The sequence below is a fragment of the Equus quagga genome, chromosome 17 (assembly GCF_021613505.1).
Source record: "Equus quagga isolate Etosha38 chromosome 17, UCLA_HA_Equagga_1.0, whole genome shotgun sequence".
NCBI lineage: Eukaryota > Metazoa > Chordata > Mammalia > Perissodactyla > Equidae > Equus > Equus quagga.
Window position 1 is genome coordinate 14925232 of NC_060283.1, and position 134934 is coordinate 15060165.

Below are 134934 nucleotides of genomic sequence, written 5' to 3' on the forward strand. Positions count from 1 at the left end.
CCGAGAACAAGGTTTTGTGAGAAGGAACACAGAAGGCAAGGATGTGTGTCACTGTCAGTGGGCATGGGGAGAGGGTGGTTGTGGAGAAGAGAAGCCATTGAAAATGAGATAAGGAAGCAGAGAGTGCAATGTACACCATTTTTTCTTGCTGGGGAAAGAGGTAGACTGTGTTTCCTGGTATTCCTTGCATAAGTTGGGCTCTGCAGCATGCTACTGGGTGTGGCCAATGCAATGTGGGAGGAAATGATGTAAGTCTCTTCCAGGCCTGGCCTTTAAATGACCCCCTATGATCTTCCCGTTCTCACTGTCCTTGCCACAGGGATCTGGGGGTTCCCGTGTCCCTGAAGGTGTAGCTACCCGATGGAAGGGGCTGTCTGACCTGCTGTGTGTAGTAAACCTTGAGATTTCGCAGCCCACTTGTTACTGCAGCAGAACCTGGTTTAACCCAACACATATAGAAAAGAAGGCACCAAGGAATGTCCTAATTTTTCCCGGACAGACATAGCACAGAAGTCAGGATCCCAGCCACCAGAGTCACAAAGCTCTGGGTCTGAGTCCCTGTTCTACATTTCAAATTTTTTAGCCTTACTAAGCCTCAGTTTCTTCTTCAATAAAATAAAGTTGAGTTAGACAACATCTGTAATGCATTTAGCCCACGGCCTGGCAATGGCAGGTTGTCACTAAATGTTGGATTTTGTGCAGAGTCATTAAGGAAGCAGTGTAGTGGTAGGAATGAGCATGGGTTCCAGTTTGAATTTCCATGTATTGCACATTTCTTCTTCTATGAAATAGGATTAATAACAAACCAGAGCAATCTCACCAGGGTTGGTGTGCGGGTCCATGTGATTATGTCGGTGACTGTATTGAGGACACCAGGATGCAGGGGAGACAAGTTAGCTATTTTATTAGTACTGATGTCAACCCGAAGTCTAGCACACAGAAGCACTAACTTAGTTCAGCTGTGGGAGGACAGTGTCAGGCTCACACACACGGGTTCAGGCCAGTGTGGGGAAGGGGAGGGCTGGGGGAGAGGGCCCCTCCAGGACACCGCTGCCTCCATCTCCTCCTCAGAGAACGTCCTCAGCCCCAGCCAGGCTCCTGAGAGCTGGATTCACTGGGAATGCCTGTGTGTCTCCTGGTTGGAGAATGCAGTGCTGTCTTCATTGATGTGTCTGCTCATCAGATCTCCAGACACGGCCTTATTCTGGAGGCTGCTCCTGGGGTGGAGCTGAGGGGTGAAGACTCAGTTGAGGAAGGGGGATGGGCCTTATCTGTGGGAATCTTACCCCTTCTCCCCCTGCAGTGGGGGATCATTGGGGTTGGGCCTTTGCAAGTGCTCACTGCTTGATTGTCCCAAACTACCCCCAAAGCTGCCCACACCCCCTTTCTCCGCACCTTCCTTAGAGGGGCCAGCCCTCATCTACAGTTAAGTTCCTTTCTGCCAAGTCCTCATGGTCATGCTCACACTCCAACTTTCCTGGAGGCAGATTTACCGTGAAGCTCATGAAGCACACTTCAGTGCTGCTCACTTGCATGAGCTCCTTCTTATGCCTAATTTTTATTATTTTTAAAAAAATGCCCCAATCGTATGTGCATCAGTCTTCATAAAATCTGGACCTGCTCCTGCACTCGGCCCTGGTGTGATTTCTGGGCCCCTCATGGGGTGAGAGCCCAGAAGGGGAAGGGGAGGTCTGGGCACATGGAGGCAGGGGTGGACCAGATGCTCTCTCCACAGCCTTCCCAGCTTCCTGTTCTTGCCTCCTCCCCAGAGTGGCAGGACACCTGGTTCCCTTTGGGCCACTCACTATGACATAAGTCATTTCCCCCTTTAGCTTCCATTGCTCATCTGTGAACAGGAGAGTGGGCAAGATGTTTTCTAAGGCCCTTTAGTTTCTAACATTAGGAGACTGACCACTTTGTTAGGACCCTGCGGGGACCCGCCCGCTGATCACCTGCCCACAGGGCACTGGGGCTCACTGGAGCCTTTTCACCAATGTTTTTAAGGAGGATTGCTGCCCTCTTAGAACAGGGCCCCAGGTCTAACAATCACATCACCCTGGGTGTGGCCTACTCTGGCTTCTGGAGTGAGGGGACCCACATGGCTATAAGTATGTGGGAGCCCCAGAGAGAGAACAAGAATGGCCCCTTCCCTGGGTTGGGGACAGAGCTGTGGGGGAGGTAAGGACAAATTCACTGACAGTCATGCCTCCTATTTCCTTGTGAATTTGGGACCCACCCAAGTTGGAGAAGGAGACCTCGCACCACTGTCTCACTGGTCTCTCCTAAAATGGGGCCTGCCTGAGCTCCCGGGAAAGCCTGGGGCTTACTCTTGATTCAGCTGAACCTAATCGTGGTAGAGTGGAGCAGGTGGAAGCAGCAGGGCAGACGCCCCCTGACGTTCATTCTTCTCTTGTGCAGTGTGGGCAATGGAGTTAGACCTGGGTTCAAATCCCAGCTCTCCCGCCTCCTGGTTGTGTGGCCTTGGGCACATGACTGTCTCTCTGAGCCTCAGGGTATCTTCAAAACAGGGGAACTAATATCTACCTCATAGGATTATTCTAAGGATTAAACGAGATAATGCATGTGAGAGTGCCTGGTACTTGGTAGGCCCTGTGGCCACTCATTATTACTATTCTTATGTCTACTCTTTGGAAGGGGGATGACTCAGGTGCCACTGCCCTGGGGGTCTTGGGAAGCAGATTGGGGTGAGGCAAGGGGTGAAGGGAAGATAGAGGTCTTAGCAGGGAGTACTACCTGTATGTCGGAGCCCTGTGGGAACAGCTGGTCCCCGGCTGTGGCCTCATGAGATGAGCAGCAGAAATGAGAGCCCCTCCCCTCTCCCATCCTCCCTTGCCCAGGTGGGATGCCCTATGGGGAGGCCCGGATTCCAGGGGTGAGCATGGGGCCCTGGGAAGAGGCCCTAGTGGCCTATGGAGTAGGCCCCTGAATCTGTGGACTGCTTCTCCTCCGTGATCTGGTCGCTGGAGAACACTGGGTTGGCCGAGGCAGCAGCTTTCAGCGTCATCTCATTCACCTGCAGGCAGAAGGGCTGGCTTTTTCATGCTCTGACTATGGGCGAGGTCCTCCTAGGGGGCTCCATTCGACAGACTCAGCAGTCAGGGCTCACGGCCTGTTCACTAGGGGGCTAGAGCAAGTCTGTGTGATCCTGAGCTCCTTTCCCTGCACCTCAAGGACAAACAGAAACCTGAGCTAACTCATCACAGGATTTGTCCCGCCCTAGAGACAGACAGGGGATGATGATGGATGGGGATGCTGACAGCGATGACCTGCACAGCCCCAAGATTCTCCACAGAGAGGTCTCCAAACCCCCTCTTTTCTGGACTCCCCAATATACATTGAGGACCAACGAACTTCCCTTGGGAAGTCCCCAGAAGGTGAGCCACTGAGAGTCCCTGGGTCTTAGTGGCCCTCCCTGCCCTGCCCCTCTACCTCCTCACCTCCTCAAACTTCTTGGCTTTGTACTGGTCGGCCCCCTTGAGGAAGTTGAGCAGGATGATGTCACAGAGGACAGTCCCCTGGAGGAAGAGAGGCAGGTGGGCTCAGAGGGGCTGCCCTGGGACAGGTGGGAGCAGGAGGGCAGGAAGCAGCAGGCTCAGGTGGACCCTGAGCTGCCCGGGCAGTGGGCAGGAGTGCCCTCGGGCAGAGAGCAGGCCAAGGGTCAGGGTGAGTCCCCCAAGAGGCCTCACCAATGTTTCCTTTTGGAAAAATGTCCAGGGGCTTTGCAGAATGTCTTCATGACCTGCCTCCCCAGCTCCTGGGGGTGACCCCAGAGCAAAATGCAGAGAGAGGACTTGGAGGGAGAAGCAGAAGGACTGAGGGGGTGGAAGTCCCTGAGAGTGGGCTTGCCAGCCAGGATCGGCTCCTCCTGAAGGCTCCTCAGGTCTGTGGAACCCTGGTCTCCTCGCCCACCTTCATGGTGAGGGACAGGAACTTTGCATTGGGTGGTGCCTCCTGCTAGTGGGGAGGCTGCTGAGGGAGGTGATGAGTTCTCCATGACTGGAGGCCTTCATGTAAGGGCCAAGCCAGCAGGGAGGGGGTAGAGGAGAGGAAGCATCTGGCAAGAGGTTGGGCTTTACATTCTCGGCAGAAGCATTCTGGGTCCCCCCGACCCCCCATGCCAGCCGGGGCCCCACCCTGACCGGCCTCCTGTCAGAGCCTGGAGTGGCAAACTCACCACTCCCACGGAGGTGAAGGCTGCCACGGAGCTGATGATGGTGGGGATGATGTTGAACTTGCCAGCCTGCAGGCACAAAGACCAAGGGGAGTGGGCAGAGGGTCCAGCAGGGCAGAAGTGAGGCTGAGGCTGAACTTGGACTCCCAGCCAGAGAGGAAGTGGAGCTAGAAGGGTTCTTGGGGGGTCAGCAGGCCCCATCCCTTCATGGTACAGGTGAGGACACTGGAGACGTGACCAACCCAGGGTCTCAGAGCCGGTCAGCAGCAGGACCCTGCCCCCGAGAGGAGCCTCTTCAGGGCCCCAGATGGATCTGGGTTTCCTCCCCTGACCAGCCCATCTGCCCAGCCTAAGCACTCACATTCCCATACACCAGCACGTCGAAGCGGATGCCAAAAGCCTTCAGGAGTGTGCGGTACTCGCTGCCGTCCTCCATCTTGTAGTACTTGGCAAACCTGGAAGCCAGAGGCGAAGGTGGGTCCCACTGTGGGCTCCTTCTTGAGACTTCAAGGTCCTCTAGAGCCTATGAGCCTCACTTACTGAGCAACCCTTACCGATGGCGTGGTGGGACACCTGCCACGGTCCTCCCTGCGTGGTTAGCTGACAGGCATCATCTTGGGGGCTTGTTAAAAAGGAGGATTCCCAGCCTCCACCTCAAACCCATGGAATCAGCATCTCTGTGGCAGGGCAGGGGAGGGGGCCAGGACTCTGCCTTTTAAATAATCTCCCTAAATGATTCTGATTTGTACGAATGTTTGAGCCATGCTGGACTCCAAGCTTCTTCAGTTCCCTTTGTCTGCGTATCCCATGTCCTGGCTACCTGCAGATGCTCACCTCTCCAGAGGCTTCTCAGCCTGCTTGGGTTCAACACCTGGCTCTGCCACTTACCAGCAATGCAACCTTGGGCCAGTTACTTAACCTCTCTGAGACTCAATTTCCTCATTTGTGATTGGAATACAAAAGTCCTGCTTCATAGGGTTGCCGTGAGAACTGAATGAAACCACACACATGGGGGGTTTAGAACAGTGCCTGGAACACCGTAAGCACCCAGGAAATGTTCGCTGATGTTGGCTGTTGTTATTGCTGAAGAAATACATTTGCATTTATAGAGAGGTTTAAAAAAGTCCTTTCAGACACCTCATCTCATTTCACCTTCACACAAACTTGTGGGATGGGGATGTGATTGCTCTATGTTTTAAATGAGGCTCCAGGGGTTACATGACTTGTCCAGGGCCATCCAACTCTCCGAGACTCAACGCTAGGTTTGCTGACATTCAAGATTTTGTCATCAACACCTTCTCTGCCTGGGATGCGGGGTGCCAGGAACTGTACTGGGGACGGATAAGAATGATCACATTTAATTCTCACCAAACACAGTGAGGCAGGTGTTCACACTCCCATCTGGAAGATGCCTGTGGTGGTGAGGGGACTTACCTTGTAGTTTCACAGGTAGGAAGCATTTGACCTGCATTCATCTTTTGGCTTCTAAAGCCAGTGCATTTTCCTCCATGTGGCTCTGCCCATCTCAGGCAAAACTCTATCATTAGCCAAGTGTAATCTCTTTGGGCTACTGTCCCACAGCTGTGAATACTGTAAATACTGGTGCCAGTATCCCAGGAAAATGGTGAGGATTAAGTGAGAGGATGGGGGTGAAGTGCTCAGAAGCTCTGTAACTGGGGGGGCGGGGGGGGGGATCAACAACCATCTTATTCCGGGCTGCTGCCTCCCTTTCAGTGTTTCCAGCCCCCACGGATTCCTGAGCCCTGTCCCAGACCTCTCCTAGCAGAAAGGTCTGAGAAACTCCTTCCCTGGAATTGTTGAGTGATCGATATGATGCTCCCCCCCAGCCCCAAGCAGGGATCTTTGGATTTGAAACTGTCCAGCAGGTGCTGACAGAGAGAAACTGGACTTGTGGTGGTGAATGCGACGTAATGTATACAGAAGTCAAATTATACTGATGTACACCTGAAATCGACATAATATTATAAATCAATGTTACCTCAATAAAAAGAAAAAAGAAAGTTCCAAGCAGGGAGAATGAAATGCTCAGCCCAAGTGAATAAATAATGGAGGGATTACAGGCCTGGGAGGAAGACCATCTGTGGGGAGGAGTCATCTTCAATCGTGAAATGTTGACCACTGTCTGCTCTGGCCATGGGAACTGTGGAGTCTAAATCCTGGCTCCATCGCTTGCTGGCAGTGTGGCCTCTTGTGTGACTTAACCCTCAGGGTTTCACTTGCCATGTCTATAAATGGGGGTGCTCAAGCCCCCTGGCAGGTCTGTTGGCAAGGGGGGTACACGCTGAGACCCACCCTTCGAGGCAGCACTCTCTCCACGCCTACGCCTGCACCCTCAGTCTCTGCCCTTTTCTGCAAAGTCTGCTTCCACCAAGCTCCCTACCCTCTGGTTCCAGTTGGGTTCAGCCAGTGGGAGGCACCTACAGGTGATCAGAGGACAGGAGGGAAGAAGAGTGAGGGTGTTTTATCCTTCAGCTCCTCTCTGCTGGGCCTCTAACAGCGGGTGAATTCCACCTAAGGCCCAGAGCCTGGAGGGTGGCCTGTCCTACAGCCACACCTCTCTCCAGGTTCTGGGCACTGCTCCCTCCTCTTGGCCCTGCCAGCCTAGGTAGGAACAGCTTTCCTGTGGGGCCAGCCCTGGTCCTTCCCTAGCCTTCTTGGTTCCCCTCTCCCTGCATGCACCTTTGTGAATAGTCCCTTCATTCGATCACCCCTTTTGAGACCACCGACTGTTTCCTCCCAGGACAATGACCCTTACCTTCCCCATTTCACAGAGCAGGCGGCTCAGATCTGCAGAGGTTTAACTGGGCCAGGAAGGTGTGTAGGAGTACAGGTGGCCCATTTGCTGTCTCTGCCTGTGCCTGGGCACGGCTGGAGCTTGTATGGCTGAGTGCTGCACCTGCTGCCCAGGTAAGGCTGAAAACTTTCAGTGAGAAAGAGGTTCCCTGGGAGCCTGACTGGGGAGGTGTTTCCCTGTGGCCTTTGTAACTGAAAGGACAGGCAGGGGAGGCAGGATGATCTTCTTGAGACTGAGACTCAGAGTAAAAGTGAGAGTGGCCCCAGGAAGGAGGCTGAAAGAAACACAACTACCTAACCTCAGGAAGCAAAGGCTTGCAGGAGACATTCCCAAATAATCTTTAAAAACATCGTAAGTTATGGTCTGGGCAGTGGTGGCAGAGGGCTTCACAAACCAAGGCAAAGTGGAAGGAATTCAAGTTGCACCAGCAGGAGGATAACAGGATAGACATCAGAGAGGAAATCAGGGGCCAGCCCAATGGCCGAATGGTTAAATTTGTGCTCTCCGCTTTGGTGGCCCAGAGTTTGCCAGTTCAGATCCTGAGCGTGGACCTAGCATCACTCATCAAGTCATGCTGAGGCAGCATCCCACATAGAAGAACCAGAAGAACCTACAACTAGGATCTACAACTATATGCTTGGGGGGCTTTGCGGAGAAAAAGAAAAAAAAAGGAAAAGAGGAAGATTGGCAACAGATGTTAGCTCAGGGCCAATCTTCCTTACCAAAAAAAAAAAAAAGAAGAAGAAGAAGAAGAAGAAAAGAAAGAAAGACAGAAAGCAAAGAAATCATTTCTGCAAAGATGAGGAGGTCCAAGAACATAACTCTCCAAGGAGGCCTCTCAGGAGATTTTAAAGCAGTTTGGAAAAGAAGTCTCTGGAATGGGCTGAAGCCTCCAGGAAGTTCTCACTCTGGCTTTCAGGTTGGCTTGAGGCTAAGTATGGACCATCACCATCTCCACACCCACCACTTATAGAGCACCAGAAAAATAGGCAAAGCTCTTAATATACGCATCTCAGGAAATCTTATGAAGGCGGCACCCTTGACGCATTTCACAGATGGGGAGACAGATGAAAAGTTAACTTGCCTGAGCCGGGATTCTGATCTACTTGGACAACTCCAAAGTCTGCGCTCTTAACCCTGAACTGTCCCGCCTCTGAGCTCTAAGTGGCTGTTAAGGACACAGGCAGCCCTATGCCAGACCTCAAAGCCCTTCTATATTCTGTGTTCTGTCTCATGCCAGTGGAGAATTCAGGGCCCTTGTCTGAGAGCCATGGCAACTGATGCCCATGGGGACTGAGCAGGGGTGGGTGGATGGGGCACAGACATTTGGGGCAGGGCAGAGGCTGGGACTGTGCTCCTGAGGCCTGCATTCCAGGCCCAAGGCTGCAGGCATGACAAATGCTCTGACATCAACTCAGAGAACAAAAAGTCGGCATCCTGGGCACTGCTGTTGGAAGCAGGGCTGACTAAATTTGTCTCGAGAAGGAATGTGAAGGGAACAGGGAGAAAAACCAAAGCAGACTTGGTTTTTCTCCAGCACCTGCCTTCCAAGAGGCAATAAGCATGATACGCTCATTATCTCACCACCCACCCACCCTCGGAGGAGGGTTGGCAGGGACTGGTTCTCTTCCTGGGTAGGAGCGAGGAGGAACAGTGCTCCAGGAGGGAGGACCCAGGCTGCACACAGGGGAAGGACCCAGGAGTCCTGACCTCTGCACTTCTCTAGTATGGCCAGTGGGAGGTCACAGAATCTGGCCCAACCCTGTGGCCCCAGGATCTTGGCTCTCTTCTCTTCTGGCACATGTCTGGACCATATTTCCCAGCTCCACTTGCATTTAGCTGGGGCCCCATGACTAGTTCTTGCCAATGGAACGTGAATGGAAACGAGGTCTGTTACCTGCGGGCCAAGGTGTGTGACAGGCGTACCTTCTTCATCCTTCCTTTCCTCCTGGCCAGCTGCTCAGGAGCCAGGGGAGATCTCAGGCCCTAGGGGAGACTGTGTCAACCGGTGGCAGGAACCCAGATCCCCGTGTGACTGTGTGGAGCACCCCACCTCCACTGACCCACAGTGCACTGGGCCATGTCATGTGAAGCCACTGAGACGAGGGGGTTGTTTGTGACGGCACCCCAACTGTTACAAACTCCTGTAATTTTATAGCTGAGAAGACTGAGGCTCCCAGAGGAGAATTTCTTTGTCAAAGGACAAAGAATGAGTTAAAATTGGGGAGTTGGTTAGACAGAGAGAGGGCAAATTCCAGTGATGATTCCACTCCTAGGAATAAACTCTCTAAGAAAGTCCTGGGAGATCTGGGGGTGGTTCAACCACTGTCTTGAACTAGCTTTTTGACCCTGGACAAACCACTCAACCTCTCTGAGCTTTTCACCTCAACTGAGAAGTGAGAGTAGAGAGCTGCAGGAGGATGAGATGAGACAATGTTCATATATAGTAAGTGCTGAAAGCATGTTCCCTTTCTTTCTTATCCTCAGCTCAAGATAAAATGAACTAATAATATCTACATTTACCTTAACCATTACACTCTCCTGCCTCCTGGAGATAATAATATCAGCAACAATAACAGTCGTCAACATATACTGAGTTCTTACTATGTGCCCAGCACTGTGCTAAATGCTATACACTTATTAACTCATTTAACACTCACAAAACCCCATGAAATTCAGTACTGTTGCTAGTTCCATTTTACAGATGAGGAATCAGGATCAGAAAAGTTAAGCAACTTGCCTCAGGTCACAAAGCCAACAGTCGGTGAGCGAAGCTGGGATTCAAAGTCTGCCAGTCCAGTTCCAGAGCCCAGACTCTTAGCCAGCGTTCTGGACTGTTCTTTTCATTGCTTGATTTTTGTTAGGTCCTGGCTAATTTTTTTCAGTTTTCCAGCTGGGGGACACTTTTGCATTTGCAAGGTGGGTCTTGACCCCCAGAGTCATTGGCTGGGAGCAGAGCAGGAAGCATAGGAGGGCCATGAAAAGTCAGAAGAAGGGCCACCAGCCTCCTCATCTGAAAAGGGGAAAAGCTGAGCTAGACCACGCCGGGCCCTGATTTCTCCCACTTCCTCTGGTTCTGGGAAATGGGGTTGGTGAGAGTGACACCAGCATTCCACACCTCGGCCTGGAATACAAGGCCCCTCCGAACCTAGCCTGGTCCACCTTCCTAGCTTCATCTGCAAAGTTTTCTCCCTGCCAGGCACCTCAAGCACCAGCCACACCACACCACCTGCCTTCCTGTATTTCCTGCCCACATTTCAGAGACATAGATTTCTGTGTCTTTGCTCATGCCGTTCCCGTCTCCTCCCCTTTTCCACCTTGCAAACTCCTATTCATCCATTAGAGCCCAGCTCAGTGGCCTCTTATCCTTTCAACACTCAACAGACATTTAGAGCAGATATGCCAGGCACTGGCGCTAGGCACTCCTGATACCTGGGCCAGCTCTGCTGTCATGAGGGGAGAGAAATAATAATTTAATCACACAATCCCATAAATAGCTAAAATCAGACATAAGGGCTGGGAAGGAGTGGAGCACCATTCTAAGAGCATAGCTAGCGAAGACATTTGACCCTGGCTGGCCGGCCAAGGAAGGCTTCGTGTGAAAGTGATGCAAAGCTGAGACTTGAAGGATGGCGAGTTGAAAGGTAAGAAGGCCCAAGGTGGGGCAGCTTTCCTGGCTGAGGGAACTGCAAGCCCTCTCATGGGAAAGCACGTGGTGTTTTTTCAGAAGCTGAAAGAGCACCAGGGGGCTGGAGGACAGAGATAGAGGGTCATGGCAGTGGGTGGTCCACCTCGCCCTGGCTGGCAAAGCCAATTGTGTGCATCTCTTCCCAATTCCACATTCAGGGATGTCATGCTTGTAGCTTGAAATCGACTATGGTGGAGTATTTACACCATGGAAATCAGCAAACGCCCAAATCGGGGTTTTGTTTTCTTCTTTTCCAGAGAGCTGGTTTACCAGTGCGGCACTGAGGCTGTATACACCCCTGGGCCACCTTTCCTGTCTCCGCTGGGATCCTGGCCTCCACGACAGTACCTGCCACGCAGACTGTAGTTAACAATTTGGACTACTGACTATGATTCAGATCTCCTTCTCTCTCTGCCCGAGGGCCCCGTGCAGCAGAGGGTAGGGTAAATGCTTGCTGGAGGAACAAATGAATTTCTGAGATTCTTGACATCTCACAGCATGAGTCGAGCAACGTTGGCCTCCAGGGTTCCTCCTGTTGACTGTAGCTTCTCCGAATTCTCCCGATTTTTCAGGTGGAGCTAGTACAAAGGGGTAACAACAGGCTGTTTCTCTCCCAAACAGAAAACATTTCAATCTGGCAGCCAGCTGGGTGGCAAAGTAGGTGGTATTGGCGGGAACCAGCCCCAGTGGAGGGGAGATGTGGAAAAGCGTAGAGACATCGTACATGTGGAGTGTTTATTGCTGCTGACGCTAGTGAGAGGCTTCCGCACCCATATTTCATTGAGGCCCCATGACAACAGCTCAGTGGGGTGGTTGGTGGCTTAGGGGCTCTGAAATGAGACAATCCCGGGCTTGAATTCTGGCTTTACCACTTGAATTAGTTTATAGAACCTGGGGCACGTTACTTCAGCTCTCTGTGTCCCAGTTTCCCCAAATGTGAACTGGAGAGACTAACAAGTGCTGAGGGCTTATTGAGAGGATTCAGGGAGCTGTAGGACATGAAGGCTGAGCACCGCACCTGGCTCAGAGCTTTCAAGGAGCATCATCTATGGATCATCAGGCCACACCGTCCAGACTTCACAGGCGGGAGAGAAGCATAGCAGCTGTCCTTGGGCTACCGGCCTGCAAGGGCTGCAGCTGGGAGCTGAACCCAGGCTGCTGGAATCTAACTGCCTGCTGCTTCCCTGTGGAGGAGCCAGCAAGAGAGTTCACTGCAGCCTCAGTGGGCAGGGAGCTTGTGAAGCCGGTGCCTGTGAAAACACCTCAGCTGTTGAGGAAAGCGCAGCATGGCTGTGACTGCGATGAGGCCAGAACCATGGGAGGGGAGAACAGAGCCAGGACACCGGCTGGCGCTGAGCCCGGGAGGGGCAGGAAACCTGGGTCGGGGTGGGGAAGGGGACGAGGGCAGAGCTGGCGCTGTCAGCGTTGGGAGGGCCACCTGATCCCAGACATCTGAAGGATGTGGGATGATTACTGGTGCTGACTGCTCTCCACTGCCCCGAGACCCAGCCTCTGGTCTTGGGCCCCCTCAGGCTGACCTCTCCAGGCTGCATGCCTGCCCTCCTTCCCTTCTGGTATTTGGGGGGTTTGGAATGTGATGCCCTGGTGGGGGACCAGAGGGCAGGAAGGAGAAAGGTAGGGTATGTATTCTGCCCACTGCTTCCCTGCCTCGCTGGCCTGTGGCTGTGTCGCTCTGTGACTACTGCTCCTCTCAGGGGCCCCAGCACTCCCCCAGTTTCTCATGCCTCCCGCTGTGACTGTGTGGCTAGAGGTGGGCACAGCTTTCTACTTTGTTAGGCCCTGAGTATCTCAGCTTCCATGTTTGTGAGTTTCTTCACAAACCCCAGCTGAGGGAGCTTTCCCAACAGGACCGTCACTGACACACCTGTTCTGTGACCAGACAAGACACTTCCAACACAGGACCGAACCAGGAGGCCAGACAGGGCCGAGACATTTCTGTGTGTGTGGGTGTGTGTGCACGCTCCTCATGCCACAAGCAGCAATAGATAAAGAATGAGTACGTACCAACGTCAATTACCATAATAAATCAGTTGTCAGATGTGCTTCTGCAGGGCAGTGTTGAAGCTACATGCCGATGTGACAGGTCTATAAATAATAGTGCTTGCTTCAGCAGCCCGAGTTTCCAAAGCCCTCCCCCAGACACCTACGTGCGTTGACTCAGACTCTTAGAGCTTGAAGAGGCCCTAAAGATGATCACCTTTAACTAGTCCATTTTACACAGGAAGAAACTGAGGCCCACAGAGGGGATAAGACTTGCTCAAAATCACACTGAGCATTTGTGACAAGGCCTGAAGCACAGCCTGCAGGTCTCCTGACCCACAGCCTGGGCCCTCTTTGCTTCACCTCTGCCTCATCTTAATTATTCCTGCCTTGCCTCAGCACCAAACTTTTGTGTGTGTGTGTGTGAAGAAGATTGGCCCTGAGCTAGCATCTGTTGCCAATCTTCCCCTTTTTGCTTGAGGAAGGTTGTCGCTGAGCTAATATCTGTGCCAATCTTCCTCTATTTTATGTGGGATGCTGCCACCATGTGGCTTGATGAGCGATACTAGGTCTGTGCCCTGGATCCGAACCAGCCAACACCAGGCCCCATGAAGCGAAGCATATGAACTTAACCACTGTGCCACCGGGCTGGCCCTGCCAAATATTTTTTTTTTGTATAAACATGTTTGTTATTTGGGTTCAGGTTTACTATTTCCACTAGATTAAAAGTTCCTTGATCGTAGGAACTCCTCTTGTTCACCTCTGTATCAGCCCCAAAGCCCAGCACGTGATGTAATCTGGAAGTTGGAAGAGACCTTCAAAGCTCTCCCCACATTCATCACAGAGGGTTTCCAGCAGCTTCCTGAACACCCGCAGTGAGAGGGGACTCACTACCTGGAGGAGCGGCCAAACCTCAGCTTTGGATGGTTCCCTCCCTCGCAAGCGCTTCCCTGCACTGAGCTGACATTTGCAGCAGTTGGCAGTCAATAAACGTTTGCTGAATGGAGAGGGTTTGTATCACGATGTACAAACCCCTTGGAAGCGCTCAGACATCTGTTTAGAGACGATCCCGTAGAGTGGTGGCAATTCCTTCCTAAAGCAGGGACACTGTGACAGCAGCAGGAAAAACAGCTACAAACTTGCGGGATCCGGGCTGGACTTGGACTTGCAAGGGAAAACCTGGGCCTGGAATGTGGGTTTCTAAGTGAAGGAGGTGGCGTTCTCAGCAAAGCTTTTGCCTAGCAGGAAGTACTTCTGCCAGCCGAAATATACTTTGGCAGTTGATTTTATACTGACAGGAAAATATCTCCTGGCGACTCACGGCATAGGGGTGGGGCAGCATCCTTCGAGCAGGCTGGGCTCCTCCCCTGAGAGACGGCCCCCAAGCCATATTTATTTACTCATCTTCTAGGAACCTAATCAACTTCAAAGGCAGGTATTTAAAAAATGGTTTGTTGTTGATTTTTTAAAAATGTATTACTATTAATTTATCATTAATCAGGCTGGGAAAGACCAATGGACACAGCTAGAAGATGTATGTGGGAGCCAGGTTACTAGCTGTCTTCTCCTGGGGGTAATCTTTTTAGCCTCAGTTTCCTCATCTGTAAAACGGGGGTAACCACATCGGTCCTACCAGGATACTTGTGGCTGCTAGCACAGGCTCTGGAGTCAGGCTGCCAGGGTTTGGATTCTAGCTCCAGTGCTATTTGCTGTGTTGCCTTAGGCAGATAAATGACATCTCTGAGCCTCAGATTTTCAGCTATAACATTCTCCCTCATCCGAGTCGATGAGATAATCCACAAAGAGCACTAGCTATGTCCCTGGATCACTGGTAAGTGCTTAATGAGTGTTAGCCGATATTTTCTACCAACAATGTTGGTTGCTGTGAGGATAAGATAGACATGAAAATTACAAAGGCCTGTTTAAATTCAGGGTCGCTCTAACTGCCTCACCTCCCACTGTAACCTAAGGAAAGTGAAAAGGAAAATGTATCATGGAGAATTCAAGCAAATACCCCCCATCGAAGAGAGCCTTCAAGTGTTTCTGTCGAAATGATGGAAATGGCTGCTTTTAACACATATTCTATGGCTTTTGGAAAGAGAAAAATCCAGATTGCAAAAAGCATGATGGAAGCCAAGGGCGCACTTCGATTCCATCTCTGTCAATTGGCCTAAGATCTTGCTGATCTGCACGTTTCAGCATGGAAGCTGAGCAGGCGCCAAATTTCAGAGATTCATGAAAGCTGCTGTGGGTACATTTCCAACACAGAACGATCACTAGAAACACCTACGGCACGAGGAACATCTAGCAGCTGAACAAGTGTTTTTTGTCCCAGACACCCAGAGAGGAAATCCAAAATTGTGTTGCCTTTTAGTAGCAAAGCTGTCTTAGGAATGCTCGGAGGAGAAACAAGAAAGCAGACATTGCTAAATGCACCGTTTTGCTTCTTTCCCATCACTCCAGCAATCACTACCAGGTGTATCTCCTACAGCTGCTTTTTCGTTTTTGCAAGCAATGTGGTGGTGGAGGGTGTGACGGAACCAATGGCTATAGATCAGTTTCCTGGGTTTGAGTCCTGATGCACCTCCTTATTAGGCTGTGTAATCTTGGGCAAATCTCAAAATCTGTCCGAGCCTTCCATGGGGGAGGGCAGCGAGCTGTGAATCTTGTCAAAAATAGGTGTGAAAAGGCTTTGCAAACTTCACTCTAGGAGCTCTTAATCTGAGGTCCGGGGATAGGTTTTTAAAGGTCTTCAGAGTCCCAGAATTTTATGCCACATAGATATCAATGCAGAGAAAAAAGACTGGAAGGAAACTCACTGAACCACCCAGGATGTTAACTTCCTGCAGGTGGAGCAGGACTGGAGGAGTGCAGGGGTTTCCAGGCCATTACGCTGTATGTATCTGTTTTGCTTGGGTTTATTACTCTGAGGATGTATTTATATCTTATTTATAGAAATAAAGTATCCTTTAAAAAAGAAATTGCCTGCAAAATTGCTCATGTCTATGAAGACGTGCATTTTTCTTGGGCAGTCAATGGTCCATGCTTTCCTCAGGGGCATAAGGGGGCATAAAGATCTCCAAAAGTTGACGAAAGGCTGTGATTTCACAGGTGAGCGTTGTGAGGACTTGTACTGGACACCTCCTCTGATCCACTCTCCTCCTGCCCTGCCCTGCCCTGGCTGCTCTGCTGGGCTTGGGCTTCTGGTGGGCCCGGCTGGGTCACAGCTCCTGTCAGCCTGCCCCTCCTCACAGCTCTCTGTCTCTGGGTTCCAGTAGCTGCTTCCTGCCCTGGCCCCTTCAGACCTGGGCAGTCACCAATGTCCCCGACTGGCCCCAGGCACTGCATTCTCCTTTGCGGTTTCCCTACACCCTGCTCACACCTTTGAAACAGCCCCTTTATTAAACTCTCCTCAAATTACCCAATTTGCATGTGCCATCTGTTTCCTGCTGGGACCCTGACTGATACAGTATTTTTAATTTTTCTTTGTACCATCTCTGCCTCTACACTCACATACACACGTACGTTGACTGACACACACACACACTCGCTTACGCACACAACTGACACACACATTCACTCATGATCACTCATAGACACACCTATACTTGCACACTCACTCACATACATTCATCCACAAACACACCCGCTCACTGGCAAACTCACACTCAGGACTCAGACACGGCATCCCCTGCTCCCAGCACTTCGGGGAATGTAGCACTCTGGTTCAATCCCCCTCTGCGAGCTGAGGGTCCACCTGTGATACAGGAGCCAGGCCCTTGCAGGAATCCTGCTGCTGGCGTGCCTGTCACCTGCTCGCCACCGAATTGGCAACTCTCACCAGTTCTTTGTTTTGAAATGCTGCACTTTGTCCACTACTAATCTGAATGAACCCACCAACAGCACACTCTCAAGGTACTTGGAAAGAGGCTTCATAAAAATACAAAGTTAAAGTGGCCCCTAGAGTCTTTAGCCATGCAGAACAGACCTAGGAGTAAAAATAAAATCTTTCTACCAAATTTCAGGTGGGGACAGATGGAATCCCTCAGGAGGTCACACAAATAAAGATTAGTTTAGATGGACAGCACTAGGTCCTTTGGGTGGGAGTTGAAGGGAGATGCATTTTGGCTCAATATGAAGTCACATTTCCAATAACTGGAGGCCATCTGATGATGGACAGGCCATCTGGTGAAGCAGCCCCTTGAATAGACCTGTAACGCTACTCTAAGATGCACCCACGGCTTTGGGCAAGTCACTTCTCCCTTTGGAGGTTCCACTTCCTCATCTATAAAATGACTGCCTCAGTCTAAGCGTCTCCAAGGGGTTTTCAACAGCTATAAATTCTCTAAATCTCTGTTTCTGCAGGCAAGGAGGTGCAAAAAGCGGGGGGCGGGGGGAATTGGAAAGAAGCTGCAGAAGTAATTAGTGATGGAAATACAAATCTCTAGCTGCCTCTGGATGTCTGAGTTTGAAGATTAAAACAAGGCTGAATCTTGGCTGAATGATTCCATTCCCTCTGGAACACACAGCAACAGTAGGATGTTGAAAATTCTGGCCTCTGTTGGAGAGGGAGCGGCCAATGAGTTTGTTTGGGAGACAAAAGGCCAGGCTATGAATTGTGCCTCCAGCAGCTGCTAGTCTTTTAGCTTCCCTGGACCTCAGAATCTTTGTTCTCAAGTGGGGATGAGAGTAACAACCACACAGGCATGTTTTTCTGATGATGAACAAACGTGAATGTCCCTAGCCTTTCTGGTTGGGGTGGACATCATCCAAGAAAATATGTTTGCATCCAGGCTCCCACCCTTGAAACCAAGGAGAAGGAGTTAAAGTTTTTCTGGATTAGGATGAAGCTGTGCCTGTACCCACAGGTTAACGTGGGAAACAAAGTAACCAAAGTTTCTGAGCTTGCTTTGCAGAAAAGCAAGAGGACCACTGATAAGAGAGCAACTTGGGACAGCCCCTCACCTGACTAAGCATCACACAGGAGCACTGAGAAGCTACAGTGACTGATTGTAAACTTCAGATGTCACAGACTAAAAATCCACCGCATGCAACACATAGAATCCGCCCGAGTTTGCACACGCCCCCCATGAAGAAATATGAAAGGCAGTCGCCCCTGTGCAGAGGACTCTTAGAACTTCAGCCCCCAGGGCCATATGCTCCCCCTCCCCAATGTGCAACCACGTGCTTTAGAAAAATGCTTAGAACCTCACGTAGGCAAGCCAATCTGTAACCAGGAGAAAGAATAACTGGTTAGCAGAAAATTTACGTCCTCTGTCCAAACTATTCCTTCCGCTGAAGATAAGGAAGTAACTGAGGTTTTCTTAGATTCCTCAGGAATGTCTCATTCAGCAGATCTGCTACGGAGAGCCACCCAACATTCTGTGGTCATCCATCACCTGACATTTCTGAGCCCCCTCCCCAACAACGTTTGTCTTAAATAAGTCATTTCCAAATCAGTTCCCCTTTAAGATGGTTTTTTTAGGACGATGTCCACCATCTTCCAATTTGCTGGTTTATCGCTTATTAAAGTTCTTTCTCTACCACCTCCTGCTTAGCCTTTTATCTTGCAGCGAGCAGATGAAGCCCTTGTTCAGTAACACGCTTACTGGCTCTGTGATCTTGGGAAACCAACTTAACTCTGCAAGCCTTGGTTTTCTCACCTGTAAAGTGGCAAGATTGTAGCACCTCCCTTGCAGGATGAATGAGGAGCAATAAGCCAAAGCACACGAGACACTTTGCACACAGGGTGGCTCACTAATAAGGAACTTTGTGGGGTTCTAAAGAGCAGCATACATTTTACTGTATCATAGGAACCACCCTGTGGCCTGTGCTGAACCTGGCTGAACCGAGGATTCAGAAAAGTGGCCTGTAGCCTCCCCAACCTGGGCTCTTAGCTAAGCCGTGGGTGTCTGTGTGGTGCTAGTAGCTTGAAGGCACCATGAGGGTGGTGAGTGGGCACCCAAGGGAGGTACTTGAGGGAGCTTGAGCACAGCCTTCTGCTTGGCATGGCTGTCTTACATTCCCCCATGCCAGTACTATTCCTCGGGCCCTCTGGAAACCACGAAGGTCGAACTGAGCAGCTTTTCCCCTTCATACTCTGGCTTGGAGGTCTTTGGTGAGGCGGTCAGTTACCTGGGGCCCACACCTCTCAGACAGTTTCCTTTAGGCCCCTGGGAATTACACTCGCAGGGTCCTTAGAGATCCTCTGATCTGACTCTCCAAATACAATCCATGCTTACTCAGGAGTAGGTCCATCTTGTGTCCTACTTGCCTGGGTGGGGAGGCAGGGAGGGCACCACCGCCCAATAAAACTGGAGCTGAAGGACTCCAAACCGATTCCTCTTTAAACAAAAGACATTGTTCTAAAGCTGTGTGACACCAATAGTCAGGGTCTTCATAATAGTTAGATTCTTCACAAACCCTCCAGCCAAATGAGTTATTTGGAGGGTTGAAGAATTCCCAACGGCCAGAGGGAAGTTACAGAGATGAAAACTTGCATTTTGGATCATAAGCATTTTATTAATATGTTACTATTTTAAGCCACCATACAGATATCCTTTGTATTGATCTCAGTGTGATGTACCGACTGAATAAATACGCCAATTTCTGCCGGGGAGCCAAACAGTATTTTTAACCTACTTTAAAATATGTGTTGTTTCCTATGGTTTTTTTTTAAAGTTTGGAGTTGATTATGAAAGCATTTTCAATTTGAAAAAATTCTTCTTTCCAGAACATATACATGTATGTTTTAACTATTAAATATAAAGCTTACTGGGCGCATAATTACTTTTTGAAACTACAAATAAAGGTAAAAAAAGGTGGATAATTTTTTTTGGCTTACGTATGACATTATATTGGAAAATACCACTACAACAAAGGAAATTGGAGTAGTAATTCTTTGAACATATAGCTTAAATACGTTATTGTATGTATTTTTCTTCCTGATCATGGCCTATTTAGCCTGTTTAGTGGGTAACAGTGTGTACTTAATCAGGGCCCTGCCAGAAACATCAGGATCTTCAAAAATTAAGCAGAAAACCCCCCAGACAGGTGAAGCTTTTCACACATTAGCTAACAGGATCCTCAAGACAATAAGGATACTATCACCATTTGACAGATGGGAAAGTTAGGGTGAGAGAAGGTCAAGGCTTATTCAGGGGTCTACAGCTGGTTCCAAACAGTTTATCCCTGGGGTTCTCTCTCTCTCTTTTTTTTTTTGGTGAGGAAGATTGGCCCTGAGCTAACATCTGTTGCCAATCTTCCTCTTTTTGTTTGAGGAAAATTGTCCCTGAACTAACATCTATGCCAATCTTCCTCTATTTTGTATGTGGGACGCCACCACAGCATGGCTTGACAAGCAGTATGTAAGTCCTTGCCCAGGATCTAAACCTGCAAACTCTGGGCTGCTAAAGTGGAGAGCATGAACTTAACCACTACACCACCAGGCTAGTTCCCCAGGGTTCTTCTTTTTCCCTTTCTTCAAAATGAGGGGTGGGGTGAGATCCCTTATATCTCAAGGCATAATTGGGAAATATAAATTGGGAATATAAATTAGATAATATTTAAAGACTGGTTCGAGTTCTTGTTCTTGCTTGGGAAGGCACTGAAGAACTATCGACCACTGTAACAGTTCTTTGTGCCTCAGATGAAATTTCCTGGTTATGGACAGAAATACAAAACTTCCATCGTGTAAAATGACACCAGCCATTGCCCTTGCTTTGCAGAGTGAGCAACCTTAGAAAATTCAGGTCCAGGAGAAGGAATGGGGCTACCTGGGAGTTACACAGCCACGTCATAGCTTCAGAGCCAGAGCTAAGATGGGCTCCAAATCACAGAACCCAGCATTGCAGGAGACCTTGGGCATGTGGTCTAACTGGCAGCCAGGAGCATGAATCCTCAGCATGGTCCCTCCCAGTGATGGGCAGCCGTTATCTCACAGGACAGTCTATCTGTCTCTGAGTGGCTCGCTGTTGGAAAGTCCTTCCTAAGTTTGAGCAGAAACCTGATGGGGGAATGTGGGACCCTTTCTTCCCAGTACATGTGTTGCTGCTGGAGATGCAGCTCTGTACCACAGCCCTTGCTGCCTTCTCCTGATGTTCCAGGAGACAGGGGATTACCTGAAATTGTAGCCTGGGGAGATGCTGCTCTTCTCAGAAACGCCGTCGAGGCGGGTGAAGGAGTACTTGGGGATGCACTGGTCCCAGGCCTTGTCCAAGTCGCACACCCAGCCAATCTTAATGCCCAGAACTCCACCCTGGAGAAAGGGGCCGCGTGTGAGCTCTCCACAGCCCTCCGCCTCCCTGTCCTCGGCCAGGGTGGGGGCTGGGGGCTGGGGAGCTTCGTGACAAACAGACAAGTGATTTCTTTCCATTCCCTAGGTGGAGGACGGAGGGAAGGAGAAAGAAAAGTGGTTTGTCACATGTTGCTTGGTGAAGAAGTACTACAGCTAGGGCTGAGGACCCTCGAGCCTCTAAATCCTGCTTTTGTTGACTTGAGGCCCTTAGCCAACACAGGACAGAGAAAGTGGCCAAAGATCCACTTTCCCATTGTGTGGGCCTTTTCAGAGACCTAAGGCCTCTGCCTGCAGCTGAGGTGGGAAGATGGGCATGGGAGACTGAGGCTTGTGGGGAAGGGTGAGGGAGACAAGACCCTCAGGGCGGGGCTGCATAAAAAGGGCTTCAGCACACAGCCAGCTGCAGGCCCGGATGCTTCCACGAGGTGGCGCTGTCTCACTCCCGCTCCTCTTCCCCAGCGCCCCGCTGCTTGCCACAGGGCCCCCAAGTCGGGGAAGGAGGGAGTTCCCGGGCTGGGGTCGTGGACAGTGCCTACGTCCTCACCGTGCTGGCCAGTTTGGCAAAATCCTGCCCCGCAAACTTGACCACATCCCCCACCCGCAAGATGGGGCAGAAAGGGGACTTGTCAGGGTGGAAGCGGCATGTCTTTATGTCGGCGGCAGTCAGGTTGGGAAGCAGGTTACCCCTGGGGAGGAGAAGAGGAGAGAGGCGAGGCCCAGGGTTAATGTGAAGACAGTCCTGCACCAATTTTTCTCTAGGCTTACCGAGCCTCAGGGCCCTCCAGGCCCAGGAACGGGGATCTGAGTCCTGATCTCTTGGACTCTCACTGCCTCCCTTGCCTCTGTCCCTGCATCTTTCTTGTTACTCCAGTCACCTATCACGTATTAGGGTTATGTGTGTTCATGTCTAATATCCCCTAGCCCAGGTCACGCCTGGTTACCCCTGGCACCTCTGTCCTGCCTGGTTTTGTGTTTGCACACCCCTGAAACCCACAGCGGAGTTGTTGAATGAAGGAGACAAGGAAGAGAGGCTGAACTCACTAAGAGGAAAGGGGCACGCACACATGGGCTTGATGTGGGGAGGAAAGAAACGGGGTGCGCCCTCGGGCCCCAACCTTTGGAGGTATTGGAGTTCCAGGCCCAGGTTTCAGTTGTCCCTCTCCTGCCCCAAACAGAACTCCCATGTGGGTTCTGAGCCCCCAGGCAGGGCAGCTGGCAGAGAACACGCCCCGGAGGCCAGCAGGGACATCGGGAGGAGGAGCCCCAGGGAGGTGGGGAGATGGGGAGAAAGTGGGGAGAACCGTGGTGACGGGCATCTCCACTCCTCTGACAGGAGGTGGCAGGGTGGGCCGGGTGCCCTGCTGCTGGCTTTAGGGAAGAAGCTAGGACTCACTTTTCAAAGTTGAAGAGAGGGAAACGGATGCTGTTCTTGATGAAAATAGTGAAATTCTCAGCTTCCATCATGACAGGCCTGTGGGCGAGAACAGGAGGACTTAGCTTCTTGGGAAGAGGAAGGGGAGACAAGGGGGGACCACCTTTCCTGGTGGATGTCTCCCCACAGGCACATGGTCATGGCCTCTCTGGGTCTGAGGGTCAGAGGGACAGGAGGGTGGCTGGTGAGGTGGGCTAGAGAAGATGATATCCTGAGGCCACTTCCCCGTCCCCAGAGTGGACACTACTGGGGGTGCCCACAAGACACCCTGCAAGCTCAGAGATGCAGGGCTCCCATAGGGCAAAACTGAGCGAGGGTGAGGTCCCCTCTCCTCCTGTTTGGCTCAGGTCCTTACATTTCCACTGTGTCCACTTCGGTGGGGCACCAGCCCCGGATCTCACAGGTCCGGAGCACAGAACTGTAGTTCACGCAGCGGCCAGTGAGGATCCCTGTGGGGGTGGAGCCACAAGTGCTGGGTGCCCACTTGGCCCTTAGCCACTCCTCTACCCCCCTCCCACAGGGACCCCAAAGGTAGAGGGAAAGACAGGCAGGGCAGGGGAGGTCGATGGTGACACATTAGCCCTGCAGAACTCTTCTCTCCCCTCTTCCCGAGCCCTAGACCAAGCCAAAGGGCGGTGACAGCTCTCCTCTCACAGGTTCCAAGCCCCGGCCACCCCAGGGTCCCTTGTCCTCTTGTTCTACAATCACAGCATGCTCCTCCTGGCCTCTGAGAATTGCTGCAGCTGTTCCTTCTGCCTAGAACCTCCCATCCTGCCAAGTCCTACCCATCCTTCAGGGCCCATCTCAAATCTCAGTGCCTCTAGGAAGCCACTGGGGTCACCCACCCAAAACCAATTTCCCTCCCTCCCCCAGCTCCCACAGTACCTCCTTGACAGCACTTGCCACCTCCTGGCACACCTGTCTGTCACCACCATCCCTGGACTGGGAACTGCTCTGGGGGCAGCCCCGCTGGGTCTGGCACACACATAGGCCAATTCCCACTCTCTCTCCTAGGTGGTGAGGGATGTGCTGCCCTCTAGGGCACGCTAACACTTTGGGGTTGTGAGGGGCGCGGATGGACGGGGCTGCACTCACCGCCACCTGGGAAGCGCTCGGGCCTGCACTGGCTGTCTGACACACAGCGGTACTTCTCCTCGCTCTGTGGGGAGACAGGTCTGCAGGTGGGTGACGGACCCTGGGTGAGCCCCTCTGCTCCCACTGCCTCCCCACAACTGGGGGCCTCTGGAGGGTACAGGTCGCAGACACGGCTCCAAGGCCGGACCTTGGGCCTCTGCTTACATGCTTGCCCCTCCCTGCCAGCCCCAGCCCCCAAACATTTTCTTCCTTGACCACTTCATCTGACCTCCCTCCCTCCCCTCACCTCTGGGCAGAATCCTTGCATCTGGTTTTCAGTAACGATCATCTTTGTGATGATGACAAAAACAGAGGTGCCCTTGGGGAGGGAGAGAAAAAGTGCAACACTGTCAGTCTGTGAGGTGGGTACCATTGTTATCCCCAGTCTATAGATGAGGAAACTGAGGCTCGAGTTGAGAGATCTGGCTAAGGTCACAAGGCTAGTCAAGTACACAGGTGGGTCCAAACCAGCCTTTCCCAACCACCCTCCAGCCCCTCTTGCTCCTTCTGTGTGTTGTCCTTGATTACAGGACAAGTTGGCAGATCCCGAGGGGAGCCCAGCTTTCCCGATGCCCAGTGCTGCACTCCGATGGCAGGCCCAAGCTCCCCCACCTCCCAGCCGCTGAGGAAGGAGTTCTCCGGGCCAGTGATGCCAGATGCTGGTTTGGGGATCCCGTGAGCACTCTTCCTGCCCTGCCTCCTCCCCTCCAACCTGCCTAGCATCTGGGCGTCCACACTGCGCCCTGGGGTGGGGGGGACCATACCTGGGGTGGGGTCACATAATCAGACACGTCCATGACTCTGTTGGCATACTGTCCAAAGCCCTTCACCTTGGTCACCACCGAGGACTCAATGGCTGTGTCCCGTACCTGGTATGCCTTCTCGTGCAGGAAAACCCACCTGGGCAGGAAAGCAGAGATGGAGAGCAAGAAAGAAGGGTCTAGAGCCATCAGACAGAGGCTGAGAGAGGTTCCCTTCCTGATAATGTTAGGATGACATGGGGTCCCTGGCAGGTGGAGGCCTGTGCTGGAGATGGGGGGAGGGGCGGCCTGAGGGTGAGCCCTGGGTTGGCTTAGACTAGTGTTTCTCCATCTTTTCCCCCTAAGGAGCCTTTTTAGATATTTTTTTTTTTCCTAACTGTAATCCCCCCATGAAATCTGAACACTACAGTAGTCCTCGCTTATCTGCAGTTTCACTTTCCACGGTTTCAGTTACCTGCGGTCAATGGCGGTCTGGAAATATTAAATGGAAAATTCTAGAAATAAACAATTCATAAGTTTTAAATTGTACACTCACACTGTCCCACTCCCTCCTGCCCAGGGGATGTTAATCAGCCCTTTGTCCGGCGCATCCACGCTGTATATGCCTCTCAGTAGTCCTCTCGGTTATCACATCGACTGTATCCCCGTGCCTGTGTTCAAGCAACCCTTATTTTACTTAATAATGGCCTCAAAGGGCCAGAGTGGTGATGCTGGCAATTAGGCTGAGCAAAAGAGAAGCTATAAAGTGCTTCCTTTAAGTGAAAAGGTGAAAGGTCTCGACTGAATAAGGAAAGGAAAAAAGATCGTATGCTGAGGTTACTAAGGTCTGCGGTAAGAACGAATCTTCTCTCTGTGAAATTGTGAAGAAAGCAAAAGAAATTCGTGCTAGTTTTGCTGCTGCTGCACCTGAAGCTGCAAAAGTATGGCTAAAGTGAGTAGTAAGTGCTTGGTGAAGATGGAAAAGGCATTAAATTTGTACAATAAGATATTTTAAGAGAGAGAGAGAGAGAGACCACATTCACATAACTTTTATTACAACATATTGTTGTAATTGTTCTATTTTATTAGTTATTCTTGTTAATCTCTTACTGAGCCTAATTTATAAATTAGAGTTTATCATAGGTATGTATGTATAGGAAAGAACATCGTACATATGGGCTTTTGTACTATCTGTGGCTTCAGGCATCCACTGCGGGTCTTGAAGTGTCTCCCCTGCAGATAAGGGGGGCTAATGTATAGATATCTATTTATGTATCGTATGTTTACTTGTGCTTTATACATAAAAAGAGTGAGATAGTTTTATCCCTCAAGAACCAATTTTCACTCGCCTAGTGGAGAACGTATTGTCATTCCCACTGACTGTGGAGACCACCTGTCTGGCAGGCACCCCAGAGAGAGAAGGTGTGGATCCTAGGCCTCTAACCCCATGCATCCCAGGCTTTGTTCATGGCTGTACCCTAGGTGCCTGGCACATGGTGGGGGTTCAGTAAATGAGTCACTGAAGGCACTTGGGAGCTGGACACTGGGCAGTCTCCCTCTGTGGATGGAGAGGGGAGGGAGGGCAACGGCTGAGCCTTTACCTGGCAGGTAAATGGAGTTGGGTTGGGAGGCAAGAAGGGCCTCTGATCTTATTCCTTGGCTTGTGCTGCCACCTAGTGGACATTTGCCTGTACTAGTTTCTCCTTGCAGCTTCCAGCCATCACCCCATCACGTGGATCAGGGAGAGACTCCTTCTTCCACGCCCTCCTCCCTCCCCGGACTCTCTCACCCTTCCCCTGCAGCAAGAAGGGCCTGAAGACACTTGCAGACAACTCTTCCCTCTGCATTTCTGTGAGGTGCCCGCCTTTCCATTTGAAATTACCCATCACAGCCCTCAAGGCTCAAGCCACTCGGCCTGGAAACCATGCTTCCAGCCTGAGGAGCAGTCCCAGTTGTTCCTGACAGGACACTGGGAGGCAGACGCTGCTACTGTCCCCATTGTACAGCTGAGCAAACCTCATCGAGTATGTTTGGAAAATGCTGTGCTCTCTCAGTTTTGAAGAAACACTGGTGACATCTCATGCATTGTAGTGCACTTTTGGAAATGCTGGGTTAGGGTTACTTTCTGCAGGCTACCCAGGGTGGTACAAGGGTGGAGAGCCCCATTAGATGGAGAGGAAGCAGATGAAGAAGAGCAGAAGGAACTGGAGATTATGTAGCTCAGAGAGGACAATGCTGGGGGGCCTAGGCAAGGACGCTGCTGAGGGCAGCACCTGGGCTGGCCCGAGGAATTTATAAGGAGAGGGTTACAACTTCAGGCCCAGGAGCTTCCTAACTCCCAGAGAGGCGTCTATGCACGGGCTGCTGTGGGAGGGAGCGAGTGTCACAAGCCCAGGAAGACTCAAGGAAAGGCCTGATGCCCACCTTCCGGCTGTGCCGAGAGGAAGCTCCTTGGACTGGATGACCTCTGTGGTTCCCTGATGTTGGGAGATGCAGAGGGGAGCGGCTCCCGGGTCATGCTGGGGTCACAGTCCCTGGTGAGATGGTCACCTGCCCAACATGTTTATGTGAACACAGGCTGGTGTTTGCAAGCTGCTCCTTATCCAGTTTTCAGGGAGAGGGTTGAGTTATCCCCACAATTGTGCTTCCCTCATGTGCTTGAATTCAGAATGCTCTCTTGAGTGGGAGAGAAAGAGTGGTGTTGCAGCCACTGCCGGCGATGGCTCCTAACCTGTCACCTGTTTTATTGTTGCTGCCTTACAGCAGGCAACATCCTGACTAATGCACCACCATTAAGAGTTATTCGCATGCTTGTAAAATGCTCTTATGAACACCGCGCCTCTATAGAAGCCTGTGGTGTGGTGGGCTTTATTTCCTAGCATTATTCTCTTCTTTTTTTGGAAGGGGAGGTGTTTCATTAAGGTCTTGCAAGGAAGGATAGCTCACATAGAAATCTCATCCATCATCTTCTGTCCTGGCAGAAGAGAAGGGAGCATCCATTACCAGAAAGGTGAAGTTATCCAAATGAGCATTATTAGCTCACAGCCTGGGGCCCTTTGGGGTGGAGGAAGTGAGGTCTAAGGCCCAGTCTCTCTGCTCCCAGCTAAGAGCATCTGTGTCGCTGCTGGACACTTGGCCGAGTGGAAGCCACAGTCATGACACACTCTCTGGAACCTCAGTGTGCCTGGCCACAGAATGGACACATCTCTGAGTACTGATCTAATGAAATAGCTTCCTGAGGCCCCTCTCCTGTCCTTCAGTCCAGGAATATTCGCAGGTGAGAAGCAGAGTTCAGATTACTAACATCGTATAATCAACGTAGCACGCTAAGTGCTGTATGTGTTAAGGATTCATTCAATCTCTACCACAACCCAACGAGACAGCTTTGTTATTATCATTATGTTACATATGAGGACACTGCAGCACAGAGTGGTGGGCTAAACTGCCAAGCTGATATGTGGGCTCCTACCCAGGCAGACTGCTCATGACCACCTCACTGGAAGGTCTCCAGCTGTGTTCTAGCTCATGGCCAGGCCTCAGCTGGCCTCCTGAACTGGATCCTGGTCCTTGTCCTGCTGGCCCTGCCCTGTCACCAGAGAGAACACAGTCTAATGTCCTAGCAGGTAGGAAAGTCTCAGGAGAAAGGGCTGAGGGCTTGGAGGAACAATTAATCAATCTCTTTCCTCCTCCTCTTCCTTCAGGCCTCCCTCTTATGCCCACTGGGGAGGAGAGGCCACATCTGAATTCTTTCTCCAAGTTAAATAACAAGTGGAAGAATTCCAGTGGCCCCCCGGGGCTGAGGAAGTCATCAGGGCAGCTTGAAAAAGGGGATGCTTCATTTCCAGAACAGAGAGTTGAGTCTGTCTCTAGAGGCCAGGGCTGAGGAGATAGGGCAGGACTGAGCCTTTAATTCTTGGCATTTACTCTGCTGCTTTGACTTATTTTTTTCTTGTGTTCCTGGTTTATTATTTATAGAGCAGAAGGCGGGTGGCAGCTCCTTGGCAGGTGGGATGTGCAGGAAGGAGGCCAGAGCAGCGGCCCCTTCCAGGGAGTCAGGGAGGAGGCCAGGGAGTGGGTGTGAGGAGTGTGTGTTGTGTGTGCCTGGAGGAGAGGGTCTCTCAGGAAGGCGTGAGCTGGGCAGAGGGAAAGGGGGAGGCGTGATGGGGAGTCTATGAAATAATAACGGTCAACACCTATTACCGAGTCACCCATCTCAGGCAAGGCACCCGACATGTTACCTCCCCTCGCCATCACTCCCTGGGAGAAGCATTCCTACACCCATTTTCCAGATATAAGGACAGAGACTTAGAGATGTAAAATGGCACCACCAAGCCCCACTCCCAGTTGGTGTCAGAGCGAGGCTTCTAACCAGGTGCTCCACGTTCCGTGGTCTCCCCATCATAGGGTGTGGTGAGGGGAGAGGGGAGACAAAAATGAAAGCCATGCCTCTCTCTACACTTGTAAGATGGGGGTTCCAACAGGTATTTCCACCATATGTCACCTAGTGTGCCAATGAGGTGCCTCTGGGTGCTACCTTGAGCTGAGAGGATGGGGTAGGGGGCCAAGAAGGTAGAATTCCTGGCCCTTCTCTTTAAACTAGAGCAGCTTTTAACTGCTTTATGTATTAAGCTTCTATGTAAGATTTGAAACGAGGCTGAACATTATGAACCAAAGGGGGTAGCTGTGTAAATGGTAAGTTTGTGGATCGGGCTTTGCCGGGGGAGGAACAAGGCAGGGAGAGCAGGGCTATGATGGGGTCAGAGGCACCTTCAGCCACCACAGATCCTTCTAATGGATGGAGCATCAAAGGGCTGGGAGGGTCCCTCACCACTAGTTTGCAGGGAGGTAGCTTCCTCCAGCAAGGCCCTGAAAACCAAGCTCAGGCTGTGCACGGGCCAGCGCTTCTGGAGACTCAGGCCCCAGGGATCTCCTTCTACTTCCTCCTCAGGTCCCCATTGGATCTAGAAAGCAGATTGGCTCTTAGGAAGTCCAACCCATAGAGGAGACTAGGGATTACTACCTGTGCCCGGGAGAGACGTCGTGAGAAACACCAGGTAAGTCCTGGCCTCTCTGTGTCCCTGTTGGGGTTGGGGGGGAGTTGAGTAAAGGAAACCTGTGATGAGGTGGTGTCAACTACACACAAGCAGTGGAGGCTAGAGGCTAGTTTGTGTGGGGACGATTAGGTGGTGTGTTGCTGTGAGTGCATAAGAGGAATGGTTGGCTCATATCACATGTGGCCTAGGTAAGGTTGTGCATCTGGTCTACCCGGCAGGGCTAATATGGAAGAGATTGAAGTGTTACTTTAGCGTTAACATCACATTAAAGCATTAAAACTCCTTTCAAATTCTATGGAGTCCAAGCTTCCAACATCTCTTTCCATGTGACTGCACTGCCTCTTCACTGGTTTTCTCGTATCCATTCCTACCCACTCCAAACCCTTGGTGTATCAGCCTGAGCGATCTTCCCAACTCAGATCTCATCATGCCTGCCTTTCTCTCAATCACACAGGCACACACATATACACACACAGGTTAAGGTGCTTCAGTAGCTTCCCATCCATTACTCTTCTCCAAAAACAAAAGATGTGAGGTATCAGAGGTGGGGCCTCTGTCTGTGATCCCATCCCCAACTTACACCACCCTCGCCTTTGCTCCCTCTGCTCTAGCCATAAAGACCTTCTCTTCTCCCCATTCGCCATGCTCTTTCCCTTTGCAGAGCTGGGTTTCTCTGCCTTCAACCCTCTTCCTTTCTTGCTTTCCCCTGGGTTGCTCCTTCAGATTAGCTTGGATGTCACATCTTCAGAAAACCTTCTCTGAATTCCCCAACCAGGTCAACTGTCTCCATACCAGCAGCTCTCCTAGCACCGTGCACCTCTTCTTCGAACCCTGAGCTGCAGTTGAAATTTTACATTTGTTTCTGGAGATTATTTGATTAATGTCCATCTCTTGCATTGTAAGCTTCATGAGGATGAGGACCCTGTCTGCTTTTGCCCACTGTTCTATCCTCAGAGCATAATGCCTGGCACAAAGAGACACTCAATACATTTTTGCTCAGTTAATGACAATGGATTCATGAAGTCCTAATGGTGCATGAGCTCCTGTGCACAGAGATTGGGTTCAGGCCTGGGAGTTGGGCTGCAGAATGCACTGATATAACTGGAAGGAGTTGCTCCATGGGGAGCTGTCAGGCTGGGAGATGGATGGGATTGGATATCAAGACGCCAAAGAGCCTCTCCAGCAGGCTGGGATCCAGCACTGAGGGTCGGAGCATCAGATTGGATCATGATGAGGGAGAGACACAGGCAGCGGGGGAGCTGAGTGGACTGGTCCAGGAGCTGGCTACCTACCCTCCATCAATCTTCTGACTGGAGCCAATGGAGCTGGGCCAGGCTAGGAATGTGCTGAGGCAGCTTTTGCACTCACCTAGACCAACATATCACCTTGTGGCTATAAATAATCACAGCATCGCATGTACATGTGAACATGGAATCTTTAAGCACCGACTTCAACCCAGGCTCTGGAGATGTGGACACGGAACATTTCCAAACATTGTATCTCACAAAACCTCAAAGTTGGAAGGGAACTTCAAGGTCATTTAATCCTACCCTAAAGCTTGAATCCCTTCTCTAATATCCCCACTAGGAGCGTAGATGTATACTCTCGTCTACAACATCCACATAAATGAAGGCTACTGGCTCTAACTAAGCAAGAGGAGCGAAAAACCCCTTAATCCACATCTACCCACCTTTCCACACACACCATCACACGCTACTCCGACCTTCAGTAAGCGGCCCACTCACACCCAGCTCCAGCCCACATGCACACAGATGTCTCCTTTCATTTGCTTGAATTAACCCATGACAGTTGTCAGTGGCTTGCTGTCTTACACACACAGACCCATTGTCTCAAAGAACAGCATCACATTAGAGACCGGTACGCCAGGAAAGAAAGCCCTCGAGGTTTCTGCCTGTATTTCCTGGTGCCCACCAGTGTGTGCGAATGACCACAGGAAGGACAGAACCTGTGTTTTTCCCCCGGCCATTGTCTGCTCTGTGGTCCTTTGTTACTGGCTCTTAAGCAACTCCCAGGATGGGTTATATGGTGCAGAGTCAGGTAGAAGTAGGGCATTTATGCTTTCTGACAAAGGGGAGAGCATTTCTGGATTCTTGCGGAGGAAAAGCCACATTTTTCTCCTCAGCAACTCTTCCCTTGAGTGTTTTCTGTGTCTCTGTTTCTCCACACCTCCCCCTACTCCAAAGAGACAGATCTCCCCGCTTTGTCCTTCCCTCCAGGAGCAAAGGCTTCTCCCCTTTCCATGTCCTCTCACCATGTCTCCATGCCAGAAGGGGAAGTGCTTCTAATTCTGCTTCTAATGCTAAAGTAGATCCACTTTTCTCCTTCTCACCCTGCCACCAACCTAATCAACCTGTCACCACCTGCCTGGTTTCAGTGCCTCTCCTTTCTCTTCCCTGTGTTCTCACATCTGTTTGAGACCCCAAAGAGTTGACTGAGGGGAATAAGAAGATGTGTATGTGTGTGGTCTGTCCATTCTCTGGTTGGGGGGAGATGAGAGTAGGGAGAGGGGAGATGGTCACCTGAGACCTCTCCTGGTGGAGGGTAGTGCAGGGGCAGGGACTCCCATTCTTGTAGTATGTGCCTGAAGACCACCCTCCAACTCCGGAGGATTTGCTGGGGGAAAAAACTCACCTGGGCACCAGATCGCTAGTAGGGGTGGCAGAGGCCAGTCCTTGGGACATGGCTCCACATAAGAGGCTTTCCCCCATGAGAGGATAAGCTTAGGAAGCTGGACAGCAACACTGAGGGGATGGGGGGACAGCACATCAGGCAGCCCTCCCTCCTAGGACCTGGAGAGCCACAAACTCACCCCACAAAATAGGAGATGATCAGAAGCTGAACTGCTCGGTTGATGATTCCAATGGTCCAGCTCTTCACAACCACTGACTTGGTGGTCTCGTAGGTGAAGAAATCTGAAATGCAGTTCATGTTGACAGAGTGATCAGGGACCACTCAGAAAAGACCCAGTGGTGGCCTCAGGAGGGAGAGATCCTCTGGGCAGGGAGACAGAGACCACCGCCTGGAGGGGACAGCTTAGAGGGGCTGGAGGAATAGGGAGCCTGCTCCTTTAAGTCAGGCAACCCTAGCCCAGTGCCCAGGCTCTCTGCTCTTGACACTCTAGGCTGCCAAGAGCCCAAGGCCAGGGCGGGGGACCCCCTTTTTGTTCGTCTCCACCCCACTCCCCTGTGATGTCACGGCAGGGGTGGGGTCTCCAATTCCAGGCTCCTGATTGCCTGGGATGCAGCTGGCTAGGGCCCTCTGGGACTCATGTTTTATCTGCACTCTGTCTACCGTTTCTGTTCCGTTCTGTTATGCCGCATCTTCATCTCAGCTCACCAGCTGCTTCATTCTCTCCTTAAAGCCCCTCGCAATGCCCCATCCCCCAGCCACTGAAGAGCCTGCCTGAGCTGAGTACCCCCTTCATTCCTGAGATCTTCCTAAAGCCACTCAATCCTGCAGCCAGTTCCTCCCTTCCCTAGTTGCCTCCAATAGCAGAGGTCAGGGGGAGGGGTCTCTGGAACACTTCTCTTGGTCTCCGGGCAGGGTATGAGTAAAGAGTCACATAGCTCATATTTCCTACTCAAGATGGCAGTGGCTAAAGCTCTACCTGTAGCATAGCATTATCACATTGGGTTTTGTTTTACTGTCAGTTCACTTATCTGAATCATTTGTTAGATTACATGCTCCTGGAAGGCTGGGGCTGTTTCTGTCTTATTTACTAGTTTCCTCAAATCCCGTACCTGTGTTGGAGCTCACTACACATTTATTGAATCCAGTTGAATTTATGTTGCTAGGTAGTGCTGGAGCAGCCATGAGTTCAGGGAGCAGCAGTGTATTCCTGTCCTCTCTTTACCCAGGATTGAGTTAGCAAGCTTTTCTAACTGTTTTAAGTCAGACTGTCAGAGAAATCTTGAGTTTAAATATTCTATCCTAATGTCTTTATGCAGGACACATATCCATCATTCTGAATGTAGAGTCACTGTGATTGTGATAGAAGAGAACTGGACCGGGGTAAAGGGATTTGGGTTCCAGCCTCCATCTTTGTTGCTAACTCCCTGAGACCAGTTTTCCCATGTGCAAAGGAAGTTGTAGTAGACAAATTCAAGCATCTCTTCAAGGTCTGGCTTCCTTTGATTTTGCAAGATGCGCCCTACGACTATATAAGGGGGGCCTGGCTTCTGCAATCCGAGACTGATGTGGTTTCAAATCAGTTCTGGCTCCACGGTGAATGTGACACCAGACTTTAACTTGATACTGCTTTTGCCAGCCTCTTCCAGGCCACCCATACATTGCAGTTACGGATGTGAAATTTGGGGGGTATAGATAGTGAACTCATTTCAAAAAGGAGCCAATCCCATGTGCCAGGGAGAACGGTACAGCCACAAAGACACTAAAATCCGCATGCTCTTGGCAGCCAGTAGGAGGGGCCATTTCTCCCCACAACTCTTTAAATACTTTTCTTCTTGTCCCCCAGCCTCCCTCTACTCCACTGAAACCACTACTATGCAGGAGAGAGGGCCACACATACACACGCATCTGTGCAAAGTCTGAAAAATAAAACTCCACAAGCTCTCTCTAGAACCTAGTTCTCCACTGAGGAAGTGTCTGTAATTTTTACACTCCTATGCGCCCCCAGGTTCTAGTCGGACTCCGTCACTTTCGTCGCAGGCCGGCTTCCCTCAGGTCCTCCAGAGCCGCAGCCGCTCTATGTAACTACGTCTTTGGCGGGCCGGTCTCGGGTCTCTCTAACCAGCTCGTCCTCTCTATGGTCTGTGCACGGCTTCCGGTGGCAGGACGCGGGGCCGCGCACGCGGGAAAAGCTTCCCCAGCGTCCCCCCATCCCCCGTGTCCCCGCCCCCCTCCCCCGCATCCCCCAGCGCGCCCACCGCCCGCACCCCGGGCGTCGCGAGGCTGCAGCTTGAGAAGGTGGGTGGTCGCCGTCCCCGTGCCCCAGGAGGGCTCGGGCCCTGCTCCCCCGCGGGACGCTCCAGATGGACCAGTCCGCGCTCGAATCCACGGCAGCGGGCGAATCCATTTTAGGGGGAGGGGGGAGCCGTGGGTCTGGGGCCGCGGCGCGGTAGGGGCACTGGGAGGGAAACTCTGCGCGCTGAGTTGGGTTGGGGCGCGGGCGAGCTGCAGGCTCCGGCAGGCCCTGGGGTTCCGCTGCTCGTTGCCATGGCGCCCGGTGGAGCTCCCAGAGCGGGTGTCTGGTTGGCGTGTAAGCGCTACTCCAGGCCCTGTTCTCCAGCCAGGGCTGGGCCTGGCCCCACGAGCTCTAGAGAGCCGGCCCACAGGCTTCCAAGCAGAGGAGATCTTGAGAATTTCCAGGCGCAGCCAAGGGGTGCCACCTGGCTCCATCCTGAGCAAAGGGAGGTATTATCTTTCATGCTTCTCCATCTCCCTCTTGAATTCAGATTCCCAACCTCCTAAGAGTCTGCATACCCATCCAGGCAGGAGTTGGGGCCCACCTCCCAGTTGAGGCCAACAGGAGCAGGTCAGCATGGCAGAAACACTGGAGTTCAACGACATCTATCAGGAGGTGAAAGGCTCCATGGTAAGAAGAGCTTGGCCTTTTAGTACAGGGGGCAGAGGGAAGGGGAGTAGACTTTTTGGCCGTTAACAAGAGCTGGCCTTGGTAATGTTGCTTCTTTAGAAAAGGAGTATATTGTGTACCTAGTGTTCCCCAAAGACAATATCGACAGAGAGTACGAGAGTTAAGGAACCTTACATGCTGCTCAGTCCTAAATCCTGAAACTCAGGACCTGCAAGGGGTTTTGATGCCAGAGCCACGATTAGAATCCAGACTTCCTCACTACTTGTCTGTCCTTAGCACTTCAGCTGTTGCTCCTGCACTGATATCTGGCCAGCCCAGGAGGGGTGCTGGGTGGGAATGTACCTGGTATGCACTGCGCACCATCCCTGTGCATTTGGACCTGTTTTTTTCCCAACAGAATGATGGTCGGCTGAGGTTGAGCCGCCAGGGCATCATCTTCAAGAATAGTAAGACGGGCAAAGTGGACAATATCCAGGCTGGGGAGTTGACGGAAGGCATCTGGCGCCGTGTAGCTCTGGGCCATGGACTTAAACTGCTCACAAAAAATGGCCATGTCTACAAGTATGACGGCTTCCGAGAATCGGTGAGATGTCCTGTTGCCACAAATCCTCTTTTTACTGGGCCATCTTCTTTATATTTAATCTTCTAGAGAGAACTGAGGCTCCTTCCTTTGATAACGTTGTACTTGCTAGTTTGGGCTCCTTAGAGCAGAGCCATTGAGTCCATTAAGCAGTGGTCAGCTTTGGGTGTCAGTCTCCACAGTTTCTTTGTGCCTTGACTCCAGAATATTTTATGCTGTTTTGATTTCTTTGGTGGTTTCTGCTCATTGCCTTTATCTAGGTTCAGAGTCTTAGCTGGATGCTTTAGTTTGGGTTTTGTTTTTCCATTTTGAGCTGCTTGAGTTAAAGACTTCACTTCCTCTTAACTTCCACTTTCATTAGAGCAGTACCTACACAAAACCAGACGCTCATAACCAGGAATGTCAGTTTCTTACTTTCCTCCTCTCCCAGCCTGAGATCCAGTCCCCAGAACCAACCTCTTTAACAGCCTTTTAAACAATTCTATAGCTGAGATTCTAAGTCAGCATGGATTTCTGATAAAAGGTATATTAGGGCAGTTTCTCAGAAATAGCCAATCCCAGAATGTTCAAGTGTGTATTGAGGCTTTACTGGGATTGCTCTCTCTGTTCCACGTACAGGAGTTTGAGAAACTCTCTGATTTCTTCAAAACTCACTATCGCCTTGAACTGATGGAGAAGGACCTATGTGTGAAGGGCTGGAACTGGGGGACGGTGAAGTTTGGTGGTGAGTCCTGGGAAAGATTGAGGTCTGGGGGAGAAAACAGGGTGAAAGGTTTCAGCTTTTAGCTTGTTTTGTTCTCCTCTGCCAACTATCTCTGATTTCCTATCAGTCTGTAATTCATCGTGTATTTCTCGAGGACCAACGGTGTATCAGGCACTGTGCATGGTCTTGAGGGTATAGTTTGCACAAAACAGCCCCGGTGCCCTATCCTCAGGGAACCTATGGTCTCCGGGTGGGGGATGTTGTTTACACAGACCCAAGGGAAGGAGCTTGTGGCTTGAAAAGCCCTTTCCCCACAGGGCAGCTGCTCTCCTTTGACATTGGCGACCAGCCGGTCTTCGAGATACCCCTCAGCAATGTGTCCCAGTGCACCACAGGCAAGAATGAGGTGACACTGGAATTCCACCAGAATGATGATGCAGAGGTCTCTCTCATGGAGGTGCGCTTCTACGTGCCTCCCACCCAGGAGGATGGCGTGGACCCTGTTGAGGTGAGGCCTCCCTGGTCACCTTGGGAGGAGATGGTGCCACGTGGGCCCTGGCTGGTCCAGTAGCAAGATCCCGCTACTCCATGACCACTGTGTGCCTTTGCAGGCCTTTGCCCAGAATGTGCTGTCTAAGGCGGATGTGATCCAGGCCACTGGAGATGCCATCTGCATCTTCCGGGAGCTTCAGTGTCTGACTCCTCGAGGCCGTTATGACATTCGGATCTATCCCACCTTTCTGCACCTACACGGCAAGACCTTTGACTACAAGATACCCTACACCACGGTACTGCGTCTCTTTTTGCTGCCCCACAAGGACCAGCGCCAGATGTTCTTTGTGGTAAGCAGAAACCATGGGGGTGGGTTGTCCTGGTTTTTGCCCGAGTCTTTAGTAAACAGATCTCAGTGGTGTTTAGTTAGTCAGCAAGTTCTTATGGAGGATCGACTGGTGCTAAACCCTGTTGGCTTTTGCTTACCAGATCAGCCTGGATCCCCCCATCAAGCAGGGCCAAACCCGTTACCACTTCCTGATCCTCCTCTTCTCCAAGGATGAGGACATCTCCTTGACTCTCAACATGAATGAGTGAGTGTCTCCTTGGACTCTGTCCTGCTGCTGTCCAGGCAGGGGACAGGTGTGCCATTAAAAGACAGCAGTGCTCATGACCTTGTCTTCCTCTCTTTGTAGGGAAGAGGTAGAGAAGCGCTTCGAGGGGCGTCTCACCAAGAACATGTCGGGATCCCTCTACGAGATGGTCAGCCGGGTCATGAAAGCGCTGGTCAACCGCAAGATCACAGTTCCAGGCAACTTCCAAGGGTGAGAGTGCAGGCCTGTGGTCCTGGCCTGCCTGGGGAGGGGCTTGGCTGTGTCTCCTTGGTAAACGCCCCCTGGGATGGGAATGTGGCCTCTTAGAGGCCTGGTTGGGTCATATCTTGATGGTGTTAGTTGCCTCCCTCAGAGCAGCTTAGTGAGGTGCACTCCCTTGAGGGCCTCAGCACACGTATGTCCCTGCTGAGAGATGTGCCCTTTGGCTCTGTGCCACCTGCTGCCCAGGTAGGCACTGACTGGGCTCCCTGTGCCCTCCACCAGGCACTCAGGGGCCCAGTGCATCACCTGCTCCTACAAGGCCAGCTCAGGACTGCTGTACCCACTGGAGCGGGGCTTCATCTACGTCCACAAGCCGCCAGTGCACATCCGCTTCGATGAGATCTCCTTTGTCAACTTTGCCCGCGGTACCACCACCACTCGTTCCTTTGACTTTGAAATCGAGACCAAGCAGGGCACTCAGTACACCTTCAGTAGCATTGAGAGGTGAGAGCCTCTGCCAGTCACTTCCTGGGTGTCCTGGTCCCTGGGATTTGGTTCTTTTCCTTGGAACGCCCAGCCTTTGGAAGCCTCTCCATTGTCTTCTTTCTGTACTTGAAGAAAAATACTGTTTTCTCTATTACAAAAGCCGTGTGTGTTCAGTACGAGCCTTTCTTCTGCACTCCCCTCTTGGTAGAAATGCTATCTCTCTCTTTCCTGGAATGAGCTTTCTGCCCGAGAACACAGCACCTAACAGCTAATGTTTATTGAGTGCTTCCTGTGGGCTAAACGTTTTACAAACATCTTTGCCCTTAATCCTCATAACCACCCTGTGAAGTATGAGATACAGACCAGTAAAAAGGTGATAACGTCCCCTCTCCTGACATACCCCCAGCTCCGTGCATGTCTTGTAAATAGGTACACACCCCTCCCTGCCTTTTTTTCCCCAGAACTCTTAAGACTGTGCAGACTGGTGTGTTCCAAGACTTTCAGGACTAGTGTCTGCCTCTTCCTTACTGCTGTCCTCTGGGGGGTCTCTGAGCTGTTGGGTTGGATAATGTGGTCAGGAGCTCCAGGCCCCACAGGTCCCTGCCCATGGGTGTCAGAACAGTGTGTGGTCCAGCCCTGCGTTGGCCTTGCTGTCTGGTAACATGGCGCATCTTCCCTCAGGGAGGAGTACGGGAAGCTGTTTGATTTTGTCAACGCAAAAAAACTCAACATCAAAAACCGAGGATTGAAAGAGGTACCTGCGTGTGTGGAAAGGATGAGCCTCTCTCCTGTTCTTTCTGCAGGGGGGGAAGGGGCAGGGAGTTTTCCGGCTTCTTTTTCACTCTCTCTTCTTTTCTTACCCTTATAGAAAAAAGAGGTGCGTGTGACCCTTCCCCCTCCCGGTGCAGGTTTCCTCAGCATGACCTTAGATCAGTCTCTGCAGCCCCTCAGGAGCCCCCAGTGGGCTGGGAGAGGGAGGGGCTTGGACTAACCAGCTGGCAGGAAGTCCTCGGCGTAGGCCCTGCACGTTGGCTGTGTGTGGACAGTGCAGCCCCGGGGCTCTCCTGGGAGCTGCTGCTGTGATGTTACTCACAGGCATGGGGGAGTGCTTTTGAGTGTGCAGGGGCCCTGGCACCAGGGCCAGCTGGTCCTCACTCTCTCCTCTTCCCTGGCTAGGGCATGAACCCAAACTACGACGAATATGCCGACTCTGATGAAGATCAGCATGATGCCTACTTGGAGCGGATGAAGGAGGAGGGCAAGATCCGGGAAGAGAATGCCAATGACAGCAGCGATGACTCAGGAGAAGAAACCGGTGGGCTGGTCTTGCCAGTGCTGGGGCACAGGGGCGGTCAGACTCTTCCCTGGGGCCAGGGCTAGGCTCACCCTGGGGCCAGAGTTGCATGTCTGGGTAAGGGAGCAGGATTTCCACTGGGACACAGTTGATACATCCTGTGTTCTTTTTCAGATGAGTCATTCAACCCAGGTGAAGAGGAGGAAGACGTGGCAGAGGAGTGAGTTTTGGTTCCACCTCATGGGGGTGAGGTGGTGGCCTATAAGCTTAAGGGACCAAAAGATTTCTGGACATTTCTCATGTCCCAGCATTAGCTACTGATCCAGGGTGGAAAAGTGACTTCCAAAGAGGGATAGATGGAAATGCTTTGAAAACTGTCAAGGGCTTTGTAAATGCAGGGCACGTTGGGAAGCTGGAAAAGTACAGTAGGGAGAGAATGAGAATAAGAGCCAGTGCTTGTCTGCTTACTAGCTGGGAGTCCTTGGGTTGTCCATTGTTGGATCTGTGCCTTCACCTATAAAAGGGCAGTGGTCCCCCTATGCTGTGTTGATCAAGGCTCTTGATTGCCGATGTCTGAACTGTGACTCAAAGTGACTTTAGCATAATAAGGGAATTTTATAAGTTCGTCTAGCTGGAGAGTCCAGGGATATAGTTGGCTTCAGGCGTCTGGATCCAGGTGCTCAAAAGTTGTGGGGAATCTGTTTCTATTCTGATTTCCTTATATTTAGATAGGTTTGCTCCAGGCAGTGCCAAATGACCCTCAGAAGCTCTGGGCAGGCTTAATCCTACTAGTGTAACACCCACAAGTGCCTCTTCTCTCAGAACAGCAGTAAACAGCATAGTTACTGTCCCTTCTGAGTCTGGGTTACTAGGATGTGCTCTGATGGGCCAGAACTAGGCCAGGTACCCACCCTTAGAGCCTGTGGTTGGGGTGAGCCCCCCATGGATGGGGGTAAGGTGCTTCCCAACAGAAAATTGGAATCGTTAATCCAGAAGAATTGGGAATGAATATTGGGCAGAAGAAAAAAAAAATTCGCCAGGTGTCCACTAGTTCTGCTTGCCACATACTTATGAAGGTCGGTGAGCAAATGCTTGTGCAAATGCCTTGAAAAGTGTTCAGCACCATACAGGTGTAAGGTAGTTCTATCTCTGAGGACTTCCACGTATATCAGATAGGACTGACTTATATGGGTATTTGCTGGGTTGGCCTGAAGTTGGTTTTCCCCACTTTTTATGGTAACTAATTATCTCTTTGTCAGAAAAGACTTTGGGTGGGTTAAGATGATTAACTCAAAGGAGGTGGAAAAGTGGACTTAGGGCATGTTCTGGCAAGATGAGACAAAGTTTCTGTCCTCCGGGGGCGTGGGGATGGAGTAGGACTTGGGTTAGGCTATGACCAAAGAGAGCAGCTGAAGCCCATTGGTTCATTTGCTTTTCATTTATTGATTCAACAAATAACTCATTGCCGTGGCTGGGTCTGGAGAGGGGATGGTTGAAGCTACCTCAGTGAGGGGGAGGAGGTGGGGTTGGGGGCTGGTGGTGGAGGCTGTCCTGTGGTCCTCCTCCCTCTCCCCTTTCTGGGCAGGTATCTTTGGACTTGTTTTCTTCCTATCCTTGGGGCTATGGGCTGCTCTCCTCCCTTCAGGAGTCTAAGCCGCACTCTCTTTGGCAGGTTTGACAGCAATGCCTCTGCTAGCTCCTCCAGTAATGAGGGTGACAGTGACCGGGATGAGAAGAAACGGAAACAGCTTAAAAAGGCCAAGATGGCCAAAGATCGCAAGAGCCGCAAGAAGCCTATGGAGGTACAGACTCACCTCTAAATGGGAGGGTGTTGGGGAAGCCATTTTCTTTACCGCCTCCTGTCCACCACCAGCAGGACCTGTCAGTTGGTCCTCCTGGTGCTACTTTTTGTAGCCAGTGATTATGGTCTTGAGTATCTTCTGGGAAATTTTTCTCTGGTCCTTGAGATAATTAGCATCTGGGAGATCTGAATTAGGAGACAGGTAGCTTCTTTCTCAGGAGCCCAAGGAAAGGGCCCCTAGTGAGCTAGGCACTGGGGTGCAGAGGGGAGGAAGACATAGTCTCTGCTTTTAGGGAGCTCTTGGTCCAGCCTGATGCTGTTTACTCCTTTCTCCATTTTTTTCCTCCAAGTAGGTGATCCAAGTAATTTCTTTGGGAGAATGTGGACGTCTGTGGGAAATAGATGGCTGAAGGCATCTGGTTTCGTTTCTATGTAGGTGAAGAAGGGCAAGGACCCCAATGCCCCCAAGAGGCCCATGTCTGCCTACATGCTGTGGCTCAATGCCAGCCGAGAGAAGATCAAGTCAGACCATCCTGGCATCAGTATCACTGATCTTTCCAAGAAGGCAGGCGAGATTTGGAAGGGAATGTCCAAAGAGAAGAAAGAGGTGAGTAGCTGCAGAGACAAGGGGTGGCGAACCTTGTAACTGATAGAGGGGCCGGGGGGGCCATTGGTGGAACTGTTCTTTCTAGATTTTGCCTGCATCAAAGGAAGAGGTCTCATTCTTCTCTCTTATTTTTCTGTGTGTGTGAGACAGGAGTGGGATCGCAAGGCTGAGGATGCCAGGAGGGAATATGAAAAAGCCATGAAAGAATATGAAGGGGGCCGGGGTGAGTCTTCTAAGAGGTGAGTGTCAGGAACAAAATGACCCAGTATCTGCTTTTTTTTGGTGGATATTTTTGCAGGTCCAGATTGAGAACTGGGTGTTAAATATGCTTTTCTCTGCAGCGGGGTAGTGCTGCTCCAATCTGGGTAGGCAGTTGTCCAAGTATGGGTAACGTGCCAGGGGAATTATAGGGCCCATTTTTTTAGAGGGTCAATTTTATTTGAAGGTATGGAGGAATTAAAATTATCATGGAGCATAATTTACATGAATTTTTAAAGATAAAGCAAGAGATGTTAAGTAAGTTTTGCATATGGGGCTGCTTCAGGCTATGGCCCCTGATACTTCTGGTTATTTGCTTTGGATGCTCTCCCTTGGGGCACTTGGGGTTGACATGGCTGGTTGTTTACGTTTAGAGTGAGATGGGCAGTGTGACTAGGATTGAGAATGGCCCTGTGAAAGCTAGGAGAGGTTTGGCCTTGGTGGTGGTGGGAACCAGAAGGCCTAGTCCCTTTTCCCTCTTGCTAATATAGGGACAAGTCAAAGAAGAAGAAGAAAGTCAAAGTAAAGATGGAAAAGAAATCAACGCCCTCTAGGGGCTCGTCGTCCAAGTCGTCGCCAAGGCAGCTAAGTGAGAGCTTCAAGAGCAAAGAGTTTGTGTCCAGTGATGAGAGCTCTTCAGGAGAGAACAAGAGCAAAAAGAAGAGAAGGCGGAGTGAGGTGCGGCAGGAGTTTGCGGGCTGTGGGGCCTGGAAAGGTTAGGGGCATCTGAGTCAAGGGTGGGTGGGTGGGGACAGATGTTTCTGGGCCAGGGGTTACGGTTGGTCTATAGGAGTAATGAGATGGAGTGGACAGGTGGAATTCTGACGCTCTGAAGGCTAGTGCTGGAGTTTAGGGAGGTGGGTAGGGAATTGGGGGCCCTTCGCCACTGAGGAATGGCGGGGAGGGCAGCCAGGACTCTTACCTTTCCCCTTAAGAGACCTTTGGTTTTCAGGACTCTGAAGAAGAAGAACTAGCCAGTACTCCCCCCAGCTCAGAAGACTCGGCATCAGGATCTGATGAGTAGAGAGGAGGAAAATTCTCCCTCCTTGGGCTTGCCCTGTCACACTCTCTGTCTTCCCACCCATATTTTCCTACCAGTTTCTCTTCATATCAAATGTAGTCCTTGGATTCCGTGCCATCTGAACAAGCTCTCCTGGTGGTATGCACTTCGCTAGGGCAGCAGGGGATGCGTCTTTCTCTGCTGCTTCACAAGGATGGCTCTTTATAATCTGGGGAGAGATTGGCTGGGAGGCAGGGCAGTGCAGGATCCAAATCCTCATCCTACTTTCCCAACCTTACGGATATAGCTGCTGCTTGTCCTGTTCAAGTTGCTGCAGCAGGGGTCATGTGGGGTCAGGCCTGTAGCTCCTAACTGGGGCCTATTTCTACTTTTATTTTGTATTTCTGGTCTGTGAAAAATCAACATTTAATAAAGGGAACTGACTTTGGAAACCATGTCCTTATGCTTTCTCTCTGGCCCTGCTGTAATGCTCCTGCTTTTCTTGGTGTTATTTACCATATTCTGGCTGGGCAGGGCCCTGCTGATCAGCCGGGAAACAAGTCTCCAGGTACATCCTGTTCTGTTCCCGGCTGGACAAGCATTGGTTTTCACCCTCTTCTGCCGGGATGGGCCACCTGAGAGTCTAGAAATGAGAGCTGATCTGATTAGGAAGTCTCTCTCACAGTTCCACTCCATTAGCCCAGCTAAGGGGAGGCAGCTCTTGGCTCCATCCCTAATCACCTGTGAGTCAAGGGTCTTCCCAGGCTTCAGATAATGGAATCGGGATCAACTAGCCTCCCTGCAGCCTGGGGAATGGAAACCTGAGCCTGCAGAGTTGGGGAGGATGTGCGCGATGTGTGTGGGGCGGGGTGCAGTCTAATGGGTGTACAGGAAAGGTATGGCCAATGTGAAGCTTTTGTACTTATGGGAGGAAAGGGGCATACCAAATTTTGAGGCTGGGAGGAGTTTCTATCTGGGAAGGGGACATAACAGGAAATAAATGAGGCTTAGCGAGGAAAATAGAGCTTCCTGTCTTCCTCACGGCTGCTATGTAAGTCTGAATTTATACACGTGGAGTGACCACGTTGCCTAGGTTCTCAGCTGTTGCCACAGGAAGCCTCTCCAGTCGGCCAACGGTTACCTTCTTTCTGGCCGTGACTCTATGGTGCTGCAATCAGAACAGGCCGCCGGGCTGAGGATCGGGCGGTGTCCTCTCTAGGCAGTCGTCTCGGTGGCCATTTTGTCCGAACACTCTGAGCTGCTCGCGGAATTGCGTCAGTTTCGCCCAGGTCTGAGCCTGGGGCGGGCCCCTCATTTGTAAGCCTCATGAATAATTGAGCACCTGGGCTGTGCCTATTTGCATACCATCCGGTGAGTTCTCGGGCTTCCTACTCCGGGTTTTCGCCGGCTCATGGATATTCATGAAGCACTCTGGAGGCGTGGGCCTGGGCGGGGCCAGGGGCGGGGTCCCGCCGGGGCTCGCACTGGCTTGGTCCCGCGGTGACGGCGACGGCGGCGGCGGCGGCAGCGGCGGCGGCGGCGGCGGCGACGCCTGGCGTCGGGGAGCGGAGCCGGATCCTGGGGGAGCGCGTGAGTGCGCGGGGGCGGGCAGGAGGGCGAGGGAGGGGGCGGGGTCCGAGACTGGCGGCTGGGGAGAGGCGTGGACGGAGTAGGCGCTTTCCAGCCGGGACCTCGGGTTGAGGTGGAGGCAGGGTCACCAGGAAAGTTTGCAGGGGCCGGGGGCGCAGGGGAAGAGGGGGCACGGCGGAGCCCGCGCATGTGCGCGGGGGCGGAGGATGCACGGTCTGGAGCTCTTGCTGGCCGAGCCAGAAGAAAGGGGGGAGGGGGCGAGGGCTTGGGGCGGGGCCGGGGGCGGGCTGAGCTGCCGAAGGGACCCCCGCCTTCGCCTTCTCCCGGGCCCGCGCTGGTCCCCTCCTACAGCTCCCTCGGCACGCCCCCAGCCACCTCAGTCCGCCCCGACCCGGTCCGCGTCCCCAGTCCCTTGTCTCTTCGCCGGCTGCTTCACATCCCGCGCACAGGTCCTCCTCTTCTGCTGCCGCCGCCCCCTCCTCCTCCTCCACCCTTTTCTCCTTCTCCTCTTCGGCTGCCGCCGTCCCCTCTGTGTCCAGAGCTCCCCACTGGGCCCCTCCAGACGGCCCCTCGCCCCGGGCTGTTCCGTCTTCCCGCTGGCCCTCCCTCCTACAGCAGTTTACGTGCTGTCCCTGCCGACCTCTCTGGTCCTGGATCCAGCCGGAGAAGCTAGGGTCCGTAGGGCCGACCCCGCCTGCGCCTATGCCTCTTTCTTGGCTCTTGTCCTCTGGATGGAGCCGCCGGGCGTCTCCCTAGCCCTTCTGGCAGCCTTTGCTCCCGGGAGTCAGCTAGTCTCCCCCTGACTCTTGAGGATAGGGAGGGGTCAGAGCCGCTGTGATTCCACAGCTTTCGGCTATGGTCTTGGTCACCTGGGTTTCCTGGCTTGGGCGTCTGTGCTGTGGCCTCCTCCTCAATTAGGGAAGGCCAGCCCCCCCCTTAATTGCTGCATCCCCTCATACCACAGAGGTGCCCATCAGGCCCCCAGGTGAAAGGGTTTTTTGTTCTGGGCCAGTTCCTCCCCATTTGTAACCACCCACACCGTGTCCCTTGTAATAATGTTCAAGGACAAGGAAACAATCTTGTGTTTTTTAAATTTTTTTTCCTGTTGGGTGCCCCTCCCCCCATACTCACTTAGACTGGCTCTGCAGTTATTCACCCACCCGCCATGAACAGTCCTTGTGGTAGCCAACTGACCAAGGGATTGATGGTCCTGGGTTTCTCTCTACCCTCTTCATATTCTCTGCCTATCTTTGAAACAGGCAGCTTCAGGGTCAAAGGTGAAGGCTGAGTGGGTTTTGCAAAGGTTGGGCACTGAGGTCCCTTCTTAAGATTTGGTGCTATCTTCCCAGCCCAGCTGGAGTGGTTGACTCTGAGAAAGGCAGTACCCCTTGCAGGTTGGAAAGGGTTGGGTTGTCTTCACCAACTGTGTGTGTATCAGGTGATAGGAAACATTCCCCTTCCTTTGGAAGAAGAGGGGCAGGGCTCTGTCTGCCAGGCTGGAGAGCCTGGGGGTCTTGTGGGTGGGATGGTGCTTCAGGAGCCAGGATGGGAACTGAGGAGGTGGTGGGAAGTCTGAAGAACAGGTGACATGACTTGGGCCTGTGGGAGTGAAGGAATGGTCTGGAATGCTGGCAGCCTGTAGTCTGGGGAGAGGAGGAGGTGGTTACCAAGGATGTTCGCTCGTTGGTGACACTGAATGGAATCATGCTAATAATGGCCACCGTTTATTGGACACTTATTAGGCGCCAGGCATTGTGCTAAGCAATTTGCATGCATCATCTCATGTGAGCCTCCCAACGGTCTCAGGAGCTCTATTTTTCACATAGGGAAACTGAGGCTTAGAGAAGTAAGCAATATGCCTAAAGTTGCACACGTTTAAAGTGGTAGACCCACTCGGTATTAGCATCCTGGTGTATCAGATCCCAAAACTCCTGTTCTGAGCTTAGAGGAGGGGCAACCATTTGGCTTCCACCATAAGGCAGTGTCATTTGGGTTACAATTTCTTCTGCCCCCCCCAAAACCCCTCAGGCCAACCTTAGGCTGGTGAGTGATGCCCACCTAGCCCGTTTTCATAGGCTGTGGCTGTCCCACCCTGACTGTCCTAGAAGGGGGAAACCCCAGGGAGTTTTTCCCCCAAGGCACCCCACCACCCGGATGCTCTCAAGCCCTGTCCCATTCTCCCAGCCCAGGCTTGGGCCGGCTCCTCCTTCCTCTTGGCGAGGCTCTGGAAATCCAGTGGGAGGCCATTGCTATGGCAACAGGACTAGGCCTTGGCTTTACCTCATCAAATTCCAAGCTGAAGCCAAAGCGATTGAGAAATTAAAGAAAAAAATGTATTCCAGATGTTTACTTTTTATTCCTTATTTTTCCGTGTTTGGATGAGGCAGCTTTGAGGGAGGCGGGAGTGGGGCAGGGATGTGGAAGAAGGAGGGGGAAAGAGCGGGGAGAGGGAACCACTCCCAGCTGCAGGAGGGAGGGAGGGAGGAAAGGAGGGTGAGCGGGAAGGGGGAGGCAGGCGGTGGGGCGGAGCCCCAGGTTGGGGAGGAGCGGGTTTTTCCCGTCTCCCATGAGGTGATTCACGGAGAGACTTCAGACTTTGCGGCCCTCTTGCTCTGCTCCTGAGTAGAAACCTCGAGAGCAGGGCTACCAGACTCAAGGGGTGCCTTGGGAACGGTAAGTGGGGTGTCTTGGAGAGCTTGCCAGAGGAGGGAGCAGTGGGCGGCTCCCTGAAGCTCCAAGACTTTGGGGTTAGGAGACAGTTAGAGAGTGGTCTGGGAACAGGGGAGGATATGGCTGTTGGGACCTCCCTTGACCTCCCCCAACCCCCCTCCTGAAGTTCTCTCTTCCTGTCCCACACTCTGCCTCTGCTAGAAGTAGGAGACTTCCCCCGGCTAAGCCTACTGCCAACGCCCAACCCTTTTGCCTTCTCTCTCTCTCCCTCTTTTCCTGGGTCTTCAGCCACCCCAGCTCACACCCCTCTGCTTCCCAATTCTCAGCAGGTTCTGCCGCATGTGATGAAAGTGTCTGCTCTCAGGGAAGGTACAGCCATGGCTTCCCCACCACCCCAGGAGTTGGAGGAGGAGCTGGTATCTGCTGGCTCCGAGCCAGGTACCTATGGGTGCAGGGCGGGGCGGGGCAGGGTGGCTGTGAGGCTGGCTGGAGGGGCAGAGGCTGAACCCCTGTTCTGTCTTGGAGGGGGTGGGCTCGACGATTCTGTTGAGGCGGCAGGGAAGGAGGGGTGCTGAGGACGTGCAGGATGAGTTTGAAAGGTTCTCAGCTCCTGTTGAGACCCCCTCAGAACTGTGTGGGATCATAGATCTCGAGAAGATGAAAGCAGACTGTCCTTCCAAGAGGAAGTGGATCAAGCTGGGGTTTTTACAGAGGAGGAAACTGAGGCCCAGAAGAGAAACGGCGTGAACTTACGGGGGTTTGAACCCAGGCCTCCTGGCTCCCTGTTGAAGACTCCTTTCTTAGACTGAGCCGAATGAGTGGATGATGTAGGATTCTAGCAGGAGGGCCTTGCCCATGAGTAATTCTAAAGTCTTTTATTTGGCATTGAAATGCTTTATATAGAGGGTAGGTTTCTGGTGGTGGTGTTTTTCCTGTAGCAGATTTACTTCTGTTTGGTTTAGGTCAATAGTAAGTTTGCATTCCTGATCACACACCGGATGACAGTGGGGAGGTGGCCTGGGTATGCCCTGGGGGAGGGGGCAGAGTGGGGAAGTTCGCTGGGATAAAAGGTTTACCATGGAGGATAGTGTAGTAGAGTGTTGTATAAGAGGAAAGGACTGGATTGGGGAGATGAAGGGATGACTGCTTGATGTAGGTAGGCAGGCAGGCATTTGTTCACTGGTTCATTTGCTCATTCATTCATTCACTCATTCATTCGTTCATTTGATAAGAACACATATTAGGTGCAAAGTAGGGTACAAAGGGAAATAAGGTGCCAGCTGGGCTCTTAAATAGCTTTAGCTTATAAGAGGAATTGACTAAACCTGTTGGGAATTTGGAGAAGGGAGAAGATGCTTCAGGGTTGTGTATGGAAAATCAAGGACGGCTTCATAGACGAGGTGACGTTTGTTGCCTAGAAGGAGGTGAACATTTTGAGTTTGTAGGGTGGGAGATGAAGTTCTGCTTCCTGGTTCTTCTGACAGCCCCTCAACCAACCCTCTCCTTTTGGCAGGTGACACTCGGGCCAAACCCCCCGTTAAGCCCAAACCCCGGGCCCTGCCCTCCAAGCCAGCCTTGCCTGCCAAGCCCAGCCTGCTGGTGCCTGTTGGGCCTCGGCCCCCCCGGGGTCCCCTGGCTGAGCTACCTTCTGCCCGGAAGATGAACATGCTGGCGGGACCCCAGCCCTATGGTGGCAGCAAGCGTCCCCTTCCCTTTGCAACAAGGCCCACGTCCGAGGCCTCTGCTGGAGGAGAGGTCACCCGAGAGACTGGGAAAGAGGAGGCTGGGAAAGAAGAGATGCCCCCGTTGACACCCCCAGCTCGATGTGCCGCCCCAGGGGGTGTGCGGAAGGCCCCTGCCCCGTTCCGTCCAGCCTCGGAGCGCTTTGCAGCCACCACAGTAGAAGAGATCCTGGCCAAGATGGAGCAGCCACGGAAAGAAGTCCCAGCCAGCCCTGACCGCCTCTGGGGCTCCCGCCTCACCTTTAACCATGATGGCAGCTCAAGATACGGCCCCAGGACTTATGGTGTGGCCTCCGGTCCCAGGGATGAGGACGGTGGGCCCCTCTCCAGGGGATGGTCCCAGGAGGGGCCAACAAAGTCTCCCACACAGTGCCCGGAAGAGCACAGCAAGACCCCCAAGGAGAGGTGAGGGGTGGGAGGCTGTCTGTTTTGTTGCAGCCTGGAGGACAAAGTGGGTGGCCCCATCTGGGACTGTGTCGTTCACTTTTAGTTAGTTGTGTACTGTGAGTGCAGGCAGACCCTGGTCTATCACAAAGCATTCCCCCAGCAGATGGTGTTATCCTTACTATCTTCTTTTTAAAATTGTAATTTTCTTTGCAGAGTGGATGCATGTTTATGGTGGAGTTCACGTGTGCAGCGTGGAAGTTTATTTTTAGTTTCTTTATACTGAGAGCCGACCTTTGCCTCATTTAATCCACAGCCATCCTGTTTAGTGAAGGGAGTATCAGGCCCATTTTAGAGAGGAGGAAACTGAGGCTCACAAGTGACTTCCCTTGGTCCCTCAGCAAGTAAGAGGCAGCGCTGGGGTTTGAACTCATGTCTAGTTGATTCCAGAGCATGTGCTCATAACTGCCAGCTCCTGCCGTGGGTGGAGCAGTGTGCCAGGTGCTGGGAGGTGTGTGGGTAGCAGGATGAGCAGGACACAGTCTGTCCATGAGGAGGAGTCTGATGGGAGAGATAAGGCAGGAACATGCCTTAATGCCAGACATGTGTCAATGCAGAGATTGCAGCTGGGTTGGAGACTGTTGCATATGACACACTTCTCTGGAGTTGGTGCCCGTGTAAAGGAAGACTGGCCAGGAGGTGCCCCTTGGGATGGTGGGCACAGGGCATTGGAGGAGAAGGCTGAGGGATCTTGGGTGCCGTCAGCTGCATGGAGGCCATCCTCAGGGCAGGGAGAGCCACCTTGGGGACCACTTGGTCCCCTGGGCCCTTGGTGGCTCTGCTGGACCCAGAGGCTCCCCTCCTGCTCCTGCTGCTGTGGTCTGGGCTGAGCCAGAAGCTAAAGGCCCCTGCCCTGCCCTCCAGCCTTACCCTTCTCTCACCTGAAAGTACCTGGAGGGCAGGGCCCCTAATTAACCCTTCTCTGTCCCAGGCCAGGGCTCCCCAGAGGTCACACCCTGCCCGGGCTGGGTTCTGCCTTCCCTCCTCCTCTCCTCACTTGCTCCAAGCAGAGTTTAAGAGGAACAACTTCAATCTTGGAAAATCACTCTTCCCCCTTCCCTCCCCCTGCAATCCTTCAAGAAGGATTGGCAGGGCAGCCGGGACCAGCTGCACTCTGGCTGGAGGAGAACCTTAACCCCTTACGGACTTGGGGAAGGAGGAGTTATCTTTTTGGGAACCACTGAGGGGTCTGGGCATGCAGGATGTTTTTCCTGAAGGCGCTGGGGAATTTAACCCCTGATGTGCAGGTAGGAATAGGTACCATCTCCTGCGGCACTTCCTCTGTGGAAACTGTACAGCTTCTCTGTCCCCAGTGGTTCCAGGCAGGGCTCAGTAGTAATTGTCTGACTAGGGGGCGGTGGTTAATTCTGGGTGCTGTTACAGTCCCTTAGGCTGACTCTTGAGCACCTCTGTCCTCTTATCCATCTTTGACAGGCTTCCTTCTCCATTTCCTGTCTTTCTCCCTCATAGGAGCCCTGCTTCGGACCAGGCCTTCAACGGGCACCTTGCTCAGCCAGCCAGCTCTGAGCCACCTACTGACGTGAGTTATTCTGTTACGAATCAAGATCGTAGTATTTTAGAGCTGGAAGGGTCATCTGAGATCATCTGTTCCACCCTCCTTATTATTCAGATGGGAAAACTGAGGCCCATGGAGGTGGTGACTTGTCCAAGGGCTGGCCCTGGGACTCAGATTTCTCAACTCCCAGGCCAGTGCTCTCCCTCAGCTAGGTGGATCAGCTAGGTGGCTAAGTGCATTCAGGCCATGAGGCTGTTCATTATTAAGAGTAACAACTGCCACTGATCGGGGACCTACTGTGTGCTGGGCATGTCCCAGGAATGTTGACTAAATTAATCCTTGTGATCACTCCAGCTAGTAGGCCCTGTTGGTCCCACGTGAGAGCTGAGGATGCCAGGGCTCACACAGGTTAAGTAACCCAGGGGCTGAGGCAGGATCTGAAGGGTCTGACTCCAACGCTCTCCCTGGCTGGGCTGCTTCTCAGGGTTCAGAAGAAGGAAGAGATGTTTCTTGGGGGGTTTCCTGTTAGATCTTCCCCTCTTCTCACAGTGTGCTCATAGGACCGTCAGCCTACTTTCCTGAGTAAATGATGTAAAGATGGCTCTTTTTGCTCCTAGAGCCCTTGCTGGCCAGAGGCTGTCCTATCTGCCTTGTGATGGAGACCTGACTTCATTCATTTGTCCATCCAGCAAATATTTGATGAGCACCTCCTATGAGCCAGGTGCTAGGGAAACTGCTGAGAACAAAACACATCCCATGCCTGCTCTCAGTTTAATTCTCACATTGGGGGGTGGGGAGCAGGCGCAAACTGACATTCCTGTGAACCAGCAGATGTGTAGTGCATGAGACCGTAAAGATGGGGCATGCTGGGGTGAGGGTAGTCGGGAGGGCCTTGCTCCAAAGAAGGTGAGGGAGTGAGCTGTGTGGATGTTAGGGGAACAACATTCTTGGTGGAGGGAACTGCAAGTACAAAGGCCTCGGTGCCTTCCTGGCAAGGAAGCCAAGATGTCTGATTGCAGTGAGAGGGGACGAGTGGGTGGTGGTGAGGCCCAAGAGGTGATGGGTTGGGTTGTGTTGAGCCACATAGGCCACTAAAGGACCTTGGCGTGAGTGAGGGGAAGAAGCCATTGATGGGTTTGGAGGAGAAGAGTGACTGGTTTAGTTGAATGCTGTTGATTTAGTTGTAAAGAGTCCCCTGCCCTCTGGATTAAGAATTGGTTGCAGGGAGCTAAGAGCAGCAGGAGGGACCACTTGGGGGTCTGTTGGAATAGTCCAGGTGAGAGACGATGGTGGCTTGGTCTCTGGAGGTAGCCTGTGGGTGGAGATGGCAGGAAGTGGTCGACTTTGGATAGAATGTGAAGGTGAAGGGGATGGGATTTGTAGATAGCTTGATGTGAGGAGAGAAAGTGCAGAATCAAGGAGGAACAGGGCTTTTGGCCTGAACCAGAAAGGTGAGGTTACGTTTACTGAGATGGGGACTTCTAAGGTTGAAGCAGGATCGAGGGAGATATGAGGAATTTGCTTTTGGAATTTGTTGAGTTCGAGGTGCCTTTTAGACATCCAAGTGGAAATGTTGAGTGGGCAGTGGGATATTTGAGTCTGGAGTTCCAGGGACTTGTCAGCGAACAGATGGTAGTTAAGCCTGGCTGCGATCACCAAGGGAGTGGGTGACGGATGAGAGGGAAGAGGACCAAGGCATAGCAAGGAGACGGGAAGGAGCAGCGGTGAGGTGGGAGGAAAGCCGCTGAGGGGGCAGTCCTGGAGGCCAGAGAAAGCCAGCTCCCGGGACTGGAGTGGGGCACCCTCAGCGGTCAGCTGCTGCTGACAGGTCGAGGAAGGTGAGCCCTGAGAATGGGATCTAGCTGCATCGGTGACCCTGATGAGAGCAGTTAGGTGAGGGAAAAAGCCTGTCTGGAGCAGGTTTTGGAGAGAGGGGGCAAGAGGAACTGTGGTGCTAGTGAATGTAGACAACGCGTTCGCGAAAATGGTTGGTAGCTAGGGAGAGGTGAAGTCAAAGAGTATTTTTTTTTTCAAGACAGAAGAAATGAGAGCAGTTTGCATGCTGATGGAAATGCTCCAAGAGAGAAGAAGAGATCAATGATGCAGGAGTAGGGGGGTTGGCCTTAGCTTTGAGCGAGGACAGTTCACAATCCATCGAAGAGGGGAGCAGAGTACTGAGGCTCACAGGCAGGTGCGGTGGGGGTGGGTGTTCTCTGCTGATGGCCCCTGTGCTCACAGGAACGGCAAGCAAGGCCATCAGCTGAGAGAGGGTGGGGAGGAGGTGTTGGAGGTTTGAGCAGAGGATGCCTTGCCTGGGATCGAGGGGAAGGCGGGGAAGGAGGGAAGACTGAGCAGCTCCAGGGCCTGTGTGAGAGCAGTGGGGGTGAAGCTCAAGTGAGACCAGCCGTCCTGGTTACCTGCTGTTCTCCAGCCACGTCCAGCTGCCCAGGTACAGCCTTAGGGTGGAGGAGAGCTGTCTTGAAGAACAGGTCAACCGGTAGGATGAAGGAGGGAGTTGAGGGTTGTGTAAGAGTGACTTTAATGGTGGTAAAGAGAGAAGTGAGGGCAGGAGGAGAAGGGGGGACAGAGAGAAGGAAGGGGGGTCAATGGCTGTGCCTCCTAGAGGGGCTGAAGGATTGTGGGAGGTGGGGAGATGGGAGGAGGGAGCTGGACAGATAGGAGGTGGGAGCCAGGGAGCGGGACACTTGACGCTGAGTTTGTGGAGGGGCGGCAGTTATTGGTAAGGACAAGGTCTGCGGGTATGACCCTGGGGTTACAAGTCGTTGCAAAAGAGGGGTCATGGAACAGAGCCAGGATACTGGAAGGGTCAACCTTGTGGCTCTTAAAGTCACTAGAAATTTTAACAGGAGTCGTGCTGGGCCAGGCTGCAGCGATCCAGGAGCTATGCTTTTCAAGGAATGAGGGGTCTGTTGGGGGCTCTAACAGGAGGGATGGTGAGTGTATAGTTTAAGGACATGAGCTTTAAAATTAGAGCATTGTAGAGAGGAGGAGGATGGAGGGGATGGAAGGGGCCTTGAGAAGCAATCAGGATGCCTTTCTCTGCCCATACCCGGTAGATGATGATGTGGGAGAAACAGCTCTATTGGACAGGGCGGCAGGGGAAGCATGACCCCTGGGGAAGGCGAAGGTCAGATAGAACAATACTCATGTCGTTGTCAGGGACAGGCCGAGTGGAGCGGTGAAGGAGAGCCAGGTGCTTGGTGCCCCCTCTGTCCCCTTCTTCCCCGTGCCCCTCATCATCCCACTGCCTCCATTATTTCTATAAGTCCTATTCCAAGAGGCCACGTGCACAAATCTTATTTAATCCTCACCTAACTCTGTGTGATTTATGTTGTTGCCATGAACTTCAGTGTCCAGCTGGGGAGGCAGAGGCTCAGAGACACCAAGTGACCGTACTGGAGGGCATACAGCTTATAGGAGGCAGTGCCAGGGGGACGCCACGCCGGGTGCTGTCGTGTCGCCCAGTGCCTTGCGCCTGAATCCAAGGCCTGCCTGCTTCCTTGGGTGGTGCTGGGACCTGTGGCTACACGGGGCAGGGTCGGGAGCTCCACACCTCCCTGCTGCAGCTGCTCCTGGGAGCTGGTCTGCAGCTGCACTGGGCTTGGAGTCCCACTCGGAGGCAGAACGCCCCCATGCCCAAACGGTCAGATTGCCCAGTTATCCTTTTCCCTTATTAAAGCCAGTGTTCTTGACGCATCAACTGCGGACTCTTAGGAGATCCTAAGATGAACTTTGGGGTGGGTGGATGGGTTTGAACCACCTGAAGTGGTGTGAGTGATACTAGGTGAATAAGGCTGTGTGTTTTCTGGGGAAAGGGCCTGCAGGAGGGGTCTGTGAACCCTAAGAAGCTTAAGATGCTCTAACTCAGTTTGAGGTCTCTCCCAGTTGTCCTTGGAGGCCTCCCTCTGAGCCCTGGTTTCCTCCTCTTGTCTGTGACGGGAGAGTGTGAGGAAGCAACTGACCTGGGGTCTATATGGGGTTAGCAGGGACCTCTCCCACCCAGCTGAGAGGTGAGTGATGGCTCTTGACCTTTCTCTTGCAGGTTGCCAAGCTCTGGGCCCTCTCAAGTCCAGGCCCTGCCTCAGAGAATGGAGGGTCTGCCAGCCCAGGCCTTGCCACTGAAGTCTCAGATCCAGCCCCCGGGTCTCCCCATCTTCTCTCACCCCATGAGAGCTCTCCCCGCCACTCTCAGCTTCCAGAAACCCAGAGTCCAGCAGCTGCTGGGGCTTCTCCCTGCCTCCCTGAGACTCCAGCATCCCCAACTGCAGCCCTGCCTGATGAGGGCTCCCGCCATCCCCCAAGCCCAGGGCTCCCTGCTGCTGGGGTCCCAGAGGCCGCCAGAACCAAAAGCCCTCTCCTTGAGAAAGTCTCAGGGTGCCACAGCTCAGAGCAGCCCCCAGCCACCTCGCCCCAACCCCTGAGGGCTGAGGGTGGGTTGCTGGATCTCGCTCGGACGTTGCCCTCTGAAGAGGAGGTGGCCAAGAGTGTTGCAGACCTTCCCCATGTTGGCCTGGCTCAACGCCGGTTTTCTGAAGGTGTGCTCCAGCCGCCCGGCCAAGAGCAGGAGAAGCTGGGGGGCTCGCTGGCTGCCCTGCCCCAAACACAGGGGAGCCAGTCAGCCCTGGATCGTCCCTTTGGGAATGGGACAGAGTCCAACTGGTGCTTGTCTCAGTCCTTTGAGTGGACCTTCCCCACGCGGCCTTCAGGTCTGGGGGTGTGGCGACTGGACTCGCCGCCTCCCTCCCCCATCACTGAAGCTGCTGAGGCCGCCGAGGCTGCTGAGGCTGGAGACTGGGCTGCGTCCAGCAGGGAGGAAGGAGTGTCCCAGCAGGGGCAAGGGGCCCGGTCAGCTCCAGAGGAGCCAGGAAGGCCTGGTTCCTGGGTGCAGGCAGGTGATTCGGGCACCTCCCCAACCCAAGAGGACGATGGAGAGAGTCAGCCTCAGTCCCCAGCTCTTCCCCTCGAGCCTCTGCCAACAACAGGGGGCCCACCTGGACCAGCTTTGCTGCAGGCAGAGGAGAGAGATGAGGACCGGGAGCCCTTGGCTGCACAGGAGTCCCCTCTTCCTCTGGCCACCAGGGAGACTGCCCTGCCTGTCCTGGAGCCGGTCCTGGGGCAGCAGCAGCCAGCATCCCCTGACCAGCCTTGTGTCCTCTTTGCTGACACTCCTGACCCTGAGCAGGCACTGCCTGCCGAGGAGGAGGCCGTGACCCTGGTCCGGGCTGAGACCACCCAACCCAGGGCAGAGGCTCAAGACTCCTGTGGGGCGTCCCCCGAGCCTGCAGGCCCTGAAAGCAGCTCCCACTGGCTGGATGACCTCCTGGCTTCCCCACCACCCAGTGCTGGCAGTGCAAGGCGGGGAGCTGGATCTGAGCTGCAGGACACGCAGACCCCGAGTGCCTGCTCTGAGGTGAGGACAGGGGCACAAGGAGGGGTGGGGGCCTCGGGATGGAGGCCAGGCCTTCAGTGGCTTTGTTCTTTCAGCGTGGATTTTATATTTCAAGAACTTGGGATACAGCCGTGAGAAAGGCAGCTGTGGACATGCTGCTCATAGCTGTGTATTTTGGCAAAGCTGGCAGAGCAGAGGGTACAAGACGGCGCTCACGGTTTAGTGCGAGCTCATTTCTGACTCCAGTATTCACTAGCTGAGTGGTCCTGGGAATGTGCCTTGACCTCTAAGCTTCAGAGTCCTTTCATAATAATAACACTGGCCTCTTAGGGTTGTGTTGCCGGTGAAATGAGATGTGGAAAGCACTCGGGGCAATGCTTGGCATATATTGAGTGTTCAGTCCGTTATTACGTGGAGTATTGTGAAAGGCGAAATAGCACAGCCACGGAGAGCGTGGGCTCTGGAACCAGACTGCCTGGTTCATCTCCTGGCTCTGCTGTTTATTTGCCCACATGTGACCTTGAACAAGTTACTTTTCCACATGTGCCTCAGTTTCTGCATCTGTAAAATGGGGATAACGATAATGAGCTATGTCTCATAGTGATGGTGAAGACTAAATGAGCTCTGATACCCGTAAAGCGCTAAGAGCTGTACCTGGTTCATGATGAGCGCTTAGTAAGTGTTGGCTTTTGTGACCATTATTACTGTGGAGCCCCACACTTGTCTTGTGGATGGGCAGCTGACGCCCAGAGGAGGGAGAGCCTTGTGCAAGGTTACCCAGCAAGTTAGTGGCTGGGCCAGTGCCCTTTCTCCTACCAGGCTGCCTCTGAATTTAAGAGCTGGGGTCCAGGTGGCTTTTGAAATGTATTTTTCAAGCGCAGCCTGGGCTGGCAGGGGCGGAGCTGGAAGGAAGGAGGAGCCAGGGGGCCTCTGGGGCAGAGGGGGCGGAGGAAGAGCAGGAAGGAGTTAAGGCCAAGCTGGCTCCTGCAGTAGGTGTGTCTGTCCTGGGATGTGAGTGACTCAACTGGCTTCTGGGCGGGGCTGCCAGAGCTGCAGCTGCTCTGGAGGGAGCGGGGCCAGGGCGAGAGGGAGCCAGAGCCGTTGGACAGGTCCGGGCGAGGAGAGCGGCCCAGCCCTGTCCCAGCAGCGCCTGCCGCACCTAGCAGCCTGGGGCGGGCAGGGGCCAGGGCCCATGGCCCAGCTTGGGGACAGGGAGCCCAGCATGTCTGTGTTGGAGAGGCTACTGGCCAACGCCGCGCTGCGGGATGAGGCTGGCCGGCTCCGCAGCCCTGAGCCCAGGGCTCAGCTGCCAGCAGGAGTGAGTCAGGGAGTATGGGGTTGGGGGTGCCCTAGCTGGGTCTTTCGCCTGCACCAGAGGGTGTTCCTCCTGTCTCCCCCAGAGCCTAGGCTAGGGCTGAGAGGTCTTTCTGGGGAGGCCTGTGGCGGAAGGGTACTTTCCTTAGGGAGGATGAGGCTGGGATCTCATGGGCTAGAAGGGCCAGGGGTGGTGGTGGAATCCTGCCTTCGAAAGGAGGTTGTGGAGGGGCTTTGACTCTTGCGGGCTTATAATTGAAAGACTACCCCTCCCCCCAGCCCATGTGAAGACCACTCTGCCAGGCAGGCTTTCTCCTGGCTGTTAGCCAAGTGTTGCCCAAGGGCTGTAAACATGACCATGGGATCATCGATTGAGTGCCCATTGCGTGCCAGGTGCTCTGCTGAGCCCTTGGCTTAAATGATCTTGTTAATCCTCCCAAACCACCCCATGCAGTAGGCATTATCCCCATTCAAGGATGAGGACCCTGAAGCCCAGAGTAGTTAAGTGATTTGCTCAAGATCACACAGCTGGGATCCAAACCCAGGCTGTGGGGCTCTCTGAAGTGGGGCTCTCGGGCACTGGGCAGTGCTGACTCTCATTCTGGATTGACTTCCACCCTGACTGACTCTAAGCATTGTTTCTTTATCTCTCTCCTTTTTCCTGATTCCCAGGGACTCCTTGGCTGGGCCCAGAAAGATCTGCAGAGTGAATTTGGGATTGCAGCAGACCCACATCCCAGCGGTTTTAGTCCTTCCAGCTGGTCCCAAGACACTTCTCAGGACTATGGCCTTGGGGGTGTGAGCCCTAGAGGGGACCCAGGCCTTGGAGAGAGGGATTGGACCAGCAAGTGTGGGCAAGGAGCAGGGGAAGGGAGTGCCAGGGAGTGGGCCAGCAGGTGTGGCATCGGCCAGGAGGAGATAGAGATCAGCGCCCAAGATGGGAGTGGAGGGCTCACAGCCCAGGACCAGGTGATTGGAAAGCTGACCCAGCTTGGCACTCAGCAGAGCCGCGAGGCGGATGTTCAGGACTGGGAGTTCAGAACAAGGGATTCCCAGGGCACTTACTCCAGCCGGGATGTGGAACTCCAGGACCAGCAATTTGGGAAGAAAGATTCGCTGGGTACTTACAGCAGCCGGGATGCGGAACTCCAGGACCAGCAATTCAGGAAGAGAGATTCGCTGGGTACTTACAGCAGCCGGGATGTGGAACTCCAGGACCAAGAATTTGAGAAGAGAGATTCGCTGGGTACTTACAGCAGCCGGGATGCAGAACTCCAGGACCAGGAATTTGGGAAGAGAGATTCGCTGGGTACTTACAGCAGCCGGGATGCGGAACTCCAGGACCAAGAATTTGGGAAGAGAGATTCGCTGGGTACTTACAGCAGCCGGGATGCGGAACTCCAGGACCAAGAATTTGGGAAGAGAAATTCGCTGGGTACTTACAGCAGCCAGGATATGAGCCTTCGGGACTGGGAATTTGGGAAGAGAGATTCGCTGGCTACTTACAGCAGTCAGGATGCAGATGAGCACAACCAGGAATTGGGAAAGAAAGACCACCTTGGCAGGTACAGCAGCCAGGATGCAGACAAGCAGGACCAGGAATTTGGGAAGAGAGATCCTTCTCTGAGCACCTACGGCAGTCGGGATGCAGAGCAGCTGGACCGGGATTTTGGGAGGAGTGCCTGGATGAGGGACTACAGCAGCAGCGGCAGCCCCACAGCCCTCGGCCCCCAGGACAGAGGCTTCGGAATGAGAGCCCTGAGCGCCGGGTTCAGCCTTGAGGAAGCCCAACAACAGGATGAAGAGTTTGAGAAGAAGATTCCAAGTGGTGGAGACAGCCCGGGCAAGGCCAGTGGGGATGCAGGCCAGTCTGAAGAGAGAGAGTCAGGGGACTTGTTCAGCCCCAGCACCCCCCAGTCACAGGATGGGGCACTGGGGCAGAGGGACCGGAACAGCTGGCAAGGCAGTGGTGCCAGCCAAGAGGTTGGAGGGCTGCAGGGGAGACAGCAGGCAGGAGGCCAGAGCCCAGGTGATGCTGACCAGGAAGACAGGGAGGTGGGGCAGAGAGGCTGGGCCAGCGACTTCAGCCTCGGTGTTGTCCACCAGCCAGAGGTGGCCTTCAGCCCGGGGCAGCGAGACTGGAGTGGTGACTTCTGCCTAGAGGATACTGAGAGGAGCCATCAGTTTGGCATCATCGGCAATGACAGAGTGAGCGGTGCTGGCCTGAGCTCTTCCAGCAAGATGGACCACTTTGTGTCTCCTGAGAAGACCTCGGCCGGGCCTGTGGACTGGACTGACCAGCTGGGCCTCAGGAACTTGGAAGTGTCCAGCTGTGTGCGTTCTGGGGGCTCGAGTGAGGCCAGGGAGGATGCTATGGGACGGATGGGCTGGTCAGACAACCTGGGCTTGAGAGATGTGGACCTGGCCAGCTGTTTGGAGACTGGAGGGTCTGAGGAGCCCAGGGGGATTGGAGTCGGGGAGAAGGAGTGGACTTCGGATGTTGGGGTGAGGGGCAGAGATTTGGCTGGGGCAGGGGAAGTAGAAGGCCACAGCCAGGCCAGAGAGAGTGGCGTGGGGCAGACCGACTGGTCAGGTGTGGAGGCCGGAGAGTTCCTTAAATCAAGGGAGCGTGGAGTGGGACAGGCAGACTGGACACCTGGCCTCGGGCTGAGGAACACGGCCCCAGGGGCAGGCTGCAGCCCCAGGGAGCTCAGGGCGGGCCAGGCGGACTGGGGTAGCAATCTGGGCCTGAGGAATTTGGAGATGCCATGTGACCTGGAGTCTCGAGGTTCTTGGGAGCCACGGGGATGTGGAGTGGGACAGATGGACTGGACCCAGGACTTAGCGCTCCGAGATGTGGAGCTCTCTAGGGCCTTGAGTGAAGCCAGGGAGCACGGGGTAGGAGAGGTCAGCCAGTGCCCAGAGCTAGGACTCAGGGACAACGGTGTTCTGTCCCCTGGTCTGGAGGCCAGAGACCCCTCAGAGGCCAGGGAGCTGGGGGTCGGAGAGACAAGTGGGCCAGAGACCCAGGGCAAAGACAACTCCTTACCTTCCTTGGAGACCCGCCCTGAGGACCTCCGAATGGAGACAGGAGAAGCCTCCCGCTTTGGAGCCAGGTAAGAGAGCCCCATCCCTGTGTGGGAGGGAAGGTGTGACATCTGTCCCCAAAACTGCAGCCCTTCTGAGGAGGAAAGAAACAGCTTTACCCAAGGACTTTCAGTGTTTGGAAAATTGAGATGGTTTGGACTGTGAATTTTTTTTTTTTTAGCTGAGGAAGTTTCACCTTGATCTAACATCTGTGCTAGTCTTCCTCTATTTTGTACGTGTTTCACCGCCACAGCATGGCTGTTGACGAGCAGTATAGGTCCGTGCCCAGGAACTGAACCTGGGCTGCTGAAGTGGAGTGTGCCGAACTTAACCCCTAGGCCACAGGACCAGCTCATGGACTGTGAATTTTTAATTTTACTTTTTTTTTAATTGAAATATGGCACACATACATGTGTGCTCCTTTTTTGATGACAAATGGGATGTTTGAGCTGTTATTCTTTCAAAGCCTGTGCTTTAGGTTTCCTTGGTGATTTTGTATTGTGACTGTGCTGAAGGAAATGATGTATGTCACATCTTCAGATAGTTTCTGGTGGGTTGCACTCTGTGCACAGCGGCTATGCTTGAGGCCTCTCAGCTCTGAAGCCACAGGTGCTTCCAGGCCAGGGAATGTGGCTTTCATAGGCCTAGGATGGAGGACTCTGTGTCTTCTTGGCCTGGGCCACTGCAGGTCAAGTGGAGTCGATAGTGATGCTCATTGTTTCTCACGGAAGTTAGGAACTTACTTGGTGCTTCCTGCCTGTTCTGTCTTAAGACCCAGGAGAACAACCGTTTAAGAACCTGAAAGATGGTGGGACCTGGCTCCTAGCCCCATGACCTTGGCTTCTGTGCACACAGTTGCTGCAAAAGAACTTTCCAGAGAAATGAACCAGTAGTTTTATGAGCCAGCCACGATCTGTCTCAGAGATTTTTATGTTCTAAAACCAGCTGAGGTGATTTCACACCTGGAAAGGGTGATAAAAAGGCATTGCATCTATTTCGTTAACATTTCCATCCATTGAGATTTGATTTTATTCTCTTGACTGAGTAGAAAGTTTGACCTTTTCTCACCCTGGAGCTTCTCATTGGCCATCAGGGAAGAAGGGAAGGGAAGTGTTGGGTGGGGGCTGTGTTACAGGTGGAGGAGGCTCATAGTAGTGGGAGGGGGGCAGGAGGGGCCAGGAAAGGTCTAGAGGGAATCTTGAGGTGTTGGAGGGGTTGGGAGAGGCATTTGGGGTTTAGGAGAAGGAGGGAGAGGGGAAGGTGGGCAGAGAGTGGGGCCAGGATGATGTGGGGCTAGGGGGAGCTGAGGAGAGGGGACATTCTGGGGACCCAGTCTGTTGAAGGGCGATGGGGGAGCGTGGGCAGGTGGTGAAGACTATAGGGAAGTGGGGAGTGCACAGGACTAGGAGTCCAGAGGCTCCTGGGATCTTGAACCAGTTGCTGGACCACCTCTCTGAGCCTCACTTTCTAACGTTAGGCTCAGGAAGCTTTAGCATTCCTGGTGCCTGGGGAGAATGGAGGTGCGCTGGGGTTGCTCCCGATTTCTCTTCCTGGGACTCCAGAACTCTGCAGTCCCTAGTGCTCAGCTGCACCTCTTACCTCCTTGATCTTCACAGCTGCCTGTGAAGCAGGAAAGGGATCTTATCATCTCCAGTTTGCAGGTCGAGAAGCAGGGTGACCTGCTTAAGATCACAGAGTCAGCAGTGCCTTTCTGCCTTCTTTATCTTAAATGCTGTCAGGTATGGCCTCTGTGTTCAAGACTCAGACTACCAAGTGGTGCGACCCACAGCCCTCCACCTTTCCCCTCTGATTGGGGTGGCTCCTGAGAAGCAGGGGGTGGGGAAGTGAGAGTATCTTTCCCTTTTTTTAGGATGGAGGGAGAGGCTGGCTGGGGGCTGCAGATTATGCCGGAGCCTGGGCTGGGGAAGAGGAGGGTAGTGGCAGAGAAGCAGGGAGCCCTCAGCACTCAGCTCTCTGAGCTTTGGTCTGCATCACGCCTTTAAAACGCCCTGGTTTTCAGGCTGTGTTATACGTTGGAAAATGTTGTGTACTCTGTGGCCATGCAGCGACTCAGAGTGTCTGTGTATTAGCGTGAATTAGCGCATGAAAGCACAGGAATGAGGAAGCGTTTCCCTTTCTCTAACAAAGTGTTTCCCAGACTTGTTTGACTGTTCAAGGAGCTAGTGTTCTGACGTCTGACCTAGGGAAATTCTGCACTCTGGAAAGTTGCTCTTTAAAGGAAGTTTTGGAGGTTCCCCTGGTAACAAGAAGTCCTTGAGGCTAGTTCAGAGCATCTGGCTTTGGGCCCCTCAGCCAGGTTTGGGTCCTGATTCTGTCACCATCTCTGTGACCTTGGGCTAGTTCCTTTTCTTCTCAGGGCCTGCAACTCCTCTGTAAATTGAGAGTAATTTACTCCTAATACTCACAGGGCTGTTGTGATAGAAACCTACTCTCTCACTGTAGTTGTAGCTGTTGTTTCAATTTGGATGGATGTGAGCTGTCCGTAAAGGGAGGCCCCTGGGGACATTTTTGTCATCATCCCTGTGTGGGATAAAGGTACCCCTGATGGTGATCATTGACTGGAATGCTGTCCAGCACAGCTGTGACCAGACAAGCATGGGGGTGGGTGGCATGTGGGGAGAGGTCAGGCCCCTCCTCTGTGTCTAGGGCCACCTTGTCCTGGTGGGAGGCTCTCCTGGGTCTCCTGAGAGCTGATGGACTGCCTTCTTCTCTCTCTGGCCTCCTGGTCATCTCCTGCCCAACCCCCTGGGTCCCAGGGATGCAGAAACCTCCCAGTCATTTTGGGGCCTTCATAGAATCTGAGAGGACCCTCAGATCATTGAGGCCAGCTCCCTCATTTCATGGATGGGGAGTTGGAGGCCCAGAGAGGCAGTGGGACTTGCAGAAGGCCCACAGCTGTGATCGTGGCCTCCTCCTTGTTCCCTCAGGCCCCAGCCTTGTGGTCATCTCTCTGGGTTCTCTGCTTTTCTCTCTGGGGTCAAGGCCAGCTGCTGCCCCTTTGGACCTGTCATTCCAGCTCCAGCCTGAACCGCCCTCATTTCAGGATTTGGAGCCTAGAACACTGGGAAGCTGATGTTTTGCAGATCTTCTGCATGCCGTTTACCAGTCTGCACCTGGAGTGGTGGTGGGGGGTGGAGTTGGCTAGAGTCCAGGCCCTCAGGATATGCCATGTCCAGACATGGTGAGGGCTATAGATGGTATAAGATGAGACAGGTCCTCAGGCCAAGAACCTGTATTGATGATGGTGATTATCCTAAAAATTTTTCAAGTGCTAAGTATGTGCCGGGCACATATTTCTGCCAACACACCGAGCAAAGGTTGGGTACTTTTATTATCCCCATTTTACAGATGAAGAAACTGAGGCTTGGAGTACATCAGTAACTTTGCCAAGGCCACAGGCATAGTATGGGATGGAGCCCATATCCATACTGGAGTGGCAGTGCCCAGCACAGGCTCCTGACCATTCCTTTGTCCCACTTCCCTGCAAGGAGAGCCAGTGAAGAGCTCAGGTTGTAGGTGTTCTGGGTGCTCAGAAGTAGGAAGGCTTCTCCTGAGATGGGGAGAGGGTGAGTGGGTTTAGACAGGCTTAGATGCACACTGCACCCCAGTGCTCTCCCCACCTTATGGCCCCCACATCTCCCCAGCCCATCAAGCTCCTCCCCTTCCCTCTGCCCTTGTGGCTTAGGGCCAGGTCTTGCTCTGGATATGGATCTTTCCATCCACCCATCCGCTGTTTCACATCCTCTTAGCTCTCCCGGCCTGCCCTCAGCCTTCTCTCTGCCCTACCCCAGGGAGAGGCTTGGAGCAGGGCCTCCTCAGGCTGGTTGGGGTGCTGACACCGCCCCCTCTCTCCCGGCCTCCTTGATTTTAGGCAGCAGGGTGAGCTGGCTTTGGCCGCCATCCAGGGCTGGCGGCTCCCGATTCCGCTGCCTTGCTGCACTTCTGCTGCTGCCTCTCCCTCCACCCTCCCTCCCCAGACCGCTTTAATTTCCATCTGTCAGCAGCTTGTGGAAGGACAGACTGACACATGTTCTCTCCAGCCCTCCCCCCTTCCTGCCTGGTACTGACTCACCTGCCTCATTCTCCTCCCCTCCAGTCCTGCCTGGCTCCACGCACTGCCCTGCCAGCCTTTCCCACGCCCGAGTGATGAAGTGTGTGTGTGTGTGTGTGTGTATGTGTGTATGTGTGGTATGGCTCTGCTGTGCTTATGAGAGTGGGTACTAGGCATCTCTGGAGGGAATGACAGACGAACAGTGCCCTCCCACCCCTGCATGAGGTGTGCTGTGAGTGTGTGCAGGGTGTCTGTATTTCAGGGGGTGGCAGCTGGACAACACACAGGCTTCTTATGTGAGGTACATGAGTTAGATCATGTGGTGTGCTGTGCCTGTGTGTTTGTGTCATGTTTTATGGGAGCGGCAGGCAGAAGACACATAAGCTGCATTGAGGTGCAAGGTGACCCAGCCTCTCATTCACTGAGCAAACATTTGCTTAGTCCTGCTCCTGACCAGGCCGTGGGCCAGGTGCTGGGGGCACAAAGGCGAGAGGGGGCCCTATCTTTGCCCTTGAGGAGCTCACAGACGGGCAGTGGGGACAGAGAACCACAGACTCTGGGCCAGGGGCTGGCACAGGTGGGAGCCCAGGGCTCACTGAGCTGAGGAGGAGTGGTGGCTGGGGGAAGGGAGCAGGTGAGCCTCAGAAGAGGAACTGAAATGCAGGGAGAGTCAGTGGAGGGGCGGTGGGGGATCTTTCTAGGCGGGGAACAGCTTGTCCAGATACACAGCAGCCTGCGAGGGCCTGGCATGCTCTGGGAGTCCCTGCCTGTGCTGTGAGACTGGGGCATAGGGAGGGAAGACGTCGGGGGCGAGGGCTGAGGAGATTAGACAGGTAGGTGGGCCAGGACCTGGCTTATCTCAAGGAGCATGGCCATCAAAGCAGGTGCCCCTGGGAGGGACACGTTGACAGCATCAACAGCAACAGCAGCAGTAACAGCTGTTTTTATAGGACACATCCTGAGAGTCAGGCACTATGCTAGGTGCTTCTGATTATCATTTCATGTCCTCAGTGGCTCTATAAAGTTAGAGGACCCCATGGCTTTTATAGGTGAGGGGACTCATCCAGAGTCTCAGTAAGTGGCAGACCTAGGATTTGAACTGCTGGCCTGGCCTAGCTTGTCCCCTCTGTGGCTGTGTTGTGAGAGGCTCTGACTGTGTCCTTCCTGAAGGAGTCTGGGAAAAGCATGGAAAGGAGGGAGAGGTTGGGGGAGAGGGGAGTCAGATCCTATAAAGGGGTCTTCGGGGGAGGGAGGTGTACCTCACGGTGACCGTGTCCTCTGCTCTGTCTGCTTTGTAGCTCCGGCGGGTGCCCAGCCCGCTCCCCGCCCTCTGGCTCCCAGGGCCTGCTGGAGGAGATGCTGGCTGCCAGCAGCTCCAAGGCAGAAGCCCGGAGGGAGTCAGCAGCCTCTGGCCTCAGGGACCTGTTAGAGAAGGAAGGAGCCACAGCAGGTGCTGACCTAGGGGAGCCTCTGGAGCCTAGCAGGGACCCTGTGCCCTCCTGGAGGCCCCAGCCTGATGGCGAAGCCAGCCGGACAGACGAGGTGGATGGCACGTGGGGCCCTGCAGGGGCCGGGCAGGGCAAGCAGGGCCCGACGCGGCCCCCTCAAGACCCTCCGCCCAGGTCCCCCAGTCAGGACTTCTCCTTCATTGAGGTCAGTGGAGGGCGAGCCTAGGGCAGTAGGGTGCTGTTGTAGGGGCACTGCAGGTGGTGGAGCCAGAGCTTCGTCCCTGGGGTTTCCCTTAGCTGCGAGGAGCCCTGAGCAGTCTCGGTCTGGGAGGCAGAAAGCGGGTAGTCATATAAACAGGGAGCTCCAGACTGAGGGAGGGATCCGCTCATGGCCAGCTGCTGTGAAGGGGCTCCTCTGGGGTGGGACAGGACCACGGGGCAGAGGTGGCAGCGGTGTTGCCATTGTCCTGAGCAGGATACCGAGGTCCTCGACAGTGCCATGTATCGGAGCCGTGCCAATCTGGGGCGCAAGCGTGGGCACCGGGCCCCGGCCATCCGGCCGGGGGGTACCCTGGGCCTCTCGGAGGCGGCAGACTCAGACGCACGGCTGTTCCAGGACTCTACAGGTAGAGTATTGTTTGATGACATCTGTGCCCCTGTCTGGGGTGGGGAGGTCTGAGTTTATTGCCTGAGCTGAGCCCACTCTCTGGGTCCTTGCAGAGCCACGAACTTCTCGGGTGCCATCTTCAGATGAGGAGGTAGTGGAGGAGCCTCAGAACCGCCGGACACGGATGTCCTTGGGCACCAAGGGGCTGAAAGTCAACCTCTTTCCTGGCCTGAGCCCATCAGCCCTGAAGGTACCATCTGATCATTCAAGAAACATCCATCCACCTGGCCTGCTAGCCACCTTGCGTCCAGCTTGCTCTTCGTTCCCCCATCCCCTTCTTCCCATTCCTCCTCTCATTCTGCTCTCCAGGAAGGGCCCCCAAAGATCCCTTTGTGCCCCACTGGATCCTGTGCTATGTGCTAAGTGGTATGGAAGGAAGAACAAGGTGTGTTCATGTCCCGGAACTTCACAGGGTAGTGAGGTACACGAGCCGTGGCCATAATTAGCTCTGGAGAAGGGAGAAGTTCGGTGTCACTGGGAGGTAGAGGTAAATAAAGGCTGAGCTTGGTCAGAGAGAGAGAAGTTATTTCTTAACAGTAGGTGCCTGAGGATGGGAGGGTAGATTGGGGAAGGCCTCACAGAAGCGTTTGATCTTAGCTTTGAGGCATGCATGGGAGTTGGCTCTGGGGGGTGGGGTGGCAGGAAGGCATTCCAGGCAGATGGAAGAGTGAGCCAAGTCACAGGAGTGGGAAGTCACCACTGGCTTTGTCCTGTCCAATTAGTCTGAATTCAGTTTGACAGTATATTTTTGAGGGCCTACTGTGTGCAAGGCATGCCTCAGCTCTTGGGGGAAGCTTGTCTTTAAGTGACTTTCCATCCATCTGGGTAAAAGGACTGCAAAGGGGTCTGTGCCTGATTCTGGGCACTGCATACTCTTGGGAGAAGGCCCAGCTCTCTGAATCCTCCTGCTTGTCGCTCTGACGTCTGTCTGCACCTGGACTTGTCTCTCAGGCCAAGCTGCGCTCCCGGAACCGCTCAGCTGAGGAGGGAGAGCCAGTGGAGAGCAGGTCCGGCCAGAAGGAGTCTGCGGTCCAGCGCTCCAAATCCTGCAAGGTCCCAGGGCTGGGGAAGCCCCTTGTGTTACCTCCCAAGCCAGAGAAATCCTCAGGGTAGGTGACCCGAGTTGTGGGCATCAACTGACCTGACTGTGTTGGCCTGAAAAGGGAAACTCCACTTTACAGAAGAGGAAAGCTGAGGCTCGGGGAGGAGGTTGACATGCCCCAAATTAACTCTCTTGAGTTGGTAGCAGCATTCTGGTCTCTGCAGCCAGGCTCCAGGCTGCCTCTTCTGGTTGTGAGTGGGGGTTGGGGGCTTCTATCCCTTCCACTCCTCATTTTGTTCAGCTTTCCTCAAGTTTTCCTTATGACCTTTACCCTCCGCCTTCTAGGTCAGAAGGATCGTCACCCAACTGGCTGCAAGCCCTGAAGCTGAAGAAGAAGAAGGTCTGAGAAGTCACTAGGTGAGGGCAGGTTCATGGGCTCAGGGCTCTCTGGGGTTGGGGAGTGGGGTTCAGGGTGAGTAGGGCCTGCCCTGGAGGACTTAGGAGCCACTCCCATCCCCCTTCTAGCCCTTGGCACCCCATCTTCCTTTCTCTCTGAGGCTGGAAGCAGGCAGGTGAACCCAAGCTCCAGGACTGCCTGGGTCCCTTGGCTTCCCCTAGATTTTGCACACAGAGCAGGCTGTTGTCTGGCCTGGGATGGACAAGGAGGGTTTCCATCCATGCCTTCCTCCGTAAGTGTGCTCAGCCACTCTTCTGGTCTGGGACCCCTGGGGGCACTCAGCAGGCTCAAGGTCCCCAGCACTGGGCTCAGCTTGGGGATGCAGGATGGGCACAGGGAGAGGAAGCCCATGCGTCTCCTCTCTCCCCCGCTCTCCTCCCCTGACCCATTCTCTCCCCTCCCGTTGCAGGTACTTCCCATCCGGCAGTCTCAGGCAGTGCCCTTTCCTGTGGGGACCCCAGCGGGGAGATGGCTGGAGCCCCACCATGCCCCAGGCTGCAGCCTCTGTCCCCCATCCACCTCTGAGGAGCGTCTGGGGAGGCACATTTATGCACTTTGTATCACCATTCCAACTTTCCCCCGACACCTTCCCTCCCAGCCTGGATTCAGTCACTAGTGGTCGAAGGTTTTTGTCCCTCCCTCCCTTCCGCTCTTCCCACATCCCTTTCTGCTTCCTCCTCCAGCCTCCCTTGGGTTTTCTTTTGATACCAGTTTATAGCATTTTTTATGAAAGCCTTTGATTTTTGTAATGGGCGGAGCCCAGCCGCAACCCCGGTCTCCTTCCGCCCTGCCAGGTGCCCCAAAGAGACCAATAACATTTTGCCACTTAAAACAATAAAGGTTTTTGGGAATTGGTGCTGCCCAGGTTGTGGTGTGTGGTCATGGCTCCCCCTCCCCTCATCAAAGGCTGTTCTTGGGAAATGCTGGTTAGCCCTGGCCCCTCAGGAGCACACTCTGATGTTGAATGTCACTTCCCTTGCGCTCTTGGGCTCAGTGTCCCTAGAGAGGGTGTGTTGGTTATAGTAGGCTGATTGCTGATTCAAACAATTCCTGAGTCTCAGTAGCTTACCACACAGGTTTATTTTCCATTCATGGCCCAGCCCAGGGTGGGTTGGTGGTGGGGATACTCTGTGCCTCACAGTCATTCAGAACCCAGGCCCCTTCCTTGTTGTGCCTCAGCCATCTGCAGGGGCCTTAGAGTCCCGCAAAGCATCCAATGGAAAGAGGGGAGGATCCTGTGGGAGACCCGCACTCCATTGGCTAGAATTCAACTCACGGTCCCTGCTAACTGCAGGGGAGATGGGAAATGTAGTTAGCTGTGTGGTCAGAGAGAGAGGACCAGATATTGGTGAAAATTCACCCTTCTTGCTAGGGGGCTTTGTTCCTGTGATCCCTAAGGGTCCTTTCAGCCCATGCATTCTGGAATGTCCCTCAGGTTCTGGTCTTCCCCACCCAAGCCCCTGGCCTCCTACTGTCCCTCAGCCTAGTTCTCTGTTACCCTGGTTTCCCCAGACTCAACAGCCTCTTTCAGGGCTGGTATTGTCTTTCCCTGAGACTTGGTAAAAGGAGAGGCTCCTGTGGCCTCACCTTGATGGGGCCTGAACAGTGTCACTGAGTTGTGGCAGGTCAGAGCTACAGCTGAATTTAGAAATCATCCCATTCATCAGTGCTTCTTAGCTTTTTGGTTTTTTTGGGGGGGTATGGAGGCTGTTGACCTAATTCGCGAATTTGACCAAAGCTGTGGACTCTAGAAAAATGCGTGAATATACAGTTTCATAAACCAGCCTGTAATTCCCATCAGTGACTTCCTAGAACAGTGGTTCTTAAGCTTCACCATGCGTCACAGTCTCCTAGGGCGCTTATTAAAATGCACCTTCCTGGGTCCACTCCCAGGATTCCAATCTAGTAGGTGTGCCCAGGAATCTGCATTTTTGGAAGCCCCCTGAAGTGGAGGAGAAGGAAAGTCAGGGGCCTCACGTGGGTGCCTGGCTGCACCCCTGGGTGAGTCTGTGCCATGCAGCCCCTGTACCAGCCCACCTGGGGCCCCACAGAACCTAGCTGGCATGAGCTTTGTCCCATTCTCTCCCATCCCCTCCTCCCCTTAGGAGTAGGACTGGCAGGATCCCAAGCCAAACACTTAAGACTCATTAGTGGGACAAATGGAGCCAGGGCCAGTCTCCGTGCCCAAGCTCTGCTGAGAGGGAGAAGAGATGGGCCCCACTTCTGGGGAAGGCAGGCCAGAACTGGTGTGTGGGCGGGGGTGTCCCACACTCTCCCTCTGTCTGGGGAATCGTTCAGGGCCTTTGTCAGGAGTCAGGGATAGGGGGGCAACACACATAAGCTTTGACCTTAAAGGCAGGTGTCTGGCAATAAACATAACTGGGAAAGTCATGTTCTTGTCATGCAGCCGTTTCTCAGACTGTGCCTGGGGTTCTTGGGTGGGGCCTCAGGGGGGGCAGGTCTTGATCTTTTGAACCTGGATTTGGATTTTGGAAACAGCTGAAAGTCACTTGGATACCCATATTGGGAAATGCTTTGGGTAATCAGCAGGCTGATCAATTTTGGTCAAAGGTGGCTCTGAAGGCAATTTCTGAAGAGTTGAGTGAGCTGTGGAAGAGTTACTAGGATGTATACAGCTTTGAACAGCTTTGGACAGCTTTGAAGGCAACAACTCTGAGCCTTCCTGGGGTGTGTGTTGATAACTCTTAGAGAATTTGGTCCCAATCCCATTACAATTAGAAATTTCTCAAGACCATCTCTCTCCTATTCCTTGCTTCTGAGGCCTTAATCAAGAGCCTGTCCACATATGAATTGGATACCAGATAATGGAGGAAGCCTTTGGGAACTGAACAGAAGTGGAGCCCAGGGGGCAGTCCCATGTTCCCTATGATCCAAAGTTGGAATTGCTGTTTGAGATGAAGTCGAGCCTAAGAATATGCTGGCCCTTGGCCTTGGTGCTGTTGGTATTTGTGTGGTAGTGGTGGGGTGCTGTAGGAAATCTCCTGAAGGGTTGCTGCCTACTGTTAGCACTTCCTCCAGCATCCTGTCCCCCACATGTGGTCCAGCTATCTACTATGGTTCACAGCCCATCCCTGAGAGGGTTACAGACAGGGAGAGTGAGCAGATTGGAGTTTATCCTCTGCTTCTGACCCTCAGGGACCCTCTCTGAGCCTCAGCTTTAAAAGACATGTAATAATAGAGTATCTGCTGTACAGAAAACCATTTAAGGTCTAAATGATGGTGAATGGACCTATCTGGGACAAAACAAGTAGTCCTGGCTGTCTTGTCCTTCTTTCTTTTATTTATATGATGGGGGCAGAGGACTATTTCAGTTCTGCCTCCTAGGCGTATGGCCCAGAGCAGGCTGATGTTGGCCTGGAAGCTGGTGGATGGACAGGATTTTCTTGAGGCTGATGTGCCTCTGGAGCTCCCTGAGCCAGATGTGTAGGCTCACCTGGGACAAGCCCTTTGGCCACTGCAGCAGCTTCTCTGCCTCCCCACCCCTCCCCTGCCAGCAAGAGCCCATTGCAGACAGGAAAAGTGCTGGCAGGTTTCAGCGGCACCCCACCTCACCCTGGGGAGAGTGCCAGGCCCTGGCGGCCAGAGCTCCTGGGCACAGAATGATAAAGTGGGTTTTAATTGCTGCCCAAGCAAGGACTCTATACTTGTATTTACATGTCACACATCACTGTGTCTCCAGAGGGCCGAACACCCATTCATTGTTTTTTTTTAAAGTTTATTAAATTTTTCTCTGATGACAAAAGCAGAATATATTAATTGCAGACCACTTAGAAAGCAAAATTGAGAAATTGCCCATAACCTCACCACCCAGATACACTGCTAACATTTTTGAAAAGAATACTTTTTATTTTAGAGTAGATTTAGATTTACAGAACAGTTGCAAAAATAGTACAGAGAGGTCCCCTAATCCCACAGCCAGTTTCCCCTTGTGTGAATATCTTACATTAGTTTCTTTTTTTTCTTTTTTTTAAAGATTGGCACCTGAGCTAACAACCGTTGCCAATCTTTTTTTTTTCCTGCTTTTTTCTCTCCAAATCCCCCCAGTATATAGTTGTATATTTTAGTTGTGGGTCCCTCTAGTTGTGGCATGTGGGATGCCGCCTCAATGTGGCCTGATGAGCGGTGCCATGTCCGCGCCCAGGATCCGAACCGGTGAAGCCCTGGGCCACAGAAGCGGAGCACACGAACTTAACCGCTCGGCCATGGGGCCGGCCCCACATTACTTTTTTTTAAATCACAACTAATGAAGCAATACTGATACATTATTATTAATTAAAGTCCAGACTTTAGTCACATTCCTTAGATTTTACCTAATATTCCTTTTCTGTCCCAGGATCCCCTCCAGGACACTACATTACATTTTGTTGTCATGTCCCCTTAGGTTCCTCTAGACTGGGACAATTTCTCCAACTTTCCTTCTTCTGGGTGACGTTGACAGTTTTGAGGAGTACCGGTCAGGTATTTTGTAGACTGTCCTTCAATTTGAGTTTGCGATTAGACAGGGCTTATAGGTTTTCGGGAGGGAGAAGTGAAGTGCCGTTCTCATATCAAAGGTACATGCTATCAGTGTGACTTACTGTTGATTTTAACCTTGATCAGCTGGCCAAGGTGGCATTTGTCACTTTTCTCCACTGTGAACTTCCTCTTTCCTCCCTTTTCACACCGTGCCGTTTGGAAGGAAGTCACTAACTCTGGCAGTTTCATGTTTGCTTCCAGTTGCAACCTTTCCCCCTTACTCCCAAAAGGAAAGCAAAATTCCAAGGGGTGCTTGTTAATTCTTGACACCTGAGAGTCTTGCCAAGCGATGGGATCTGGGTTCTAACCTCTACACTTTTGTTTTCTTAATTTTTGGAGATCTTAGCATGTAGGTGCATAGTACCATTTTAAATGGTTCTGTGCCTTGGTTTCATCAAGTAAAACAAAATTATTGTGCACTACTATGTGCCAGACACTGTCCTAAATGCTCTCCATGTCATATTAGTCCGCATACAACCCAACGATGGAGATGATGCTAGTGTCTTCATGTTGTAGATGAGAAAACTGCAATTTGTGGAAGTGGAGTGCGTTGTCCAATCACACAGCTTGCAAGTGGCAGAGCTGGAATTCAAACCTTGGTCTGTGATCCCAGAGCTCAGCACTAAATCATGCTCAACTGGACTGGTTAAGAGCAGTCATGGAGAAGGGAGGTTCAGGGCACAGGCTCAGGAGTTTGAATCATGCCTCTTCCACTTACTACCTATGTGGCCTTGGGTAAGTCACTTCACATCTTTATGCCTCAGTTTTCTTACCTGTTTTGGGGACAATAACATTATCTTCCTCATGGCTGTTGTAAGGCTTAAATTACTTAAAACAATGTTTAGTTCAGGGTGCGCAGTCAATGAGCATTATTGTTATTACTATGCTATCTTTTCATTTGTACATCCATCTATCATCCATCCATCCATCCATCCACCCATCATCCGTCATCTGTCCATCCATCATCCGTCATCTGTCCATCCATCCATCCATTCAGGAAAACACTGTCTGCTCTGGGCCTTAGTTTCCCCATTTACAATGGATGTTGAACCAGTATAGGAGTTCTTAACCCTTCTTGTGCCATGGGCCCTTTGGGCAGGCTTGTAAAATAAAATACATAGATCACAAAGGAAACTAATTATACTAAAATACAGCTATTAAAATATTAAAAAACAAGTTTGTGATATAGTAATACATGGTTTATGTAGTAACACATTAAAAAGGTCTAGTGGTAGGTCCAACCACTGCTGCAATTTGCAAGTAGTAATATTAATAATGTTTTGAGAATTCTTCAATGACTAATGAGCTATGAAAAAATCGGTCATTATTCTTAGTGACAAAGACTTAGGTACTCCTAATTCTACTGTGGGTTGATGCCTGTGTTTAAAATAGAAAGAAATACTGAATTTCAGTTACAGATTAGTGAACATCTTTTTCCTCAATCCAAGTTCACAGATGGCTGAATTCTTAACATGGACCCCAGATTAAGAACTGACTTGGAGGATAACTGGGGTCCCTTCCAGCTCTCACACCAAGTGATTTGAGTCTGATCCCCAGCAGTCCTGGGGGTGGGAAGAGGAAGCCCTGTGCTCTGAGGATGTTGACCCCAGGACAGGCACACCACAGCCTGGCTTTCCCAGATTGATCTGCTCTCATGTTTCAGAGAAACTGGCTGGCAACTCCCCACGGGAGCCTTTGCCCTCACTGATCAATGGCTGCTGCCTCAGATCTATTGACCCAGCCTCTTGTTTTCCAGAAACAACCCGCCTTTCTCTTGTTAACCCCTGCCAGCCTGGCCCCAAACGGGATGCCTCTGTGCTCCCAGCTCAGCACTAGAGCAAGACAGACTTCAGGAGAAGGACAGCATCCTGTGGATGAAGAGCACCTGCCAAAGGCCAGGAGCTATGCTGGGCCCTCTCATCTAAATAATTGGCTCATTTAATTGGCTGGCAGCAAAGGAGCTAGGCTTCAAACCCCAGGTCTGTCTGAACTTCAAATGCTGCTCTTTCTCCAGGGTACCAGAAGCCTCTATCCCTGCTTCACCATACAGGTGAGTTCGGGATCTTTTCCATCCCTAGACACATCCCCCACCACACACACACACACACACACACACACACACACACACAGGCACACACACACTTCCTCAGATTTACAGACAGGTAAGGGCCGGTTTTGCCCAGCATGAGAAGGAGCCACTGACTCCAGCTTTGGGGTGCTGGGAAGTTGGGGAAGTCTTCCCTCCCCTAATCCTGCTAATTTTCAGCCCCTGGCAGCCTGCATTGTCATCACTAACAACCCGTATCTTTGGGGTAATCATTGCCCTCCCCGGTTTTTGTTTTAGAATATAAAATCTCTAAGGCAGTGCTAATTTTCATCTTATAGCCTTTCTTAGAGCCTGTGCAGAAAGCAGGGCAGAGGCACCGAAGGGGAAGCCGTGGGGTCTGCAGGCCAGAGACCCTGCCAGGGCCATGCTGAGGCACCCAGCAAACTCCTTGATTCAGTTCAGTCCAACAGACGTTTTATTGAGTCATGTGTTATTGATGCTGGGGTTGTGGAGATGAGTCAGGTACGGCCGCTGTCTCAGGCTCAAAGTCTGGTATGGGAGATGGTTACAGGAGATAAACCAAAATATGGTGTCATAGAGATTATAATGGTGACATATGGACTGTGCAGAGCAATTTGCTGACTCAGGGGAGCTTGAAGGGAAATGTCATTGACCAGTTAGCAAGGCCTGGAAGGTGGAGTTTGTCAGAGGGTTGGGAAGAGGGAAGGAACTGCACCCCTGGTTGGGTGGGGGCCTCAGCTTGGGCAAAGGACGAGTTTGAAAATGTGGGACACTCTGACGAAGGGAGTTGTGTTAGTCTGCTCGGGCTGCCATAATGAAATAGCACAGGCCGTGTGGTTTACATAGCAGAAATTTATTTTCTCACTGTTACGGAAGCTGGAAGTCCAAGATCAAGGTCCTGGCAGGATTGGTTTCTCCTGAGGCCTCTCTCCTTGGTTTGCAGATGGCCGCCATCCGCGAGTCCTCACATGGTCTTCCCTCTGTGTGTGTCTGTGTCCGAAACTTCTCTTCTTTATTAAGACGCCAGTTGTATTGGATTTGGGCCCACCCATGCGACCTCATTTAACCTTAATTACCTCTTTAAAGGCCGTATATCCAAATACAGTCACAATCTGAAGTACTTGAGTTGGGACTTCAACATATGAATTTGGGGAAGGGGGTACTCAATTCAGCCCATAACAGGAGTAGATGTGGAAGAGGGGAGAAATGGGCCTGGATGGGAGGGTGGGGGTGGAGTGGACAGAGCCAGATTAGGAAAGGCCTTGACCATCAGTGTTGGACTTTAAAATTTAGGATTTTAAAAATGCTGGCACCTGCTCTGGCTTCGGAAGGCCAGTTGGAAAGCGAAAGCATCTCGGCTTCCTGTCCCGATGGTCTGGTAATTCTGGGAGTGGTGAGATCTCTCAGGCCTACAACCCTCAGGGCTGGTCACTGGGGCCACGCCCCAAGGAGGGGCCAGCATTGGCTCCCTGCCCTGGCTCTGTGGGAGCCCCACCCAGCTGGGTGGGTCCTGGAAACTTATCAAGTAGCAAAGCTTCCTGCTTTCCAGAAATTCCCATCTGGATGGGCATGGTTGTACAAAGACCTCACCAAGCAGAGTCTGATGGGCAAGGGAGAGCTCAGCCACATGGAAAGAAAAAGGAGCGGAGTTCTGCCTTTAGGCCTTTCAACATCCTTGGGCGTCAGAGGAGCCTGGGCCCTGCAGTGGTGCTGGCGTCCTGGGCTGGGACCTGGGGAGGTGTGAGCTCCCATGCTGCCTCTCTGGGTGCACAGTCAAGTCCCTCCACCTCTCTGCTTCCTGCTTTCTTCCTCCATGAAATGAAGAGTTGGACTGAAATTGCTAAGGGCCTGACCCTTCCAGCACCAACTTTGGGATTCTGAAACGGAGAAGGAAGTGGGGGAAGAAGGCCCAGAGGAGGGGGTGGAACCATGGCCCCTGCCCCTGGAGAAAGCCTCCTTGTTCCGTCCGCTGGCCAGGATGAGGAGGCCTAGGAATCTGCTTTTCTGGGGCATGGAAAGTTGGCTAGGGGCAGGGATGGAGGTAGGGTCCTCGCTCTGGATAATTCTTTTTAAAATCTTTTATTGACCTAGTGTGTCCAGTGCAGGAATTTTAAGTGTAGAACTTAACGGATTTTTACGTATGAATACTTTTGTGTAACCACCACTCAGATCAAGATATAGAAGATCCCAGAGCTGGGAAGGCTCTCTGCCTTGTCCCTCTGTGCAGCCCACCCCAGGTAACTATTATTCTGACTACAGATTAGTTTTGTCTATCCTTGAATGTCACCTGGCATGGAGCTCCTAAAAGCTTTGGAATTTCCAGGTGATGAGAACAATAAAAATGTCTTTTGTTATGTAAATGAAGTGACTTTTGGAACCTAAGGAGCGGGGTTGGTTGCCAGGAGAACCAACCCTGTGAGTAGAGGGTTGGAAATTTCTGTCCGGCCTCCCAACCTCCGGGGAAGGGGGAGGAGTTGGAGTTCAATCACCAATGGTCAATGATTTAACCAGTCCTGCCTATGTAATGAAGCCTCCATAAAAACCCAAAAGGACCGGGTTCGGAGAGCTTCCAGGTTGGCGAACATGTGGAGATTTGGGGAGAATGGTGCTCTCCGAGAGGACGTGGAATCTCCATGCCCTTTCTTCATACCTTGCCCTATGCGTCTTGTCCATCAGGCTACTCCTGAGTTATATCCTTTTATAACAAGCCGGTAATCTAGTAAGTAAATTGTTTCAGTGAGTTCTGAGAGCCGCTCCAGCAAATTAATCAAACTCATGGAGGGGGTCATTGGAACCTCCCATCTATAGCCAGATGGTCAGAAGCACAGGTGACAACCGGGGCTTGTGACTGGTAGACTGGCGTCTGAAGTTGGTGGGGGGCACTCTTGTGGTACTGAGCCCTTAGCCTATGGAATCTGATGCTGTTTCTGGGTAGACAGTGTTAGAATTGAGTTGAATTGTAGGACACCCAGCTGGTGATGGAGAATTGCTTGGTGGTGTGGGGAAAACCACCCCGCCCCCCCCACATTGGAATTGGAATCAGAATCATTACCCTGCCTTTGAGTCTTCAGAGTAGAGACCCCCAACATCACAGAACAGAGACAAGTCATCCCCCTGGTTGCCACATTTACCTCATTACATGCCCAAACCCCTGACCCATAGAGCACAGGCATGTAATAAAACGGCTGTTGTAAGGTGCTAAATTTTCGGTTAATTTGTTATGTAGCAACAATAAGTGGAACACAGGGTGAGAAGTGGCTGGATTTGGGAGGGCCAAGTTTAATCTTCTGACTGGATGGGAAATGGCAAGAAAATTTGCCTTGCTGAGCCCACTGGCTGCTTCACAGGCTGCCTTGGCTGCAGCCTCTGGTCCTTCCTTTAGAGCGTCTCTGCTCGGTTTTGGGCCAGTTGTCAGTTAATTCTCTGCCTCCCCCAGACCCCAGAAGCAAAAGGCATCTTCTGGTAAGGGTGTGATTCCTCCCACACATCTTTGCCTCCCTATCAGCAATTCCTGAAGAGGGGAACGCGTGGAATATTTGGGGACAGTCTCTGGCACGTGCAAGGAGATTGCGTAACGCAGCTCTAGGCACATAATGCTCAAGAGATGTGTGTATCAGAAGCAATATCATTCCCCTCTCACCGCCAGGTGTCCTCCCTGTGGCCTCTGGATGGGGACACCATTCAGGGAGCAGGCCTTTAGCACCTGGCTCTTGGAACTCTATTCTGAGGGTGCAGCTCTGGGTCAAGCTCTTCATCTGTATTATGAAATGTCATCTTTGTTGTATGGATGGAGTATAGTTGGGCACTTAAAGTGACAGATTTGACATAGTAGCTCTGCCACTTACTAGCTGTGTGACAATGGAGAAGTTGTCTGACTTCTCTGAGCCTCAATCCCCTCTTTTGTAAAAAGGGCATGATAATAAATAGTCCTAGCTTTGTCCAGGGTTGCAGTGAAGACTAAAAGAGGTAATAATGCATAGACAGCATTTGCTTAGTACATAGTAAGCCTTCAATAAATGTGAGCCAAACCAAACAAAACGGGGAGGAGGGGATCTTACATTATAGGCATCATTATTGAATTTTTTTCACAGATGAAGACCTGAGGTCATGGGGTTAATGGGCAGAGGAGACGTGGTGCCAGTTTGGGTCTTTCTGTTGCCAAAGCTCATGCTCCTTCCTCTGTCTCTTTATCTTTAGAGCAGGTGCCTATGGGTCTGGAGCCCATGCATTACCTTGCAGAGCTTCATGCCCCATCCAGGCTCACAGCCAATCCAAGTCTAGTAGAGCTGCGCTACTCTCCTTGGAGCATGGTGACAACGCACTGTAGGGCATCCTCCAGCCTCAGCAAGCCTGACCATGCCCGGCTGTAGCCACTGAAGAGCCCTCTGGGCCTGGAGTTTGCAATATGATGCCTTCCAGAAGGTTCTGTTTTTGTCTGTGATCTATACTGACTGCAGGGGCTTGGAAGCTGTGCTTGCCTAAAGCGGGTGCCTAAGGCAGAATCTGATTTATTTTGTCTTTTTAACAGCTTTATTGAGATATAATTCACATACCATACAAATCACCCCTTTAAAGTGTGCAATTCAATGACTTTTAGTGTATTCACAGCGTTGTGCAACCATCACCACAATCTTAGAACGTTTTTGTCACCCCATAAAGACACTTTGCACCCCTCAACCATAATCTTTTACCCTCCTCTGACCCTCATCCCTAGACAACCACTAATCTACTTTCTGTCTCTGTAGATGTGCCCATTCTAGACATTTCATAGAAACAGACTCATAGCACACGTGGTCCTTTGTGACTGGTTCCTTTCACTTAGCATAACGTTTTCAAGATTCATCCATGTTGTGGCATGGATCATTCCTTTCTATTGCCAAATAATATTCCTTGTATGGCTAGACTACATTTTATTTGATAGGCACTTGGGTTGTTTTCACTCTTTGGTTGTTACAAATAATGCTTTTGTGAATATTTGTTACATGCTTTTGTGTAGACATATGTTTTCATTTCTGTTGGGTATATACCCAGGAGTGGAATTGCTGGGTCATATGGTAACTCTATGTGTAACCCTTTGGGGAACTGCCAGACTGTTTTGCAAACAGTTGTACCATTTCACGTTCCCATCTGCAGTGTGTGAGGGTTCTGATGTATCCACATCCTCTCCAACACCTGGTTTTTTGATTCTAGCCATCCTAGTGGGTGTGAAGGGGTATGTCTTTGTGGTTTTGCTTTGCATTTCCCTGATGGCTAATGATGTTGATCATCTTTCCATTTGCATATTGGTCTTTTGGATATCTTCTTTGGAGAAATATCTATTCCGATCCTTTTCTGATTTGTGTTTTTATTATTGAATTATAAGAGTTCTTTACGTATTCTCGATACAAGTCCCTTACCCTGGTTTATTTTTAGGAATCTTTAGGAAAGTCCATTTCATAGCTTCCCTGTTCCCATGTTTACTGGCTAGAGAGCTGCATCAGAAACAGAACATTGGCTCATCTGCAAGGCAGAGCTGACACTGTTTGGAAGCAACAGCTCACATACATTCCTGGTGCTGGTGAAGACAGACAGGATCCTTCTGGTTCCCGTTTCCCCTCATTTCTTTTTTCTGGACTTCCCCTAAGTCAGTGGGTCTCAAGTAGCGTAGAGTGGCACATCTCATAATCACCTGGGGACTCTTGGAACGTCCACAGCTTCACCTACCCCCAAGAGTTGAATGTGCCTTCCTCTTCCCTCCACCCCTCACTTTCTTTTTGAGAACCACTGTCCTAAAAGGATCACTTTGAGAGTTACCCTGGCCTGGGATGAAAGGGACCCTGGGAGGCAGCAAAACTGAGATGAAGGCCCAGGGATTGGCGACAATGGCCAGTGCTGATTCTCAGACCAAGGAAACAGTATGACGGTTCCTTAACAAATTAAAAATATAGCGACTGTATGATTCAGCAATCCCACTTCTGGGTGTATAGCCAAAGGAATTGAAATCAGGATCTTGAAGAGATAGCGGCACTCCCATTGCAGACTCGTTCACAATAGCCAAGACATGGAAGCAACTTAAATGTTCATGGAAGGACAAATAGATAAAGAATATGTGATATTTACATGTAATGGAATATTATTCAGCCTTAAAAAAAAGGGAAATCCTGCTATTTGTAGCAACATGGATGAACCTGGAGGACATTATGCTAAGTGAAATAAGCCAGACAGAGAAAGACAATACTACATGATATCACTTATATGAAAAAGCTAAAATATGGGTCAAACTCACAGAAGCAGAGCGTAGAATGGTCATTGTCAGGGGCTGGGGGAAGCGAGAAACGGGGAGGTACATCAAGGGGTGCAACATTTAGGTTGTAAAAGACTCATAAGCACTGCAGATCTACTGTACGGCGTGGTGCCGATAGTTAATAATACTTTTGTCTACTTAAAAGATTGCTAAGAGGGCAGATCTTGTGTTAAGTGTTCTTATCACACACACACACAAAATAATGAGGGCAGGAGGAAACTTTTGGAGATGATGGATATTTTATGGCATAGCATAGATTATGGTGATGGTCTCACGGGTATGTACTTATCCCCAAACTCATCAAATTGTATACATTAAATATGTACAGCATTTTGTATGTCGACCACACCTTAATAAAGTGGTTTAAAAAATTTTTTTAAAAAAGGAAAGAACCTTCCTTTTTTGCAGGCAATTGCATGGGAAGCTGGGTTAGAGGGTCAGATTGTTCTCTGGCTGAAGCCAAGAGTGTAATGTTGTGAGACACTATCATGCCCTAGGGAGAGGGGAAGGGATGGTGGCATCATTTTGTTTCCAAGAAGGATCTCGGCAGTGTCATTCAATGATTATTGAGCTCTAATATTGAGCCAGGCATTGTGCTAAGCATTTTATTTTCCTTATCCCATTCAATCCTTGCCATAACCTTAAGGGTTAGGCACAGTTGATCCTTATTTTCCAAATGCGGAAAGTGAGCCTAGATAGATCAACTTGCTAGCATCACCCTGCTAGCTGGTGGCAGAGCTGGGATTCAAACCCAGGCTGTCTACACTTTTAAATTCCTCCTTTTTGAATGCCCAGAGCACCCAAGCTCTTGAATTTAAATCCTGTTGATGCTCATTTCCACATTGTTAATTTCCATAGAAATTTGCCTGGGAGGCAGCTGAGCTGTAGAAGAAAGAATCCCTGAGCATGGATTCAAAAAACTGGCACTGAGAAGTACTCTAGCATGCACAGGTTTTGTGTGACTTTGGTCCATTACATCACCTCTCTCTAAATTTCCTTACCGTACAATGGAGATAACATTCCTAGTCAGGGGGTTATTGTGAGGGTCAAGCGAGATTATGGCCATGAGAATGACTTGTAAACTCTAAGGTTTGAAAAGTCAGGGACTGTTATTCTCATTACATTGTTCCCTTAATTCAGGTCAAATCCTGTAATTAGCAGCCCCAAACCTAGATAACAAGAGTTCCAAGTCTTAGCCAAGAAGTTCAGTGTTGGCTTACTTCTTCTGAGCAATATTCAAGACAATAGAAATGGGGCACCGCCCAAGCGTTGGATTTTGGAGTTTGTGGTTGTTGTTTAATCCTATAAGTCTGTCCATCCCTCCCCACTTCCAACCACCAGCCTGGATCTTGGTCCTTTTGCCTTACCCCCACTCTCATCTGCATTGGCTGGCTGAGCTGGCTGAGTCCATACCTTTTGCTTGCTCCTTAGCAGGAGCTGTGTGGTTCTTTGTGGCCGAGATGGAATGTGTTCACCAAATGTCCACATATTCATTGGTTACAGTCACTGAAATGTAAGCAGAAATGACATGTGATTCTTCTAGGCTGAGGCAGTTAAGAGCCAAGATTCCCCTTCCACATCTCCCTTCCCCTGTTCGACGCCACCTACAGGATGGAGGAAGCCCATTTGACCCGCATCAGTTTGTGACATGAACAAGAAATGAATTTTAGTTGTGATAAGTCACTGAGATTTGGGGGTTAATTTGTTGAACAATGTAGCCTAGCATTGCCCCGACAAATTTATTTCCTGCTGTCAATCTGCAGAGAAGGGAGGAGGGAAGACCCTATTCTAGGTAGAGCAGCGTGAGAAAAGATAGGGCATGTTAAAGAAGGAATGAGAAAATTGGTGTGGACGGAGCTGAGGTTCCTTGCTCACAGGGCCCTATGACATAGTGGTTAAAGTCATAGGCTTTGAGTCCTGGCTCTGCCATTGGCTGGCTGTGTGTGTTAGACAAATTACTACTGAGACTTGGTTTCCTTAACTGTAAATTGCAGACAATAATAACACTCAGACTGTGGAGCTGTTGTGAAGATTGAATGAATGCTTAGGTCAGTGCCTAGAGTGGCTAAGTGCCTGATAAAAATGAGCCGTGTTAAATATCAGTCATTGTTATGATAAGGGAAGACTGGGAAACTGACTTCAGGACAAAGAAAAGTGTTTTCTATTCTTACAGTAATCTGGAGCCTAAGGTGGTGAGTAGGAGAAGACGAGGAGATAGGGTGTTCTGAAGGTACCTAGTACCAGGTCATCTACCCTGCATTCCATCCATCCAACCATCCATCCATCCATCCAATAAACTAAAAATATTTTAAAAAATAAATATCATTCTCTGAATCTGTGAGGGGATCTCTAACCAACAGGGAGATAGAGCCTGAAACACTGGTGTTACTGGAGAAGCCCTTTTACGGTCCTGTAGCCTCCTTAATAGGGACTAGAAAAAATAGAAAAGTCAGGAAGGGAGCCAAAGCCAGTGACGTCTTGGTCGGAAGGGCAGCGACAGGAAACCAGCATCAGGGCTAAGTGCCTCTCCTGGAGGTGGGTCCTTCCCTGTGTGAAGAGCATGGTGGGGAGGGTGAGGGGAATCTCCATCCCACGGCACTGTAGTCCAGAAGTCTCTGTTTTGCAGTCCACAGGTCTGGGCTGTGCAAGGAGAGCAAGATGGTGGGAAGCCAGGCTGTGTTTTGCTGAAGTTAAATCTGAGAGCCGCAGAGTGTGGGAAGCATCACCATGAGTCTGTGCAGCAGCGTTTCTGACAGCCTCGTAGGGGCATGGGTGAACTGAGTTGTAAAGACTGGTCAGAGTGAAAGTGGTGGGTCTTGTCTGCTCAGGACCCACTGCCTTATCTCCCAGTTACTGAGCAGCTCTAAATCCATAGGTTCAGCAGAGTTTACTCAATCCCCAGCTCCAGGGCTGGGCAAGTGACCTAGGCCCGGCCAGTCACAATATTGATTCTTCAAAGTCTGCTGTGATTGATTCAGGGGCGGGTATGTGGCCAAATTGGTCCAATGGGATTTGATTTGTAAGCTTTTGTTTGAATTCTTGGGGAGCAGAATCTCTCTTTTCACAGGACTCACAGCTGGGAGGATATGGGCCTGGAGCTTTTGGAAGCTAATAAGTACAAAGAGAAAATCTGACTAAGGCTAACATAGCAAAACAGAGTGCTGAGAGCACAGAGGCCACTCCTGATGCCATTGTGTGTGAACCCCTAGATCCAACCATTCCTGAAGGCTAACTGAACTTTTCAGTTATTTGAGAGTCCTGATTGATACACTGGTTCTCCAAAAAAGCATCTTTGGCTCTCTGAACACTATCAGCTGGGGGAATCTCACCATCAGGATGCATTTCCACTCTCCACCCTTCCTCTCACTTCACAATGGGTTACTTACTCTGTACCAGTTTTTGAGCTGTGCTCCTGGGAGAGAAAAATGAATAGGACCTGGGCCTTATCTTCAAAGAGTCATGGTCTAGAGAGGGTGATAAACATAAGAAGAACAGCTCAGTGAAGATATGCAGAGATAAAATAAAAACTGTCATGGGAATGAAGAGACAAAGGAAGCCACAGTCTCAGAGGGAGAGGAGTGTTGAGTACGGCCACTGAGAGGAGGAATGAATATTCTTTCGGTTCCATAGGTGTTTATTGAGCATCTGCTATGTGCCATCTACTGTACTAGACACTGGAAATTTTGTGGTGACCACAAACAGATATGGCCCATGACGTCAAGGAGCTGACAGTCTAGTGGCAGTGGGATCACCAGACTTAGAATAACCTGAGGGCACAGGACAGGATCATGGGGCCATGAGAACAAATAACGAATGAACTAGACTTGGCTTTGGGATCTAGGGGAGGCTTCTCCGAAGAAGAAATCCTGGAGCAGATAGTTGAAGGAGGAGCAGGAATTCAGTAAGACAAATAGAGCATGGAGATGGGGAAGCATCCTCTACAGAAGGGAACAGCATCTGTGAAGGTTCTGTGGTGGGGAAGAGCCAGACAACCCAACCAACAGAACCAATTGTTTGGCTGGTCGAGAAGTTAGGACCCATGATCCTTAAATCCATGGCTTCCTTACCCCAGATGGTTTTTCAATCACCCTGAGTATTGTTTTCCTTGTCTATAAAATGGGATAACAGTATCCACTTTGCAGGCTTGTTGAGGGGATTAGATGAAATGATGTGTTAAAAGGTCTGGCAGGGAGAAGGTTGTTGGTAAACAGTGTGGTTAAGAATGTTCTCCCCGTCAGGTCCAATCTCCATCCTCCCTGGTGGAGGGTGGTTGAGGCTGTCATCTGGTTCCCAGAGTTCTCACTTGCCTTCTGTGAAGCCTCCTCTGCATCCACCAGCTCCCCACAGCTCTGCCCCCAGAACTCAGCTCCCATTGGCTCCTCCAGGTGGCCCAGAAATGGGACAGGCAGCATGGAGAGAGACAGTGTGTTATAGGCTGCATCGTGTCCCCTCACTCCCAAATTCATGGGTTGGAGTCCTAACCCCGAGGACCTCAGAATGTGACTATATGTGGCAATAGGGTCTTTAAAGAGGTAATTAAATTAAAATGAGGTCATATGGGTGGGCCCTCATCCAATACGACTGTCCTTATAAGAAGAGGAAATTTGCATACAGACATGCACAGAGGGAAGATGACGTGAAGACACAGGAAGAAGATAGGCCTCTACAGGCCAAGGAGAGATGCCTCAGAAGGAACCAACCCTGCTGACATCTTGATCTTGAACTTCTAGCCTCCTAAACTGAGAAAATAAATTTCTGTTGTTTAAGCCACCTGGGCTGTGGTATTTGTTATGGCAACCTGAGCAAACGAATACGAGCTGATAGTGAGAGGCACAGAAAGGTGCCTGGGCCCACAGTCATTGCCACACACCTGACACAGGTGTCCTGAATGCTTCACCTGCACCTCCCTCCTGCAGCTCCCGGAGGCTGGGAGAGAAGCCTGTTCTCTCCTCTCCTTGGACACAGGTCATAGAGGAAGAGAGCAGGAGACAAAGACAGAGGCCTTGGGAACAAAGAGGCTTTGTCTTTCCCCTGCTTCCTTCATCTGTACTGGGTTGTGGGTAAGAGCAGCGTAAGATCTTTTTATTTTCTTTTTGGTGAGGAAGATTGGCCCTGAGCGAACATCTGTTGCCAGTCTTCTTCTTTTTTTAAAAAATTTTCTCCCCAAAGCCCCAGTATGTAGTCATATATCCTAGTTGTAGGTCATTCTAGTTCTTCTATGTGGGACACCACCACAGCATGGCTTGATGAGCAATATGTAGGTCTGCGCCCAGGATCTGAATCCGTGAACTCCGCGTCACCGAAGCAGAGTGTGTGAACTTGATCACTCAGCCATGGGGCCGGCCTCTGTAAGGTCTTTTGAACCAGGCTGGCATCAGACTTCCTGAGTTCTCCTGTCCTGACTCCACCACTTCCTGGCTGTGTGACTTTGGGTAAGTTAGTTACCCTCTCTGTGCTTCCCCTTCCTCATCACTAAAATGGGAGTGTGTACCTACTGCATTGGGTTGTTATGGAGATTAAATGGGTATGTTTTTAGAACAGCACCTGGCACACAGCAAATTCTGTGTAAGTGCTAGTGAGCTTTAGGATTAACTCCGTCTCAGAACCTCACTCTTAAAATGAGAAGAATGTTCCTGGCCTCTTGAGGTCAGGCTAAGGCTGACCTAGGACATTTCACGATGATTCAGGACATTGGCCACGAGAGACCACAAATGTCAGTAGTTGAATTATGAACTTGGTTCAAGTCTTAGTCTGTTACCCATTCGAGAAGTCACGTGACCCCTGGGTCTCGGTTTGCCTCTCTGTAAAATGGCTCAGCTGACTCTTCACGCCCCTGCCTGCCTCAAAGAGTCGTGGAGAAATGCAAATGAGAGAGCAAGTGCAAAATCACTCTGTGAAATGAAAGCCTTGTATCCCCGTGAGCACCCCCCTGCCCATAGATGTCATGAGAGCCAATATTTGAGCGCTTCCCATTATTTGGCATTCTCTTAAGTGTCTTGCATATATTTCTCATTTAATCCGTAAAACTCTATGCAATGGGCCCTCTAATCCCCCATTTTATAGATGAGGAAACAGAGGATAAGGGGATTAAGTAATCTGCCCAAGATCACCAGGAAGCTGTAGCGCTGGGATCTGCCTCCAGGAGTGGCACCTGGGGGTCACACCCTCAGTCATCAGGCAGTGCTGCCCAGTAGAACTGCCTGTGATGGGGGAGATATGCTGCAGCTGCCCTGTCCAACACAGGGTCCCTACCGAGCACTTAAGTGTGGCCAGTGTGACGGAGGAGCTGCATTTTTAATCTAGTTTAATTTTAATTAATTTGAATTCAAATTTAAATAGCTCCACCCACCTCACGGCTACCGTATTGGACCGGCACAGCATGAGGCTGTACTGCCTTGCAATGGATGCGGTAACACTACATTTTGGACAGCACGCAGATGAGGAAGCAGGTGATTCTCCAAACCCTCACGGTGACTAAGCCAGACTGTCGGGACTCCAGCTTGCTGCGCCTGGCTTTCCACCAGGCTTCAGGCCAGTCCTGGCTCTTCCCTGCTGGGCCTGTGGAGAACAGGCGGCCCATTCCTGAGAGATGACAAAGGTCAGGGGATTTTCCCGCCGCAGGGACCAGACCTCCCATGTCCCCAGTGAGTGCTGGCAGTGGAGGGTGAGCACCCCTGCCTTCCCCATCCCTCACCCTTCCCAGCAGGCTCTGAGCTCCACTATCCCAGCAAGAGAGAGAAGCTGGAGGGGAAGTTGAGCTTCCCTCTCTGAGCCGGGAGCTGAGCTGGCCGGCGCTCAAGGCTTAATTAGTTGAAATAACTGAATAATAAGCTTTAAAATGATAGTGGTTAACACTCAGGCCGAGCTGCTTCTCATTATTCAGCTGCACGGCATGAGCATCCTGTTGCCAGCTCAGCCACGCCAAGTCTGTCAGGCTGAGCAGAGTGACTCCAGAGTGCCTGGTTGAAGCCCTCTGCCTGCCATGCTCTGTGTGATAGGGGAGGCTCGGCTCGGTGTCTTTGGGGGGCCTGGCTCTACATCTCCAAGATGGAGACCATACCCGCCGAGCAGGATGGTTGCGAAGATACAACCAGAAGCTTTGCAAACCCTAAAGCATTCCCAGAACAATGGTTAGACATGCTCTGTGGGAGTCACAGACGAGGGGACAGTGGTGCTCGCTGCTGAATGACCTTGAGCATGGCACTCCATGTCTCGAAGCCTGTTTCTTTCTCCAGAAGATGGAAGACCCTTACCTTTTAAGCTCATCCTGGAGGATGAGACGGGCATGTGTGCATGTAACACTTGGCCCAAGTGCCCGGCACACAGCACATGCTTAGCAAATGTTATTTTCTCCTTTTTGGTTCTCTCTTGTCTTTCTGCTGGATCTTGGAAAATGTTCCTAACGCGGGATGCCAGGGAAGGACTTGGTCAGGAGGTTGGAAGGAACTGATGTTCCAGAAACAATTCTCTCTCCTAGTGCTACCTACCAACACTTTCTCTGAGGGACGTAGAGAGGCTGGGACCTTTGAGGTCCAGGACGAGAGCAGAAGAGGCAGCGAGTGGGACCGCTGCAAGGACAGGTCCTGCGTGTTCTTCCCGAGAAACCCAAGTGAGGGAGAGAGCTCCACAGCCAACAGGTTACTTTTCATAGTAGAACTATGAGGTTGAACCATATGAAATTGCCATTTTTCTAGATCAAATATCAGTTGAATGTAAACAAGGTTTGTAAAATAAATAAAGCCACTTCACTTGACTTTAATTAAGTCTGCATTAAGCAATGTGCTGCTTCTATGCATCTATTTAAAGATGTGAGGGAAAAAAGTATAAATGCTTTAGTAATGAGATTTAAATAGTCCTTCAAAACACAATAGGAGAGAGGCCATCAGGCAGGATATAACGAATTGCCAAGTAATTTATAAGAAAATGATCGGTGTAGGGGCTGGCCTGGTGGCTCAGCGGTTAAGTGTGCATGTTCCACATTTGTGGCCCAGGGTTTGCTGGTTCAGATCCCAGGTGCAGACGTGGCACTGCTTGGCAAGCCATGCTGTGGTAGGCATCCCACATATAAAGTGGAGGAAGATGGGTTAGCTCAGGGCCAGTCTTCTTTGCAAAAAGAGGAGGATTGGCAGCAGATGTTAGCTCAGAGCTAATCTTCCTCAAAAAAAAAAAAAAAAAAACACCAAAATGATGGGTGTAGAAGTTGAAAAGAGGGACAGGGTGTTCCTGAGTAAGTGAGGTGAGGGGCAGGTTAGCAGAAGGCGGTGGGGTTTATGCTGTTTCTGGAAGGATGGTTAGCAGGTTAAATAGGCAGAGAGGGGTCAGAACAATGCTCTTGGCAGAGAGAAATGAGCTGATCAAGGTCTGGGGACTCAGAATCACCAGGGCAGGGAGACCATGCCTGGGTAGCATTTCTGCATCTAACACGATCCCCATGACAAAGTAGGTACTAGTATATGTTGCATAAAAGAATGAATGAATGAATGAATGAATGAACAAATGAAAAGCGTGTGGAGATGAGTGAGTAAATCAGTGGGTTAGGGGGTAGTGGGAGATAAAGCTGTAAAGATGGACCTTGGAGAGTTCTGTGTACAGACAAAGGAGTTTGGACATTCCTTGGCGCAAACAGGAATTGCCTGCTATGAATTCCACAAATACATATTCTGTGTAAAGCCGGATTCTAGAGGTTGGAGAACAACCATCTAGGATCTCACAATTTGTTGATTTTAAGTTAATGTGGTCCTGGAAAACAGAGGCCATTCTGTATTCATCAGAATATGTTAGATTATGTTGCAGTCACAAATAACCCTGCAATTCCAGTGGCTTAAAGCAACAAGGATTTCTCTTGTTCAGGCTACAGTCCCGCCCCAGGTGGGCTGTAGCATTCATTGCCCCATGGTGTCTTCACTCCAGGATCTGACTGACCCAGCAACTGTATCTGGGACATTACTGCTTTTATAACAGAGGAAGAGTAAAACTTGGTAAGCCATGTGCTGTGTGTTACAGCTTCTGCTCAGAAGTGACACATTTCCTTGGCTAAAACAAATCACGTGGACGAGCCAGATGTCAGTGGGGTGGGGAAGCTTAATCTCCCCTTCCCAGGGAGTGGCAGTACATATTTTTGAACCATAACACGACCATAGTTCCTCATTGAAATTTTGTGTAAAGTAAGAATAAGTAGGCTAGGGAGGTGGCTAGTAGGGAGATAGACGATCTGGGGAGTCAGGCTTGGGTTAATCTAAGTCTGAGCTTTGTCACTTTTTTTTCAGCTGTATAGAAGCCGTTTTTGCTTCTGTAGTCATTCTTGGCTGTGTTCTGGAAAGGGGAGCGTTCTTTATAGGGTGGAACAGGTTACATAATGTGTGTGGCCCAGTGCAAAATGAAAATGTGGAGCCCCTTGTTCAAAAGTATTGAGAATTTCAAGACAGTCACAGCAAAGCAGTAAACCAAACATGAGCCATTTTAAGCGCAGGGCACTGAGCAACTGTACAAGGTGCGTGCCCAGGAAGCTGGCTCTGTTTATGGGTAACCTCTGGTTCTGTGAAGTCCAGCCTGGCTGGAGCTTTCCATTCCTCTACCTTTTTATAAGTACCTTTTGGTGAGGAAGATTGACCCTGAGCTAACATCTGCTGCCAATCTTCCTCTTTTTTTTTTCTCCCCAGAGCCCCAGTACATAATTGTATCTCCTAGTTGTAAGTCCTAGTTCTTCTATGTGGGATGACGCCACAGCATGGCTTGATGAGCTGTGTGTAGGTCCACGCTCAGGATCCCAACCCACAAACCCTGGGCCGCGGAAGCAGAGCATGCGGACTTAACCACTATACCACTGGGCCGGCACCATCCTCTGCCTTTTCACTCTGACTTCCTCCTCTTTTTCACGTTCCTTCTCCCTCCGTTTTCCAGGTCTGAATAAGGTTGTCCATATCTCATTGGCCTGACAACCATTCCCCTCCCTGCCCCCTAGTAAACGCTTGTGTTTGAGAAGCCCTTCGTGAACTGGATGGAGGACCAATGGGAGAAGCAGGGAAAGGGAGCCAGACTGTGAGGCAACATGTGCCTGCAGCATGCCTGGTGATCCTCATTTCACTCTCCATCACAACCACCTCATACCCTCTCCACTCTCTCCAGACCTCTCACCTGCTACCCTCTGTCTTCTTGTTCATCTGTCAGATGAGAACAGTCATCTTCTCAAACCCAAATCTTCGAACCTCTCAACATCTGCACCCACGCCAGCCCTCTGGGAAGCAGAGTTTCTGTCCTTCTGCCTAAGGCCACTCCTTCCGCCTCTGCTTTGGATCCCTCCTTCACTGAGACTATCATTTATCCCTTTTTGCCTTCAACTATTTTACTCGTTCTTTCAACAGAATCCTTTCCGCTGACTTTTATTTTTAAAATAACAGCTTTATTGAGATATAATTCACATAGTATACCACTCACCTATTTAAGTGTGCGATTTAATGGTTCTTAGCATATTTGGTTATGCAACCATCACTGCAATCAATTTTAGAAGGTTTTCTTCACCCCCATGCCCATGAGCAATTACTCCCTTTCCTACCTTCCCCCTTCAGCCCTAGGAAACCACTAATATACTTTTATCTCTGTAGATTTGGCTATACGGGATATTTTAAATAAATGGAATCATACCATGTGTGATTTTTTGTCACTGACTTCTTTTACTTAGCACAATGCTTTCAGGAATCACCCATGTTGTAGCGAGTATCAGTATGTCACTCTTTTTTTTTTTTGAGGAAGATTGGCCCTGAGCTAACATTTGCCACCAATCCTCCTCTTTTTTTTTTTTTTGTTGAAGAAGATTGGCCCTGAGCTAACATCTGTGACCATCTTCCTCTATTTCATATGTAGGATGCCTGCATCAGCATGGCTTGATAAGCAGTGTGTAGGTCTGCACCTGTGGTCCGAACCTGTGAACCCTGGGCCACTGAAGCAGAGTGTGCGAACCCAACCACTATGCCACTGGCCTGGCCCCTGTACTTCACTCTTTTTTACTGCCAAATAATATTCCATTGTATGAATATACCACATTTTACTTGATGGGCATTTGGGTTGTTTCCACTTTTTGACTGCTGTGAATAATGCTTGTATGAACATTTGTGTACATGTTTTTGTGTAGACATATGTTTTCATTTCTCTTGGGTGTATACCTAGGAGTGGAATTTCTGGGTCATCTGTGTTTAACCTTCTGAGGACTTGCCAGATTGTTTTCTAAAGTGGCTGCCCTATTTTATATCCCTACCAGCAGTGTATGAGGGTTCCCGTTTCTCCATATGCTCGCCAAGACTTGTTATCTGTCTTCTTGATTATAGCCCTCCTTGTGGGTATGAAATGCTATCTCACTGTGGTTTTGTTTTGCATTTCCTGGACAGCTAATAATGTTGATCATCTTTTCACATGCTTATTGCCTATTTGTATATTGTCTTTGGAAAAATGTCCATTAAGATCCTTTGCCAATTTTTAATTGAGTTGTTTATGTTTTGTTGTTATTGAGTTGTAATAGTTCTTTATATATTCTAGGTACAAGTCCCTTATCAGATATATGGTTGCAAACATTTCCTCATGACCTATGAGTTATCTTTTCACTTTTTTGATGATGTTCCTTGTGGCATGGAAGTTTTTAATTTTGATGAAGTCTGATTTATCCATTTTTTTGTGGTTGTTGCTGTTGTTGCTTGTGCTTTTGGTGTCATATTAAGAAACTGTTGCTTAAGCCATGGTCAGGAGATTTATGCCTATGTTTTCTTTGAGAAGTGTTATAGTTTTAGCTATTACACTTAGGTTTTGGTCCATTATGAGTTAATTTTTCTGTATGGTGTGAGACAGGGATTCACCCTCACTCTTTTGCATGTGGATCTCCAGTTCTCCTAGCACCATTTGTTGAAAATATTTGTTTCTCTCCTGTGAATTGTCTTGGCACTCTTACCAATAATCAATTGACCGTAAATATGAGGCTTTATTGTTGGCGTCTCTATTCTAGAGATTGGTATGTCAATCCCATTTATCTTTTTGGAGCTCTACATTCTTATTAACTGCCTCTCCTCCTGGGCAGGATCTCTGAACCTTTCTCCAGAGCTGGGGGTGAGGACAGTGGCCCACTTGTCTCAGGGCAACACCCCTGATTTATGAGCAGGGCACTAAGTGAAGATGGTAGCCTCTAGTCTTCTCAGCTTGCCTCTGCTGGTATGAAACCTCCACCCTACAACTAAACTGGGGTGAGGGCAATGAGGGCCCCCATGTTCTTGGCCTGCTCTGCCTGGGGTTGAGTCTCTGATCTGTGAGTGAGGACTAAGTGGAAGAAGTGAGCCCCTGATATTTTGACCACTTTTGCCAAGAGTTCATCTCTACAACTTGGAGTTTGGGGAAATGAGAAACGCTAGTGGTCTGCCTTTCCTAGTGAAATGCTCTGTGCCTTGACTGGGAACTGAGGGGAGAGGGAGGCCCATTTTCTTAACTACACCTGCTCAGAGTGGAGCTTCCATTGGCCTCTTGAGATGTGGTGGGAGAGAGGGAGCAAGGCATGGCTCAAGTTTCACAGACTCTTGCTGTTCTCACTGAGATTTAGTTCTTGAATAAGTGTTTCTTCATTTGCTATACTCCCTTAGGAAAATTCCCAGAGACTTTATACAGTTGAGTTTAATAATTTTCATCATTTATGGTTGTTTTCTGGGGAGCGGGTCTGCAGAACTCCCAGAAGTCTCACTTGGCTTTTAAGCAAGTCAAGTTTTAAATAAGGCTCAAGTCTTCGCCACTCAAAAATTTCCTATCCTGTTCCAACTGTTGCTCAATTTCATTTTACATTCAGTCAAAGTTCTAGCAAAAGTTCTATGTTTCCTTCTTTCTGACTTTCCCCTCAATCACTCTAAAAAGGTTTTTGGAGGCCCTCAGTCCTGAAAGAGCAGCTTATATCCTAAAGTCATCAGTGATTTCCACAGCTCACTGTTGATCAAGCATTTATCTCTCCTCTTATTTGATCTGTCAGCAGCATCCCGACATTGTTAACTATTCCCTCTTTACTGAGCTGTCCTCTTCTCTGGGGTTCTGTGGCTTGGCCACCGCTTGGATTGCCTCCTATGCCTGTGGCTGCTTGTTCTTTGCCTCCTCTGCAGGCGTGTTCTCCTCTGCCAGCTATTAAAGGAGAGGAATCCTCAAGGTTCTGGCATGGGTTCTATATTAGTTATCAATTGCTGAGAAACAAATTACCCTTAGACTTAGCAGCTTAGAACAACAAGCATTTATTATCTCAGTTTGTCTGGGTCAGGAATCTGGCTGCAGATTTGCTAGGTGTCTCGATTAGAGTCTCGTAAGGCTGCAGTCAAGATGTTACTGGGGCTGAATAGTTATCTGAAAGCTCAACTAGGACTGTAGAATCTGCTTTCAATTTTCCTCATGGGGCTACCTTCACAGGATATCATCACAGAATGTTGGACTAAGGGCCTCAGTCTCTCACTTGCTGTTGGCCAGAGGCCTCCTTCAGGTCCTTGCCACGTGGCATGCCGTAGGGCAGCTTACAACATGGCAGTTGACTTCCCTCAGAGCAAGTGGTTGAGAGAGAGGGCACCCAAGATGAAAGCCTGTCTCTTTGTAACCTAATCTTGGAAGCGACATCCCATCACTTTTATCATCCTCTCTTTTTTAGAAACAAGTTATTAGGTCCAGCCCACGTTCAAGGGGAGTTGCACAAAGGCATAAATACAGGAGGTGGGGATCCCCAGGGCCATCTGAGAAGCTGCCTCCACAGACTCCCTTCTCTCACTCTCTACCTTCTTCCTAGACCACCTTGGACACATTTACACTTTAATTACCAGCCACACAGGAGAGGGAGATGATTCATAAACTTATATTTTCAGTCCAAACCTCCCCTCTGACTTCCAGGCTCACATCCAACTGATCAGTTGCCATTTTACTTGAATTTCTCAAAGGCTCCTCAAACATAAAATGTCCAAAACTGGACTCATGGGTTTTCTCCAAACCTGGTCCTGTTCCACTATCCCCTATGTGTTAGTTATGGTACAGGCTAAGACGTGAGACAGTGGTCCAGCTCTCCTCCACAGGGTGCCCAGATGCTCTGCCATTCCTTCAGAGGTTGTTTCCATTGCATGGTCAAAGCAGGCCCACTAGCCCCCTGTTCATGTTCCACCCCAAGGGGAGGGGGAAAGAAAATAATTTCCTTTTTAAAGAATGTGACCCAGAAAAAGCACATATCACTTCTCTCATAGCCTGTGGACTAGTCAGCAGGCTGCAGTTAGGGAGTAAGCTGGAATAAGACTGGACATTCCAGTTTCTAGTAGTGAAGTCATGCCCCAGCTAACACTTCGGGGTTATATTACTGCCTAGACTAGGTCCCCTCAGAGCAGAGTCTGGGACAGGGAGCTCATATACTCTTATTTTACTAGGAAGTGTGCTCCCGGGGAATAGTAGTAAGTGACAAGGGGAGTGGCACAGGAAGGAGGGAAAGAGAAGATGAAGATGCATATTATGAGCTGGCCAATCTGTAGGACTACTACCTCAAGTTGTATAAACTTCTCCCGAGGACCAGCCCTCTTGGAGAGAATGCAGGAAGAACTTCTCCACTGGCTTCTGTTTCCCATTGGTCAAAAGTTTGTCCCCTGGGGTGCTAACTTTTGCTTTTCTGAATTTGCATGAAAGGACATGGGCACCAGCAATATCAACCAGGGAAACCCCGGAGGGAGAGGTGAGTAGGCATGGCCTGGGTCAGAGGTGGGGAGCTGTCAGACTGGGGCTGTTTCTGGTCCATCAGAGCCCTTGCAGAGCTGGATCAAAAGGGAGATGAGCCCGAGAAGATCTGAAGGGGCCAACAAGAGAACTCTGATGGAATCACTAAAAGGAGAAGGAGAAAATAGATACTGGGATTCACTTACCACTTTCTGCCACACCCTGTTTCCATGAATGACACCCCTATTCATTCAGTTCCAGCAAGCAAGAAATCTGAGACACCCTGACATCTCCCTTTTCCTTACACCTACTTCCAATCCAAAACATCTCTGAGATCTATTCACTTCTCTCCATTTGACCACCACACTCTTTTTTTTTTTTGAGGAAGATGAGCCCTGAGCTAAGTACTGCCAATCCTCCTCTATTTGCTGAGGAAGACTGGCCCTGATCTAACATCTGTGCCCATCTTCCTCCACCTTATATGTGGGACGTCTACCACAGCATGGCATGCGAACGGTGCCATGTCCGCGCCGGGGATTGGAACCGGCAAATCCCGGGCCACCGAAGCAGAACATGCGCACTTAACCGCTGCGCCACCCGGCCAGCCCCCTGGCTACCACACTCTTAATCAAAGCTCCTATTGTCTCCTGTGGGGACTAATATCGCCTAACCGAACTCATCCTCTTCCATATCCATTCTCCACACACAGCCAGAGCGGCTTTTCTGCAACACCAACTGGATCTTGTCACCATGCCTGACAATCAAAACCCTTTGACAGCTTTTCATTGGTTGGGGGATAAAGATAATGCTTCTCAAGGTGCCCCACAAAGCTCTGTGTGGCCTGGTCCCTACTTTCCTCTTGTAACATCATCCGTTGTCCTCTGTTCCAGCCTCACCCGCCTTCTTTCTGCCTTGTCTTTCTAAGCTCCAGACTACAGCAGGACCTTTGCATATGCTCTGTCCAATGCTTGCTCTAATGGTTTGCCATCCTTTTCACCTACCTACCATTTTACCCTTAAGCTTTCAGAGCAGTTACCACTTTCTCAGGGAAGTCTTGATTTTCCTAAGTCAAATCTCTGTTACATGTGTACCCCGCCCTAGATTCCCCATTAGGCAGACTAAGTATGTATTTTGTATTTCAGGCATTAGGGAAACAGAGTCACTCTTAATTTTTCTTAATATGCTGTTTGATTTTTTTAAATAATTTCAAAGCAGTCATCATGGGAAAAACAAGACTTTTTGGGGATTTCATTACACTTACATTTTTATTCTGTTTGTTTTTATTTTAAATTGATTATGGAAGGGGGTCATAATCTTTTTGGTGCTTAGAACCTCTAAGAGTCAGACTCTAAAATTCTGATGTGGATATAACTCTCCTTGTAATATTTTCCACAATGGCAGACTTACTTTTTACGTCACTAGTTAGTAGATATTGGTCTCCCACAGGCTGTAAGTCTCTTGAAGGGGCAGGCCTAGGTAGCGTTCTGACTCACCACTGAGCTTGGCACAGGGTCTTCCCACAGAGGAGACACTCAGCAAACTCGCACAACTCAACAACAAAACATCAAACAACCCAATCAAAAAATGGGCTGGAGACATGAACAGACATTTCTCCAAAGAAGATATACTGATGGCCAATAGGCACATGAAAAGATGCTCATCATCGCTGATCATCAGGGAAATGCAAATCAAAACTACACTAAGATAGCACCTTACGCCCATTAGAATGACAAAAATATCTAAAACTAATAGTAACAAATGTTGCAGAGGTTGTGGAGAAAAAGGAACCCTCATACACTGCTGGTGGGAATGCAAACTGGTGCAGCCACTATGGAAAACAGTATGGAGATTCCTCAAAAAATTAAAAGTAGAACTACCATACGATCTAGCCATCCCACTACTGGGTATTTATCCAAAGAGCTTAAAGTCAGCAATCCCAAAAGTCCTGTGCACCCCAATGTTTATTGCAGCACTGTTTACAATAGCCAAGGCGTGGAAGCAACCTAAGTGCCCATCAACAGACAAATGGATAAAGAAGATGTGGTACATATATACAATGGAATACTACTCAGCTGTAAAACAGAACAAAATCATTCCATTTGCAATAACATGGATGGACCTTGAGGGAATTATGTTAAGTGAAATAAGCCAGCGAGAGAAGGATAATCTGTGTATGACTCCACTCATATGAGGAATTTAAAATTATGGACTAAGAACAGTTTAGTGGATACCAGGGGAAAGGTGGGGTTGGGGGTGGGCACAAAGGGTGAAGTGGTGCACCTACAACATGACTGACAAACATTAATGTACAACTGAAATTTCACAAGATTGTAACCTATCATTAACTCAGTTAAAAAAATCACTGAGAAAAATTAAAAAAAACAACAAAAAAAAACAACGAAAAAAACGTTCAGTTAAGAAATTCTCAATGAGTCTTCCACGGCGCATGAGGAAGGGAGCCGTGGGGTCTGGGATTGCGGTCAGGAAAGCAACCACAAGGTGGCGCTGGGTGCTCAGGAATGAGAGTCTCCCCTCCCAGGACTTGACTATCAACATTTTTCTTATGAATTGTCAGTTAAAAAAAAAAATTCCTTTGTCTCTTTCTAGTCTCTAATTTTCTTTAATAAAACAGTTACATTTTTCCCTTCTATGTGTTATCTTTACAGAGTGGCGTGCTTGAGGAAGAGTCATGAGTAATATTGAGGATGATTCAGCGTCTCTCGGTTGTTGCACTCCTGCACGACCTAAAGAGAAAAACGACAAGACAAGAACATTTCTTTTCTGATACCAGTGTCATAATATGATATTGGATAATTACAGCGCAATGTAATCACATCTCAAGGGGGAATATATAGCTCAAAACACAGAGCTGGGTGTGGGGACCAGGGCTTGATTCCCCAGGAGTGTGGGGACCTGACCTAGGTTCTAAGACCTGCTCAGTCTCAGAATCAATCAGCTGATTGGACTGTGGGCAAGCCCCCTTTGCTAACTGTTCTTAGCATGGCCCTGAAGATTCTGGGGTTGGCAACTGTAAATGCCACGGGAGCCTAGCTTACCTGAGTCCTCTGGGGACTCAGCCTGTGGCGTGTCTGCCCCTGAGGCAGAGCCCAGAAGCCAGTGCTGGACATCAGGCTCAGGGGACAGTCAAGGTGAGTACCAGCTCATTTCCACCAGAGGTCAGCATTGCTCAGTGGTCGGAAGCTCCGCAGACACCAGCTTGGCCCAGGATATACCTCCGGGAGGCATCTCTATGCTCCTTGTCTGGCTGAGACGAGAGTGTCCAGTGCTTATTTCCAACTCCCTAACCATGCCTAGAACCTGAGCGGTCACAAGGGTGGGAGATGCTATAGCACCTACCTCATGCCTTCTTGGCAAAGGGAGATTGCGGTTGGATACTCGTGGTACCTCTTGCAGCCCTGGGGCTGGTGTGCAACTCATCAGCTGAGCCCTGTGGCATCCCGAGGTGGCTCCCTTTCTGCATTCATACCAAACTGTTGACTGTACCACTGGCTGCTGTCAGTCTTGGGAAGGCATGGCTGGCACCTATCATACCTCAAAAAACGAAGATGCAAAGTATCATTAAAAAAGAACAACAACAAGGGCTGGCCCTGTGGCCGAGTGGTTAAGTTCGTGTGCTCTGCTGCAGGCGGCCCAGTGTTTCGTTGGTTCGAATCCTGGGCGCGGACATGGCACTGCTCATCAAACCACGCTGAGGCAGCGTCCCACATGCCACAACTAGAAGAACCCACAACGAAGAATACACAACTATGTACCGGGGGGCTTTGGGGAACAAAAGGAAAAAAAATCTTTTTTTTAAAAAAAAAAGAACAACAAAATGCGACTGCACAAATTGTTGAGGATTATGAATTGTATACCACTGTGTATACCATTGCAGACCCTGGAACCAGCCCTCCTAGATTTGGATCCCCCTTCCAATACTTAGAAATTGAGGGATGTAGGTAAATTTCTTACCATCTTTGTGCCTCACTTTCTACATCTGTAAACAGGGAATATTGTCATTCCCATTTATCATAATCGACCCTCCCTATCCCACAGAGATACTCTGAGGGTTAAATGAGATAATTGCAATAGGCAATGTTTAATGAGCATTTGCTCTGTGTCAGGCACAGACCTAAGACTTTTCTTGTAGTATCTCATAATTCTGACAACTCCTGTATATTATTACCTCCATTTTACAGTTGATGAAACCAAGGCTTGGAGGGCATACTAGCAGAGCCAGAATTTTAAATGAGTGGTTTTGCCCTCAGATGTTGCTCTTTAATCATTGTCCTTCATTGTTGCCTGTTGACGTGGAGTGAACACTCAATAAATATTAGCCATTATTATTATTATTATTATTGCTGTTTTTATGGAGTTGTTCTTGGCTTCATCTCCAATGTCTACATTGCATAATCGCAAAGCATGTTGGTCTTGCAAATGATCTTTTTGTTAATTATAGCCTCGAGCTCTCGATTGACAGCTCTAGGTGAAGTTTTCTTCCTTCAATCTCACTGCGCAGACAGACTGTTTACAACTGAACTAACGCTTCTGTGCAGGAGAGAGCGCCTCCTTCCAGGCGGTTCCTCTGACGTCCCCCTTCAGGGAAGCACTAGCAGGTCACACTTGGCTGCAGAAGCAGGGCTCTGCACTGAGAGAGCACATCCTGGCTGCAGAGCTCTCTGGCTCCTGCAGCTGAAGTCGAGGATTCAAATCCTCTCTGTGTTGCTAATAAGCCATGTACTCCTCAGCCAGTGACGTAACTCTCTGAACCTCGGTTTACTAATCTACAAAATGGGAATCGTAACGTAAATTACCTTATGAAATTTTTATAAAATTTATTTTTATGGAAATTATGTTGGGGAAAAGCATTTAAATGTGCTTATGCAGTGCCTGAGAAACTTTCTTGGGATGTGATAAGCTTTACCTGTTAGAAGCAGTTGCGTTTACGTGGCGCTCTCGCTTATGAAGAAGAGAAATCACATCCTTCTTGGAACCTACCTTTGGCGAAAAAGATCTGTATGAAGATCTCCCCTTCAAACAGGCCTTTGATCGGGGCAACTGCATCTGTTTCCTAACGAGACCCCTGATTCCACCCACCCTCAGAGATGCCTCCACAGCGGACACCTTTAAGCTTCGAGCTGGTCCTTCAGCTTCGTGCTGTCCAATATGACTGTAATGGGAATGACATATGTAACTTTAATTTTTCTGGTAGCCACACTAAAAAAGTAAAAGAAACAGGTAAAATTCATTTTGATAATATATCTTATTTACCCCCATATATCCAAAATATTATCATTCTGACATGTAATCAATATAAAAGATTACTGAGATATCTTAGGTTCTTTTCTTCATACTAAGTCTTTGAACCCTTAGTTTATTTTACACCTGAAGCTCGTTTCCATTCTCCTTGGCCATGTTTTCAGTGTTTGACGGCCCACGGGTGAGTGACTGATGTCCTGGACAGTGCAGGTCTGGCTCTCCAGTGTTACTTTAATGGCAACAAAATGATGGTTGGCTTTTCCAGCCTTATCTAACGTTAGCCCCAAGACATTTTAAGCTCTTTCTTTTGCATCCCTGTACCTTTGCCCACATCCGGCTGCCTGCATGGCATTCCTTCCATGTTGGATTCTTTACCACTGCTCTCTTGTCGAGTCCTCACACCAACCCCATGAGGCAGATACTATAATGATTCCCATTTTACAGATGAGAAAACTGAGGTTTGAAATGATTGGGCTCCTCACCCATGGCAACATCCTCGTGAGTGGCAGCAGTGTGCTCCGAACCACTCTGCTCTGTGGAAGGTAACACTGTGGAAGGTGCTCATTCAACACATTGTTGTTGTCATTATGGAGTTGTTCATGGCTTGTTCATGACCTCCAATTGAGGCCCCCAACTGGAATGAGAATAGGCTGCCAGGGGCGAGAGTGAATGTCTGGTCAACAGAGGTATTCAAGAGGCCCGTGGATGGACTGGGGTGCAATAGAGGTGATTTCTGCACTGGGTTGGGGCGGTGAGGCAGGTTGGTGATGCTTTTTGCAGTTGCTAGGGTCTAGGATGTCCTCCTGTCCTTGGGGAGGTTGCCCTCTGGGCAACCTACATGAGGCACCATTGTCTCCCGTGCCTGCTCTGGCCCCAGGGTGGAGGGCTTGATTTCCTCCTTTAGCAGTGCAAGGTTGGCCTTCCCTAAGCTCCGGTTGTCCTTGTGCAGCCTCTGGGCTGATTGCGTTGGTCTTCTCCCCTGGAGGGCCCAGCCCCACATCCTCCCATTGTCAGCAGTAATACAGTATCTCATTAATTTAGACTCACTGTAAATATTTTTGGAAACACTGTGTTACTCTCCTGAAGACTGGCAGATCTAGATGTGAGCAGGGGGCCAGGGTCCCGTCTGCCTTTTCCTGACCTCCTTCCGGCCTCTGCTCTGTTTCCTGTCCTAGCTACCTCCTGCCCAAGCCCCTCCTCTCAGCCTAACAAAGGCCAGTGAGCTCCAAGGAGAAAGACTTCCTCCGGGACCAATCTACAGGGATGGAAGGGAAGACAAAGTGGCACAGGGGACAGTGTGCTTGACCCGGTGGGGACACCTGGATGAATTCCCTTTCCCTCCTCGGGCCTCCCTTTCCTCATCAGTAATGTCAAGTGTGTGGAATAAATTAGTGGCCGCCTTTTCACTGGCAAAGGCCACATGGCTTACTTTCCATTCTCCCCCTACCAATGAGTTGTCATTTTGTAAGGATTCTGTTTATCTAACCCACTCAGTTCATGCAATAATGATTAATTCATCTTCTCAGTTTTTATTCATCAAAGGCATCCTGAGTAGCAATGGAGTAACCAGAGTCACCACAATGAGTTGTGAAAATCCAAGCTGGAGGGGCTGGCAGTTGACATTTAGAGAGGATTATCTCATTAAGGGGCAGGGAGAATGTGCCATTTCCAAAAGGCTTTATGAGATGCTGATGCTGGCCCCATGCTACCTCCTCCCTCCCCCCCCCATTACTATCTTCTAGGGCCTCTGACCTCAGCTTGGTAATCAATGCCCCCAATGAATTTTAGGAGTCTTTCCATGTGGTCCTAAAGAAAGCCCTGACTGCTTCTGAGGTTTTACAAATCCTGGTCCTACTGGCTGCAGCCAAATTGTCGCCAGGTATGGATGAGGGGCCCACTATGTACAGGATGCTGTGCTATGTAATGAGGGACGTGGGTAATGGTGGGTGAGGGAGGTGGGTGAGGAGATAAGGAAAGGCTTCGAGACCGCTGTTGCTCACAGTCTAACAAACAACCCACTAGATGGGGCTTGGTGCCATGGTGGGGAGAACGGATTCTGATCTGATCCTGCCCATCACTGACCGGCTCCACTGAGTCAGTCAGTTTGCCTTCCTCCCCTGACCACTTCTGGGAGCCACTGCCCCACTTCCCAGAATCCCAGAAGGATAGACTCAGCTGGCTCAATGTCGTCATGTACAGATAGGGAAACCAAGGCTCAGAGACGGGGAAGAGTCTTGTGCACGGTGACACAACAAGCTAGCATTCAGGTTTCAGCTAGAATGTCTGCGACCCCCCAGGAGGAACCCCCATCTACTCTGTCTAAAAATGCCCCTTCCCATTTAGTGTGTGTCATTATCCAGTTTAACTTTTTTTGTAGTGCTTGTCACTGTCTGAGTTCATTGCATTTGTGTATAGTTCATCTGTTTTGTCTCATCTCCACTTCTAGAATGCGCGTGCAGGAGATCAGGGACACAATTCAGGGTGTGCCCATGCCTCCAGCAGAGTCTGGTCCATAGTAGCCACTCAATGAATATTTGCTGGGCTAATGAATCAGTAGCCAAGATGGGATTGGAACTCATATTTCCTGGCTGCCAGGCCCGTTGGTTTTCCTGCATTTGCAGCCCACAGGGCCCAGGAGGTTCTAGGAGTTTGGAGGATGGCCTGGGAGTTTGAAGTTACGCCAAATGGCCAGGAGAAGAAGGAGCTGCTGTGGGGGTCTGCTTAATTGCCAGAAGGCAGCTGGCCATTTGTTTTTGGTCAGATAAGCTGCTAAAGTAGGACTTGTGAGTGAGTGAGTGTGTGTGTGTGTGTGTGTGTGTGTGTATAGGGCTGGGATGGGATGGGAGTGTTGTGTGGGTGGAGAAAGGGGAGAGGAATTCCAGAGAGGGCTGGGCAACCCGCCTGTTTCCCTGTCCTCCCCTCCCCTTTCCCTCAGATAACACCACCAGCTGTTCGGGACACAGCTGCACTCCTCTTGGGAAGGGGAGAAAAGGGCCCTGTTGCCCTGGGTGAGTTCCCAAGCTGTGGAGTTCAAAGCAGACCTGCGAAGTGAGGGGGAGCTGGGAGGGAGGAGGTGAAAGTCAGCAAGGGGCAGAGAAAAGCAGGTTCCACTTTGATGTCCTCCACCCAGAGCTTGGGGCAGGGTCTGGGCAAGATTTCGGCTTTTTCCCCCTCATCCCAAGCCCTTGGAGGGATCCAATTAGCCACCCTTTCCTGTCCTGCAGGGAGGATGTTTATCCAAATCCCTTATCCCAGAACACATTCCTCTCATGAATGCTGAACCCAATGCACACTTATATCCCATGCACACACAAGGCCTGTCTGCTACAAGCGACCCCACAGCACACATAAACCCTCCACGCAAATGCACACAGCCACCCACAGCTGAGGGCACAGGGCCAAGCCAGTCTCTGCTTTCTAGGCCAGGAACAACCCTGGGGGTGGTGTGGGTGAGGGCTATTGAATCACTGACTCCAGAGGTCCCCCAGCTATCTGGACTCTGCTCAGAGGGCCCTGCGGCAGGTCTTGGGTGCTGTTCTGCCAGGAGCCATTTGTCACAATGCCCTGAAGAAATTACCCAGGAGAGAGAGGAGTCCCCAAGGAAACCCACTTGGCCTCTCCAGGGCAGGCCAGCCCCGGGGACACTAACCAACTGTCCTGTCCTAGCTGCTGTTTTGCCAGATGGCTCAGGGTAGATTATTCTGGATCAATTTAGCAAAAATGTGCCCTTGCTAATGCAGTAGAGCAGCCCTGGGGTGAAGACCAGCCTTTCCCATCCTTTTCGGAGTACATTCCTCTGGCGTTAATTTAAAGGCATTTACCAGGTGCCAAGTTTGAGGGGGTACAGAAATGAAAAGCAAGCTCTGTGCAGGTACCCTGTGTCCAGTGAGGGCTCTCTTCTGAGCCCTGGGGCACAGCTACTGGTCCTATTTACCAAACTTTCATCTTCTGAGTTGGATGGACAGGGACCTTGAGTGTCAGGTGGGGTGAAGAATGAGCCTGGCTGATTCTGCTCATTTCAGGCTGCCATTGCTGGGGGCGCTCAGGCTATGTGGCTCCATCTGGGTCTTGGCTGGAGGCCAGATCTTATAAGCGCTCACTCTACCCCTTCTGGCCCCAATCGATGGCCCCCTTCCAGCTTCGGCCCCCAATTCCCTCTGATTTCGATGAGTGTAGTTCCTCTTGTGAGATGAGCTGCTTCTTACCCCCTTTGAGGCAGAGAGCCTGGGGACCAGAGGATTAAAGAGATGGATCCACATCCTCTCCAATGGGGTCTCTAGGCTCCTATCTGACTCCTGCTCCAAGTGGGAACAGCTGGGGGGAGGGACCTGATTTCAGGGCCACACCAAGCTCACTTGTTCCCCTTCCTCTATGTTCTTAGCTGCAGACGGTGCCTGCTTCTTTCTGGAAGAACCAGAGAGCATCTGGATTCACTGGGGGTCTAGAACTTGGCCCTTATCCTGGAATGTCCTAAGCCGTCATTTTTATTCCTAACAGGGCCCTCTACTGTGACCTGACCTGAGTCAGACTGGTTCCTGACAACTCTTAGGTCCCTTTTGACAGGTCAAGGTTGAACAAGTCTGCCGTGGTTGAACGTTAACCATTTCTGCCCAAGCTTGCTGTCAGCTTCTAACAACAGCTATTCTGCCACCTGCACAGAATTCTATTAGACCAACATGCAAGAACAATCAGGCCCCAAGCAGTTCATACCCTGTGTACTGTGAGATTGATAAAGCCCCAGCTCTGGGTCCTATTGGGTGTCCCAACCATCTTTTTGCAGACTGCCAAGATTCCAGAGGTTAGGTTCTGTTAACTTTCTAGCTGGTATAAGGCAACTAGGAATCCTCTTTAGCAATGGCTGGTCACAGGGCAGTTTCTGGATCAAGCCACGGAGCTAACCCTAAGGGCACAGACTATTGCCTGGCAGGGTTCTTACACCCTGTTCAATCAATTGGGTTTTTAATTTCACCCAAGAGAGCTTATTTCAAAGTAAATTGCAGGTATCCTAGCACTGTCCTACATTTCTATAATGCTCAACAGATAACAAACCCCCCAATTTAAAAAGGGTTGGAATTTTTCTTTGGGAAATAGTGGTTTAGTCCATGAATTCAAGACAGCCTTAGTTCAAATTCTGATTCGGACAATTACTAGCTGGGTGGCCTTGGCCAAGTTACTTCACCTCCCCATGCCTCAATTTTCCCACCTGTAAATCGAGACCAATGAGAGTACCTACTTCCTAAAGTTGTTGTGCTGATTAAAAGAGAGAATAAACACACTTAAAATATAAAATGTTTAGAAGAATGCCTAGCAGGTAGCTAGTGTTCATTATGTAATCCTCATAAAAAACACCAACGTGGGTGTCGGCCCAGTGGCCCAGTGGTTAAGTTCGTGTATTCTGCTTCGGAGGCCCAGGGTTTGACTGGTTTGGATCCTGGGCACAGACCTAGCACCGCTCATCAAGCCACACTGAGGTGGCATCCCACATAGCACAACCAGAAGGACCTACAGCTAGAATATACAACTGTGTACTGGGGAGCTTTGGGGAGAAGAAGAAGAAGAAAAAAAGAGGAAGATTGGCAACAGATGTTAGCTCAGGACCATCTTTAAAAGAAAAACACCAACATGTTCTCATTCACACATTGCCTTTAGGTAAAGGGCATCCAAGACTCAGAATCTTTCTTATCTTTCCCTCCAGCCTTCTCTTCACACCCTAAGGCTTTGGCTCTGTTTGTTTTCATTTCTCTATCTTTGCGTTGTATGTTTCTTCCTTCTGGCCTAGCCTCCCTGTTGTTCTCCCGCATAATATGTTTGGCAAGCTCCCTTTCAAAGAGCACCAACCGGGGGCCCTGAGGACATTTCACTTGTCCTGCTCTCTCTCTTTTTAAATGGAATTAATTTCCCAAATTTACGAGTCTGGAAATTTCTCATAAAATCCAGAATTTGAAATTATATTGAAAAACTGGAAGACATGGTAATTCTGGGCTGCACATTTCTGCCTGGCAATGAGAGATTGGAGCTGGGGAGGCCTCCTTGGGGTGGAGTGTGCTTGCTCTGGTTTGGCCCAGTCTCCACCACCCGTTCCTGTCTCAAACTGGTTGTTTAACCCATATACACTCTTAGCCTGGTTCTTGTGGGTATTTGAATTTGAGGTCCCTGCCTTAAGATCTCTGCAGAAGATTTTCTGACCAATCTTCCCTTGAGACAATGGATTCTAGTTTGGCAAGCTCTTTGTTTCGAATGTGGCCAAGACCCATCTCTTGATTTTGCTTCATCACACTCCTGCCCAAGTTTAGATGGCCTCTTCCACTCTTGGGGGTGCTTTTTCTTTTTTACTTGTGCATCCTTCCTGGCCAGAGGTCCTGGAGAGTTGAGCATATAAGGCAAAGTGAGTTTCTATGGGACTGTGCCCATGGCGTCTACTCAGAGACTGCTGCTTTCTCTGCCTCCTCCTCTACCTGTAACTTCTGGACCCCCGCACGGTCTTAAAGAAACCTCCTGGTCTGCGGAGGGCAGTAAGAACCTGAGGACTGAAATGTAGCCATGTCCTTATCACATAGTAATTGATACACTCATTTCTTTCTCTAGGGACTCTTCATTTTGCTCACTCCCTAATTCATCCATCCACTTACTTATTCACTCAACAACCATTTAGTAATCACCTACTACATGCCAGGCACTTTGTTAGGTGCTTGGAGAAGAAAAGCAAATAGCAAAATGGTAGCAAAATTCAGCCTGTGACCTTGGGCAAGACACTTATCTCATTAGGCATCAGTTTCCCCATAGATTTAATAACTTAATCAGAGATCCTTTTGTCTGGGGTTTCTTTCATCCTGTGCTCCTGTCCCAGCTCTCTAAAACTCCCTATGCCACCTGCGAACTGCAATCTGCCAACAGCTTATGAATTCTAGAGAAATCCCTCTATAACTGCATCGGTAAACCACAAAAGTTCCCAGAGAGAGGGTCAAAGCCGAGGTATAAAGGAGGATGATGTGAGGGAAAGAGTAGGGTGAAGTCTGGTCTGGGTGGGGGCTGGGAGAGCAGGAGGGAAGGGTGGGGGACAGTTCCAGGGGCCAGACCTTCCTGCCAGGAGGGCTTGCCAGATGCTCAGATCATCCTGCGAAATCTCACACCCTCCTTGTCCCCTACCCGCCCTGGCTCCAGCCCAGGCTGGATTTCAATCTGCATAATTTGCCCCATTTAGAGGGGATGAAGAGGGGTGAGAACAGGAGAGTGGAGAGGACCGAGGAGGGGCTGTTCCAAAAGCCAGAGAAAATCAGAGGCATAGAGGCTGGGGGTGCAGGCGAGGCCAGGAGGAGAGCAGGCTGCAAACCCCAGATAACATTCTGCCCAGCACGGGTGACAGCCAGAGGGAGGAGGCGGGGCCAGGAGGAGAGCAGGCTGCAAACTCCAGATAGCATTTTGCCTAGCACAGCAGGGGTCAATTTGGTCCACTTGTCCAGTAACAAGAAGGAAAAAAAAAAAAAGTGGGCTGTAACTTAAAGATCTTAAGACTCACAAGTGAGGGGTTGGTCTGGAGGTGGGAGGAGGGAGTGACCAGCCAAGGAGGAGACAGAGACTCAGGAGGGTGCAAGGAAGTGTCTTAGCTGAGGCTGGGACCAGGCAGGACAGAGTAGAGAGAAGTCTGCAGGAGCAAATTATCCTCCAGGGTCCCAAGAATCCAGAGGCAGCTCCTCCTGCTGCTGGGAAGGGCTCTGGACACCTTCAGCCATTCTCTCTTGCCCTCTGAGGCTCAAGCCAGAAGCTCAGGGTGCTTGCTGAGTTGCTGACACAGCCAAAGAGCTGGTACCTCCGGGATCCCCTGCCGGTCTTCTCGCCGCTCCCCAGCATGGAGGAGGGTGGCGAATTTGACAACTACTATGGGGCAGACAACCAGTCTGAGTGTGAGTATACAGACTGGAAGTCCTCGGGGGCCCTCATTCCTGCCATCTACATACTGGTCTTCCTCCTGGGCACTTCGGGAAATGGCCTGGTGCTCTGGACTGTGTTTCGGAGCAGCCGTGAGAAGAGGCGTTCAGCTGATATTTTCATCGCTAGCCTGGCGGTGGCTGACCTGACTTTCGTGGTGACCCTGCCACTGTGGGCCACCTACACATACTGGGACTATGACTGGCCCTTTGGTACCTTCGCTTGCAAGCTCAGCAGCTATCTCATCTTCGTCAACATGTATGCCAGTGTCTTCTGCCTCACTGGCCTCAGCTTCGACCGCTACCTGGCCATCGTGAGGCCAGTGGCCAATGCTCGACTGAGGCTACGGGTCAGCGGGGCCGTGGCCACAGCGGTCCTGTGGGTGCTGGCCGCCCTCCTGGCCATGCCGGTCATGGTGTTCCGCTCCACTGGGGACCTGGAGAACACCACCAAGGTTCAGTGTTACATGGACTACTCCATGGTGGCGACCACGAGCTCTGAGTGGGCCTGGGAGGTGGGCCTGGGGGTCTCGTCCACCGCTGTGGGCTTCGTGGCGCCCTTCATCATCATGCTGACCTGTTACTTCTTCATCGCCCAAACCATCGCTGGCCATTTCCGCAAGGAGCGCATAGAGGGCCTGCGGAAGCGGCGCCGGCTGCTCAGCATCATCGTGGTGCTGGTGGTGACCTTCGCCCTGTGCTGGATGCCCTACCACCTGGTGAAGACGCTCTACATGCTGGGCAGCCTGCTGCACTGGCCCTGCGACTTCGACCTCTTCCTCATGAATGTCTTTCCCTACTGCACCTGCATCAGCTACGTCAACAGCTGCCTCAACCCCTTCCTCTATGCCTTCTTCGACCCCCGCTTCCGCCAGGCCTGCACCTCCATGCTCTGCTGGGGCCAGAGCAGGTGCGGGGGTGCCTCCCACAGCAGCAGTGGGGAGAAGTCAGCCAGCTACTCCTCAGGGCACAGCCAGGGGCCCAGCCCCAACTCAGGGAAGGGCGGAGAGCAGATGCATGAGAAATCCATCCCCTACAGCCAAGAGACCCTTGTGGTTGACTAGGGCTGGGATCCGAGAGAAGCCCGGTGTCCTCTGCCCTGCCTCAGCCTTTGCCCCTGCTCTCTGAAAGCCAGGTAGTGTGAGGGCACCTTCTCTCTTGCACTTGACTCCTTTCCCTGCTCCCTGCCTCCTGCCTCCGTCTTGTCCTCCTTTCTCCTCTCTTCTTGTTCAGAGGTTTGCGGACTGGTGGAAGGAGACTGAGCCCTGCAGACTTGTGCTCAGCCACTCAATATCTGTGAGACTGACCTTGCACAAGTCTCTTAACCTCTCTGAGCCTCAGTTTCTCCATTTGTATAAAATGGGGGAAGTCATACTGCCATTAAAATGTTGATGTGTAAGTCCTGGCTCAACAAAAGTTCATTTCTCTCTATCCCTTTTCTTGGATTTTCAGCTCCCTTTTCTCCTTCCTTTTCTTTACTTTTTTGTCTCCTCTTCCTTCCTCTGTGTTTCTCTCTCTGCAATATTTACTCTGAATCCTTACCTGCGGGCTCCTACCCCCTCTCCCAAAGCTTGTCCCCCTCCCTCAATCCTTCTTCCTTTCCTTTTTGCCTCCTTGTTCTAAAGGGCTCCTAAGGGTTAAGAATCCTGAAGCATGCAAACACTACTTCTGTTCAAGCTCTTTATCCAGGTCCCTGAGAGAGTCAGGGAAAGGACTGGTGCAGGGGGTGAGCTGGGTGTTAGGAAAGAATTAGTGTTCCAGTCTCTGCAGCTGGGAGTCCAAAACTTTCCCCCAAATTGGATTAGTTTGCTGTGATTTCAGGCACTGAGAGTAGATCCATCCCAGAAAGAGGCCTCCCTTCCTGCAGCCTCTCCATGATGCCAACTAGATATGCTTTCTACAGATTTCCTCAGACGCTTCCATTCATCCTCTATTCTCTGTGGGGATTGGAAGGCAATGGGTTGATGACACAATGGACTCCTTGGTCTCATTATTTGAATGGGGAGTTGGGAAGGGAAAGTGGAGAAAGAGGGGAGTCTGCGCGTAGTCTATATGCTGCATGGCTTCCTTCCCCACATCCTCACCCCTCCAACCTCCTTCAGAACTGTGAGCTGCCAGTCTTTCCCATCTCCCCACCCCACCCTGTCAGCCCCAGGATTTTTTCCTTGGGCACTGGTGCTAGTTGGTGCCAAGAGTCACTTTGGTGGGGGTGGGATGCTTGCTTTGTGTGTGTATATATATATTAGCGTGGATGTGTGTAACATAAAGATCAGTGTGCGTGTGTCACTTGTCACTTGGATGAACCACCCTTCCCCCGTCTCCACTCTTCACATGATATCCTTGAGGGAAGAGGGGACATATTGAGGCAATATAGAATAAAAATGAGTCCACCCCCCCCCCCCACTGGCTTTGGGGGTTCTGACGGCTGGTCCGTGCTTTAAGAGAGAAGTCTATGTTTGCACTGGCTCCCTCTAGAGAGGTCTCTCCCCAAAGCAGCTGGCACCCAAGTCTTGGGGAAGTCCCACGTGCTGGGCCCCTGCACTTCTCTAGTTCCATGAGGGAAATGGGAGGCTAGTTAAGAGCTTCCCTTGGCCCCCTTCCCATGCCTCCCCACCTTGCTTTGAGTTTATGAGCATTTCCCTCATCACTCTCCCCTTTTCCAAGGCCAATGGCCTTCTTCCCAAGAGTGGGGGAGGGCACCTGCTTGCCAGGGAGTGAAAAATACTGCGTGGGTTTTTTCTCACCCAACCATCAGGAGTGGACCCCTGGGCTTTTCCTGCTGGGTTAGGGGGCTGGAAACAGTGACTGGAGCAGCTGTGGCAGGGTTGACGGCATGACATCCACATTGCCAGAGAGACCTTGAGGATGAAATTGGTGGTGGCGCCTTTGTGAGCTGGGGGTGGGGTATGTATATTCCGGGTTTTGTTTTTGGAGGACTCTGGACGTGAAGGACAAGACATGAGCCATGCAGGCAGGAAGAGCCCAGTGATGTAAATGGACATCTTGAGAACTGCTGGGATGGGGCCAACTCTGGGAGCAGAGGGAGGAGGAGAAGGGAAGAGGCTCCTGTCAGCTTAGTCTCCTCATTACAGGCCAGAATCTTTCACAGACTCACTTTCTTGACCCAGAGCTGTCTCCAAAGCATCCAGTCTAGGCTGTAGGAGGCTCCTACAAGGGAAGAGCGTGCCCCTCTGAGGCCCTTCTGAGTGACCTGCAGAGACTGCCTGCCCAGAGATCATCCATGGGCCTGGACAGAGGGTGGAGGAGGCTGCCTGCTATGATGCTCCCTCACCCCCCCGCCCCTTCTTTGGAATGTCTGTGCTGTTTTCTGACCCTGTGTGTCACTGTGGTTCATCAAATAAATCTGTTTTGTGTAATCCTGTGTCCAAAGCCTCTTCTCACACAAGTGTCTTGGGATGAGGAAAGGACACCCAGTTTGCAAATGTGAGCATGGGAGGTGGAGTGAGCACAACTGAGGGGGGACGGTGGGAAGAAGTGGGAGCTAAAACGAGCAAAGCAGGAAGCTGGAAAGGATGTGGGGGAGGTGGTGAGAAGTTGGAGAAAATAGACAGAAGGGCAAGGAAAGTGTGGAGTGAGATAGGGGAAGGCACAGAAAGTAAAGGGAAAGAAGAGCCTCTAAGATTGTGTGCTCTCAGGAGCTGTGGAGCAAATGGGCACACATTTCGGAGTCCAGAACACAGATCTGGGGGAAAATACCAGCATTTCTTCCCATGGAGGTATACCTATTATTCATTCATTCATTCATCCCTGTATTCATTTATCCTCCGCTATTGACTCATTCATTCATTCATTTAGTATTAAACAAACTTCCATTCAGTTAGACCAGAAGTTCAAACACCTATTCTCCAATCAGAGTCACTCTGGATGGTTTTGAAAATACCCATTCCAGGGTGTCATTCAGAACTATGGAATCAGAATCTCCTGGGCTCACCCGAGATATTCACTATTACTAAAAGCTCTTCAGATGATTTTTAGGTGAGGTTGGGTTTGGGAATGTCGCCATCCAGATAGATTCTGCCCAAATTGAAGTGGGCACAAAAGATTAGATGGTCAGAACCAGAGGAAACCAGCTCTAGATGGTCATCTATTTGGGGGAAGAAGGGACTGAAATGATCCTTGGGGAGAAATACTCAATCCAGAGGTGTTCGCCATTTTCCGTGAAGACTTCTGGGTACTAATAATGATTGTGGATGACACAAAAACAACCACCATAGTAGAACAGATAGTAAGTAATGAGAGAGTTTATGTTTACTGTGTTTTACCACTACACTGAGGGTTTTCTAAGCATCATCTCATTTAATCCTAGCAATCCTCTGAGAGGGGCATTTTCCCCTCATTTTGCTGATAAGGAGGCTGAGGCTCAGAGAGGTTAGTTAGGTACCTTGACCAAGGTTACACAACTATGGAAGAGCCATGCTTGGAACCAGCCAAGTCTGGCCAACTCTAAACCCCATGCTCTTGACCGCTGTTCCTCCCAAAGTACAAATGAGGCAGTACCAGGTGGTAGGGGAGGAAAGCGAGATCTGATGTGTAAGGTGCCTGGCACAGGTAGAGAGTGCTCAATGAATGGAGACTGGGGCAGGATGGGTGTTGGAGAGGAATGGTGGAATATGAATGAAAGAGAGAGAGAGGGAGAGAGAGAAAGACAGAGAGACAGAGACAACAAAAAAGACAGTGATAGAGAGACAGAACGAGAAGAGAGAGAAGTGGAGACGGAGATGGTGAAAGAGACAGAGAAGGAGGAAAGAGAGAAACCAAGGCAGAGAGAGAGAGCAACTGTGAGGAGGTAGGTAGGAAGAAGAAATTGCGAGACAAGGAGGGAGCTGGAGGACAGGGTGTCTTTGCTTGTTTTCCCTCTTCTGAAACACGCCTGGGAAAACCCTGCAGGAATTTACAACTGTAATAACAAGCTATTGGAGCTATTTTTTACAGATGCTGTAAAAAACCATCAACAACTCTCCAGGGAATTTCGAGGTAAGTTATCCAAAAATTGTAAGACTACAGAGCACTTAATAATTCATTTGTTCACACATTTCTTCATTTCTTCTCTCACTCATCTCTTTATTCAACATGTCCTTATTGATTACTTGAGTACCAAGCAGCATACTGGGCACAGGATCAAATGATGAGCAGGACTCAGTTGGGCTCCCAGTCTGGTGATGGAGACAGTTAGATGAGCGATTATAATGGAGAGTGGTGAATTCTAAGAGAGAGAATGTACAACGTGTTCCAAGGACCTAATGGAGACAATGGAATGAGTCTAGGCAGAGTGTCAGGGGAGACCTTAGAGACACAGTGCATGCCAGGATCCTGCTCTCTGCAGGGTGGAGGGTGAACCGTTAGTGGGGAAATGCTCTGTGCAGAGGAAATGCCCAGAGATAAGAGAGAGCAGCCCCTCTGAGGAACTGGAAAGAGTGCTCATCCTTGCTTTCACCCACCCCCATCCCAGCTCTGGGAGGGGAGCCAGGCAGAGGCAGAGAAAAACTTGCCCAGCTCTCAGAGTGTGGATGACAAGCAGACTGGGGGGTGGAACTAAAATCCAGGTCTCTAAACATCTTGCGGGGCCAGAGATTTGTTTTTGGTGACTTCCAGTTTCTCTTCTCTTTGGATTTGAGTTGTCTTCCTCTAAGATATCTGCCGGGATCTCCTAAATGGCACTGGGGAGTTCTGGGCCCTCTCACACTGGGCTTGTTGGAGGAAGATGCTAAGAAGGGGCAGATGGATTCCTTGGGGAGACCACTCCTGGACCCAGGCTGACACTCAGTGTGACAAGATCTAGACGTGATGGCCGCGCTGTCTCAGCTGGTACCACTCTGTCTGAATTCCAGGAATTTTGAATCTTGCAGGGCCTGATCCAGAGGGTACAGGTCTTCTCAGTTACTGCCCAAATGCTTGTCAAGTCACTGTGAGCAATGTTGGAGTCACAAAGATGTGATTCAGGGAGCTTAAAATCAAGCACACAATAGGGGAGATTCTGAGATGTTGGCTTGATTCTAGAAGTTTCAATTTATAGTAAGAGTGTTCGAGTATCAAGCAATGTTCATTGATTTATTCATTCAACAAACATTTATTCAGCGCCTACTATGTGCCTGGGACAGTCTTAGAAGCTGAGGATATTGAGGTGAACCAGACACCACCGCTACCTTCATAAAGCTACTAGTCTTATCTTCCCATTGAATAGATGGGTACACTAAGGCCCACGAAGGGGGAATGATTCATACAAGGTCGTACAGTGGGATGATGTCAGAGGTGGGACTGGAACTCAGACTTATCACTGCCAGACAAGAGCTTGTTCCATGGATACAGGCTTAAAAAAGAGAGATCATTTATTGAGGGTATGAAGAGCAAGTGCAGAGGGTCAGAACAGTGATGGGCCACTAGCTGGGCAGGGGGAGGGCACAAAGGTGCATGAAGATGATTATCTATATTTTTGTTAATACACCTTTTATCTTAGAAGAGTTTTAGATTTACAGAAACACTGCTGATCCAGTGCAGAGAGTTCCGATATATTCCACATCCAGTTTCCTTTATTATTAACATCTTACGTTAGCGTGATGCGTGTCACGATTAATGAACCAATATTGATACATAATTATTAACTAAGTCCATGTTTTATTCAGATTTTCTTACTTTTATACTTGAGGTCCTTCTTCTGTTCTGTTCATTCAGGACATCTCATTACATTTAGTAATCTTGTCTCCTTAGGCTCCTCCTGGCTGTGACGGTTTGTCAGACTTTGGTTTTGATGACTGATAGTTTTGAGGAGTACTGGTTCAGTATTTTGTTCTATGTGCTCTTTAAACAAATATATTTTTATTGCCATATACCAGGCACATGCTAGGGGATGAGGATAGAGCCATAAATAATATACAAGTGATTTCTGCTCTTCTGGAGTTTAGAAATGAATAATAGAGTGTAGTAAACATCATCTCAGGGAAAGAAGAGGATGGCATGGAGGCAAACACCCATCTTCCAGTGGGCGTCACTAACTGATCACGATAAGGCTAATGTACTGTCTGAAAGCCCAGATCCACCTTCAGTTCCACCAGGATTTAAATTTCGGACATTCCCTCTCACCTCCAAAACCACCCTAGCTCTCACTTTCTTGCCTGAATAAACTGGAAACCTGAGGATATGAGACAAAAGAATATTTGTGTTCAATGGGCATCTTGCACCATACTGTTCCGTACTTTATTATTTAGTTGCGTGGCATGTCTCTTGCCTACTTGAAGATGACTCCTACATGAACAGAGGATAACCAGAAATGGATTCCCCAAACCTGCTTGAACTAGCCTACTTGGTCAGTGCCCTACTCCTTCTCTACTTCATGTCCCCTGAAGACTGGGAGCATGCCTCCAGAAGAGCCCTAATTTGGTCACACTGTAATGGCTCTGTGTGCTTGTCTGTCTCCTCTGCTGTATGGGCAGCTCCTTTAATATAGGGGCTGTGTTTACACATCTTTGTATTCCTAGTGCCTGGAATGTGGCAGGTACTCAAAGGGTGTTTGCTTAAATGATTGAACAACTGGATAAAGAAAGTGAAGGAGGAAAGGCGAGAAAAACTAATTTTTGCTTAAAGCAAACAAGTTGATTGCTTTTAAAAGAGCCCAGAAAGATCAAGTAAAGATTGTGCCAGAAGAGAGGCACTGGGATTGCTGAGTACTAGCATTACTAATCGCTGACTCAGTTAAACCAAATAGTCTGTCCTCTTAGAGCTGCTGCTTGGGAACCACAGAGCCAGAACACAGGACCAGTTGGACCGTGTTCCGGGGGCATTTTTAATATTCTTGTGAGTAGAATTCCTCATGTTATAGCTTTGCAGTGGCCAGTGCAGCATTTATGTTGGAAACCGTGCCTTCAAATGTCTTTGGCTGGATGATGGTATGCAAGATGGTTGGCTTCCTGGGGAAGTTATTGGTGAGCCAACTGGAGCCGGCACTGAGTCAACAGTTTCTGGGAGTCTTTGTCTGGACATCCACTGTTCATGGAGGAAGGACTCATGATGGTGAGATGTACTGATTGAATAGAAAATAAGATCTTGGACTTCCCCCCTTTATAAAAATACTCAGGGAAAACTTCTCTTCCGGTGCCTGAGAAAATCTAGGCCAGGTTTAAGGGCATCCAAGAAGATTTGGCGGTCTTTCTTCTGGGTCTGGAATATGTCCATAAGTTCAAGAGGTCTTCCTGTATCATGAGGATGAAGTGGCCTCTGATGACAAGAGATTCAGGTTTCACTCTAAGTGCGCTGGGTCTGGTCTCTTTGGCAGAGAAAAGACTTTGGCAGCAGGGACGTGAGTGACCCAGAGTTTGAGGACTGTCATCCCAAGGTGCCAGGATTGAAGAGCATGGATGCAACCCTTGCCCTTAGGAAAATGGATACACCAATAAGGTGGTTGGTTGGTTTCCGGGATGAGACCTGGAAGCCCCTGGGTATCCCTGGGATCCAGCTGGCTGCAAGCCCTGCAGTGGGGTTGCTGACAGCCTGTCAGGGCCCCTGGAAGGTGGTGGTTATTTGCTGTGCTAATAATAAGCTATTTTTATGTTTGGAAAAAGCAACACAGCAATTACCAAAGGAGTTGACTAAAGATAGGTGTTGCAGCTTGGAGAAGGAAATAGTTTCTACTCTGATTGTGTCAAGAGCCCAGGCAGCCCAACATGCTGGCTTAAGAAACACAACATAATTAAGCTGGAAAGGAATGTTTCTACTTTCCCACTTTACTAGAAAAGAAAATAAGGCTTTGGAAGGGTAAGTGACTGTTAACTTGAAACCAAATTCTCCTGTTATTTTACCCTCAAAATGAGTTTATTCAGGAATAGCCAAAAGAAATGTGATGCGGGATGTGCGTGCTATGGTGAACCATAGGCAAATCTGGAAAACAAAGGAGGGGAACTGCTTTTATAGAGAAAAAAAGGGAGTAGAGAGGGCCTGCTCTAAACAAAAGTCCATGGGGAGAAGTAACAGTTCAGGGTGTCAACAGCTTCTCGTTGGCTGAGCTGTGGCATTTCTCATCGGCTGGGCTGTTGCCGGGCGGAGAGAGAAATCTTCCTTTAGTAGTAAAGTAGTTTTGCTTCTTCCAAGATGTAAGCATATGTCTCTTCCTGTTTGGTGTAATTGATGATAGGACGTGAGAGCTCCCCCTACAGGCCTTCCAAGCTCCAAGTTAATTAAGATTTCTTTCATTAATTTCTACATGACTTTCTTAACGTCATTACTAAGTAGTGACTGAGTTTGTTGGCTTGGTTCTCTTGATTCCCAGGCCTGTTTGTCTCCTTTCTATATTTCGGCTGGCTTTGGAAGGGATACTAGTCAGAGTAAATAGGCAATCAAACATAGTATCGACTTGTCCAACTTGTGTTAGTGACAACTTAACGTGTTTTCTTCAAAACCATTACATTTGTGTCCCTGCTGTTCGTTCTGTTAAGAGCACAGTTAAATAGGTGTCGACGCAAATAATCCATAACCAACCTATAAATCGAAACTTGGGTGAGTTTATTATGAGCCAGAGTGAGGATTATAACCCAGGAAGGCCTTAGAAGGCGTTCCAGAGAAGCATGGGTTTCAGTACAGTCTTATATATTTTTAGAACAAAGAACACACATTCAACACACCCAGGATTTTCAAAGAGGTATTCAGTTGGAAATTAGCAGGTCAACATGACTGTGATGCCAGAAAAGGGACTAATCCGGGCATTACCAATAGGGCATAGGAGGGGAAGTATGCATTCTTGTCTTAAGAGAGTGCATTCTTTACTTTAGTGGTTAAGCAGATGTACAATGTTTGTTTGATAGGCCACAAGTCAGGCTTTTTAGTTCAAGCCAAATTGGTTTTGAACTTGAATAGTTACCCTATATACCTCAATATGTGAAAATCTCTTGTCACAGGTCTAACCTGAATCCTAATTCTTCACATGTTTGTCTGTGTCATCAAGACCAGTGCTTCCTAACCTTTGGTGTGCAGAATAATCACCAGGGGATGCTGTTAAAATACAGATTCTGATTCAGGAGGTCTATGGTATGTCCTGAGAATCTTGTTTCTAAAAGACCTCTGGCCATGGTGGGTGCTGTTGGTCCGAGGAATATACTCAGAGGAGCAAAGATCTGGGGCACAACACTCATCAGTGGACTGTTTTCTCATCTGTAAAATGGAATAATAAAAGTGGTTATGCCATTGGATTGTTTTGAAGGGTTTCATGAGGTAATGTTTGCAAGGGCCTCGCATAGCCTCTGGCACATAAGAAGTAATCAATGGTGTTTTAGTCTGGGTTGCTATAACAAAAATATCATAAACTGGGTGGCTTATAAACAAGAAACATTTATTTCTCATACTTCTGGAGGCTCGGAAGTCAGAAAACATGATCCTGGCAGATTCTGTGTCTGGTGAGGACCCACTTCTTCATTGACAACCATCTTGTCACTGTAACTTCACATGGCAGAAGGGGCAAGGGAGATCTTAGGGGTCTCTTTTATAAAGGCACATGACCGGGTCCACCCTCATGACCTGATCACCTCCCAAAGGCGCTATCTCCAAACACTACCACATTGGGCATTAAATATCAACATAGGAATTTTGGGAGGACACATTCAGTCTACGGCAGGTAGGTAACTTTCTTCCATTCTCCCTTTTTGCCTCTCCCATTGCAAAGAAAAGTGATTTGATGAACTTTCCACTATAGAAAGCTTGGAGGATCTTTGCATTTAAAAAGAGGGCAGAAGGAAGGAAAGAGTGCTCAACTCCAGGATTGTGGCTGTTAGTATTTCTTCTTGTTTTTAAAATATTTTTATCTTGGTGGTAACAACAAAATAAAACTGGAGACTTTTGACAGAAGTTTGCATATAAAATTAATCTGGTCAGATGTTTCTTGGAAAAGAAAGATTAAAAATACTATACTGTATATATATTTTTTAAATTTAGAAATCACAATCTTAGTAGTCTTTCAAGTGTGTCTGAGCCTCAGCTTCTCTGTCTGGAAATATAGAAAAGGCAGCCTGATGTAATTCCATGCTTGTTGTCCAAAGACACAGGTTCTGTTGTCAGCACTGCTTCCAACTAACTGTGTCCCCTGGAAAGTCACCCCACCAGGCAGAACATCAGTTTCCCCATCTGTAACACGAGAAGATTGAACAAGACCAGCGCAATCCTCTCCTTCCCGTTGTCATGGATGGCATTTTTTGCTTGATTTGGCGCTAGACCTCAGAATCCCTCTCAACACAGCACTCTGGGCAAATGCAATTTTGAGCCACCATCTCTAAGAACTGGCATTCTATGATTCTAAGAATTGCTAATGGTGGAATCTCAGGCATTAGAGTTGAAGTTGGGCCTTGAAGGATGACTAGGATTTGGGCAACTTGAGTGTGGAATGAGGTTGATAAGAGGGTATCCAGACTGAAGGGACAGTGTGAGCAGAGGCAAGAGGTCAGGGAAGGGCATGAGAAGTTTGAGGAACAAGTCTGGCTAGCTTGTGTGTAGGGTATACATATAAAGGAGTGTGAGATAAAGAAGGAAAGATTGGACTAAGGACAAGTCATGATGATTCATTCATTCATTCAACAGATATTTATTGAACATTTACTGTATGCCAGTCACTTTGCTAGGCCCTGGGATTAAAGTGGAAGACGAGACAGACATAGTCCTTCCTGTATGTAAGTTATCTTTCTTTTTTTTTGAGGAAGATCAGCCCTGAGCTAACACCCACCACCAATCCCCCTCTTTCTGCTGAGGAAGAATGGCCCTGAGCTAACATCTATGCCCATCTTCTTCTGTTTTCTATATGGGATGCCTGCCACAGCATGGCTTGAGAAGCGGTGTGTAGGTCTGTGCCCAGGATCCAAACCGGCGAATCCCAGGCTGCTGAAGTGGAGTGTGTGAACTTAACTGCTACATCACCAGGCCGGTCCCGTAAGTTATCTTTTTTTTTTCTGAGGAAGATTAGCCCTGAGCTAACATCTGCTGCCAATCCTCCTCTTTTTGCTGAGGAAGACTGGCCCTGAGCTAACATCCATGCCCATCTTCCTCTACTTTATACGTGGGATGCCTACCACAGCATGGCTTGCCAAGTGGTGCCATGTCCGCACCTTGGATCCGAACTGGCAAACCCTGGGCCGCTGAAGCAGAACATGCAAACTTAACCACTGCGCCACCGGGCTGGCCCCCCATAAGTTATCATTTTTATGGGTGTAGATAGACAATAAACAAGTACCTAAGCAAACATATTAAATGGCAGATTACAGAAAATGCTGTGAAGGAAATAGCATTTCAGATAGAAAATAATGTGGAGGACGATTTCAGACAAGCTGCTCAGGGAAGGCCTTCTTGGAAGGTGACCTTTCAGTTGACACCGGAAGGATGAGCGTGAGCCCACCATGCGAAGGACTGGCTGAGAGAGTTCCGGATGCAGGGAATAGTAAACACAGAGATTTCAAAGCAGGAAAGATCTCAGTGGATTCGCAGAGCTCTTGTCAGGGCAACTGAAAGGCTAGTGGGCAGGAAGCCAGGGAGAGGGTGGCATGAAACAGTTCGAGAGATAAATAGGGGCCAGATCATGTAGGAATGTGAAGGTCATGGCAAGGATTGTGACTTTATTCTAAGAGCAATGAGAAGCCATCAGAAAAATGACATGATCCAGTTTGCAAAGAATTGTCCCTCAGGCTGCTGTGTAGACAATGATTAGAAGGGGAGCAGGAGGGAAAGCAGAGAGACTAGTTAGGAGACTACTTCAGAGGCCAAGACGAGAGATGATGGCAGATCGCATTAGGTGGGTCCACAGAGATTGAGAAGGGAGGCAGATCTAAGCCACATCTTGGATGCAGAACTAATAGGACTTCTGATGGTCTTCACGAGTGAGTGAGTGAGTGGGGAGGTGGGAGAGCGAGAGAGAATTACCCAAAGTTTCTGACTTGAGCAACTCAGAAGAGGGTGGTACCGATAACTGAGAAAGAGAAGGCCGGAGGAAGAATAGTTTAGTTTTTGGTGTGCACATGTGTGCGTGTGTGTGTGTGTGTGTGTGTATGTGTGTGTGTGTGTGTGAGAGAGAGAGAGACAGACAGAGAGTCAAGAGTTCTGCTCTATGTCACACCGGCGATGTTCATAAGACATCTAAGTGAAAATGTCAAGAAGGCAGCTTGGTATGCAAATCTGGAGTTCTGAAGAGAGGTCTGGACTGCTGATAAAAATCTGAGCATGGTAGAGACGGAACTGTGAAGAAGGCTACTGACAGGTCAGGAAAGAGGAGACTAGAAAATTGTCTGGTGACATGAATCAGTTGGAATGGACTGTGTTGGTAGGAGACAGACTGCAGAAAGTTGAAGAGTGGGTGGGAGGTGAGGCATGCTTACAGAAACAACTCTTTTCAAAAGTGTAGAGAATGCTTTCAGAAACAAGCAAGAAGTTTGGCAAGAAGTTGGCAAGAAGGTGAGCAGAGAAATGGGCAATAGCTAGAGAAGGATGTGGGATGAAGGAAAGCCTTTAGAAAATCAGAGATACTGGGGCATGTTTGTGTGCTGGTAAGGATCTGAGAAAGACAAAGGCTATGATTGAGGGTGAGAGTGAGAGCTAGCCATAAAGAGGATGATGCTCTGATGGAGAGGGGATGATTGGAGAAAAACCTTTGAGAAGGTGAGCTGAAAGACATCTCTAAGGGTCAGTCTGATAAGAAGAGAGAAAATTCCTTCAGCACATTAGGAAGGAAGTAGGAGAGGATGAGTTAAGAAGCAGGTATGTTGCTAGAAGTTGGTGGTGGGAAGATGGGGGAGTCCTAGTGTTGTGAGTTCTGATTTCTTTTTTTTTTTTTTAAGATTTTATTTTCCTTTTTCTCCCCAAAGACCCCCGGTACATAGTTGCATACTTTTAGTTGTGGGTGCTTGTAGTTGTGGCATGTGGGATGCCGCCTCAGCATGGCCTGATGAGCGGTGCCATGTCCGTGCCCAGGATCTGAACCGGCAAAACCCCTGGTCACCAAAGCAGAGCACGCAAACTTAAACACTCGGCCATGGAGCTGCCACCCTGAGTTCTAATTTCTTTCTTTCTTTCTTTCTTTTTTTTTTAACGTAACACAGCTACTCTCTACATTTGTTTCTCTCTATACTTCTTTTTTCTTTTTTTTTTTAAAGATTGGCACCTGAGCTAACAACTGTTGCCAATCTTCCTTTTTTTTTCTCCTGCTTTTTTTCTCCCCAAATCCCCCCAGTACATAGTTGTATATTTTTCAGTTGTGGGTCCTTCTAGTTGTGGCATGTGGGACACTGCCTCAGCGTGGCCTGATGAGCGGTGCCATGTCTGCGCCCAGGATCTGAACCAGTGAAACCCTGGGCTGCCGAAGCGAAGTGTGCAAACTTAACCACTCAGCCACCAGGCCGGCCCAGTGAGTTCTAATTTCTAAGTGAATTACTAGATGAGGTCATTAGTTGAGCATGAGGTAGGGAAAGGGGTGTGTAAAATGTTGAAGGCGTAAAGTATAATCTGGGGCAATGATAAAGCAAGATTCCAGGGAAAGCATACAGTGCTGATTCTCCACTTTGAGATTTGTGTCCACGAATTTAAAGCGAAATCACTTAGCCAGGTTGTGTGATTTTCTCTGGCAGCATTTAGCTGCTGTGGTTATAGGCACAGAGAAGGTGCTCAGCAAATGTTGGAGTATTGCAAGGTGATTGTGACAGGAGAGAGATGCGAGGGTGTTGGGGTTGTTTGCAAGACGGCAATTAAAATGAAGGAAAACAGAATTTAATTTATGTATGGAAGGAAGCAAAGACAGGAGGTGGACATGTGGTGGGATCAATGGGTTAGTGGTCAGGATAAAGGACAAGAAATGTGGGAGTGGGGGTACTGGAGCACGTGAGCTGAAAGCACGGGAAGCAGAGGTCAAAGAGCAAGATTTCAAAATGGAGTTTCTGGTAATGACATGGTATATGGTAAGACTCTTGAGTGGGTGGCTGCAGTGGAGTGGAGAAAAGGACTGTTGGGGGGTGAAGGCCATTGAGCAACAGAAGCCGTGCTGCTGGGTGAGTTGTATATGTAGATATCAAAGTTTTGAGAATTATTATTGGAGAAGGGCAGTGAATATGTCTACAGTGAAGGAGAGGTAATGACTAAGAGGAGGGTAAAATGACTCCAATGAGGAAGAGGGCATGGGTATGAAATGAAAGTTGGGCCATGGCTAGTCCATATGATGCTTTTGTGCAAACTGGGGAAAAATGTTCCTCCTCCGGGGGAAGCAGCCCCGACCCAGGATGCACAGCTTGGGGAGGGCGGGCTGGATCTTACTCACCCCTCAGGTGGGCATCCTTGGCCAGCACACACCCTACTTGCACAACCTGTACAGCCATGCCCAGTAGCCCTGGGTGAATGGCAAAGGCAACAAAGGAATCAGATTTTTGCAAGAGAAACATCCTGACAGAGGAAATGGGGAGCAAAGGTCCATCTTCTGATTTTACAGATAGGGAAACTGAGGCCCAGAGAAGGGAAATCATTCAAATACATGGGAGGTTGGTGGTACAATTGGGATGAAACTCTTCTCCTGAGTCTTGGTGCTTTCTGCCATACCTCATAAGGGAAGCGATGTTTTAGCAAGCGCTCCAAAATTGCAAATTCAAAAACATGTTGTCCCTCAAAGTCGTTTCTGTGGGAGGTGACAGACTTCTTTCTAGTGATGCTGCCATTGTTCCAACCATTTCTGGAAACTCCTTCAGAGAAAAGATCTACAGAGCCAGCTTCTGAGTCACAAAGACGGCCCACTGCACTGTAGAACCTTATTTAATACATGGGTGGGACCTGTTCTCTTCCTCCTCTAGTGTTAGGTGTGAGAACTCAAGATGCAACCTGGAAACAAGGCCTCTCTGCATTTTATTTCAGCACGTATTTATTTTGCACTCAGCATCTTCCAGGCCCACGAGATCCCCGTTGAGGTGGGGGCTCAGATATTGCTGTGAGGTATGTTCAGTCTGAACAGGTTTTGTTTTGCAAGGCTGGCATGCATGAGGTTTGCATCTTCTGGCATCTTAGGTGCAAACAACTGAACTTCCCCCAGCTATTTATGCAGAAAATGAATACACTAAAGAAAATTTGGTAGATCACAGAATATCTGGAGAATTAGGCTTCAGGAAGGAGCCATCAAAGAATTATCCAGATCCAGTAGGGATGTGCCATCCCTGCTTGCACCATAAAGTTCTGCCTGGGACTGGACCACAGTGCTTCTGTTTCAGCTGACTCTGAGACCCTAATGATTTTCTGCTACTCCTCCACCTCAGTGAGAAAACAGATTCCACGTGGCTCCTGGGTCCTCAGGTTAGGGTTAGTCTCTTGCAAAGTGAATTCTCCCTTTAGCACGATTGGGGGAGCCCAATGTGCATATGCTGACGCTAGCTGCAAAGGAGGCTGGGGAAAGTGGATTCCAGTTTCTAACTTGGGAAGCAGTGCTTAGATTGTGGGAAGATCCCCAAACATCGAGGTATTGTTCCAAAAAATACCGAGTGTCGCAGACGTAGCAAAGGTTGCCAACCAGGCTCCAGGCTTCCTGGGCCCTTATGCCTAGAATTTGGGAAGTCTGCCTCTATGTGCACAGTGGAGACTGAACTACTGTCCCTCCTGGTCGGATGGCCCACCCTTGCAGAGTGTGATCATCAGCTCAGAGATCACAGTACAGCTATACTTTTTGTTTAAAAATTTCGAGTTCCCTTTAAAATGAATGCAGTTAACAGAGAAACAGGAAGTTGTTTCTCCAACCCCTGCAAATAGGTCATTGTCAAGATCAAATCCTCCTCCCAAGAAAACCTGTGTCCATGGAGAAAGCTGAGACATTCTACTTGGAAATGCTATTCCTCAATGATCCAATCCCTTCTATAATAAACAGAAAGATGACCCAGTGGCTCCCTGTGCACACTGAGAGGATTCATCTGACAAGCATTTATTGAGGTCTTACTAGGTGTCGGGGTACTGGGGCTTCAGCCTGCACTGAGGATGCTAGTAGGTTTCAGAGATGGGTAAGATATGGACTCTGTTTACAGGAAATGTAGTCTAAATCAGAGACAGACAAACCTACTCTCAACTGTGTGTCAACGGGGTATGGGGAGTAGGGGAAAAGGGCCTTGGGATCTTTCAATCCTGGGACCATGTCCTGGGCTTTCTGAACTCGTTTTCCCATCTGCAGAGTGGGGATTGATGAGGATCAAGGCTGCCCCAGGAAGAGAAGTCCAAGGCGTCCTGCCCTACATACCAACCTATATCATTCTCTGGGAAGCATAGGACTCCTGACCTGATCCCATCTGATTCTTATCTAAAGTTATAGGACCACCCAATAACCAGACCCCACCTGCACTGATACCATTTTAATGACTTTTTTACATAATCTTTCCTTTGTCCTGTAAAGAGATAACTCACATACCTATGCCTTATAAATTTAGCCCTGCCCTCAACGCATGTTTGCAGCTCTTCACTGCCCATGGGTCCTGTCGCCATGCTGCAGCTCTTACTGCCCATGGGTCCTGTCCCCATGCTACTCCATGCTATTCTCTGAATAAAGGAGCATTACTACCAAACCTTGAGAGTCCAAGAAATTTTTCTCTCAACTCCTCGGCTCACCGAGCCCGCATCAGGGATAATATGACTTTGCTTACGTAACGGTTTAAAGGAGTAAGTAGTGTAAAGTGTGTGGAGTAGAAAGTGCCTGGCACATAGTAGGCATTCAGCAAGCCTAGTTCCCTGCAATATCCCTCCCCTCCTCCCTTCAATGTAAAGTGTGATGGGACCATAGAGAAGGTGGTGGTTAATTCTGTTTGATGGATTGCAGCTGGGCTCCTGATGACGCCAGGGAATTCTTCAGGTGGAGAGTGAGGAAGATGCTTCAGACAGTAGAAAGGGCATGATGAAAGCCATGGGATACCCTGTTTAGGGAATGGTGGACTGAACATCTGGTTGGAGGTGTGTGAGTGGGAGAGGGGACTGGCTGGAGGAGAAGCTGGAGGGGGAGTTAAGGGCTCTATGAGTTACGCTGGGGGTCTAAACATTCTCCTGTGAGCATGGGTGGTCAATGAAGGGCTTTAAGGCAGAGGACTCTTCCAAGAAGGCCAGAGCAGCCGCTCTTTGTCTGGTAAAAATATCTCTCTTTTATTTAGAACTTTCCTGGACTTTGGAGTTCTCCATATCTCTACTTTGAGAGAGAAAGATGAAAGAAGCAGACTGTTTCTTGGCTCCCATTCAGGCTGGGGATATGTATGATTGGATGTCTCAGAGAGCTTCTTAACACTATTACTACTTCAAATACGAACCACAATAATACTATTTGTAGAACATCTCCACTCTCAATGCAATGTTAGATATTTTATGTAAATAATCCCAAATCCTTTTATGTCTCTGTAAAGGCAGATATTATGATCTCCATTTTGCAGAAGAGGAAACTCAAGCTCAGAAATGTTAGGCAATTTGCTCAAGGTTTGGTAACCAGTATATAGTCATGCCAGGATTCAAAGCTGGATTTGCCTAACTGTAGAATCTGTGCTGGTTTCACCATGCTACACTCCTGAGTCCCATTGGATTGTTTCTAATTGACACTTGTGGCATGAAAACTCTGTATTTGTATACCCATATATATCTTTATATATATCTCTCTGTATTTATATCCATAGTGTATCTATCATCTCTCTATCTACCTATTTATCTAACGGAATGGCATAAATTTACCTAGTGTCTCATAAATTTACATAGAATCTCTTACCTTCCATTCTCCAAATCTCTGGGTATTCAGGTGCATACCCCTTTCTGAATGGGGGAAGCTGAAATGTGGTTACCTGTTGTCATCAGAGGTGTCCTGGAGCGAGGGTATCTTCCCTGCCACCTCAGTCATGGACAGACCCCCAGAACTGGTCCCATGAGAAGGAAGTTTTGAGAGCAGCTTATAGGATGTGATAGATTCCTCAAACTTTGGTCTTGCTCTGTAGATCCTGTCAATCTCTCAGCAATGTGCAAGTCCCTTTGTCTTTCAGTCTGTTGTGATGTGGTGAAACACACAACTCATAGTGACCTGAGTTAAAATATCAGCTCTGTCCTCACCAGTGACTGGAGCCTTGGGTGAGTTACAGGAATGCCTCTGGGCCTCAGTTGTCTGGTTGTCGGTCAAGTGGGGATGGTTATTGTACCTACTTACAGGCTGTCGAGAGAATAAAACAAGATGTCTGTAAAATTCTGGGCCCACAAATGCTCCTCAGGTCTCTTCTTTAAGCCTTTCTTTCCTGGTTTGGAAATGTATTCACCCACAGTAGATGGTCATTTTAAATAATTATCCTCAGTACCATCTTTGAAAAGACAGAATGATATTAGATCGTCAGGCTACTTGACCATGGCAGGGAAGAAGTGGATGGAATAAGGAGGTAGAAGACGGGAAGGAAAAACAAAGAAAGGGCTTATCAGAGGCAGAGTTCAGTCACTTTGTAATATGTTCAGGATCCAGGCCAGGTCTGCCAGTGAAAGCGGTAGCAGATGGGCCTGGGTGGGCCTCTTTGATGCTGACTGTGTCCGTAAAAGGTTGGATGAAGTCTTCATCAAGCCATAAATATGTTCTGGGCTCCAAACACAACCTTTCCTTAAAGGGCAAAATGCTCTCGGGTGGAGAGGTGCCTTTATTTGGGTTTCCCTGCGGTGGGCAGCAGCTCACAGAAGGCTCCTGGCAGGAAGCAGCCTCGGTGGCTCTCGGCCAGGCCGGTGGAGACCTGTGACCTTCTCTCTGGCCCTCAGGAACTGCTGCTTCCCTGGGAGGAGGAAGGTGGCAGGGAGGAGGGGAAGGCATGGGGGGAGCAATTGGAGCCTTCCGGAAAAACATTGGCAGTCAGGGAAGCAAGGTGAGTGGGAGGACCCCGACAGAACTGTGAGCCTTGAGGAGCTCCTGGTGCTGCTTGTTGGTGGTCTCTTGTGTTTGTGTGACCCTTAGTTCTTGAGCACATCTTGAAGTCATTGAGTGATAAAGGATCATTGCGTCTCATCTCTCCATTTTGCTTTATGTAACAAAGACCAGAAAGGGAAGTGAGTGTCCCAGGGCCACTGCCCAGTCCGGGACCCTTTGCACCACCCCTCACTGCCCTACTGTGATATTTTGTGATCTGATTATTCCAGAATGGGATGGATTGATAATAATAATACCCAAAATAATAATAGCAGCAGCAGCAGCAGCTAAAGTTTATTGAGCACTTCCTAAGCTAGACATTTCTGGAACTAGAGAATTCCATGGGCTTTACTTCATTTAATCCTGGAAGGTGTTGGTGCTATTGTGACAAGCCTCATATTCCAGCTGAGAAAATTGAGGCTCAGAAGGATGAAATAACCTGCCAAACATGAAATGCTACCCAGCAAGGGATAGCTGGGATAGTCAGGTGGAGGGGATCCAGGGCTGAGGATTTCTCCACCACCATATGCTACTGCTGGTTGGCAGCTACCTTCTGCAAGCCTTGGTATGTAGAGGTCAAATTGCTCAGTAAATTATTTTTATGTAAATGATGATGAAATGTTTTTCCCTCATTTTGCATTTCTGCTTTGCATAGTCTGCTGCAGAGACTACACATTAGGCACTCAAGATGGATTCATTCAAAATTAATTTTCCTAGGTAAGAAGGGACTGGTTTAGAGATTCTAGGCATTAATATGCATATATAAGATCTGTCGCCTCCTTGAGACAAAAAATATGGCAAGAGAGATCACAGTTAATATTATTTCACATTTATCCAGCACACTGAAGAGAGGTAACATGTATTGAACACACATGTGCCAGACATTGTAGCATCTGTTATTTCATAATCATTGCAGCTATCATGGGTGAGGTGCTGTATTATGATGTCCATTTTACAGATTAAATTTAGAGTTAAAGTAACTTTCCCTGGGCGACACTGTAAGTGGAAGAGTCAGGTTATGGATCTAGAAGAATCGGAACCCTAACTTCGACATGCCAAGCTACCCTCTAGGTGTTGGGCAAATAATTTACATGGAGGGAAGGGCAGATTTACATTCCACTCCTCATGCTGGAGTGAGACCTGGGCACAGGAAGAGGAGGGGTCTTATTTGTTTTTCCTCTGAAAGGTAGAGAACTAATGGAAGGCATGCTCTCAGTGAGGACTTCGGGTGGGCCCACCATAAGGCAGGAATCAAGGGGCTTGGGCAACAGGCCCCAGGATCCACCAAGGACCCCTCTAGTGCTCAGAAATATTTGGACTCCCAAGCAACTGTGCTGAATGACAGCTAATCCCTAGATTACCTCATTTCCCCCAAAATTGAGCTGAAACAACTGATCTACCCACTAGAATTCTGAACTGTCTCATGAAGGCTGATGAGAACAATCTGGGCTCTTGTTACCCATTCCAAAGATGGAGGCTGCATGCTTCCATTCACCTTGCTTCTTCCTGAAATATTTTTAGTACTTGGGGACCCATCTCCAACGTGAGTACACTTCTGGGGATCTGGATCTCTAAGCTGGGACCCATCAAAGTGAGAAATGAAGTGGTTCTCTCATTCTTGTTTATTACTTGCCTGCTGTCCTTGGTCATTTTGAGCAGGATTGATAGCTTGTGCTGGAGTCGCATGGAAAAAACTGCAGAGGTGCTCAGGGCTTGCAGTCTGCAGCACCTGTAACTCTGTTGTCGCCAGGCCTTTAAAAAGGCTGAGACGCAAGTCTCCAAACTGTGAGTCCTAAGGCCAGAGGGTTTGGGGACTAGAGGCTGGGGGCTGAGAGGTCCTGAGGCAGCTCTGGGAAGCCACTAGGAGCGTTTTTGCTGGGAATGACCAGTTGTTCTAAATGCACGGTCATCTTATGGGAGGTTTGTTTTCTTAGTGGATTGAGCCCAGCTGTACTGGCGAAGCTGGGGCTGGTGAGTGTGTGTTTGTGTGTGAGTATTTGTGTGTATGTGTGAGTATTTGAGTGTATATATATGTGCTTCTGTGAGCGTATGTACTTGTGTGTGTTTTTGTGTGAGCATATGTATTATGTATATGTGTGAGCATATTTACTGTGTGTGTGTGTGTGTTTCTTTAGGGCTGCCAGGCCAGGTTTGGACTTAACCAAGCAAAGCCCCTTTGAAATGGAGATCAGAGAGCTCAGTCCCTCATTTCTCCCAGACCGGACCAATTGCATGCTTGCATGGTGGAGAAGGCATTTATTAGCTGTTTTCTCTCTTTCACACTGTCTCCTCTGTCCCAAATGGTGGCACAAACAGCGTTTTTGTGAGAGACCTCTGGCTGCTAGGTTTCTCTGGGTTCCATGGAAACCATAAAGCCCACTTGAAGGGGGGTTAGAGGCAGGAGGGGTGGGGGAGGGGGGAGCTTGGGGTAGGAGGTTTCCTCTCCAGACAAAGAAGAAGGACAAAAGCTGGGGGAGGGGAGCAGAGGGTGTCACTAAGGACGATTTATTGTCCTTGTTCTGTGGCTTTCCAAATTGTTTACAGGATAATGGAGCCTCAGGGCCTCGGGGAGAAAGCTGAAAGGGACTGTGAGCTGTGTCCTGGGGACTGAGCATGATTCGAAGACTGGGATGGTCTCCACCTCACTGCCTGCGAGATAAACCCTAAATTCCCTGAACCGCCATTCAAGGCATTCGTTCATTTAACTCCATCCAAGCTGTTCACTTTCCTTGATTTCTTCCTGATAGTTTCATAGAACAAGTGTTGGCCTGACTACTATATATTTCTCCAGGGCAGCAACTTTGTCTTATTTATTTCTGCATCTACAATGCTCGGCCCCATAGCCGAGCTGTATGAATTGATAAAATGTTCATGCTTACTCCAGAACCTGGAGCCTTTGCTCTGACGGAGCTCCTGCATGGAAAGCCTGATCCTTCCCTCTCCCCATGAAAGGTCTACCCCTTCTTTCAGGCTCTACTCAAGTCCTATATTCTCTGTGAAGTTTCTCAGCTCACATTCATTACCAAGGTCTTCAAAACACGTGTATAGCTCCTTGGCTCGCAGGTGCATATTAATATCTGGTTTCTCCGAACACTTGTGTCTGTGCTGCATCACAGCCCAGTTGGTTTTAAAATACTGGCTCTTTCCCTCCTGTTGGAAAGGGCATGGAATTTAGATAACAATACTACTAATCAATAATTCATTTCCTATCCGGAGTGCTTTGCATGCAAAGTACTATTTAAAGAAAAACCAATCTGAGCGTGAGGTTTGTCTCTGCATCTATGATTTGTGAACTTGAGCAAGACATTGCAACTTTCTGAATCTCAGTTTCCTCATCACGAAAATAGGAATTATAATAACTATTTCCATGTTCTCTTCATAGGGTTGTTTTGAAGATCATAAAAGCTATTAGGACAGTGCTTTGAAACTGGGAAGATGCCCTGCTGTGTGTTATTGTCACTGTTTGGAGTTCTCTGAGCACAGGGAGCGTGTCTAACTCATTTTCTGGCCGTCTCTCTGCCCCACTCCATGCACAAGTGCTCTGCCACCATACTAGAGAAACACATAGCAAATGTTTGTTGAGTTGAGTTAAAGATTTGTAGAGAAAATAGTGCTGGGAGGGTTGGCTGAGTCCAGGTGGGGAATCCCATAGTGTATGGCTCACGGGGGCTTGGGTATTGTTAGGGTATCTGGAAATTTTCTTAGGTTAACAAATCTGCAAGGCTTAGAGGTCATAGCCTAGGGCACTGCAATTATTAAGGGGAAATTTCGGGTAGGGGCAAGGTGAAGATTAAGAAATCCTAAGGAATAGGGGTTAGGGAAGCTCAGACTTTAAAAATACTTGGGTACCTGCTGCCTGCTGGTCACTTTCACTTATGAATCATCATCTGACTTCATTTTTCCAACCACCATGTGAAGTGGATGTTGCTGTCCCCATTTTAAGAGTGAAAAGACTTGCCCAGAGCCAGAAATTCCTCCATAGTTCCATATTATGTCTCTGACCCTGGTCTGAGGTCTTGAGGTCCCCTCTTGAGGCCCTAACGGAACTGGAGTAAGATGACCCCTTGAAAGACCCCCTGAGTGTTCCCAGGGGAGAAAACCAATAGGTGTGGTGACTGCAAGAAAACATTTGGTTGGAAATCACAGCTCGTCGTCCAGGAGTGAGCTCACACCAGGGATAAGAAACCCAATAGAGCTTCCTGTGTTGTTTCCCGGGTGGCCTGGTCCTTGCATCTCCCGCCTATCTGTATGTCTACTTAACTCACAAACATCCATCACCGCAGGGCACAGGTTGGGGTGACATGGAGGGGTAGGGAATATGGAGGGGGATGGGAAAATCAACTAGTAATCTCCAACAGCTGGCCTCCCTCAGCTTCTCTCACCCTGGCCTCAAGGTTCCCAGGGGCAGGGGTGAGTCTGATTAAGAAGCATCTGTCAGGACGTGCCCACCGCCTGCTGGGTGACCCCAGAGGCTGTTTAATGTCCAGCAACACAATGTCAGTCACAACCTTTGCCCTGTCTGCACCACTGGAGGATGGAGCTTATTCCAAAGAGGAAAACATCTTTAAAATAGAAGCTAGCCTCCTCTGCCCACCCCCTGGTTTTTCCTGCAACTTCAAGGCTCTTGTTAGAAGCCTGGAGATGGCTTTTTTCTTTCTCTAGTTGAGCCAAGAAAGGGGCCAGGTGGGAAATTTACCAAATGGAACAGACCACTGGGACCAATTATTGTCTTGGATCCTGTGAAAACATTTTGATTTCCAAGGAGATGTCTCAGAGAGGCCCCTTACCCCTTTTGTGAAGTTTGGAGGATGCTTCTTATTTTCATTTCTCAGCCCCTGCCTGTTACCCAGAGGGGCAGTGTGCACTCCCAGGTCTAGAGGTGCATGGTGAGCCACTAGCCACATGTGGCTATTCAAATTTAAATTTATATTATATAAAATTAAATAAAATTAATATTTCAGTTCTTTAGCCACACAAGCCATATTTCAAATTCTTAATAGACATGTGTGGCTAGTACCTACCAGATTGGACAGTATAGAGACAGGACATTTCCTTCATTGCAGAAAGTTCTTTGGGACAGCACTGGCCTGCAGTAAGGGTTCTCCACTTTGGCTGCCCATTGGAGTCACCTAGAAGCTTAAGAAAAGTCCTGATACCTGGTTGGGTTTTCCTCCAAGATCTAAAGTCAATAGTTCTGGCATGGGACCTGGCATTGGGATTTTTCAGAAGTTCCCTGAGTGATTCTAATGTGCAGCCAGCTCTGGTCCACTGAGTCCCAAACCTACCTTGTTATAAAGATTGGTGGAACTTTTTAAAAATACAGAGTCCTAGGGGCTGGCCTGGTGGTGCAGTGGTTAAGTTTGCACACTCTGCTTTGGCGGCCTGGGGTACGCTGGATCCCGGGCGCGGACCTAATACTGATCATCAAGCTGTGCTGTGACAGGCTTCCCACATACAAAGTAGAGGAAGATGGGCACAGATGTTAGTTCAGGGCCAATCTTCTTCAGCAAAAGAAGAGGAGGAGTGGTGGCAGATGTTAGTTCAGGGCTAATCTTCCTCAAAAAAAAAAGTAAAAAGCAAAAGTTCAGATTCCTAGGAAACTTCCCTAAGGATTCTGAGTCAGCAGGTCTAGGGCAGGTCTCAGGAATCTGTGTTTTTATTAAGTATCGAGTAATTCTTATCATCAAACAAGTTTGGGAAAAATTGACGTAGATTAGAGACAGGAAGAATTGTCAGTCACCAGGCACCTGTTATGTCAGACCTTGTGCTGGGGCTTTGGCCACAGGACCCCAAGGCCACAAGAGTCCTGTAAGGCGGGTTTTATCTTTACCTATGTCACAGGTAAGGAAAATAGAAATACAGGAAAGGTGAGGT

The 134934-nt window shown here is 50.1% G+C and overlaps 4 protein-coding genes across 11 annotated transcripts; 3 read left to right on the top strand and 1 right to left on the bottom strand.

The window, feature by feature from the left end:
* Window positions 1-2920: 2920 nt before the first annotated feature.
* On the bottom strand, window positions 2921-32301 carry P2RX3 (purinergic receptor P2X 3). Its single transcript, XM_046643253.1, has 12 exons — window positions 32183-32301; window positions 24323-24458; window positions 23806-23877; window positions 23520-23583; window positions 22780-22873; window positions 22386-22463; window positions 21537-21678; window positions 20817-20953; window positions 4554-4647; window positions 4196-4261; window positions 3459-3536; window positions 2921-3034 (listed from the first exon to the last, which is right to left on the bottom strand). The coding sequence occupies exons 1-12, from the start codon at window positions 32299-32301 to the stop codon at window positions 2921-2923; spliced, it is 1194 nt and encodes a 397-aa protein (XP_046499209.1).
* Window positions 32302-34183: 1882 nt separating this feature from the next.
* SSRP1 (structure specific recognition protein 1) lies at window positions 34184-43415 on the top strand. Of its 3 annotated transcripts, none has more exons than XM_046643249.1 (18): window positions 34184-34299; window positions 34788-34927; window positions 35325-35510; window positions 36126-36231; window positions 36528-36718; window positions 36822-37052; window positions 37192-37295; window positions 37398-37526; window positions 37800-38021; window positions 38685-38757; window positions 38872-38880; window positions 39180-39318; window positions 39472-39517; window positions 40970-41099; window positions 41535-41705; window positions 41856-41944; window positions 42455-42641; window positions 42916-43415. In XM_046643249.1, exons 2-18 carry the CDS (start codon window positions 34874-34876, stop codon window positions 42985-42987), a joined length of 2139 nt encoding a protein of 712 aa, XP_046499205.1. In that variant the 5' UTR covers window positions 34184-34299; window positions 34788-34873; the 3' UTR covers window positions 42988-43415. The 3 variants fall into 3 exon arrangements, with proteins under 3 accessions (XP_046499205.1, XP_046499207.1, XP_046499206.1); XM_046643250.1 differs by having other exon boundaries at window positions 34274-34299; window positions 34824-34927; XM_046643251.1 differs by lacking the exon at window positions 38872-38880.
* A 1009-nt stretch (window positions 43416-44424) lies between these two features.
* On the top strand, window positions 44425-69278 carry TNKS1BP1 (tankyrase 1 binding protein 1). 6 transcript variants are annotated; one of them, XM_046643246.1, is made up of 12 exons: window positions 44425-44553; window positions 47550-47661; window positions 48737-49370; window positions 50880-50949; window positions 54989-56356; window positions 58322-60765; window positions 66107-66461; window positions 66732-66882; window positions 66977-67113; window positions 67875-68032; window positions 68311-68382; window positions 68832-69278. In XM_046643246.1, the coding sequence occupies exons 2-11, from the start codon at window positions 47568-47570 to the stop codon at window positions 68369-68371; spliced, it is 5472 nt and encodes a 1823-aa protein (XP_046499202.1). In that variant the 5' UTR covers window positions 44425-44553; window positions 47550-47567; the 3' UTR covers window positions 68372-68382; window positions 68832-69278. The 6 variants fall into 6 exon arrangements, with proteins under 6 accessions (XP_046499202.1, XP_046499204.1, XP_046499199.1 ...); XM_046643248.1 differs by having other exon boundaries at window positions 44431-44553; window positions 47553-47661; XM_046643243.1 differs by lacking the exon at window positions 44425-44553 and adding an exon at window positions 44606-45002.
* Window positions 69279-108795: 39517 nt separating this feature from the next.
* On the top strand, window positions 108796-112555 carry APLNR (apelin receptor). The gene has a single exon (XM_046643252.1). The coding sequence runs from the start codon at window positions 109100-109102 to the stop codon at window positions 110240-110242; it is 1143 nt and encodes a 380-aa protein (XP_046499208.1). The 5' UTR covers window positions 108796-109099; the 3' UTR covers window positions 110243-112555.
* Window positions 112556-134934: the final 22379 nt, after the last annotated feature.

Excerpts from the sequence above, each read along its gene's own strand:
- P2RX3 (XM_046643253.1), bottom strand. The coding sequence starts at position 32,301 with ATGAACTGCATTTCAGATTTCTTCACCTACGAGACCACCAAGTCAGTG. Across the intron at positions 24,459-32,182 it reads ATCATCTCCTATTTTGTGGG|GTGGGTTTTCCTGCACGAGA; the intron begins GTGAGTTTGTGG and ends TTTCCTGCCCAG. Across the intron at positions 3,537-4,195 it reads CCTTCACCTCCGTGGGAGTG|GGGACTGTCCTCTGTGACAT; the intron begins GTGAGTTTGCCA and ends CTCTTCCTCCAG.
- TNKS1BP1 (XM_046643243.1), top strand. The coding sequence starts at position 44,760 with ATGCACGGTCTGGAGCTCTTGCTGGCCGAGCCAGAAGAAAGGGGGGAG. Across the intron at positions 60,766-66,106 it reads GCCTCCCGCTTTGGAGCCAG|CTCCGGCGGGTGCCCAGCCC; the intron begins GTAAGAGAGCCC and ends TCTGCTTTGTAG. Across the intron at positions 66,883-66,976 it reads GCTGTTCCAGGACTCTACAG|AGCCACGAACTTCTCGGGTG; the intron begins GTAGAGTATTGT and ends GGGTCCTTGCAG.
- APLNR (XM_046643252.1), top strand. The coding sequence starts at position 109,100 with ATGGAGGAGGGTGGCGAATTTGACAACTACTATGGGGCAGACAACCAG.
- SSRP1 (XM_046643249.1), top strand. The coding sequence starts at position 34,874 with ATGGCAGAAACACTGGAGTTCAACGACATCTATCAGGAGGTGAAAGGC. Across the intron at positions 36,719-36,821 it reads ATGGCGTGGACCCTGTTGAG|GCCTTTGCCCAGAATGTGCT; the intron begins GTGAGGCCTCCC and ends GTGCCTTTGCAG. Across the intron at positions 41,945-42,454 it reads CGGGGTGAGTCTTCTAAGAG|GGACAAGTCAAAGAAGAAGA; the intron begins GTGAGTGTCAGG and ends TTGCTAATATAG.